Source organism: Medicago truncatula, chromosome 6 (genome assembly GCF_003473485.1).
Source record: "Medicago truncatula cultivar Jemalong A17 chromosome 6, MtrunA17r5.0-ANR, whole genome shotgun sequence".
In the NCBI taxonomy this organism is placed as follows: Eukaryota; Viridiplantae; Streptophyta; class Magnoliopsida; order Fabales; family Fabaceae; genus Medicago; species Medicago truncatula.
Window position 1 is genome coordinate 16,945,294 of NC_053047.1, and position 144,179 is coordinate 17,089,472.

The 144,179-nt window shown below is 36.1% G+C and overlaps 9 protein-coding genes, 1 long non-coding RNA gene and 2 pseudogenes across 11 annotated transcripts; 4 read left to right on the forward strand and 8 right to left on the reverse strand.

Annotated features, from left to right (window-relative positions):
- Positions 1 to 623: 623 nt before the first annotated feature.
- LOC25496384 (metacaspase-1) lies at positions 624 to 1,800 on the reverse strand. The gene has a single exon (XM_013596700.3). It carries the CDS (start codon positions 1,756 to 1,758, stop codon positions 853 to 855), a length of 906 nt encoding a protein of 301 aa, XP_013452154.1. The 5' UTR covers positions 1,759 to 1,800; the 3' UTR covers positions 624 to 852.
- Positions 1,801 to 7,187: 5,387 nt separating this feature from the next.
- On the forward strand, positions 7,188 to 9,077 carry LOC120575756 (L10-interacting MYB domain-containing protein-like). Of its 2 annotated transcripts, none has more exons than XM_024785760.2 (2): positions 7,188 to 8,139; positions 8,209 to 9,077. In XM_024785760.2, exons 1-2 carry the CDS (start codon positions 7,771 to 7,773, stop codon positions 8,566 to 8,568), a joined length of 729 nt encoding a protein of 242 aa, XP_024641528.2. In that variant the 5' UTR covers positions 7,188 to 7,770; the 3' UTR covers positions 8,569 to 9,077. The 2 variants fall into 2 exon arrangements, with proteins under 2 accessions (XP_024641528.2, XP_024641529.2); XM_024785761.2 differs by having other exon boundaries at positions 7,378 to 8,139; positions 8,224 to 9,077.
- Positions 9,078 to 9,758: 681 nt separating this feature from the next.
- Positions 9,759 to 11,110, forward strand: LOC112422579 (uncharacterized). The gene is made up of 2 exons (XM_024785759.2): positions 9,759 to 10,539; positions 10,631 to 11,110. Exons 1-2 carry the CDS (start codon positions 9,792 to 9,794, stop codon positions 11,098 to 11,100), a joined length of 1,218 nt encoding a protein of 405 aa, XP_024641527.2. The 5' UTR covers positions 9,759 to 9,791; the 3' UTR covers positions 11,101 to 11,110.
- Positions 11,111 to 12,447: 1,337 nt separating this feature from the next.
- Positions 12,448 to 13,565, reverse strand: LOC112422582 (uncharacterized). Its single transcript, XR_003013023.2, has 4 exons — positions 13,525 to 13,565; positions 12,785 to 13,198; positions 12,632 to 12,695; positions 12,448 to 12,537 (listed from the first exon to the last, which is right to left on the reverse strand). It is a non-coding gene; the product is annotated as an uncharacterized lncRNA (long non-coding RNA).
- A 3,466-nt stretch (positions 13,566 to 17,031) lies between these two features.
- Positions 17,032 to 18,332, reverse strand: LOC120575908 (FHA domain-containing protein FhaA). The gene has a single exon (XM_039826781.1). The coding sequence runs from the start codon at positions 18,253 to 18,255 to the stop codon at positions 17,149 to 17,151; it is 1,107 nt and encodes a 368-aa protein (XP_039682715.1). The 5' UTR covers positions 18,256 to 18,332; the 3' UTR covers positions 17,032 to 17,148.
- A 5,243-nt stretch (positions 18,333 to 23,575) lies between these two features.
- On the forward strand, positions 23,576 to 27,677 carry LOC25480451 (putative disease resistance protein RGA4). Its single transcript, XM_039826782.1, has 2 exons — positions 23,576 to 27,054; positions 27,355 to 27,677. The coding sequence occupies exon 1, from the start codon at positions 23,742 to 23,744 to the stop codon at positions 26,061 to 26,063; it is 2,322 nt and encodes a 773-aa protein (XP_039682716.1). The 5' UTR covers positions 23,576 to 23,741; the 3' UTR covers positions 26,064 to 27,054; positions 27,355 to 27,677.
- A 4,656-nt stretch (positions 27,678 to 32,333) lies between these two features.
- On the reverse strand, positions 32,334 to 36,943 carry LOC11438120 (eukaryotic translation initiation factor 3 subunit C-like; annotated as a pseudogene).
- A 27,458-nt stretch (positions 36,944 to 64,401) lies between these two features.
- Positions 64,402 to 67,420, reverse strand: LOC25480454 (putative disease resistance protein RGA3). Its single transcript, XM_024774507.2, has one exon. The coding sequence runs from the start codon at positions 67,418 to 67,420 to the stop codon at positions 64,841 to 64,843; it is 2,580 nt and encodes an 859-aa protein (XP_024630275.2). The 3' UTR covers positions 64,402 to 64,840.
- Positions 67,421 to 71,662: 4,242 nt separating this feature from the next.
- On the forward strand, positions 71,663 to 78,689 carry LOC112417788 (uncharacterized). The gene is made up of 10 exons (XM_039835168.1): positions 71,663 to 72,213; positions 72,788 to 72,918; positions 73,979 to 74,659; positions 74,966 to 75,193; positions 75,517 to 75,971; positions 76,146 to 76,244; positions 76,362 to 76,607; positions 77,105 to 77,288; positions 77,377 to 77,502; positions 78,069 to 78,689. The coding sequence occupies exons 5-10, from the start codon at positions 75,910 to 75,912 to the stop codon at positions 78,588 to 78,590; spliced, it is 1,239 nt and encodes a 412-aa protein (XP_039691102.1). The 5' UTR covers positions 71,663 to 72,213; positions 72,788 to 72,918; positions 73,979 to 74,659; positions 74,966 to 75,193; positions 75,517 to 75,909; the 3' UTR covers positions 78,591 to 78,689.
- Positions 78,690 to 83,062: 4,373 nt separating this feature from the next.
- On the reverse strand, positions 83,063 to 86,300 carry LOC112418207 (protein FAR1-RELATED SEQUENCE 5-like). Its single transcript, XM_039826964.1, has 3 exons — positions 85,370 to 86,300; positions 84,499 to 84,609; positions 83,063 to 84,417 (listed from the first exon to the last, which is right to left on the reverse strand). The coding sequence occupies exons 1-3, from the start codon at positions 86,298 to 86,300 to the stop codon at positions 83,063 to 83,065; spliced, it is 2,397 nt and encodes a 798-aa protein (XP_039682898.1).
- A 9,009-nt stretch (positions 86,301 to 95,309) lies between these two features.
- LOC112422778 (uncharacterized) lies at positions 95,310 to 97,477 on the reverse strand. The gene is made up of 2 exons (XM_039826965.1): positions 97,146 to 97,477; positions 95,310 to 97,077 (listed from the first exon to the last, which is right to left on the reverse strand). Exons 1-2 carry the CDS (start codon positions 97,475 to 97,477, stop codon positions 96,330 to 96,332), a joined length of 1,080 nt encoding a protein of 359 aa, XP_039682899.1. The 3' UTR covers positions 95,310 to 96,329.
- A 7,880-nt stretch (positions 97,478 to 105,357) lies between these two features.
- On the reverse strand, positions 105,358 to 109,010 carry LOC25496387 (eukaryotic translation initiation factor 3 subunit C-like; annotated as a pseudogene).
- Positions 109,011 to 144,179: the final 35,169 nt, after the last annotated feature.

Here is a 144,179-nt window from a genome sequence, read left to right on the forward strand (position 1 = left end):
CCACTCACTTATACAAGCATATTCCAGAAACATTACGATAAAATTCTTGTCCCTTTCAGCTTTAATTCTTTTTTATCTTTATTAAAAACGACGCGTTTTAGGTCATTGGTAAAATTGAACCTTCTTGCTTCAACTTGTAGGCATCGAATCTAAATCACTTCATAAGAGGGAGAAGAATATGAATTTTAGTCACTTGATTAACTAGTCACCTTTCTCATTATAATTCAACAAAATAAAATTGAAACTATGGACTTAGGTGAATGTATATGTGAACCAACACAAATCACGTACAAGCACGTCATTAATCAGGTGAATGGTATTGCCGAATGAACCTCACAATATGGCGTAATGATCCAAATACGAGTTTTAGTAAAAGAGAAAATGTTAATACATTTTTTAACACTTACTTTTTTATTGAGTGAAACTAACGTGGTTCTCTTAAATTTAGGCGGGACACATTTTCAAAATACAGTATTTACATAAATTTTACTAAAAAAAAAAATGAATGTCAGAAAGAGTGCTAAGAAAATAACGTGAATACCACTCCTATAAGGGAACATAAAAAAAATATTAACACCATTGTTTAATATATGAATTTCATACTAAATATAAAGAAAAATTCATTGAAAATGACGTGAATTTGATCTTCATATAACTTTTTCGCATATAAAAAATTTGTGAAAAGATAAACTACAAAAATGACAGAAAATCCAACAAATGCAAGGTTTAATTAGAGAAATCAGACAACATATGCAAATTTCACACACAATTTAATTAATGTTCAAAGTATAATCTCTTTTTCATCTTTTCCTTTATTGGCAGAAAAACACTTATCTCCAAACTTTTCATTCTCTAGAAATCATCACCATCATAACCACCATCATCATCATCATAACCAAGATCATCTTCAACTTTATCAGCTGCATCATCAGCAATCTTATCCTCAAGATACTCAGCACCTTCCACAAGTGCAACTCCACCTAACACCCCAGCAACTGCACCCACAGCCAATCCTGTCCCCATCCCACCAAACTTACTTTTCTTCTTTTCCTCCACTTGTCCATACCCATAACTACTCCCTTGTCCATATGACGACCCGTACCCTGGCTCATACCCAGTAGTCTGAGGCCCCGCATTATAAGGATAACCACCAGGTGGCGCAGTTTGAGGCCCTGCATTATAAGGATACCCTCCAGGTGGCGCTGCAGAATAACCATAATTCTGCGGCGGTGCACCATAAGGGTTTCCATATCCAGGAGCAGAGGGATTATAATTATAATCCCTCGACGACGCCTGAGGTGGAGGAACACCATAAGGAGGAGCGTAGTACTCACCCGACCCACGATAGCCTGGCTCTCTAATTATTACTTTAACATCAACTTTCCCATGTGGTCTTCCTGATGGTCTTTTCAACGTTAGGGATCGGCTGGCACGCTCGCCGATCCCAACATCATCTAGAACTTCAACTAATTTAAGCCGAGCTGAGCCGATGAGTGGCTTGGTGTCTGGCTCCGAGCCGGCATGAACGATGTCGATGTAAAGAGTAAGATCTTCAATAGGTTGAGGTGGTAAAGGGATTATGAGAGTTTGGTCCCAATTTGCTTCTGTGTCTCCATTTTCATCAACTTTGGTTGAGAATTTGTTCTTTGGATCAATCCATACGACGCCATATGGTTTGTTTGAGCCGTTACGCCAGTTCACGTTTTTGAGATTGTAAGCTGATGAAAGTTTCACTTCAGCTTCATAGCGTGAAGCCATTTTAATTTTTTTATGTTTGTGTTGAATTTGAGAATGTGATTATGTGATGAAACTTTGGTGTCTAAAATTGATTTTATAGGTGAAGAGTAAGAGTGGAGATTGGTTTATTTTAGTCCAAAGTTTTGTGTTTAATTACAAAGTTGCCATTTAACTAACATGGATGACTTTTCATTGGTGCAAAATCAAACTATCGAATCAAATTTCACCTAAGCAAATAAATCAACTAATAAAAAATTCATTAACTCATTAATCTATGTCTCAAAGTTCAGTGAAGATTTGATCAAAAAAAGTGGAGTGAAGATCACTATGTGTGAGTTAATCAATTTTAATTTTAAAAAATAGCATTTTTTACTCCTTCAAAAAAGCTTCTCAACATTATTTTGCCTATGTTTTGATAATTGAAAAATATGAGGTCTTTTTTGTGAAGTAATATTTTTTATATTTGTTGAAATTTAAGACAATTATTTTGGTGGCCTTATCTTTGATCCAACCCTACCCCCGGTCTCGTTTTATGTATACACTGGTTTGAGTTTGTACACTATTTTAGTAATTATTTGATTGATATTAATGATAAAAAGATTTTTATTTATGAAATCAATTGGCATGCAAGAGAAACAAAGTAAAAAAAAGAAGAAGTAAATATGATGGTTCATAGGTCCATATCATCTCATAAACCCACAATATCATTATGTTAAATCTTTTCCTGTTGAGTATATACATGAAATTAGATGATCTCAAAAAAATAATACAATTTCAAAGATACATATAATGACATTTCACTCATAAATAAAAGGTTAATTAAGTTTTTAGTCCCTATAAATATTCACAGTTTTGTTTTTAATCCCTACAAAATAAAATCACACTTTTTAGTCCCTGTGACATTTTCCTTAAGCATTTTAGGGACTAAAAATGCTGATGGAAAAATTTTATAGGGACTAAAAATGCTTATGAAAAATTTTATAAGAACTAAAAATGTTGATGGAAAATTTTATAAGGACTAAAAAGTGTGATTTTATTTTGTAGGAACTAAAAACAAAATTCTAAATATTTATAGGGACTAAAAACTTAATTAACCCTAATAAAACAAATAAATAATGGTAATTCTATTGTTGACCGGTGAGTACACCTTTCTAGACAATTGATTTTGGTGAGGGGTGGTTCAGTCAACTTTGAGCAGGCTTGTTTGGTTTCAATCCTAACTGGGGAAAAGAACATCTTGGGTGGGGAATAAAATGCAAGTAGTAGCTTGAGGGTTAAGAATATGGCATTATTCGGATGTAAGATAAAATATAATAATAATTCTTTTGAATTAAATTAAATATAATAATCACTACCTTTTAAGAAAACAATCTCAACGTACTGATTAACTTATTTCTTTTAGATTTGTTTTATTATAATGCGTACGCCATCTTCTACTTATTGAGTTTTATCCCATTATTTTGTAAATTAAGTTCTTTGATTTATAAAGAATGATAAAATAGAAGGATATAATGGTAGAAAAAGGTTTAAGTGAGGGATTTTTTTTTTCAAAGAAGGTTTAAGTGAAGGATAAAATTAGAAGATAAAGTGTATGTTTGATTCCACTTCTAGAGTGACCAAAATTGACCAAAATATATAAGTAAAATTGATTCTGTCTCCAAAATTGATTCTACTTGAAGCTAGGATTTGTAGCTTTTGATTATTGAATTGAGTTTCACTTACATATTTATAGTTAAACTCACTTTTACATCAATGTATCCAAACACAAACCACTTCTGGTTGGAATTACTTCTAACCAAAATCAATTCTACATAATCAATTCTATCAAAATCAATTCTCCCCACCATACAACCAAACACAAAAAATATGACACTAATTTATAAATTCAATGTCTTAGGTTCGAGTTTCCTGATACCAATTTGAGTCGGTTAGTTTAACTTATTAAAATAAATTAATTATGATATTTTTTTAGATGATAGGAAATAATTTTAAAAAATAAAATTTATTTAGTTTTTAATTTAATAACTAAATATACTAATACATGTCGAATTGACGTATTTACTTTAGAAATGGTCATACTTTTCAGGAATCTTGATTTTGAACTTTTTCATGTATAATATTGCACATGTTTTTTTGTCCAGTAGTTTATTGGTCAGAAATTTACCTTTTTAAAATGTAATATTCCACATGTTACTACAATTAAAAGTAACAATATTTTTTCAAAGAACAACAATTATGTCTTAAAATATTATATATTTAATATAAAATATACAAATTTTAATATAAACTTACGATTTTAAACTTCTTATAATACAATTAAAAGTAACAATATTTTTTCAAAAACTACAATTATGACTTCAAAAAATTATTTATTTAATATAAAATATACAAATTTTAATACAAACTTACATATTTAAACTTTTTAATATGTGCAAATTTACAAATGATAAAAAAAAAAACCGTTTAATTATATCTTTACTGAAAATGGAGGCGTATTAAAAATTGGAGATAAACTATGGTCCCCTCTTTCTTTCTTTTTTTTCACAAGCAATTAAAGGTAAAGAGGTTGTAGGTGCTGTACAAAAGAGCTTGCAATAGAGGATCGGTAACCCACTTTTTTCATTGATTTTTTAAAAAAATAATCTTTGGGTCTTAATTCGTCCGGTAACATTTATAAGCAACTTTTTTCTTTTTTAAATTCATTAAATATTATTTAATGAATCTGAAAAAGTAAAATTTGCTTATAAATGCTTACTTTTGTTTTTTATTATTCTGCTACCTTGTAACAAATATTGTTTCCGTTTTGCACTTCTTTGACACGCCTTGAACTAAAGAGGCATTGTGTTTGGTGTAAATATATATCATTTTATCTTTTCCAAAAAAAAAAAAATTGCTTATAAATATGACTGAAAAAAATACTACTTTTTAATACTTAAATAATAATCTAAAGACATTTGTTAACATTTTGCATAATATTTCCGTTGAATTTATTTTTTTAACTGCATCATTCTTTCTTTGAGGGGAATTTGCACAATTCGTGTAAGTTTTAAAAATTTATTCAATGTGTTTTTTTTTTCTTTTTCTCTAAATACTGACGGCATGAGATATGCCTTGATGAAGTCTCAGTGCGCTGCATTATCAGATGTGAAGATAACAAATAAATGTTGGATTAGGTATTGGCTAATGGTATGGTCCTGTTTCCACACGCAGAAAACACGGTCCACGTAATTATAAGTTAATTATTACAAGACAAGATGTTTTCTAGGGAAATAATCACTTGAGGAAGTATACAACTATTAATGTTTACTGTACACAACAATCTCTGGTTCGTGAGATCCAATTTAGTGTTCGAAAAACATAGAAACAACTTTTAATTTTTGAGACAAATAAATCGAGACAAGTTAGTTTGTGCTCTCTGTACAATTTGTTTGGTTGAAAAAGAAAATATAGATGAAAGAAAAGAAAGTGAAAATAAGAGATTATTTAGTAGTTTGATATGAGAAAAATTGAAGAAAAAAAATCCGGATAAAAAATCTGATAAAATTCCGTAAATAGATTATAACATAAAAACTTGATATAATAAAATAAAATAAAATTAAAACAAGTATTTCCGTTTTTTTAGCAAAGGAAGAGAGCAAACAACTAAATCAATATATTGAGTACAAGAGAAAACAAATTAAGAGGAGGGCGGACAAGACCAAAATTTTCAAAAGCTTTAACAAAATCTATAACAATTGGAGCAAGACCCCACCAAAGCATATTAGTAGCTTGGTAGCCTTGAAAACGCAATCGAATTGCGTTTGATCGGCTAAATCATGTAGGATACATTTCAGGGATATTATAAACTGAAGGCAAAAGACATGATAAAAATTAAAATTCTTGTCTCTCACAAAATCACTATACAAATTTTTATTTCAAGTACAAGTTGTCTAAAATACCAAAATAACCTTTTATGCAACAAAAATTGTATAAGATAAAAAATTATTCAATACCATAACATATATCTTGTGTTGTTCTGCCTTGTATTATGTTCAATACTTACCGTTTAACATATCAAACACAACATATGTATTTTTAGGAGTTTTACTGTTCAAATATACACCGTCTCACGTAATAATATAAAGGGTTAATAGTGTTTTTCATCCCTGTAATATAGGTCATTTCCAATTTTCGACCCTATAAAATTTTCAGTTTGATTTGCATCGTTGTAAAACTTTTTTTTTCGGAAAACACCCCTCCCTCCTCCATCCAACTCATCAAATGTGCATATGTGGCGCTGACTTGGTTTTTTTTTTTTATTTATTATTAATTGTCTACATCAGATTTTATTTTTTAAAGTATTTGAAAATTAATTTTCAAAAATAAAAAAAATAAGAAAAATATTCAGATTTTTTTCCATAAAATTTAAAAATCGAAAAAAAAAAGAGTTTTTTTTTTTTCAAATATTAAAAAAATCAGAAAAAACGATAAGATTTTTTTGAAATATCATTTTTTTTTTAAATTCAAATATTAAAAAATCACAAAAAATTCGAAAAAACAAATTTGAGGTTTTAAAAAAAAGTCATATTTTTTTCTAGAAAAAAAAATAGTTTTAAAATTTTTTCTACAAAAAAAAGTTATGGAAAATGTTTTATTTTTAAAAATCTGGATACAATTTTTTTAAAAATTTAGAAGAAATTCAGTTTTTTTTTTTTTTTTTTTTTTAAGATTCTAGAGTTTAATTTTCAAAATAAAAAAAAAAGTTAAATTCGAAATTTTTTAAAAAAAAGTCATATTTTTTTCCCGAATATGTAGTCATATGGGGGAGGGGTGTTTTCCGAAAAATTTTATAAGAGCGAAAATCGGAAATGACCTATATTACAGGGGTGAAAAACACTATTAACCCTGATATAAAAAGATCAAACTCACATGAATTGAGACACTATGTGTGTGTTTGGCACCACTTTTTTCTCCTCAAAACGTGGGTTGCTTTATTGAAACACCGTTTTGCTCTTTTCATGCTGTTTGGATAGCTGAAAAAGCAATTTTGTGAAACACGTTTTTGTCTCCAAAACTCAGTTTTCATGAAGCTGAGATTCATAGCTTCTACGGCAGATCAAAACCACTTTTCAACCTTTAATTTCTCAAGGGACATGTACTTACCTAATTACCCCTAAATTCAAGCCTTCAATTTTTCTTTCTCCCAGTTTTCTTTCTTTTCATTACTTCACATCACTTCAACCTTAAATTTTCTGCTACTTCGGAAGATTTTGCAAATCCAAGCTTTCAATTTTCTTCAGATTTTCCTCTATTTTTTCAGATTTTGTGGTTAATCTCATTACTCATGGTAGATGTGTTGGTTGGATGAATTTATTCCTTCAGCTTTCCCCCTATATATGATGCTTATGAGCTACTTATGAGAATCATTTCATTGTTCTGCCAAGGCCTAAAGGTAAATACATATTCATAAAAAAAAAAATTGCTTTGTTTTCTTGCTTCAAAACTGTTAATTTCTATCTCTATTTGCTCTAGTTGTTATAAATTTTACCTTAATTTTTTCATCCTGTATCAATGCATTGTATGTGTTTGATAAATAGTCTCAAAGAAGAAAATAATTTTCTTATTGATATGTTTATGATGACTGTTCTATTATTATTGACATGTTTATTTTTTTTTTCTCTCCTGTTGTTCTGTTTTGAGCAATGAGTGTATTGTTTTTGTTTAAAGTTACTTGGTGTGAGTTTAAAGTAATTGAACTTGAATTTTTTTTGGTAAGTAATTGAACTTGAATGAAATAATGTAAGAAAAGCAACTTACAACTTCAACCCATTGTTGCATTACTAATTTTTATGCATTTTTATTCTTAGATAAACCTTTTTCAACATTTACAAAAAAGAGTTACATTTAGCACAAAGTAACAGAACTTCTTCTAGTATTTTTTTTTTCTGTTATCATTTTCATATGCACAGAACAAGGATATTGGTGTCAGTTTGATCAAGTTCCTTATGTATAGTTTGTTTCATTTTTTTATCATACTTTTGTGTATATAGTATTATGGACTCATTTAAGAGGAAAGTTTATGCTAACCCCCCATCAACTAACAATGAGGGTCAAAGTTCCAAAGCCAGTTGGAGGGATATTAAAGCCACTGAGTACTTTGTGAAGGCATGTTTGGATCAAGTTACCAAACGTCAACGAAATGGTACTTGTTTTACCAAGAAAGGATGGCAAGGTAATGTTTCCCAATTTGATGAACAAAGTGGACTGAATTATGATAATGTACAATTGAAGAATAGGTATGATAGCTTGAGAAAGGAATGGAAAGTATGGTATAACTTGTTTGGAAAAGTTACCGGATTAGGATGGAATTTTGAGAAGAACACCGTTGATGCATCCGATGAGTGGTGGGAGAAGAAAGAATTGGTATGTGAATCACAAATATCTTGTTTAGGATACTTTTATGTTTATATTTACCATAGTTTTATATGTTAGGTTATGAATATGCAGGAAAATCCTCAATATGCAAAGTTTAGAGACAAGGGACTTCCATTTGCTCACCAACTAACCACACTTTTCAAGGATGTAGTGGCTAATGGAGAGCATGCTTGGGCACCATCAAGTGGTGTATTACCTAATGAGAACTTGGGTAATGATGATATTAATGTTGGCTTGGATGATGCAGAAGGTTCGGGTGATAGTGAAGATGCAAGCATTGGAGCAGCAACTGGTTTTGGAAATATTAACTTGAATACATCACAAGGAGCTGTTAGTCAAAGTAGTGGACAAAAGAGAAAGAGAGTTATTGGGGCTGAACAGAAAGGAAAGAAAAAAGCCATCCTTCAACGTCAATAGCTGAGGCTGTTAATGTGATTGCGGAGACTTGCAAGTCGCGAAATGAGGCTATAAGTAATGCATCTATTGGTGAGGTGATGGCTGAGATTCAAACCATAGAGGCAGTTACTTCTGATTTAGAGTTTCATACAATGTGTTGTAACCTAATGATGTTTAAGCCAGCTAGGGAGATGTTTGTATCACTGCTGGGTTTTGAGGAAAGAAGGTTGATTTGGCTCAAATTTGCATCATTCAACCCTACTCTATTCATGAGGCCGTGATTTGGAAAAAAATTGGCTCAAGAATTGGCTTATGATGTGTCTTGGACTTAGCTTATGCTTTTGGACTTAGTTTATGTATTTGGTTTCTTAGTTTATGTATTTGGTTGCTTAGTTTGTGTTTAGATCTTTATTATGTCGCACTATGTGTTAGGATTTCCCTTTATAAATTCCGTATTAAGAACTCAAGTAGTATGGTGATATAAAACCTATCTATTATGCCTTGTGAATTTGAATGAAGTGAATTTGTTACATGGTTGCCTCTGTTATTTTTTATATGTCTTATGACTTATTGGTTATATTATTAAATGGTAATGGAAACTATTATGTCTGGCAGACAAGTGTGTACTAGTTTGTGCTAAGCTGCAAAAGGATGTACTTTATGTAGATGTGTTGAAGATTGGGACTACAACAAAATTATTATCTGTGTCAGGTAATAAATTCTAGCTATTTTAAATTTTAGTTGTTTCTCTTTATCTATGTTTGTCTAGTAATCTAGTGTTAGTATATGAGCTTGATAGGCTGATGTTTGTATATCATGCTTATATGTTAGTTGGAACCTATGAACTAATTACCTTCATTTTATCTGATATATAACAACCTTAATGATTAGGAGTTTTGAGGCTGGTGTATGCTTTTTTCTGCTGTTGCCTTCTCAGGTTTGTTGCCATTTTGGTATATGGTAGCCTCAAGTCCTTAACAGCTGCAGCTAGGTGCTTTTTTCTTGTTCTGTGCGCGTGTTACTAGATCATCGAATACCAGTAACCTTCCTTCACTAACTAAATTACAAACAAGATAATTATGGGCTCAAGGGTATACAATGCACATGTATTTTGGTGCATGTATTATACTGACAGATGGGATACAATGGATGGTAGTGTTTATATATTGTGATTTATTTGCTTTACTTCATAATGGATGGTGTGTTTATATATTGTCATTTACACACAGGTTCACTTTATTAAAATGAATGTTTGGAAGGAACAATTGGAACACAATACACAAGAAGAAGAAGATGATGATACATTTGAAGAATCCTATATTTTGGCTGCACTACTTGGTGAGTATGCAACAAAATATTTATGCAAAGAGCCATGTAGAACTAGTGAGCTCACAGGTCATGCATGGGTTCAAGAAATATTGCAAGGGAATCCCACTCGTTGTTATGAGATGTTTCGAATGGAAAAACATATTTTTCATAAACTTTGCCATGAATTGGTGGAACATGATTTAAAGTCTTCTAAACATATGGGGGTTGAAGAAATGGTTGCAATGTTTTTGGTCGTTGTAGGCCACGGTGTCGGTAATAGAATGATTCAAGAAAGATTTCAACATTCGGGTGAGACTGTAAGTAGACATTTTTATCGTGTACTTCATGCATGCCTTAAGTTGTCCTTCAAATATATTAAACCCGAAGATCCTATGTTTCGTGAATGTCATGCCAAAATTAAAAATGATCAACGTTATTGGCCTTTTTTTAAGAATGTTATAGGAGCAATTGATGGTACACATGTGTCATGTGTAGTTAGTGCAAGTGAGCAACCAAGGTTTATTGGAAGAAAAGGATATCCAACACAAAATATTATGGCTGTATGTGATTGGAATATGTGTTTCACTTTTATATTAGCTGGTTGGGAAGGCACTGCCCATGATGCCCTTGTTTTTGACAAAGCTCTTACTACTGCTAACCTTAACTTTCCGCATCCTCCTCAAGGTATGTTATATATTGCCTTACTATATATGATTAATTTTTTTACATCAATAATTAATTTATTTTCATATTTTAATAATTAATTTATTTTTAGGTAAGTATTATTTGGTAGATTCTGGTTATCCAACACCAATAGGGTACATTGGTCCATACAGATGTGAACGTTATCATCTTTCTGAATTTAGACGTTCAAGTGGGTTCGAAAATCATAATGAAGTATTCAATTACTATCACTCAAGTTTAAGATGCACAATTGAAAGAACTTTTGGGGTATGGAAGAATATATTTGCAATTCTGCGTAGCATGCCTAAGTTCAAATATGAGACGCAAGTTCATATAGTTGTCGCAACAATGGCAATACACAACTTTATTAGAAGGAGTGCTGAAATGGATGTTGATTTTAATCTTTATGAAGATGAAAATACAGTCATTCACCATGATGATGATCATAGATCAACTAACTTGAATCAATCCCAAAGTTTCAATGTAGCTTCTTCTTCAGAGATGGATCATGTTCGAAACTCAATCCGCGATCAGATTATAGCGTATAAGCTAAATAATTAAAAATGTAATAATTTTCAATATTATATTGCACTTGAACTTATATTATCTATTATGTATTTGTAATATATTTTAGTTTACAATTGTGTAATTTCTCATTTGTTTTACATCTTTTTATGTTTATATTATTTTATTAAAAATCACCCAATTGATAAAAAATTATATTAAAAATAACATAAATTAATATTATTTTAAAATTAATTTTGGAACCAATAAAATTCATGTATGATAAATTTAAATAATTTTTTAATGAGAATGAGTTTTAAATACAATTAAAAGGATAGTTTAGTCATTACACATTCAAAATCAATTTTGATTCAAACTATCCAAACAACATCAACCCACATGAATCACTTTTAATAAAGTGTATCCAAACATAAATCAATTCACATTCAACTCACTTTTAACCAAAATCAATTCTCCCCACCGCCATACCAAACACACACTATAGCTCTATGTAGGTTTTCAGCTGTAAACCAATACTACAGAAATGACATTTCACATTAGTTGAAATCGACATTTCACATCGGGTACCAACCGATGTAACTAAGACTGAGGTTGTATGTCATTCACTTTTCACATCTGGCAAAGAACGATTGTGATATGTCTCAAACCACATCTGGTACGAACTAACTGATTTGATATGTGAGCTAATAGTCCGAAAACATAGGATTTCACATCGGTTTCACAAAGGCAGCCGATGTCAAATAGGCATAATTCACATCGGCATCGAAGCGCCCCGATGTGAATTCCAATTTTCTAGAACACGTTTCACATCTGTTGGATGCACGCCGATGTGAATTATGATTTTTTATTTTATTTTCTGATTATGCCCAATACAGTACCAAATAAAATCTGGCTTTTTTTCTTTGAATTTGACAAAATTTAATAGTCAAAACTGCAACCATACTTCTGAATCAAATTAAACAAAACCTTCAACGAGTCTAGATCACCAGCAAACAGATAACAAGAAGGAACAACCACAACAAACAAGGTTCATACACAAAACAAAAAACAAGTCATTCTATGTCACTAGCAGTACCAAAACACACAAAAAAAAAAAAGGAGGGGCTCTCTCTCCAAGTGCCAACAATCTCCCAACTAAAAATAACAGACCAACAGTACTAAATTACACTGAAGCATATCTTAGTAAATCCTAAGTTTCATACAATTCAAGAAAACAAGTTGCCCAATCATTTCACAAAGCATACAGCTCATCTTCTCGTAATGTTGTTGTATCATTGAATACCTACAGTTTGTACAATAGATTAAAATAAGTAAAATAACAATAAGGATATATCAAGCTATCTTAATTTGGAAATATATATGGTGAAAACATATGGTATACCTTCATCCAAGAGATAGTAATATTAGCAGAGACGATAGCATGTTCTTCATCACATAATATCCACAATCAATTGTGTTAGGTTGCATCCTTGCCTACAAATGAATTTAATTTTTATATAGTGAATATATATATATATATATATATATATATAAATCACTATAATGTAACCATCTTTTCTACACATACCTTAGGACGAAGCCAACAAACCTTTTTTTTATTACCGTTTGCTAATTGATGAACCTCCAGAGCACTAGGTTAAAAAAAATTATCAAAGTAAGTTCTATCCTTTAGTGTTATAGGATTTATAATATAACAAATGTAACATAAAAATACACTTACGCTGAAACAATTTCCTTCATTGTTGTGTCAAGATCTTTGTTAAATGAACAAAGAACAACCAATGTATTATCCTTTGGACAAATGACGATTAATTGGGTATAATTTTGACAAATGAACAACCAATGTATTATCCTTTGAACAAATGAACAAATGTACAAAGATCTTCATTGTTGGGATACACTTGTCATCATAGTTTCACCATGCCATATCCATTGGGTATAATTTTGACAAATCCCTACCCAAACTAGATGGCCCTTAATTTCTTCCTCGCTAAGTTTTGGGTCCGGGTTCCCACAAGAAACACAAGGACATGGAAAAAGTCCCTAAGTGTTTGGAAGATTCTTTTCAGCAAACTGTAGAAATTCAGTCACTCCATTATCATACTCAGCACTTAACCGATAAGCTTTCATCCACCTACGATCCATGACTAAGTTCTGAAAATTAACACATACTAAATTAACGAATAACTTCCTTTTGGTTCAATTCTAGTTCAATATGCATTCTCTATTTTCATCATGCACGGTCCATAGGTTCTCTATTGTTGTGTTTGGTTTGCTATAGTAGTATTGTTTCAATTCTAGTTCAAAAAGATAAACAATATAATAATATATAACAATAGCTTCAAACCACTCCAAATAAGAATATGACAAAAACAACAGGATGCACATAATGGACAAAATGATCTGAACATCAATTACCTCAACATCAAACTACTTGTCGAGAATCAGGTTAGTAATTACCTTAATTTTTTTGAGCAATGGCAGAGATGTGCTTGTGAGCTCTGTTAACAAATTAAACCATTTCCAAAGTTTAGATTGAGAATTCAGTTTGTTCAAAAAACAATTGAGAATTCATATAATAGTAAAATACAAAAGATGTACTTTAAAAAAAAAACATCAAAGCAACATTGAAGATTTGTAAAAATATTTATTCCATATTTGTGAGGTGAGCATCAAAAATATGATATAGCCCAAAAAATCACATCCCTGTAACAACAAACTTTGACTTGAGACAAATGGGGATCCAACCAAAAAGAATAAGATGACAAACAATATGAATACAAGAGAACAAATATGTAAATCTAAACCCGAAAACTCTGTTGAGACAACAAATTCAGGAAACTTCTCTATGGTGTACCAGGTCCAGAATCTAGTTCTAGTGAAGGAGGGCAGAATATTATCGCATGCAAACAAAAAGATCAAGCATTTGATTCTTTGTTAATTTTAACTCCTTAAATTTTGATTGTTCTCAATCTGTGTCGGTTGAAGAAAAAAATAACTTGGCAATGGATTATTGCTTCTTTCAATATGTAAGCAATCCAAACTAGGAAACTCAAGTTAAAAACAACCAATAACCATGTTTTGAAAAAGAGAATGGATTATGTCCGAATGCAAAAGCTGCAAATGCTTCAGGTGAAACGCAAGTTCAAAGACAAATGAACATCAACAAAGGGCAACCCAAAAAAGTGAAACACATAGTATAAATTGTTAGAAACTTGGGTTGGGTAGTCCATTGCAGAACTAAACAAGGACTTCTTTGACTGCTTTGTATCTAACAAAGACAAAAATTAATCGAAAAAATAAAACACATTATCACAAATCTATATCTAATAAGTGAATCAATTAAAATAATAAAACTGGATCTAACAATTGGAAGAAGAAACTCACATGTGAGAGAGAAGAAAAAGGGTTTTTGAGAATCAGTGAGAAAATAATAAAAAAATTAATTAATAAATATTAATAAACTAATATGACCGTCATCAACACCCAAAGATTTTTTCTTTTCTATACCACATTCCTTAACCCTAGTAACATATTAATAAATAAATTAAAAAAAATCGATTTTAAACAACCCAATTTCTAAATCTAGCTCATTAGAACAATAAACAACGAAAGAGAAATATAGAAAAAAAAAAAAACAATTTCGTTGTAGAAATTTAAAATGATGAAGGAGTAAGAAGTTTTACCTTTGCGCCATCTAGATCAGGGAAGATTGGAGCAGAGAATGAAAACCCTAGAAATGGAGAGAAAGGGATAATGGGTTTCGAAGTGAATCAAGAAACAGTGGTGAAGCGAGCGAAACGATGATGAATCGATGGTGGTGAGAGGGAATTGAAGGAATTTAGGTGATGGTTAGAGGGAATCAATGGTGAGTTTGGGAATTTGAGTTTTAAGGGTTTGTGTGTAATGAGAAGAGAGTACCCACACGACGAGTGGATATGAGATGTGGATTGTATAGGTATACGTGTTTTTCCATTGAGGTAAGATGCAAACTTCATCGATTTTACAAAACTGCCACCGTGTTTAATTTTTCCCTTCAGATGTATAACTCCCCTGATGTTAAAAACCTTTCGTAATTATCTTTTCCTTCAGTTATTTTGTCCACTGATGTGAAAATGCCACCGTGTTATCTTTCCCCTCAGTTATTTGTCCACTGATGTGAAAAGCCTGATGTTAAATGTATATTTTCTAGTAGTGACTTATTTGAATAAAAATAAAATAAATCATTTGATGTAACAACTATAAATATAAAGTTTGCAAGCAATAAAGATTAGGAAAGTAGCAAAACACTTATAAGATCTTAAGAGTAAAGGTTGATTGAGGACAATGAATCAATTATATATGACTAGTGGTTTACAACCATTAGTGTGTGGCGACTACCCTTTCAGGGAATATTCATACTCCCTCCCTTTTAAAATATAAGCAAAATAAAATACTCCATCAATAGACATTTACTAAAACTGAGTTACAAAATGCCCTTCTTAGAGATAAAATGGTAAAATCATAGGAATTATCTTTATAATACAGTAAGTAGACAAACAAGTCAATTTTCCTTAAAATAAATATCTATTTTTTTCTATAAAAAAACAAAAAACATTAAGTTATTAAATATCCTTTGAATAGATATGATAAGAAAAATTTAAATAGACTTTATAGAAAAAAGGTTTTAAACACTCAATTTTGACCGAATCAACATGCATGGCTTTACACATGTATAATTTTTTTAATTAAAAAAATATTAAAATTGCCATACGTGTATATTTCGAATTAAAAAAATCGAAAAAGGAAAGAAAAAAGGAAGACACTCTACTCTCTCTTCTTTCTTTTCGTCCTTGTTCTTTCTTCCTCTTCCTTCTTTCCTAACACCGCTGCCGTTGAATTAAAATCTATTTGGAAAGATGCAAGAGTAGAGTCAATGGATTGTTGGCAAGTTGAATCTATTGAAACAGCGTGATGAAAATGAATTGTGTTTAGGACCAACCAATCATTGAAGATAAGCTTTCTGTTTTTCAAATTCGAGTTTTCGGAGAAGAGCACATAAACATGAAGATATACATGTAGACATGAATTTTGAGAAAGAACACTAACATAAACACATAACAATTGATGATATAAAGTATTTTCAGATCTTAACCTACTCATGTGTCACTTCCAATTTGTCTCCCCTTTTTTGATTATTTTTTTAATTCAAAATATACATGCGTGGTAATTTTAATATTTTTTAAGAAAAAAATAACGGCTAAAATATGGTTTTAATCCCTGTAAATATGTCTCGTTTTAGTTTTAGTTTCTATAAAAAAAAATTGTTTCTGGTCCTTGCAAAATTTTTTGTTTTTGAAAATAGTCTCTGACCCCACTTTTGTGATGATTTGCATACGTGACACATTATAACTGAACCAATTTTTTAGTTTTTGGTTCTTGCAAAATATTTTGTTTTTAAAAAAGGTCCCTGCAAAATTTTTTGTTTTCTAAAATAGTCCCTTTTTGTTTTTTAAAATAGTCCTAGGGACTTTTTAAAAAACAAAAATTTTTGCAGGGACCAAAATTTTTTTTTTTTTTACAGAGACTAAAACCAAAACGAGGCATTTTTACAGGAACTAAAACCATATTTTAGCCTAATAAAATTGAATCAATTTTATTTAATTTCAAATTTCATTTCACTTTATAATAACTAAAATTTTGAATTTCATTATTGGACAAAACTTAGTACAAATCTTTGGATGCTTTTCGTGTGGTTTTTAACTAAAAATACATCTCTTTTGGAGATAACAAACTTTGAGAAAATTATGGATTTAAGGAAATTATGATGAATTTAGTTAAGAACCATACGAAAAGCACCTAAGAAATTGTACGTAAGTTTTTTCCTTCATTATTATATTTCCTATTTACATAAAAAAAAAATTAATTATGCAGAAAACAAAAAGGAGATTTTAAACTAAAATTCAATACATTTTATTAAACTTCAAATTTCATTTCATTTAAAAATAACTTCAACATTGACTTTCATTGTTACATTTCATTCTAACAAGTTTGCTTTATTTGACGAAATTGAAATTACATCGAAATCTTATGGAAAATAATCCCTTAGTACTCCTCCTCTTCATAGTAATCTTCATAGTACTCATTCACCTCCACTTTCTCAGCCGCACGATCTGCAATCTGGTCTTCTACATGATCAATACCTTTCTCCAATGCTAGGGCACCAATTCCTCCCACAACAGCCCCCATAACCAAACCTGCTCCCAAACCAAATTTGCTACTTTTCTTCTCTTGTTGCACCTCCCTTCCCACATTCACATTCACAGGAGGCACACTTTGGCTGGAACCATAGCCTTGCTGACCACTTTGACCATATCCATAGCTTGGTTGGCCGCTATTCTTCTCCGGTGCCGCCCCTCCCACAGTCACATTGACAGTTGGTGCAGGTTGTCCATAACCACTACCTTGTTGACCGTAGCCGTAGTTGGGTTGGCCAATCAGATTGATCTTCTCCGGTGCCACAGCCCCTCCCACAGTCACATTCACAGATGGTGTACTTCCATAGCCTTGCTGGCTGCCCTGACCGTACGCATACGGTGCAGGTGTGGGTGCAGGTGCAGGGTAGCCTAGAGGAGGTGGTGTAGTATTGTATGGATTTCCATATGTTACACTCACACCTCCACCGTATGAATTTCCATACGGTGCAGGTGCAGGAGCACCGTATGGAGTTCCATAAGGTTGTTGAGCAGGAGGAGGAACACCATAAGGTTGAGGAACACCATAAGGAGGAGGGACACCATAAGGAGCCTGATAACCTTTGTTTTTTATTTGGACTTTAATGTCAACCGTTCCTTGTGGGCGTCCAGAAGGGCGCTTCAACTTCAATGTACGGTTGACTGATCCATCACCAATTTGGACTTCATTGAGTGAAAGTTGAGCTGAGCCGATAACAAGAGGCTTGTCATTCGGTTCTGAGTGGAGAACATCAACGAAAAGGATGTAATCGTTGATGTTTGCCGATGGTGGCAAAGGGATGAGGAATTCCTCATCCCAATTTGGTTGAGTATCACCAAACTCGGCGACGTTGGTGGAACATTTTTGTGATGGATCAACCCAAACAACAGCGTATGGGCGGTTAGGACCGTTCCGCCAATTCACGTTCTTGAGGTTGTTGGCAGAGGAAAGCTTCACTTCAACCTCATAGGACGCCATGAAAGCAAAATGGGGGAGAAATAACAAGGTAAACAAAGGAATGAATTATTCAATTGGTACGAGTTGGGATTTATAAGGAGTTTCTGGAGCTATATATATAATTTATGAACCTTGTTATTTCATTTCTTTTGTATATGAATTTTGCTTCTTGACTAAGGAATGCATTAATTTTACATTATTTCTCTTCTTTTTTTTGGTCAAAATTTATTTATCTTTTTTATGAATAAAGAAATACATATTTTTCTAAAAACAAAAATATAAATGTTGAGTGTGAACGTATGTTTAGCACTTCCCTATTTTTCCATTAAAAAAAGAAAAAGAAACTTTCCTAGTTAATGATTTTTCTGATATATATATATATATATATATATATATATATATATATATATATATATATTTTACTTAACAATTAAGTGTTGGGTAGTTTAACTTGTTTGTGGTATGGATTGAAAAGTTATGGGTTCAAAGTTCAAGTTCTGGTAAAAAAAAAAACTAACAAACCAATTAAAAAGTTAATATTTGTCATTAAAAGAACATAACAATAATAGTGTGAGAAACATTATCTCTAATACTCTTTATTAATTTTTTTTTTAAATCTCTAATACTCTCTTTTATAATATAAAATCAGTGTGGACGATACTTTGAAAATGTGGTAAAAGAATGTTTTACTAAATAAGGGAAGCGGTGGGAATCCTAGCATTTATCTATTTCCCAATCTAAATAGTTTTTTTTTTTCTTTTTTTTTTTTCAAGCAACGTAATGGCTAGAATTCATCTTATAAAGTGAATTAATGGGGTGTCCGAAATTCGAACCCTAACTGTAACATATAATAATGCATTGTCCAGCAACTGAGGCTCACGAGACAAATAGTTATCTCAATAAAAAGATATTCCCTTAATAGAAGAACAAATCTTGTTTGCAAGATAATTTTTTATGGAGTTAAAAGTGAGAATTTTTCGGGGAACGTAAAACAAAAATTTGATAATTTTTTGGGACAAGAAAATATTTGAAACTTATAAATAAATTCATTAGGTTTGACAAAGTGTGAATAAAATAAATTTAAAATTACTACTGCTCAATTTTAAGTAACTTTTAAGTTCCTTAAAAAGAAAAGTAACTTTTATGTTCCCTAAAAAAAGTAACTTTTATGTATAAATTTAGCCTTAGCAATACAATGACTTTTATGATCCTCTCTCTTTTCCTTTTCCTAAACTTTAGCCGTCATAACTTTTTTCTTCATGATCTATCGAATTGTTTTTCTTTCTCTTTTAGTTAAATTAGTGATTTTTCACATATTTTCAGCGTGCTTACGTTTGTTTTGTGATTTCGTCACCTAGCACAACTTTGTTTATTTTGATTTCCCTTTTTTGTGCGATGTGTTTTCGAATTGTCGTCTTTGTGCGGTGTTTATTTGATTCAGGTTCAAAAATTAGTTTTGATTAAGTGCAAATTCTATTAATGTCTTTTGCGTCGTCAACGTTGCAAATCCAAAAACATGAGTATTTCGGTGGGTTGAATATAGTCATATTTGTAGACATATGTACTCTATCGTTTTATGTTATTAATTAACATGGATGATGTGAGTTTATTCACATATTCATCTTTTTTTTTTAGCGATTTCGAATTTCTATTGTATCAATGTACTCTATCAATTTAAATAAATGAATATTGTTTATTTTTTGCAAATATATACACATACACCACATTCGTAAGTGAGAACTAAAGCCCTCGTGAGTATACCTCAGTCGGCGGTGAGAATACGATAAATAAATACTAAAAGTAATACTAGCTAGTAACTACCAATTTTGGCCATACCTTTTACAATTCGCTTTTTCTTTTTTGACTGGATTTTCCAAAAAAAAAAATGTTGACAAAAGTATTTCAATTAATTTTTTTGAAGGGATTTCAAATAATTCTAGCATACTGATTAAAAATAAATACATTAATTGAATAGTTAATTTAGGGAAAAAAAAATTATAGGGAAAAAGTTTTGTAGCGGATAATATAAGGAAAAGTTTATTTTGACGAATATAGGGAAAAGTTAAAAATAGTAAATGCTTTACCAAATAAATATTTAATGCGTAATCTGATTTAAAGTAAAAAATATTGAAAACGTATTTAGACTGCTTTTTGCTGTTTATTAGAAAAGAAAGCTTTAGACGTCAAAAGAAAAAAATAGAAATGTTTTACACTCTGCTGAAGATAAGAAAGAAAATTATACATACTAGCGTCCGGGCACTTATGTGTTCGTCTATCCGGTCTTTTTACTGCGCTAATGCATATAACTCTTAAATAATATGTTTTTCAACATCAATGTTGGTTTAGTTTTTCTTGATATATCTTAGAGAAAAATATTAGAACTAAAAGAATAATCAAACTTGATCAAAGAAGAAGGATCAAATTTGATAAAAATGTAAGATATATAATTCATGCATTTCTTTAACATGGAGTACTTAGTTTTGTGATGCATACCCATCTATCTATCTATGGAGGATGAATATGCATAAAAAATGTGTGATATTTATGGGGTGGGTTTGAGGAAGACATTAAATTTTTCTCATCTATAACATAATTTACAAAACCAGTACACATATGCTTTATATTATTTCTCGAGCCATTTTAGTCCGTCATAAAATATAAAATTAAGAAAATCTAAGAAAACCAATAAAAGAAATAAGAACAAAACTTTGATAACACATCCAAGTCTTGCAAAGGACGAAGACATTTCAAAAAGAGTGAAAGAATGTTTACACATTAATCATATCACTTATTCATACTTTGTGATATTTTTCATTGAAAAGTCAATGTAACATAGCAAGTGGAATGTTAATTATAAACCGGAGCATATAAGTGATGTTCTTGTTTGAGAAATCTTGGAGAAATAGAAGGGAAGAGCCCCTGCTACAGCCACCCCTTTCCTTTTTTTCATTCACCTATCGACATTTCCTATCATAGGATTCAAATATCTCTCTACCTCTCTCTCATGGCTACACATAACACAACCATACAACTGTCCTATTGACCTATCTCTCTAATGCGTTAACCTGTTCAACTCATGAACATTATGTTTTTTTTGTTAAATATTGGTTTTTTTATACATATTTTTTGAACAAAATTATCAGAATTAAAAGAAATACATATATTGATATAAAAAATCAAACTTGTTAAAAAATGTAAGATGATACATGTCCACTTTAATATGTTGTTGCGATCCATTAATGAATTTTGATTAATACCGATGTTTTCATCCTTGCTGAATCAAGTTTTGACATTTGTCCCCGTCAAACCGATAATATGGCAAAAGCAAAAGATCCTCAACACTTGTTATGATTCATTTTGTATAGATGGTTTCAACATATTTTTTCTTTTGATTTAAATTTTCCTCTTATTTTTTTCATTTGTCGACTTTAAATCGAGTCGAAATCCAAACCATCATACACTTCAGAATTGAAAAATTGTATAATCAAATGTCAACAAAATTTGAATTAAAATGCCTTTGAATTGAACAAATATAAAAACCAAGAGAAATAAAGAACGAAAATCTAATTGTAAATGTCTCGTTCACCAAGCATTATTGTTGTGACCATGAGCCAACGTACGAAAAGGTTACAAAACCCGACCAATCATCCAGTTCTATTATTGTTATGTCCTTAACATTAAAATGTCATTTATAGGCTCCCTGTATCATCCTCCATTCATCTTTAATAGTAATATATTTGTCACTTGCGAATAACGTACCCCTCCCTTCCCTGATTGATGACCATTTTCAGAAGAAATGAAATATTTAAAGCATGCATGGTATACATAAACAAACAATGAAAGTAAAAATAAAATAAAGTGAAACATTTATGATATAATGGTGAACCGTCATAATATTCCTAAAGGCTTAAAAGCCCTCTACAGAGGCTCTAAGCCCTCTAAAAATGGCTCAGGTGCCCTCTGGAAGGGCTCATGAGGCCTAGGCCTATTAGGTCTAAAAAAATTTCCTTAGTTTTTTCTATCAAGTTTGATGTTTATATATATTTATTAGTTAGTATCCAAATTGTAGGTTCGTCCTTAGGCCACCAAATCTCAGAAACGACCCTATCAACGACGATGAATTATCAATAACTATCCAAGAATATGAGTATCTTGGTGGTTTTGATGCATGCAAACACAACCTTCATGCAAGGATCGTTTGGTCAAAAGATGCAATCCACATTAGAAGGATTTGTTAAAGTGAGGAGTGATTTCACTAGGAAATGGATTCTATGAACTATCATTTTCAAACTTGGAGGTTGTTAGGAGAGTTCATTCCATTGGTTCTTGGAATCTAAACTGTGGATTTATGAATATCTTCGTGTGGATCGGAGATTTCAATTCGTTATTGCAACAAAGAACCTAAGCACGTGTTAGTGTAAAATTTTATGGCCTTTCACAAGAGCATTAACGTCCAAAGATATTGTTTGCAATAGACAGTAGTGTAAGGACTCCATTAGCCTCTGATGCTGCTTCCACAAAGAGGAATTATATATTTTGTGGAACTTGATAACAGAAACTTACTAGATTTTTGCACTCACTGCAAAAATATTGGTCACATTTGTAGATTTGTAAAAATATAACCGACGAGGATGTTCAAGGTGAAATCAATGGAAATAGAAAGAGCAATATAACGAGGGAAGATATGATAAGGGAAAAACTACGATAATTGTTGATCTTGATAAAATGTTATTATAAAATAACTTAAAGAGTTTAATTTGGTCTTTTAAAAAATATGGACAATTTAGATTATCATGATATACTTGCTCCTTATAAATAGTATTTCAATTTTTATATTTGTTGAATAACTTATATATTTGGTCTTTATTAGAGACTAAACAAAAGAATAATAAATGATAAGCGAAAGATAAATGTGAATTACTAGTATTATACAATGAAATATTACAGTCCACTCCTAACTCCTAATTATCATTTTTTATCATCTTTCAAAGTGATAGGAGGAGTATAATGTTGAAACTATTAGTATTGCATTGATAGGAATATATTCCAGTCTCAAATATAAGGAAAATTGGTTCAACAAAGTTGATGTATTTGATCCAAATCTTGAACTAAATACATCAACTTTTTTTGATATTTTTTGTGTATATTTGAACTCAAAGGGAGTATTATATATAGCACTAATTATCGATAAGATTCCCACATTTGTTTTCTGCTCACAACTTGTAATATTATAGAACTAATAATAATAATAATAATAATAATTAATAATTGTTAGTATTGTTGTTATCCTCAGACAGCTTTACAACTTGTCTTTATCCTCACAACTTGTGATAATTATTGCTTTTTAGAGGAGCCAGCCAAGTTTGAAAAGTTTCACACTCCTAGAGGAATCTTTATAGATAATCTTTGAAAACAAATAATTTAGCATATTCATCTTCCTAAAGATAACATTGATTCATATCCTCACTGTCCAAATTTTGGTTCATTTCTGTTCTCGTACCTACAAAATGACTGATGTTTTACTTGGAATCGTGATTGAAAACCTCATATCTTTTGTTCGAGAGGAGCTTTCGACCTTTTTGGGTGTTGGAGAATTGACTCAGAAGCTATGTGGAAATCTCACCGCAATTCGTGCTGTCCTCCAAGATGCTGAAGAGAAGCAAATAACAAGCCGTGCTGTGAAAGATTGGCTGCAGAAGCTGGCTGATGCTGCTCATGTTCTTGATGATATATTGGATGATTGTTCAACAACATCAAAAGCACATGGAGACAACAAGTGGATTGCCCGTTTCCATCCTAAGAAGATTTTGGCTCAGCGTGCCATTGGAAAGAGGATGAAAGAGGTTGCTAAAAAGATTGATGAAATTGCCGAAGGCAGGATCAAGTATGGATTACAAGTGAAAGTCACGGAGGAGCACCAACGAGGAGATGATGAATGGCGGCAAACTACTTCTGTCATCACTGAACCGAAAGTCTATGGAAGAGATCATGATATAGAGAAAATTGTCGAGGTTCTTGTAAGCCATGCTATCGATAGTGAAGAACTCTCGGTCTACTCCATTGTTGGAGTTGGTGGATTGGGAAAAACAACACTTGCTCAAGTGGTCTTCAATGACGAAAGGGTAAATACTCATTTTGATTTGAAAATATGGGTGTGTGTTTCTGATGATTTTAGTATGATGAAAATTTTGGAGTCCATCATAAAATCCACCGTTGGAAAAAATCCAGAACTCTCGTCTTTAGAATCAATGCAAAAAAAGGTTCGAGAAATTTTGCTAAACAAAAGGTATTTACTTGTTCTTGATGATGTGTGGAATGAAGATCAAGAGAAATGGAATAAGTTCAAGCATTTGTTGCAACGTGGAAATGCAGCGAAAGGGGCATCAGTTTTGGTTACTACCCGACTTGACATTGTTGCATCCATTATGGGAACTTATCCGACGCATCATTTGGTAGATTTATCTGATGATGACATCTGGTGTTTGTTCAAACAACATGCTTTTGCAGCAAATAGAGAAGAGCGCCCAGAGCTTGTAGCAATAGGCAAGGAGTTAGTGAGAAAATGTGTGGGTTCTCCTCTTGCCGCCAAAGTATTGGGAAGCCTTTTGCGCTTTCAAAGAGAGGAATATCAATGGCTAGCTGTAAAGGAAAGTAACTTTTGGAAATTATCCGAAGATAATCCTGTCATGTCTACTTTGAGACTAAGCTACTTTAATTTGAAATTATCATTGAGGCCTTGTTTTAGTTTTTGTGCTATTTTTCCTAAGGATTTTGAAATGTTGAAGGAACAACTAATTTATCTTTGGTTGGCTAATGGTTTTATCTCCCCCCGAGGAAATATAGAGGTGGAGAATGTTGGCAATGAAGTGTGGAATGAATTATATGCGAGGTCATTTTTTCAAGAAATCAAAACCGATGAAAAGGGTAATGTTACTTTCAAAATGCATGATCTATTTCATGATTTGGCTCAATCTATTATGGGAGAAGAATGTGTGGCTTCTGGGGTTGCAAGCTTGACTAATTTATCTAGCAGAGTTCACCATATAAGTTGCTCCTTTGGTAAGTTTGATAAACCATTCAACTACAACACTATCCCTTTCAAGAAAGCTGAATCATTACGAACTTTTCTCGAGTTAGATATCCCCGTCAAAAATTTATGTTCATTTCCATCTACCACTCCTCTTAGAGCATTACGTACAAGTTCTTTGAATCTTTCCACATTAAAGAGCTTAACACATCTAAGGTACTTGGAACTTTTTGAAAGTGAGATCAAAACCTTGCCTGAGTCTGTTTGTAAGTTGCAGAATTTGCAAATACTAAAACTCGATATTTGCGATGATCTATCCAGCCTTCCCAACCATTTGACACAGTTACAATCTCTTAGGCATCTTGTGATTAAAAATTGCAATTCATTAGTATCAATGCCTTCCAAAATTAGTAAGTTAACTTGTCTAAAAACATTGAGCACTTTCATCGTGGGTTCGAAGATGGGGTTCGGTTTAGCAGAGTTACGTGACTTACAATTAGGAGGCAAGCTACACATCAAAGGCCTTGAGAATGTGTCAAGTGAATGGGATGCTAAAGAAGCTAATTTGATTGGTAAAAAGGAGTTGAATCGCTTATACCTATCATGGGGTAGTGACGCTAATTCCAAAGGCATTGATACTAATGTTGAGCGAGTACTTGAAGTCCTTGAACCTCCCACAGGTCTTAAGGGTTTTGGGGTGAAGGATTATGTGGGAATACATTTTCCCCATTGGATGAGAAATACTTCTATCTTGGAGAGGTTAGTTGATGTTATACTCTACAACTGTAAAAACTGTCAGTGACTTCCTCCACTTGGTAAATTACCTTGTTTAACCACTCTTTATGTATCTGGAATGAGAGATTTAAAGTACATTGATGATGACTTATATGAATCTTCTTCCAAGAGGGCTTTCATTTCGTTGAAGTATTTGACTCTGCGGGGTTTACCAAACTTAGAGAGGATGTTGAAAGCTGAAGGGGTAGAGATGCTACCACAACTTTCCTACTTAAGAATTGCAAGTGTTCCCAAGTTGGCATTGCCATCCCTTCCATCTCTTGAAACCCTTGATTCTGGTGGAATAAACATCGAGTTGTGGAAGCTCCTCTTTGATTGCCGTTGGATTGAAGTTGTGGATTTATTCCCAAAGGGAATTGTGTGTAATATGCATAAACTTAAGTCACTTTTTATCATACACTTCAAAAATCTCAAGGTATTACCGGATGATCTGTGCTATCTTAGTGCCCTGGAGGAGCTTCGGATTTCAAATTGTGATGAACTTGAGTCTTTCTCGATGCATGCGATGCAAGGTTTAATTTCTCTTCGAGTTTTGACCATTCAACAATGTGATAAATTAATATCCTTGACGGAAGGTATGGGAGAATTGGCTTGTCTTGAGAGACTTGAAATCAGTTTTTGTCCACGACTTGTTTTACCAAGTAATATGAACAAGCTAACTTCCCTTCGTCAAGGGTCATTTAGGTGCTTCAGCGGAAACAGCAGGATATTACAGGGCTTAGAAGATATCCCCTCCCTACAAAATTTGAGTCTAGCACACTTTCATTACCTGCCAGAATCATTGGGAGCCATGACTTCTCTTCAAAGATTAGAAATCTTTTCATGTGCAAATGTAATGTCGCTACCAAATAGCTTTCAGAACCTCACAAACTTGCATACATTGCTTATTGTTGGATGCCCTATGTTGGAGAAGCGATGCAAGAAAGGAACCGGGGAAGATTGGCATAAGATATCTCACGTTCCTGAACTGGAGTTAACTGAAGCAGAACTTCACTTTAGTAATCAAACAAATCCCTAGCTTTTTTCATGTTTTTTTTTTTTGGTAACTATATATAGTTCTTTGTAGCACCGACACTTCAGATACAAGGCTTGTCCTGTGTCTGACAAAGATACCTGCACAACACCGTCATATGTTGTTAAATTGAATCACTTTTCTTTTCTCAGATTATTATTTGTGTCTACATTTTTGTGTCGGTATAGTGTCCAATATCTATGTCTGAGTTACTGCTTCATATATCTGGTTTTCCTAAACTAATGTATGATGATTTTTGACTTGGTTGATGGAACTCTAAATGCAGGGAATAATTATTCACACTGGAAGAAGGAAGTGCATTTGTTGCACCGTAATGCTGAGCCATACTATATGTCATCAGAGGACGAGTTTAACACAATAGTCGATGCATTCTAAATGAACCTAATGGTATAAATAGAAACCACTCCTATATACCAAAATTGGTGGTTATTTGAATGGGAGAGAACCAAGCTCTCGAAACTTAGTGAAACTGCGTCTGTTTTCTATGAAATATTTTAATTCTGCAGCAGTGTAAATGTTTGTATTCAATCTCTGTTTGATTCAACTTTCTTTTGAGTTTCATCAATAAAATCGTTATTATTCAGTGAATTTATCAATTTGTACCAGCAAAGATATTTTGCCCCACTCGTAAGCTAGCTGGTAGAATACCTATAAAATCTCTATTCAATATTGCATTTCTGATTTTTCCCTTTAGTTACAATCAATTCAAACTATGTTTAATCAATAGTACACAAAACACATTCAGATTACTTGAAAAAATTACATTTTTCGGACCAGTAACATGTGGTAATCAATTACCATACGCAGAAAGATGTTTATGAGTAAAATTTCCTCTGCTGATTTCATTAAAAAGCTACAAAAAAATATTACACTGTCATTAAAGATTTAATTTTTTAAAGGAAAAATTGGTTAATTTATATAGTTCAGAACTCACAGGCACAAAACATCTAACTTACAAATGAAAATCAGGACAAGCAACAACAGAGGCAAAAAAATACAGTCCAAAACATTAAAGCTCTGTTTGGGAGCGAGATTTTGGAGGACTAGGCTCATATTTTAATATAAATTTGAGATTTTAAAAAGTTACAAAATTTCTATGATATATAATCATATAACAATTCAATCACACTTCATTAATTTTTAGAAACATTTTATAGCTTGCCTAATTTTAAAAAGAAGCTAAATTGCATCGTTCCGGCCCTATACCCCCAAAAAAAAAAACTACAAATTCCACTAAACCAATCTCGATCAATCTTACCATCATTTAAACGAAGAAATATCCATCAATTACTGCAATATAAACCAAGTACTACCACTGCAATAAACTAAGTGGTTCAAAACCATAGGTTTCATACACCATTGGGTTTTTTACAATTGCAGCATTTGTGGCCATATCCGGGACAGTTTATTTTGGCCCGAATGTAGTAGAAATGGCCTAGACTCTCTACCGTTGAAGGTGAAGCAGTGGCCTTATTAAAGGCGATGAAGATTGCATCCAATAGAGGTTTTGATCAAGTTTGTTAGAGAGTGACTCTCAATTTCTTGTGAATGCTATTTACTCGAATGTCCAAGGCTCGTCTCAATTTAGCGTTATTGTTCATCGTTTCAGTTAAACTTTGAGGTCAAGTGTGTTAGGAGAAAACGAATATGGCTGCTCCTACCCTTGCAAGGGCGGCCAATTAGTAATGAGAACATTTTTATAAATGAAATCAGTTAAGTTTATTATATAAAAAAGAAAAAAACTACACCTCTATCCTAATAAAACTATCTAAAAACACAACAATAAGCAGAATTTCACACCTCTATTTTCACAATTATTTTCATACGTCTCTGTAATCACAAAACAAGCTGATCCTACATTTGGATTCACCTCTTTCTTGTTTGAATGATATTCATTTATAGTAAAATGTTTAATCATTTATAGCTACCTCGTTATCCTTATTACTCACATTTATGGCAAAATGTTTAGACACGTATTTCCACAAACATGTCTAAATCTATTGTTGTATTGGTCGCGAACAGAAACCAACCACTGAAGGATTTTCTGGGGTCAGTCATTATCAAAAGTAGAAGAGAATGGCAATCTTGGGATACACACAAAAAGGTTGTTTGATCCACATATGTTTCTTTCTCAAATGTAACATCCAACATCCTAGTAATACAGAAATTCAAACATCCTAGTGATCCATATAACGTACTCTCTAAAAATGTGTTTTTATAAGTATATAAGTGGAGATGCTGAGTGCAGAATCATGTACAACAAACCTGCTTGCGAACGCATGAGGAAAATATCTTTGGTAGTGGAAATTGATAAATTGATTAATAACAACAATTTTATCAATGAAACTCCAAAGAAAGTTGTATCAAACAGAAAATTGAATACAAACATTTACACTGCTGTAGAATTAAAATATTTCATAGAAAACAGACACAGTTTCGAGAGCTTGGTTCTCTCCCATTCAAATAACCACTCATATTTTATATTTTCTAAGATCCCATTTATAAGACACCTCTTATGAAATAGTATTTTATTATTATGAAATTAAACTTCAATTTATAAATGTATCATATATGTAGGACACGCTCTCAATAGATAATTGAAGTTTCAAATTTGTAAGAAAATAACTGAACCATACATCAATTTGGCCAAACATTTTCCACGAAAAAGAGAAAAACTAATGGATACATGATTATTAAAAATAAATAAATAAAGATACAAATAAATACAGCAAATCTTTCAATCAGAGCGTTACACGTCTATATCTTCAATCATGCTGTCAAAATCTCTCCGGACATTGAAATCCATAAAATATTCCATAAATTGCTTCCATGCTCTCAGTCTATCCTCTGAACACATTGTTCAATATAAGTCTAATATTACACCATATTTGATGTAGTAAGAAAAAAGCAAAAGGAATAAAAATAAGAGATTCATTCAAATCAATTACCACTACTTGTTGTTTTTGTTGGTTCTGCATCAGATTGCAATTTGAAATTCAAATAAAAGCACAGGAAGCATCAACTGTGAATTTCGGTGTGTAGAATGCACTGTGTGAGTTCTCTATTTATAGAGATAATTTACAACTAATAAGTGAGAAACTTTGGAAACAAGTAATGCACCTATTAGATCTAGTAATTAAATATATCAATTGAGTACCAAAATATATTATATTAAGTACAAAAATATATTATTCAGTACAAAAATATATTAGATTGCCTACCAAAATCTCAATATTCTATTCTAATATATATATATATATATATATATATATATATATATATATATATATATTTATATATTTATATATAAAATATTTCTATAACAATAATAAATAACAAATATATCACTACAAAATATATATATATATATTTCCATAATAAATCATTTTTATTTTCTACAGCAAATGACATATATTTCTTCAGCAAATCATACATATATTTCTATAACAGAATATATATATTTCTACAACGAATCATACATATTTCTATAATAATTAACGTTTATTTCTATAACAAATCACATTTATTTCTGCAACAAATCATATATATTTTTATAATAAATAACGTTTATTTCTATAACAAATCACATTTATTTCTGCAACAAATCATATATATTTTTATAATAAATAACGTTTATTTCTATAACAAATCACATTTATTTCTAAAACAAATCATGTATATTTCTATAACGAATCATATATATTTCTGAACCAAATAGCATATATTATATTTCTAAATCAAATAGCATGTATATATATATATATATCTAAATCAAATAACATATATATTATATTAATAAATATATAACATATATCATAACAAAATATCACTCATCAAAATAAATCATATAAATCACACAAATCATATAAGTATATTCTAAACTCATTTAAAATAATCAAATACTTAGAGAGGGCGTTACACTTGACCCCACTTTTGTGATGATTTACATACGTGTCACATTATGAACCAATTTTGTAGTTTTTGGTCCCTGCAAAATATTTTGTTTTTAAAAAAGGTCCCTGTAAATTTTTTTTAAAAATAGTCCCTCCAGGGACTATTTTCAAAAACAAAAAAATTTGCAGGGACCAAAAACAAAATTTGTTGTTTACAGGGACTAAAATCAAAACGAGACATATTTGCAGAGGCTAATACCATATTTTAGCCAAAGTTTTATAATATATAATCTATAGTATGTTATATCTAGCCATGCCATGATTGAACTTTTGAATTTAATTTTCTTTACTTTTTTTGGTAATCGAAGAAATTAGTCAGGTTTAAGAAGTTATGTCACTAACCATAACATCATGCATGCATTTCGGCTTTTCATAGATTGGGCATGTGTAGGTCTAGCCCCACATGATTTTTGAATACTAACAAAATACTTTCATAGATTGTGTTGTGTGGCTGTAATCTTTTCAACAAGTTATAACAAAATATAGGATCAGCTTTTCTTTTTCAAAGGATGTGTAGGATCAGCTTGCATTATGTTACACACAAAATCACATGGACAAGAATGATAATAATATGCAGAGAATGAGTATCTTTTATGCCAGGTTAGGATGCAATTGATTGTTTCGTCTTATCTAAAATTATCTTTTATGCCAGGTTAGGATGAATCTCTATAATTCAGTTTTAACTGCAAGTAAATTTTAACACAAGACATTCATCACAGTTCAATTTCCTCTTAAGTCTATTAAAGATCTTAAATTCCTATCAAGTTTCATAAAACTCTTTACTTAGCTTAACGCTAAAAAACAAACCATCTTATGCATTGGATCTTCTTGGCTTAACACTTTACTGTTGAACTGTTATATTATCCATTCACATCTGTTCCTGCAATTTCTCCTTTTCGTCACCTACATTTCATATGCAGTTTCTCTTAGCGGTGAACTTGTGTGAACTGGATAATAAGTACTATGTTATGTAATGTTGAATTTTTATGCATTGTGCTTAGTACTTGGGAAATACTCAACTGAAAATACATATAACAAAATAAGCAATAAACTGACAGTATTTTAACAGAATGTTTGGATGTGATTAGAGAAAAAAGGAAAAGCCAAAAGCTATAGAAAAAATATAACCAAAAATAAGTGAAAATGTTTCTCGTACATTTCTTTGCCTCTGTGAAGATTGTAAAGAAAAAGTAAACGAGGTATAGGCGAGAAATTGATGCGGTACAAAAATTATATGTCTAGTTTCTATACCAATCAGGATAATTTCGTAGCTCTAGTTTCAAGCTCTCTTAAAACAAACATATCGTAAATGGAGTGCATAATAAACTGGACAAAAAAGAAGAGAGAAATAGAATGTTGATAATGAGTATGAGAAGTAAATGCAACATTAGTTAAGCACAAACTCCCCCAAGCTTTTGAGAATAGGACATGTCTTCACGCCTGCCACCTGAAGGAGCGGCAGTGCAATCCAACTGACACTTCCTAATCATACTTCTGTAGCTCTTTCATTACTCTTAGCAAGGATGGATAATTTCTCAGTCAACTCGAACGCCAAAGCCTGCACCATAGAGGGTTCAACATTTCGGAACACAATGCACCCAGATGGCTGATCCCACCTTGCATTATGCTCGTCATTCATCACATTCCTACTGACAATACTATTAAGTATGAACACGAGAAAGAGAGGTTGAAAAAATTTGCAAGCTGATCCACACTCAGATTCATACGATGAAGAGAAAGTGATTAGGTATGTCCTGATGAGTGCCTCCTCCTTGGTTTTGTCCTTCAACATTTCTAGCACGGCATCTCGATTTTTCACAAATTTCCATACATCAAGAGATGCAATAATGTCAAAAGCCTTGTGGAATTCTCCATCCTTAACATTTTTGGGAGAACCGTTGAATGTTTTTTGTCACTGATCTCGAGCAAGCGACTGAAATTCTTACTGATGATCTTACGCTTCACGTCATGAATATTGGCTGCAATATTGAAAACTTCCAATAGCATATCAGATATTAGATACACTGATTCCAGTAGCTAAAGATTTATGTGCATACGATATGGCATCTGTCGGCTTCTTTCCAACCTTTCCTGAAAGATAAGTAAATAAACGCATGCTTAGCTTAGCAACAAATTGCAAAAGAGATTTACTCAATTGAATATGATGATTCAAATGAAAGAAAACTTAATAATTGAAGACTATAAGAATCGAAGACAGAGTGAGATTATTAGAAGATGCAAAAAATGAATCTGTAAATTTACAATTTTCAACAAAGCATGTAAAGGATTTAGGAAGGGTACTACAGAATGTTTCTAAAGAAATTAAGCATTGATTAATCCAAACGAACAAGGTGTTCATGCCTTTGTGATGTTTAACGCATAATGTAATCACATAAAATACAGAGCATTGACCAAATTTCAAATGTAATTAATTCAGCAGAAAAGAGAACAAGGAAATATGCAACTAATATTCAAATCAGATTTCTGTTCAAAACTGATAAACCATGTAAAGAGAAATAATGTGCCTAATCTGCAGTTCAGATCAACATTGATTTTAAATCATTTCTATGAAAAATCAAACAGGAATTTCTATTAAAACTGATCAATACTATTTCTATGAAAAATCAAACAGGAATTTCTTTGAACAGTGACATTGGATCTATTAAAATTATATATTACTGAACATCATATATTGTAAGCACATACATTTTAAAAAAGATAGGATTTAGTACCTGTTTTGGAGTCTTTTCATGATAACGACTCCGCGCAACTCCTTGTGCGAGCAATTCTTTCAACCTTCCAGCAGAATAAAGTTCAGACAGTCATGTGCTTCAGAAACCAGCCCAGCACGAATAGCACATAGGCCTAACTGTGACATAGCCCTGTTAAAATGTATCTGTGTTGAAACGTCCTTGTGGTGAACAGTTTCTTGCAAATGATTCATACGCAACAGATCACGGTCCTGCTTTCTCCGGGTCAGCCAATGTTCTCATTGCCACTTAAACCTCTTGAGGTTTGTAGTAAATGAGTTCAACCCTCGACAAGGCAACATTAGAAGAACCTTTTGAACAAGATATTCCTGGACCATCTGTGCAAGAACAACAAACATAGGTTCATCCTGGAGCCTCTCAACATATTGACGCATGTAAGAAACTCAGCATTTATGTTTTCTAAGAAATCAACTAAGCTTCGCCAAACACGAATTGGTCCGTTATAGTCGGACCCTTAACTTAGTTTAATTCTCATCTGGCTCAACTGAATCATCAGCCTTTATGTTTGGTTGCTGCGCTAGAATATCGAGAATGACCAAAATATTCTGCACACATTTTTTCCACACATATAAGCACATGCCCACCAACGAGGCTTGAATTAACATCAAACTGATAGGTAGGTATTATAGCCAATTTTGCAGAAACCACACTAAAAAGAATTTGCAGCTTTTATGCAGGTATTATAGCCAATTTTGATAGGTAGGTAACTGTTCAACTTGTTCAAACCTTCCAGTTTTATTCCTTCTCCTAGCCGCCACAAGATCTTTGAACTTCTTGTTAAAAGTGTCCCATGTGATGGATGGATCAGCATCGATAATCTTATCATGGCTCTAATATTCTTTGTCAGAGTCCTCGCCGTAACTTCTTGTTAATCAAGTCCTCATACTGCTTATTATTATTCTTCAATTTGGGCATCATCTTTATGACATCCTTATCTCGAAAAGCAATGGCCATAAAGTCTTCTAGAATTACATAGAGTCCTGATATAAAGTTTAGGGACCTTTTCAGAAACACACCTGAATTTCTCAAGCTGTTTGTTGATCTTGTTAATGCTCTCTTGCAACCTTCCCCAGTCATTATTATCCATGGCATTCTTCAATTAGATAGAAGAAATGGATGGAACTTTTTACTACACATATGATTATGCAAACAAGTCCTCACTAAGAATACAAGAAATGGATGAACCATTTTACTATTCATATGATTATATAAACAAGTCCTTATTGAGAATACAAGAAATGGATGAAACTTTTTACTACTCATATGATCATGCAAACAAGTCCTTATTGAGAATCTATGTTTTGAATCCACAAGGAAATCTAGATAGAGGAAACTGAGATTATGGAAACAAGCAATTGAAACAGAAGAGTCTTAGAAATCATGGTTGGGCCTAACACAACCCCACAAAACCGACTTGTTACGTGAGGATTACCCCCGCTTATAAACACATTGTCAGGACATCTCTTATCTTATGTGGTACTCTTTAACAAGGACGATTATTCAAGAATTGAGCCAATGAACAAGGAGTTATTGGGCAAGCAGTACTGGACAGGTGGATGTTTGAGGAGGGAAACATTGCAGTGTGAGAGGGTATAAAGTAATGGATCTAAAGCCATCATAATATTTCAGGATGGTCACCTTATAAAGTATACTAGATTATTCTTTATTATCCAAAAAAAGAATACAATATATAAGCTATAGTTTGTTATCATATTTCTAGTCATGCCAAGATTGAACTTTTGCGTTTTATTTTTTTAATATTTTTGGTAATAGAAGAAATAATTAGTCAGGTTTCAGAAGTTATGTCACTAACCATATCATCATTCATTCATTTCGGCAGAAGGGTAACACATATGCAAGATTGAAGACCTGAAGTGTATCAGAATTTAGTATCTATCATTGATTAATTTTTGAAAGCTTGCCAAAGTAACAAAACACTTTCACTGAGAAAATAAGCTTGGCCAGGATTGTTTTAGTCCAGTTTACAAAGTAATTTTTATTTATCAAAACTCAGCATACTCCAAGTCACAAACAAGCATTTCAATTTATATGTTTTTTCATTTAATTTTCAGGGAAAGTTACTAGATGGGCAGGACATAGCAGTTAAATTACTTTCAAGACCATCCGGACCGGGGATGGAATAATTTTGAAATTAAGTGGAGGTGATTACCAAAGGAGGGAGTGAAACATGTGGTAAAAAACCTCACAAAACTCAAAGAGCATGTGTTGTGAATTCGGACTCAAAATCACACCAATATTCAACTATGATGTGTGGAGCAAAAGGAAAGTAGTAACCAAAATCAAAGTGAACTCAAGCAATAACAACAATAGCAGCACCTAGATCTAATCTAGAAATCAAAGTGAAAAGCTCAAAACCACAAGCAAAAGATAAAGAGAGAAGAGAGAAACAAACACACCAAAGATTGTTGACCCAGTTCGGTCCAACTTGACCTAATCTGGAGGAGAGATTGATCTCTCCAATCCACTATCAATGAGTTCTTACAAAGGTTACAAGAAATTAGCTTAAACAAGCTCACAAAGAACAAAACCTAATTTCTACCCATTTTCTCAATCTCAAGACACTCAATGATTTTCACTTACCCAAGGTGTTTACAATGTTTCCAAACCCAAGAGAACTCTAATCAAAGACCCTTAACCCTAAATTTAATTCCTTTGATTTCCCAAGTTTTCCTCTCTTGTAGTTCTCTCTCATCCTCCTTCAAAAATGAGCTGAAACACTTAAATAGTACACAGTTACAGATAAAAATCGCGCCGTGCCTAGGAAAATCGCGCCACAGTTGAAGCGTACGACCCAAGGTACGACAACCTTATCCACAAATTGCGTCACGGTTGCACAAAATCGCGCCACGATTTGCTTCAGCAGAAACCATCTATTCTGGCAGCAAAATCGCGCCACCCCTTTGAAAATCACGCCACGATTTTCAGCTTTCACAGCATCACAATTTGAAGGCAGTTTCAACATTTCTCCGCCTTGACTTCTAATTGGTGATGATGCCACTTTAACCGTCAACCACCAATCCCCCTTGCATCCAACTACACCAAGTAGCTCCACAAGTATACACCAAACCCTCTTCAACCACGGAACGTCTCCCGCTTCCTTGAAGATCATTCATGCTCACAACTAGAGCATAACTCCCAAGGTCTCCATAGTTGTACCATTCCCGGTGTCACCAACTCCACCTCAAGTTGAGATTTCTCTACCTCAACTTCCAAATTAGTACACACACTATGCTTCCACCTTGTAACTCCACCTCAAAGGTTGATCACGAGTATTGTTCACACCGCCTCTCCAGACTAACCATGAGTATTGTTACCACCGCCTCTCCAGGCTGATGTTGAGTGTTTAACGTCTTTCCAGATGAACACCGCTCTACAAGGCATCAATACCAAGGTGAGAACCCTCACCTTCATCTTCCTCCCAACAACTCACAACCAAAGCACCCGCATCCCCATACTCCTCGGACGCAACTTGCGCGGAGCTCTCATTGTCCTCTGGACAATCTCTCTTGAAGTGACCCAACTTGTGACACTTAAAGCACTTATACTTATCCTTTTGAAACACTAAGGCCTTCACCATTTCCTTTTGAAACACTAAGGCCTTCACTGTTTTCATCCGCTCTCAAGTCCTTGGACTTGGTCAACTTCTTGGTTCTTAAAGCCGCTTGAACTTCTTCCAAGGTGACAATGCCTTCTTTGCCATAGAGCATGGTATCCTTAAAGGATTCAAATGATCTCGGTAGAGCACACAACAAGAGTATAGTCTTGTCTTCGTCCTCAAGTTGCACCTCAATGTTCTCCAAATCATCAAGGATTTTGTTGAACTCCGCCAATTGCTCCATCACGGTCTTTGACTCCACCATTGATGACACTAGGTCATATATCACTTTTGTTATAGTTTTTATGTAATTTTGGTTGAGTTCGGGTGATTTTGCATGAGATAGAAGCTTCAAATGACACATAATTTGATGTTGGCAAACAAAGAAGAAATCATGCTCCGATTTACAGCATCATGCTCCGATTTTACAGCAAATTTGAGACATTTTGTCTCGTAAAAAATCGTGCTCCGATGGAACCAAATCGGGCTACGATTTGGCAGACGCTCCAGCCAGGATATGACTTTAATGAAGCCATCGTGCTCCGATTTACAGCATCGGAGTACGATTTTGGCGTATCTGAGAATTTTCCTATAAAAGGGAAGTTGTTTTCTGAGTCAGGGGTTCGAAATTTTGGAGAAAGAAACGGACTTTTGGAGCAGGAGATCTGGAGAGAAGGTGGGAGACCATCAAAACTCATATCCGGTTACCAATTTCATGTAATGAATCCTTCTCAAGAAATTAGCTTAAACAAGCTCACAAAAAACAAAACCTAATTTCTAACCATTTTCCCAATCTCAAGACACTCAATGATTTTCACTCACCCAAGGTGTTTACAATGTTTCCAAACCCAAGAGAACTCTAATCAAAGACCCTTAACCCTAAAGTTAACTCCTTTGATTTCCCAAGTTTTCCTCTCTTGAAGTTCTCTCTCCTCCTCATTCAAAAATGAGCTGAAGCACTTAAATAGTACACAGTGACAGACAAAAATCGCGCCACGCCTAGGAAAATTGCGCCACGGTTGAAGCGTACGACCCAAGGTACGACAACCTCATCCACAAATCGCGTCATGGTTGCACAAAATCGCGCCACGATTTGCTTCAGCAGAAACCATCCATTCTTCGCAAAATCGTGCCACGCCTCTGAAAATCGTGCCACGATTTTCAGCTTTCACTGCATCACAATTTAAAGGCAATTTCAACAGCATGGATATCTTCTTTACTAGTATTCTGAAAATGTTGTGATGAAAGTTTGAACTCTATAAGTTGTTTTTTTAAATGTCAACTGACAAATGTGCATCTACTAATTAGACGGTGTTATATATTTGTATAACGTACAATGCAATGCAAACGATTGTGTGCAGTGTTCTTAAATGGCAGTTGTGTGAGTAAGCCCTAATAGCCAATCTATGTTGATTGAGTTTGACTTTGTATCATGATATTGATATAAGTATATATTGTGAATATATAATAATAAGGCATTTCTTTATTGATTTTGTTTTGTTTCAAAATAATAAAGTCCCTAGAATAGTTAGTCCGTTTAATGGAACATTAAGTATAACTTAATTGTGAGACCCCGTTAAACATAAGGAAACTATTCTTAAAGTATCCGTAGTCAAGCTTTATTGAGAAGTGGGATATCATTAAAGCATAGAGACTATTATGTAGGTAGACTGATGATCACATCTCACAGATCATGGATAAAGAGTTATCAAGTCTTCACATAGATATAAATATTAGGAGTTGTTATCACAATTTTCGGGTGTCAAGTCATTAATTAGGCTTGAACCTTTCAATCTTTGATATTCTCTATTTTTTCTTGGGAAGGGCAAAATTGAGAAAAAAACCCTTAGATTCTAAGTTCGGGGGTCGTTTTCACTACGGGAAGGTGTTAGGCACCCGCGGTGACTATAGTACTCTACAGGAGCCGTTTTCTTAGTTTATGTCTACGCTTTATTTTTAATGCTATTTATGAAAGAGGAAATTTATTTATGTTAAGAATGGGGGGAGAAAGTGTTTGAGGTTTTATTTTAGTGGACTTGGAGAGGTTTTGACCTCATGCCTACATACCCATTTAAGGGATCAAACTCCATGTAGTTCTCTCAAAAATTGTTTTTGTTTTGTTGGTTGATTTTAAGTTTGAAAAAGGAATTTTGAAGAATGGAGATGAGAGGCCTCAAGGGCATGATGTTATCATGGTTTTTGGGTGCCAAGTCATTAATTGGACTTGAACCTTTTGACCGTTGATATCTCTCTTTTTTCTTGGGAAGGGAAAAATTGAGAAAAAACCCTTAGATTCTAAGTTCGGGGGTCGGTTTTACTACGGGAAGGTGTTAGGCACCCGGAGTAACTATAGTCCTCTATAGGAGCCGTTTTCCTAAGTTGATTTCTACGCTTTAATTTTATTGCTTAGTTTTATAAAGAGGAAGGTATGATTAGTTAAGAATGGGGGTGAGAATAAGTAGAATTGGATTTTATTTCGGCTTGGATGAGTTTTGACTCATTGCCTACGTACCCTTTTAAGGGATCAAAACCGTTCGTAGTTCTTGCTAAAAAAACTTGTTTTTTGTTTTAATTGTTTGATTTTAAGTTTTAAAAAAGATTTGGAAGAATAGAGATGAGAGGCCTCAAGGGCATTAGATTTAGCAAAAAAGTGAGGTTTGATTAGTGATTTAAAAAGAAAGTCTAAATGATTAAGATGAATTGAATTTTTCTTAAGAAAAAAGAAAGGGAAAAAATGAAGTGTTGACTTCATACTTATTATGAAAATTTTGAAGTGAAGTTCAATTGTTTTTTTTTGAAAGAAAAGATGGATTTTCTCTAAGTGTTTAAAACCTAAGCGCTTATCTAACCATACAATCCTATGCATGCATCTAAGGTGAGTGTGTGCGTGTCGGTGCGTCATAGTGTCCATAGTCCATATTACAAAAATTGCCTAAATACATTCTATGGCCCCTTTGCCAAGCTACAAAATAATGATGACAAATTACATCTCTAAAGGAATTAAAACTTGCAAAAATAAATGCTAGGCTAAAGAAGGTGGAGGGAATGCTAAATGAGATGCATGAAACATGGAAATAAATTTGTTAGTGAAAAGAAAAAAAGCATAACAAGTACTAAGAAATAAAAGCATGTAAGATGGCACAAAAAGTTAACAAAATGACATTAAACCCTAAAAAATTAGGTATGAAACCTAAAGCATTCTTGGCCTCTAATTCTCATGCTTTAACCAATTTTGAAAGAGTTTTCTTTATCTCAAGTTATAGCATGGAATTGTTGGGAACATGCAAGCATGGTTTCATGCCATATTTTCTAGAATAACCTTGGTATTTTATATCTTTCAAAATATGCATATATTGTTCATAAAATCAAGAACTTATGAACCAAATCAAAACAGCGAATCAACATGAAATTAAAGGCACAAATCTCTCATATTAACACAGCAAGTAGTTTTTATCACATATTCTCACATCAAGGACAAATGTGTGAAGAAGAATCCATAACAAATAATTCAAAGAGAATTAAAATGCTATGAATTAATTATACAGAAATTTCATAGATCCTTAATGTGCAAAAATGTCATAAAAACACTAAGAAAATACCAAGAAACATGTATGAATTTTCTAGGAATTTCATCACAATTTTAATCAAGACATAGGTGCAGGTAGCAAAAAAGGGGGTGTGAATAGCACAGGAAAGACAAAAACGCAGAAAACCAAAGAAAACAAGCCCAAGCCCAAACCTAAAAGATCCGGATGCACAGGAGCCACAGGATTGATCCAGGGTTCTGAAACCCTAGATCAAACGGCCAGGAACAAAGGGGAATGGACCGGACTGGACCGGTCCGGTTTACTGGCTTATTTATAAGGCATGGCACCGGTTTAAATCATTTTCCACTTTCCTTTCTCTCTCTAGCTCAGAGCTTCTCTCTCTTCTCTCTTCTCTCTCCTCGCCGGATTCTGGCATGGCACGCCGGAGAGGATGAAGGACCGGCCGGAACCTTCATAGGTCGCCGGAAACTTCATCTTCTCCGGTGAAGATCTAGGGTTCCGTCGTGAAATTTTTCAGAAACTTGTGATTTTTACATCTAACGATTCGTCCTTTAACCCTAAACACGGATCCAGCAATTATTTTCTCATACACAGCCTGAAACGACGTAGATCTTGAAAAACTTTTACGGTTTTGAAATGATTTTTTTTTTTTGATTTTTTGAACTAAATCGTTTTGATCTTTAAAGATCTACATCGATTCGTCGCTTGATGGCTTTTCTGATACTTGTTCTTGCTTTCAAAACCTAGATCCTTATGGATCTAGATTTTGTGTTTACGGTTACGGTTTTGTTTCGTGATTCTGGAAACTCTTCCGTTTTTTACTTGCAGGTTTAACTGTGATATTACTTCTTGAAGAAGGATTCTGAGTTTTACCTGAGCTTTTTATGGAGATTCTGTTGAGTTCTTCGGAAACACTTGGATTTGGCTTTTGCTTCTTGATCTCCGGTTTTGAAACTGAAAATAAATCAGTGATTCTTCTTCTTCTTCACCGGTCCGGATTCTGTTTCTTTCTTTCTTCTTTTCACACTCTCGAAACCTTCGTGATCAGTGCTGGAGTTCGCCAATGGCGAATTCTCACTTTGGATTGCGAAGAAATTCAATTCGATGATGAAGATTCGATGCAGAATCTCTGAGAATTGCAAAAATCTTGTTGATTCTGTACTGATTTGAGTTGATTTGGATTGATTTGAGTTGGTTTGGAGTTGGTTCAGAAACGGTTAGGGTTTGAATGTTCTTGGTGTTCTTGAGAAATTCTGAGAATTTTCTGTTTTTGATCTAATTGCTGAGAAAGAGAAAATTTTTTGTGTTTATGAGTTGGCGTGTGTTGAATGGCTTTGAATCTGACTCACTGTTTATATAGTTGACATGTGTACACTTGAGCCAATAGAATTGTGACATCTGGATTTGCTCATTTGGGCGCTGCTTGCTATTTTAAGGACCAATCTGCAAATTGTGAAAATGACAAGGACTGGACTGCAAAATAATAAAAAAACTTGAAATGAAATAAAAGACAGTTTGGACAAAAATGCAATTTTGGGACCTCAATTGAGGGACCAAAATGCAATTAAAAATAAAATTTGAACAAAAAACATAATTTGACCAAACGTAAAGCGAAACAAAAATAAAATTGACAAAACGGACTAAAACGAACCAATGGCTTAAATGAGGTACTTCAAAGTAACCTCCCCATGCCAAAATTTTATGTGAAATGACCAAAATGCCCCTAGGGCTAAAAATGACCTAAACAGAGCCAAATTGACTCGACACTGACTCAGATGCAAGTTTGAAATGAAATTAGCAAGGTTTACTGATGGAAAGTTAAAAATGAATTTGAAAAAGACTCAGAGACAGTCACAAGGATGAAAATGGGTCCCACTGCAGGAAATGACCAAAATACCCTTCTGTATGACTTTTTGCAAATTTTGAAATAAACTGTAGAAAAAGCAATGTAATGATTCAGAGACACTTTTGAATGACTTACAAGACAAGTAAAGACATTTTGAAAGGTTTTATGCAAGAAAAACATAGGTAAAATTGTGATTGAAAATACTGCGAGGCAGAGACAATTTGAACTGTGCAGTTGAAATTTGATAATTGACAAAGTTTGAAATGAAATTGGGCCCAGTATTTTTAGGTCCAAAAACAGGGTATAACAGCTGCCCCTATTTAAGTTTCTTTGTCTGGAGAGTCAAGAGACGGAGTTTTTGGCTTGACAGGACGAAGATACTTAAATATTAACATTTGCACTGTGTTTGGACGTAAAAATACGCCTACCCATTTTCAAATAATATGCATGCCATGCATCATCTGGATTATGAATGCAAGACCTCATGGGGATTGGAATTAACAAAATATGTCGTATCCATTGCGGGATTGGTAGACATTGACAAAGATAGTGAATAGCAGAGTAACGGGAAACTAGAAACAAGTTGGACAGGTACAAGCTGTTCTTGGATTCGAACTAGCCACTTGACCGGGGATGAAACAAACAGACAACTGCGAGTTGCTCTTATGGATTCGAACTGGTCACTTCACAGGGGATAGAGGTTACTGGACAAACATGAGTTGTTCTTACGGATTCGAACTGGTAACTCACCTGGGGATATTGGAAAGTGCGAGTTGTTCTTATGGATTCGAACTGGTGACTCGACTGAAAAAAAAAAAAGAAAATTGGCAAGTACGAGTTGTTCTTACGGATTCGAACTGGTGACTCGACTGAAAACATGTAAAATTGGCAGGTACGAGTTGTTCTTACGGATTCGAACTGGTTACTCGACTGAAAGCAAGGCAAATAGACAGGTGCGAGCTTGTTCTTGGATGCGAACTGGTTACTCCACTGGAGACAAATACAAAATAGACAGGCGCAAGCTGCTCTTGGATCGAGCTAGCCACTTGAGCGAACAGAAACAGATAGACGGGTACAAGCTGCTCTTGGATTGAGCTAGTCACTTGACTGAACGGAAACATACTGACAGGTACAAGCTGCTCTTGGATTGAGCTGGGCACTTGACCGATAACATAAGCAAATCGATAGGTACAAGCTGTTCTTGGACTTGAACTAGCCACTTGACCAAACAGAAACATATTCACTGGGGATTGGTTTGTTGGCACAATATAGATTGAGATTGACTTGACACCGATTTGAATTGAAAGGTAGAAATTGACCGATATTATTGGCTCACAAGGTTTTGACAGAGAACCTGACATGAGTATTGAATTGAGACTGATGTTGACATTGGAAATGCGATATCCATGGATGATATAACAGATTCATTAATATGCATGGGTACGTAATATGCATGATTATGCATGTATGAATGCTTGTAATGCATGACTGTTGGCATTTTGTAGGCACGACTTCACGGGGAAGACAAGACATCAGAATATTGGGCACGTAGTGGCTCGTGCTATATTACACATTCTTGGAAATCCTCTTTGGAGATGACATCGTTGGGAGACGTATTGGAACCATGGCTGAGGGCAGGTAGGTATGCCACTTGCTGGAGATAGAATCTTGAGAGACTTTACTGGGGATAATGCCGGATGTATCGTAGATATCGCATCTGTGGTCAATGCTTTTTGCATGTTATTTTCTCAATTTCATTCATCATTTTTGCATCCCATTTTTGCCTGGATCGCCCTTTCGAGTTTTCGATCCACCGGGGAAATAGATTCTTTTCAATGCCCCATTTTTGCCTGAACTGCCCTTTCGGGTTGTCAATCCAGCGGGGTGCTCATTTTTGCCTAAGCCGCCCTTTCGGGTTTTCGACTTAGCGAGCCTTTTCATTTTCATGCATTTTCATTCTGTTTTTTCATTCTTGCCATTGACCACAGACTATCCTGGAGGAGAACCTGCTTGTAACACCTATTGAAATAGACATCAACATACTCTCACTCATGCATGTTTCATTTGAATGTACCCTGTTGCTCAGGTTTGCTTTTCAAAATAGACAAAAAGTTTTCAATTTTCAAAATGTTTGTTTCAAGCATTGTCATTATCAAAATAGAAAGAAAATGTTTTTGTACATAGCTTTGAAAGTAAAAAGAAAACAGAGTTTCAAACAAAAGCACAGGCTCAAATTGATGTATAAGAGTGGTGGTCAGCCGAAGGCGTGACTCCACGGATTTACAAAGCTTGGAAAATGGTAATTTTATTGGTTGGTGGTACATTGAACACAGTAATCATGCCAGCTCTTAGAAACTTTGAATTCACAAGTACAGAAGCTTTTGATGAAGATAGGCATTAACAGCTGCAGATGCCCCAAGGGGGACGGTGGTTGGCCAGATATAGTTACTTGCCTTTTGTTTCAATCTCATTTTTGCATGAACCGCCCTTCCGGGTTTTCGGCTCATCGAGACGCTCATTCTTTCCTGAGTCGCGTACAATCTCAGCGAGCTTTTCATTTTTGTTTTTTTTGTCCCTTATTTTTGCCTGGACCGCCCTTTCGGGTTTTCGATCCACCGGGAAGCGCATTTTTGCCTAGGCCGCCCTTTCGGGTTTTCGACCTACCACGCTGTTCTTTTCATATTTCTAGGCAAAGTATTTCTTGACTATATCGGCATTCACTGGATTTGGAAGTTCCACACCATCCATGTGTGTAAGGATTAAAGCACCACCGGAGAAGGCCTTCTTGACAACATAAGGACCTTCATAGTTAGGCGTCCACTTGCCCCTTGGGTCGGGTTGCTGGCTTATCCTCCTTTTCAATACAAGTTCCCCTACCTTGAATTCTCGAGGATGGACTTTCTTGTCAAAAGCAGTCTTCATTCTTGCTTGATATGACTGTCCGCGAGCCATGGCATCCATACGTTTTTCCTCAATCAAATTCAACTGATCATACCGGCTTTGGCACCATTCAGCCTCTGATAACTTTGCTTCTATGATCACACAGAGAGATGGGATCTCCACTTCCAAAGGAAGAACTGCTTCCATACCATATACAAGAGAGAAAGGGGTTGCCCCGGTTGAACTGCGCACGGTAGTACGGTAGCCATGCAGAGCATAGGGTAACATCTCATGCCAGTCCTTGTAAGTGGTTACCATCTTCTGGACAATTCTTTTGATATTCTTGTTGGCGGCCTCAACTGCACCATTCATCTGAGGTCTATAAGGAGAAGAGTTATGATGCTCGATTTTGAATTCTTCACAAAGAGCTTGCACCACATTGTTATTCAGGTTGGTACCATTGTCGGTAATAATCTTGCTGGGAACACCATATCGACAGATGATGTTGTTCTTGATGAACTTAGCTACCACTTGCTTGGTCACATTGGTATAAGATGCTGCTTCAACCCACTTGGTGAAGTAGTCAATTGCCACTAAGATGAAACGATGACCATTTGAAGCCTTCGGTTCAATTCTTCCAATCATGTCAATGCCCCACATTGAGAACGGCCATGGGGATGACATAACATTGAGGGCGTGCGGAGGCACATGAATCTTATCAGCATAGATTTGACATTTGTGGCATTTTCTGGCGTACTGGTAGCAATCATGCTCCATGGCCATCCAGTAGTAACCTGCCCGTAACAACTTCCTTGACATAGTATGCCCTGTAGCATGGGTCCCGAAGGTACCGTCATGTACATCATGCATTAACTGCTCTGCTTCATGTTCATCAACACATCTTAACAATACCATGTCATAGTTCCTCTTGTACAGAATATCTCCATCTAACAGGAATCTACCGGTCAATCTTCTCAGGGTCTTCTTATCTTGTTTGGAAGCACCCGGCGGATACTCACGGCTCAGCAAGAACTGCTTGATGTCATAGTACCAGGGTTTATAGTCAACCATATTTTCACCAGCCTGATCGATCACATCCCCAATAGCAAACACATGCGAAGGTCTTTCAAGGCGTTGCACTTTGATTATTGGCATATCATTCCAATGGTTTACTCGAAACATGGAAGATAGAGTAGCAAGAGCATCAGCCATTTGGTTCTCATCACGAGGAATATGGTGCAGCTCAACCTTTGTAAAATATGTCAGCAAACGCCTCGCATAATCACGATAAGGAATCAATTTAGCATGATGTGTCTCCCATTCACCCTTTATCTGATTGATGACGAGCGCGGAATCTCCATAGATGTCGAGGTGTTTGATTCTCATGTCAATTGCTTCCTCGATCCCAAAGATACATGCTTCATACTCAGCCATATTGTTGGTACATTCGAACAAGATTCTGGCGGTAAAAGGAATGTGATGCCCCTGCGGGGATACAATGACTGCCCCAATTCCCTTACCATAAGCATTGACAGCACCATCAAAGACTAAACCCCACTTGCTATTGGGATCTGGACCTTCATTAATCAACGGTTCTTCACAGTCTTTGGATTTCAAATACATGATCTCTTCATCTGGGAAGTCGAATTCAATTGGTTGATAGTCATCAAGAGGTTGATAAGCAAGGTGATCGGCGAGAATGCTACCTTTGATTGCCTTTTGAGTTTTGAACACAATATCATATTCAGACAGAAGCATCTGCCAGCGTGCAATCTTTCCAGTAACAGCAGCTTTCTCAAAGATGTACTTTATCGGATCCATTCTGGATATCAACCAAGTTGTATGATTCACCAAATAATGACGCAGGCGTTTGGCAGCCCAAGCTAGAGCACAACAAGTCTTCTCAAGCATTGTATACCGAGTTTCACAATCGGTGAACTTCTTGCTTAGATAGTAGATAGCGTGCTCTTTCTTTCCAGTTTCATCTTGTTGACCAAGCACGCATCCCATGGATTCATCAAACACTGCCAAATACATAATCAAAGGCCTTCCTTCCACGGGTGGGACAAGGATAGGTGGTTCCAGCAGGTAATTCTTGATGCTATCAAAAGCTTCTTGGCATTCATCATTCCATACAATAGGCTGATTCTTCCTGAGTAGCTTGAAGATTGGCCCGCAAGTTGCAGTCATATGAGATATGAATCGAGAGATGTAATTCAAACGTCCCAAGAAACCTCTGACTTGCTTCTCTGTCTGTGGAGCTGGCATTTCTCGGATGGCCCGGACTTTATCAGGATCGACTTCAATGCCCTTTTGGCTGACAATGAAGCCTAATAACTTTCCGGACCTGACACCGAATGTACATTTGTTGGGATTCAATCGCAGCTTGTATTTTCTTAACCTTTCAAACATCTTTGTTAAATATTCAACATGCTGCTCTTCATCTGCTGACTTCACAATCATGTCATCCACATATACCTCAACTTCTTTGTGAATCATGTCATGAAACAAAGTAGTCATTCCCCTTTGGTAGGTAGCACCAGCATTAATTAGACCGAATGGCATCACTTTGTAGCAGAAAGTACCCCATGGAGTGATAAAAGATGTCTTTTCTCTATCTTCAGGAGACATTTTGATCTGATTATAACCGGAAAAACCGTCCATGAAGGAGAACACCTTAGATTGAGCAGTATTATCAACAAGCACATCAATATGAGGTAATGGAAAGTTGTCTTTTGGACTGGCTTTGTTCAAGTCCCTGAAGTCAACACACATCCGGACTTTACCATCCTTCTTTGGCACAGGCACAATATTGGCAACCCATTCGGGGTACTCAACTGTCATGAGGAAACCCGCATCAATCTGCTTTTGAACTTCATTCTTGATCTTGAGAGCCATATCAGGATGAGTCCTTCTCAATTTCTGCCTGACGGGAGGACATTCAGGCTTGGTAGGGATCCGATGCTCCACGATCATAGGGTCTAGACCTGGCATATCTTCATAGGACCATGCAAAAATATCCGGATATTCCCGGAGGAGCTGGATGATCTTCTGTTTAACCCCTTCCTCTAGAGTAGCACCAATCTTGATTTCTTGCTTGTTTTCCTCGGTACCTATGTTGATAAGCTCAATCTCTTCCTGGTGAGGCTGAATGGCTTTCTTTTCTTGCTCAAGTAACCGAGTAATCTCATATGGTATATCATCACCTTCCTCATCTTCGGCTTCATACACAGGGAAATCAAAACTTGGAGGAACCGTAGGATTACTGTGTTCAAAGGGTTTATTATGGTTCAACCTGCATATAATGATTGGATGATTTTAGAAAGAGTTTTTTTTTTTTTTTTTTCATGCAGATCTTTGAAATTAATAAGAAAATACAGACGTTTTGGTTTTTTCTGGCATTACCATTGTTTCCAAGGGAAAAAAGCACTAAAAAAAAAGGTAGTCGTGGAAGAAACGACAAAATTTTATTAATCAACGGCAATGCCGAAACAAACATGCCCTTACAGAAAATATCACTCTCGCTTTGGGCAGAGCGAGAGGATTGTTATTTTGAAAACAAAGCATTAAAGCAACAAGACACATTACTCAGAAACATGCATGATTGAAGGAATGTCAATGGCATCCCAATTTGTCGCAATGCCTCCTGGTGTAACAAATGCAAGCCTGAGACCAGATCCAGTGGCTTCTTCAGAGATAGCATTAACAAACCCTGCACTGTGGAAGACTCCCGAGGAAGCCCTTGATGACGGGGAGAACCCGAGACCTTCTTTACGCTTGTTCTCACAGAGCTGTATCACCTTGCCCCAGCCGGCAGTCTGACCTTCTTGGATGGCTCTCTGAGCATCCTTCAATGAAGCCATAGCAGCCCCAGCTTCCTTTGACTCTGCACCTTCAATGGTCAAACCTTGGAAAGCGGTCCCTTCAGCAGACCCTGCTTCAATACAAGAAAAAGAAGACAACTGGCTGACTAAGTATGCTTCTTCACCATGGATTGTAACGAGTTTTCCATTCTTCACAAATTTCAACTTCTGATGTAAGGTGGAAGTAACCGCACCTGCATCGTGTATCCACGGTCTTCCCAGCAGGCAACTGTAGGATGCATTAATGTCCATCACTTGGAAGGTAACCAAGAAATTCTCAGGGCCAATGGTTATCGGCAAGTCTATCTCCCCCAGCACATTCTTTCGAGATCCGTCAAAAGCTTTGACCAAGAAAGTACTTCTCCTCAACGGGGTCCCACGGTAGCTCAACTGATCTAGAGTTGTCTTGGGCATTACATTGAGAGAGGAACCGGTATCCACCAACACATTTGATATCATGTCTGATTTACAATTCACCGAGATGTGCAAAGCCAGATTGTGACTCTTTCCCGCTTCCGGCAACTCTTCTTCACTGAACCAGAGGTTGTTACAAGCAGTAATATTTCCCACTATGCCACCGAAACGATCTACCGTAACTTCGTGGTCAACATAAGCCTGCTCCAGCACTTTCAACAAGGTATTCCTGTGAGCCTCGGAGCTCAAGAGCAATGACAATACAGATATCTTCGAAGGAGTCTGCAGCAACTGATCAACGATCTTGTAGTCGCTCCTCTTTATTATTCTCAGAATCTCATCTAAATTTGAATCCTCTATGGATTTGCCTGACTGGTTCACATCTGTAGCAATGGGTGAAACAACGGTTGGAGTTGCTTCTTCAACTGGTGGAATGGTCGGCGTAGCTACCTTCTTCTGAAATAACGGCGGACGGACTTTCCCGCTTCTTAGCGCTGCAGAAGTCCCTTCGGCAATATTGCTTACTGTGGCAAAGGAGGCTAGAGGCACCTCTACTCCATTTTCTATCATAGTAGCATTGTACTTGTATGGCACTGCCTTGTCCGAAACATAAGGAATTGGTCCTGGTAACCTTATCACCAAAGGCTCAGCATTCTTCTTCAAAGGTGTACTCTTGACAGGCGGATCGTGAAAAACCGGCACAATCACGCAAACATCACTGACAGTCAGAAAATTATCATTCATCAAGCTTTGGATGTCCTCTTGAACAGTATAACAACCCAAAGGATCACAGAGGCATCCTAGACACTTGGCATGATCATGGCTGAACAGAGAAGCTTTGCACAACTTGATATGTAGAGGCACCAGAGGAGTTGCGACGTTGCGGACATCAAGTCTCGGAGCTTCTTCACACATTTCGATCATATTCACAGCGGCATGATTTGGAAGAGGATTGTCGAGGACGTGTGGGACATTATTCTCAAAAGTCAGCTTCCCTTGATCGATGAGCTTCTTCACGATATACTTCAAAGCATAACACCCCTCGACATCATGACCTAGGGCACCTTGATGAAAGTCACATTTGAGATCAGACCTGAACCTTGGAGGCAACGGATCAGGTGGGGGCTTACCCTGTCTAGTTGTACAATGCCCTCTCTGGAGTAGAGTTGGAAGAAGCTCTGCATACAACATTGGTATAGGAGGAAAAGTAGGCCTAGCTTGCTGATTTTGTTGTTGTTGTTGAACCGGCAACTGTTGTTTCCTCTGTTGGGCAATTGCATTGACGGGCACTTGAGGCTGGCCCGGCGGCAACGGGTACTGATGATAAAACGGTGGGAAGAACGGATGCTGAGAATACGGCATATATGGGTATGACGGAGGCATTTGAGCTGCATTGATAGGAGCAACAGTAGCCATTGATTGACCGGCTCCAGCTGACACCATCCCCACTTCCGTTTCTTTCTTCTTGTGGTGTCCATTACCATATCTCTTCGACGCATTTACAGAGGATTCAGCTTTCTCAAACACAATGATTCCATCCCTGACGGCTTCCTCAAGACGGGTTCCCATGGTGACCATCTCCGAAAAGTTGTTCGGGGCAGCGATGATCATCCTCTCAACATAATCTTTCTTCAACGTCTTTAAGAATGTCTGGGTCATTTCTTCCTCATCTAAAGCAGGAGTGATACGGGCAGCCGCCCCTCTCCACCTTTGCGCATATTCACGGAAACTTTCCTCCTTCTTCTGAGATAGGGACCTGAGAAACTCCCTATTTGGCCTCAGTCGAGTGTTAAACCCATAATGGCTCTTGAAAGCGGTGGCTAACTCATCAAAGGTATGGATGTCATTCTTACTCAAACTAGTATACCACTCTGCGGCGTCCTCCATAAGACTATCCTGAAAACAGTGGATCATAAGGGAATCATTGTCTTTGTAATTGCCCATCTTCCGGACGTATTTGATGATGTGATTTTGAGGACAAGTTAGCCCGTTGTACCGGTCGAAGTCCGGAATCTTGAACTTTTTAGGAACATCCACTTTTGACACTAAGCAAAGGTCTTGAGTTTTGACAGAGTCTGCATTTCCTCGATTGGCCTGGATTTCGTGACGGAGTTCTTTAGCAAGTTCCTCCATCATCTCTTCCATAGTCTTGGTTACGGGGATGCTTCTGTGCTGTGTGTTGATGTTAATACCTTGAGGCAGAGTGTGTACCAGAGGCTCAGTGACAGCTACTGTTGTTTGTGGCAAAGTAGCAATGATGGAGGCGGCATTTGTTGCAGGGATCAGAACATTGTTAGCAGTGCCCGAGGTGCTTGCTGTAGCAACGGGAGTGAAGAACGGTGGAAGCCCATACGGAAACCCCACTGGCATAGTAAAGCGGTTGTCTGCAGAAGTGGTAGGGAGCACGCTTGTAGTTACTGGTGCAGCTGTGGTTGTAGGGATAGCTGTAGCTGATTGCTCTTGAGCAGCTAGTAGAGCAGTCATGACGTCATTAGCTTTAGCCAATTCCTCCTTTAGAGAGGCTAACTCGGTGCGAAGCTGAGCGTTCTCTTCTTCCATAGCCCTTTTCTTTCTTCTGTATTCTCTGGTTCGATCAATTCTATCTGGTTCGTAAACTCTCTGAGCACGAGCCACTTTTCACACTGCGGCAGAGGAACCAGGAGATAGTGAGCACTTGGAAGCCTTTGTGACCAATGCATGATGCATATGATGCATGATATGCAAATGCAAATGCAAAAGACTTATTTTTTTTCATCGAAGGGATTTTAAACAAATTAGAAATCTTGCAAATAATCAAAACTACATAGTATTCTCAAAAGAAAGACTTTGAAATAAACACATGAAGCCCTCAAGCATAGGAAGTAGTCGGAGCATCGTCGGACTCGGAATCTGAATCACAGTATCTGGCAAAGAAGTCTCGTCGTCCTCGGGCTCTCTTGGAATCCCTCATAAGCAGCTCGTCTTTCTCTTCTAGTTCCCTCCGGGCCTTAGCTAGCTCTTTCTTCAACATCAGATTCTCATGAGTCTTCTGCTCATCTCTACCATCCAAAGTCATGATTAGATTCTCAGCTTGATTGTACCGAGCTTTCCACACTTGCTTCTCACGACTCTCCATAGCTAGATGTTCCTGATACATATCCTGAGTCGCAGGGAGCAGAGGTAAAGGCATAGATGGAGTGGATGAAGACACGTATCTCATAGCTGGATAAGGCATACCAATCTCCTCAGCTCGATCTATCACCCACTGAGTATAGGCCTCATGAGCGACACCGGATCTCACACCTAGATGCTTCACACTCTTCCTTCGAACCTTGGACCAAGCATCTATGAAAGCTTTCCTTTGTCCGGTGGGAGCATTCATGTAGAAGAAGAACTCTGGAGATGTGGCAAGATTGATGGGCTTCGACTTCATAGGGAAACCGAACTGTCTCATAGCAAGCTCGGGATTGTAGTTGATTCCTCCACGAGTACCAAGAAGAGGTATGTTGAGAAAGTCTCCACAACCCATGATAATTTCCTTGGCTTGAGAGGCGGGAGTGAGCCAGACGACCTCATTAGGAGTGAGGGCCATAATCCGCTGAGAGTAGGACCAGTTCTCCGAGTTGTCATGGAAGGAACTCGGAAGGTGCGAAATAAACCACCTATACAAAAGAGATGTGCAGCAAAGAATATATCCACGGCCCTTGAGAGTCCTGTCATGAATGGCATGGTAGGTATCTGCTAGCAAAGTAGGAACCGGGTTCTTGGAATGAAAGATCTCGATAGCATTCATGTCCACAAAGTTGTCGAGGTTCGGAAAGAGAATGAGCCCGTAGATAAGCAAAGCAAGAATAGCCTCGAGTGTATCCTGACGAGTAGTACTGAGATTAGCCTGATCAAGAAGATACTTTGAAGTGAACCCCCGGATGTGAGACTTGGTAATAAGATGGTTGGAGACGTCGGAAGTCTTGAGGTAGAGATCCTTAGCGATAACCAGAGGAGTAAGAGAAGTCCCGGGACCGGTGAAAGGCGTCTTTTCGGCTATAGGTAAACCCACTAGATTGGAGTAAGCCTCGAGAGTAGGAACCAACTGGAAGTCCGGGAAAGTGAAGCAGCGGAAGCTCGGATCATAAAATTGCACTAGAGTGTGCACTAGCTTCTCGTCCACATCGGTTCGGAGCAAAGTAAGCAATCCCCCATATCGGAGTCGGAACCCTGTTTGACTCTTGACCTTGAGTGCCAACTCTCTCAAACCAACCAGATCCACTTCCTTGAACTTGTAGCACTTAGTCTTCTTCATACCTGTGATTATTTACAAAAATTCTCATTTGTTTAAACCCTTCGATGAATGCATGAAAAATGTTTATGCATGAATGCATGTATGCATGATTGTTTTGTTTAGTTACAAAGAACAGGGTGGGTTGAGATTCAAAGTAACAGATGGACACGGCGTCCGGTGAACTAAGGCTTTGGATAGTAGTAACCAAGGTTCTAACACAGTTCCCAAACTGCAACCTCTCTCACATATATCATGGTAGTACAGGACGACACCCGTTCCATGATTATTTGTGAGAAGGTCTAGTTTGAGTGTAGTATCGCGTGACGACTAAAGTTTGAGACAACACTCAATTTAGCCACCGCACTACGTCCTAAAAAGGCTAGGATGGGTTTGGTAACTACGGTTCATAGCTTCGTCGAACAATTGAAAGTGAAGTGCCTAAGCATGACAACACACGCCGACAATATCACCTTCAAAATGCCTCAGCTATGTGAGATTGATCGCATAATCCAATACACGAGGCAACCCCCGGATCGAATTGTCGATTATATCTCTACCTAAACATAAGTTCACTCAGCCCGGGTTAGGACTTTTGATATTCTCACCCCACACGTTGAATGAAAGTAAACAAATATTCACATATGTAAGCAATAAAATGAAGCGTAAATATAAACTAAGGAAAACTAGGCGCGACCCGCTAAAAAGAGTCCCCAGTGAAGTCGCCATTTCTGTTATCATGGTTTTTGGGTGCCAAGTCATTAATTGGACTTGAACCTTTTGACCGTTGATATCTCTCTTTTTTCTTGGGAAGGGAAAAATTGAGAAAAAACCCTTAGATTCTAAGTTCGGGGGTCGGTTTTACTACGGGAAGGTGTTAGGCACCCGGAGTAACTATAGTCCTCTATAGGAGCCGTTTTCCTAAGTTGATTTCTACGCTTTAATTTTATTGCTTAGTTTTATAAAGAGGAAGGTATGATTAGTTAAGAATGGGGGTGAGAAGAAGTAGAATTGGATTTTATTTCGGCTTGGATGAGTTTTGACTCATTGCCTACGTACCCTTTTAAGGGATCAAAACCGTTCGTAGTTCTTGCTAAAAAAACTTGTTTTTTGTTTTAATTGTTTGATTTTAAGTTTTAAAAAAAGATTTGGAAGAATAGAGATGAGAGGCCTCAAGGGCATTAGATTTAGCAAAAAAGTGAGGTTTGATTAGTGATTTAAAAAGAAAGTCTAAATGATTAAGATGAATTGAATTTTTCTTAAGAAAAAAGAAAGGGAAAAAATGAAGTGTTGACTTCATACTTATTATGAAAATTTTGAAGTGAAGTTCAATTGTTTTTTTTTGAAAGAAAAGATGGATTTTCTCTAAGTGTTTAAAACCTAAGCGCTTATCTAACCATACAATCCTATGCATGCATCTAAGGTGAGTGTGTGCGTGTCGGTGCGTCATAGTGTCCATAGTCCATATTACAAAAATTGCCTAAATACATTCTATGGCCCCTTTGCCAAGCTACAAAATAATGATGACAAATTACATCTCTAAAGGAATTAAAACTTGCAAAAATAAATGCTAGGCTAAAGAAGGTGGAGGGAATGCTAAATGAGATGCATGAAACATGGAAATAAACTTGTTAGTGAAAAGAAAAAAAGCATAACAAGTACTAAGAAATAAAAGCATGTAAGATGGCACAAAAAGTTAACAAAATGACATTAAACCCTAAAAAATTAGGTATGAAACCTAAAGCATTCTTGGCCTCTAATTCTCATGCTTTAACCAATTTTGAAAGAGTTTTCTTTATCTCAAGTTATAGCATGGAATTGTTGGGAACATGCAAGCATGGTTTCATGCCATATTTTCTAGAATAACCTTGGTATTTTATATCTTTCAAAATATGCATATATTGTTCATAAAATCAAGAACTTATGAACCAAATCAAAACAGCGAATCAACATGAAATTAAAGGCACAAATCTCTCATATTAACACAGCAAGTAGTTTTTATCACATATTCTCACATCAAGGACAAATGTGTGAAGAAGAATCCATAACAAATAATTCAAAGAGAATTAAAATGCTATGAATTAATTATACAGAAATTTCATAGATCCTTAATGTGCAAAAATGTCATAAAAACACTAAGAAAATACCAAGAAACATGTATGAATTTTCTAGGAATTTCATCACAATTTTAATCAAGACATAGGTGCAGGTAGCAAAAAAGGGGGTGTGAATAGCACAGGAAAGACAAAAACGCAGAAAACCAAAGAAAACAAGCCCAAGCCCAAACCTAAAAGATCCGGATGCACAGGAGCCACAGGATTGATCCAGGGTTCTGAAACCCTAGATCAAACGGCCAGGAACAAAGGGGAATGGACCGGACTGGACCGGTCCGGTTTACTGGCTTATTTATAAGGCATGGCACCGGTTTAAATCATTTTCCACTTTCCTTTCTCTCTCTAGCTCAGAGCTTCTCTCTCTTCTCTCTTCTCTCTCCTCGCCGGATTCTGGCATGGCACGCCGGAGAGGATGAAGGACCGGCCGGAACCTTCATAGGTCGCCGGAAACTTCATCTTCTCCGGTGAAGATCTAGGGTTCCGTCGTGAAATTTTTCAGAAACTTGTGATTTTTACATCTAACGATTCGTCCTTTAACCCTAAACACGGATCCAGCAATTATTTTCTCATACACAGCCTGAAACGACGTAGATCTTGAAAAACTTTTACGGTTTTGAAATGATTTTTTTTTTTTGATTTTTTGAACTAAATCGTTTTGATCTTTAAAGATCTACATCGATTCGTCGCTTGATGGCTTTTCTGATACTTGTTCTTGCTTTCAAAACCTAGATCCTTATGGATCTAGATTTTGTGTTTACGGTTACGGTTTTGTTTCGTGATTCTGGAAACTCTTCCGTTTTTTACTTGCAGGTTTAACTGTGATATTACTTCTTGAAGAAGGATTCTGAGTTTTACCTGAGCTTTTTATGGAGATTCTGTTGAGTTCTTCGGAAACACTTGGATTTGGCTTTTGCTTCTTGATCTCCGGTTTTGAAACTGAAAATAAATCAGTGATTCTTCTTCTTCTTCACCGGTCCGGATTCTGTTTCTTTCTTTCTTCTTTTCACACTCTCGAAACCTTCGTGATCAGTGCTGGAGTTCGCCAATGGCGAATTCTCACTTTGGATTGCGAAGAAATTCAATTCGATGATGAAGATTCGATGCAGAATCTCTGAGAATTGCAAAAATCTTGTTGATTCTGTACTGATTTGAGTTGATTTGGATTGATTTGAGTTGGTTTGGAGTTGGTTCAGAAACGGTTAGGGTTTGAATGTTCTTGGTGTTCTTGAGAAATTCTGAGAATTTTCTGTTTTTGATCTAATTGCTGAGAAAGAGAAAATTTTTTGTGTTTATGAGTTGGCGTGTGTTGAATGGCTTTGAATCTGACTCACTGTTTATATAGTTGACATGTGTACACTTGAGCCAATAGAATTGTGACATCTGGATTTGCTCATTTGGGCGCTGCTTGCTATTTTAAGGACCAATCTGCAAATTGTGAAAATGACAAGGACTGGACTGCAAAATAATAAAAAAACTTGAAATGAAATAAAAGACAGTTTGGACAAAAATGCAATTTTGGGACCTCAATTGAGGGACCAAAATGCAATTAAAAATAAAATTTGAACAAAAAACATAATTTGACCAAACGTAAAGCGAAACAAAAATAAAATTGACAAAACGGACTAAAACGAACCAATGGCTTAAATGAGGTACTTCAAAGTAACCTCCCCATGCCAAAATTTTATGTGAAATGACCAAAATGCCCCTAGGGCTAAAAATGACCTAAACAGAGCCAAATTGACTCGACACTGACTCAGATGCAAGTTTGAAATGAAATTAGCAAGGTTTACTGATGGAAAGTTAAAAATGAATTTGAAAAAGACTCAGAGACAGTCACAAGGATGAAAATGGGTCCCACTGCAGGAAATGACCAAAATACCCTTCTGTATGACTTTTTGCAAATTTTGAAATAAACTGTAGAAAAAGCAATGTAATGATTCAGAGACACTTTTGAATGACTTACAAGACAAGTAAAGACATTTTGAAAGGTTTTATGCAAGAAAAACATAGGTAAAATTGTGATTGAAAATACTGCGAGGCAGAGACAATTTGAACTGTGCAGTTGAAATTTGATAATTGACAAAGTTTGAAATGAAATTGGGCCCAGTATTTTTAGGTCCAAAAACAGGGTATAACACATGAGATTTGGAAAATGTGAGGTGGAATTAGTTATTTTGCAAAATAAAGTCTAAGTATGATTAAAATTCATTAAGATTTTTACTTAAGAAAATAAAAGGAAAATGAGGAGTTTTGACTCCTATTTTAGAAAAAGGTTTTCAAGTGAGGTCATTCACATTTTTTTGGGAAAATGATTTTTTGTCTAAGCATTATAAAACCTAAGCATACATCTAAACATACATTCCCTAATCATGCATCTAGAATATCCATGTGGGGTGTGTGCATGTGTCGGTGCTCGTGTCGGTGTACATCACTTATAGTGTCCATAGTCCTTTACATCGAGTCCTAGATACATGCTATGGTCTTGCAAGAATGTAAACTAAACTAAACTAACTAAATTTATTACAAACCAGTTGGCATAGAAATGAATACAAAAAGAAAACCTAAACTAGGAGCAATGAGAGTACAAAGATTAGGTGCTTATGGAATGAATGAGATATGAAGCATAAGAGTTAGTAACACAAGTACAAAATGATAATAATAAAAAAAGATGCAAGCAATGTTGAATTGAATAGCACAAGAGAAAGAAAATAATGCAACGAAACAAAGTAGTAAAAATAATGCAAGCAATGTTGAATTGAATAGCACAAGAGAAAGAAAATAATGCAATGAAACAAAGTAGTAAAAATACACCTAGAATTTAGGTATAACACTCATACATGCATATGACCTATAATTCCCTCATTATAGCCATTTTTGAAAGGTTTGAATTTAAGCTACAATGTGAGGATCATAAGAGTACACACAAGCAAAGCATTATATCATATTCCTAGAGATATTTTCACACATTATTTCACATGCAAAAATATCATAATATGTAAAAAAAATGCATCAAGAACATATATGGAATTTAATGAGCAAGAATTAAAAGAACAAAGTAAAGAAAATAAATGCAAAAATAAGCAAATAAATTCTAACACTTAGAGGAAAAATTAAAATGATAGGGAAATATTTTTAGAAATTTTTTAGAAGCATAAAACGCCAAGAAAGTGTAAAAAAGTATTTAAAACACAATTAAAAAGCAATTAAAAAGAGGCTCAGCAGGATTTAATCTGGTCCGCTGGATGAATCCAGAGGTCCAGATCTAACTCCCAAGATCACATCACAGCCACTGGATCAAAGATCCAAGGGTCCAATAAAAAGCACAAAAGATAGTGTAAAATGCAGGAAGCACAGTGACCGTTAGATCAAAGATCTAACGGTTCAAACAGAAGATATAACATATTCCACACAAAAAATCACACACAGGATTCAAAATCTAACACACAGCAGCCATCAGATCTTGGAACAATCCAGATCTGATGGTTCACAGAGCGAGGGAACACCACAGAAACATGCACGCGCGCGCGTGGGAACGGAGGGAGTATATAAAGGAATATTCACACAAAAAACACATAAACCCCTTCTCCTTCTCTCTCTAAAACTCAAAATCACAAAAATGCTCTCCCTTCTCTCTAGAAACTCGCCGCCGGCGAGAGCTAAGTGGTGGTGGTGGCCGGAGTTGCTCCGGCGCGGTGGCCGGCCGTAGCGCCGCCGCGTCGGAGCGTTTTTCTTTTTTTTTTTTTCGAAATTTTTACATCAAAAGTTCCATCACCACCTCCTCTATACAAATCCGGCGTTAGTTTTAGCGAGAACGGAGCGATTCGGACTAGATCTACGTTTTTACTTTGAAAATCTTTTTCACACTTTTTTGAAAAAAAACTACGGATCTAGATATCCTTTTCTCTCTAGAGTCCGAATCCGGCCTCAAAATTTTCAAAATCCGAACACAAAAGCCTAGATCTACAAATCTTTATCCGTAACAAACTTTTTCACATGCAATTTCAAGCAAGAAACGCGCGGAAATGGCTTAGAAAGGAAGGAGAAACGCGTTACCTCTGTCGTAGAACGGAGAAAAAAGATAATCGGAAAACTTCGAATCTCTCCTCTTCTCTTTCGCGCGCGCGCTATAGCCTCCGTTGGTGTTGTTTTTGCTCGAAAATCCGGTACGATTTTGGTGTTGATGTGATGATTCGAAGTGGTTCTGAGTGAATCCGGTTCGGATTCGTTGATTTGGGGATGATCTGTTCTTGGTGTTCTTCCCTCTTTTCTGAGATTTTTTGTGTTTGATTCTGTTAGGATGATAGAGAAAACGAAATTCTGTTTGTGAGTTGGCACTGATTCTGTGGATCCTTTTTTTCTTGTTCTGACTTGTGCAGTGAATGCTCCTTTTATAGGCTGCCATGTGTGCTTGAGACCCAATGGGAGGGGGACACCTGTAATTGGACATAACAAACTCGACCTTGTACTATTTGGACTTGGGGACCTTTCTGCAAAATAAGAAAATTGAAGGACTGATCTGCAATTATAAAAAAAAGACTTAAAAATGCAATTTGGAAAGGTATTGGACTAAAAAATGTAATTTTAGAAACTGTTTCAGGGACTAAAATGCAATTAAAATAAAATTGGACTAAAATTGGTAAATTGGACAAAACGTAAAGAAAAATTGAAATTTTGACAGGAATTTTGAAATGATTTTAAACAGAGATTCAACAATGATTTGTACAGACAATTTAAAAAGACTCATAGACAGTTACAGGGACTAAAATGGGTTCCACTGCAGGAAATGACAAAAATACCCTTTTGTATGATTTTTTTGAAATAAAATGCAAGAAAAGTAATGCGATGTTTTAGAGAGTTCTTAAATGACTTGAAATGCAAGAAAGGACGGACAGAGGCAGTAAAATACGCTGGAAAAGAGAGTAAAGGTTCAGAGTAAAATAACAGAGAATTGACAAATATCAGTGTTAGAAAAGAAATTTGAACAAGTATTTTTAGGTCCAAAATCAGGGTATAACAGGAGTAATATTTATATTGGATTGATCCACCATGAGAATACTACATAGTAAAAGTTATGAAAAGTGTCATAAGATATTCTCATAGTGATAGTGGTGTATTCCACCCTTCGACCTGAAACCGCTATGTACCGTAGATGTTGGAGTCGAGTGTTTTGTCACCATTCAAACGTTGTCCGTAACAGGATGACTATAAAGTTGGTTGATGGGTACTCCATGAATCATTCTGAGGGACATGAGTGACCTGGATGGAATTTGCCCCTCCTAAATAACAGGAGAAATGTCTACGGGCCCAATATTGAACTAAACAAGGATGACACAGTCTATGCCTTGTGTTCAATATAGACATGAGGGCAAAAGGGTAATTATACACATGATCATTATCACAGAAAGATTTCGTCAGATCACATGACATTCTCGTCACTTGGGTAACAGTGATGTGTTGCTAGATACCGCTCACTGTTTATAATATTAAATATGTGATTTAATATTATTGTCAACGTTACGGGAACCTATATGGTCACACACAAAGGACAGATAGATGAGAGAAATAAATAAGTAAGACTTATTTATAAAATAATAAGTGAGACTATTTAGTAATTAAATAATTAAATATGAGTTTATTATTTAATTTATGAAAAATAGAGAAACGCGGTCCACCGTAAGATACGGTATATTTAAGTGTTGTCTTGCTGACCACATATGAGAATTGCTTCTTCCATGCTGATATGATATTATCTGCACACATTGTTCAATATAATAAGTCTATAATCACACCATCTAATTTTTATATTATAGTAACACAAAAGACAAAGGAATCAAATAAAGGGATTCGTTAAATTAAAGTAAATTACCACAAATTGTTGGTTTTGTTGTTTCCACAGAAGATGGCAAATCAGGAATGTGAGCTATCTTATGCCAATCGTCACCTATTCCTCTTGCATCTCTTCTCCAACATAGGGCAATCTTCAATATACAATCTTTGCAAGTTTCGGAGGTGCTGAAAGTTGTCTGGTAGTGAACTTAATTTTGGAAAACCAATGATGTATAATTCTTGAAGAGAAGTCATGGTACCCAAACAGTCTGGCAAGGCTGTTAGAGAAGGGAAATTTTGCAGAGACAAACTTTGTAGTGAGGGGATGCCTTCTAGGCCTTCTAGTATTTTTTCATCACCCCCGGAGACAATCAGTTCACAAAGGGAACTTAGATTGGTCATGTTATGTGAAAATGTCACTACCACTTAACAATTCATGCTAAAAGTGATTGGTCATGTTATGGGAGCTTTCTCACTAGAAAGGACATTTATTCAGCAGTCTGTCAAATTCACCACGGGTTAAAAAATACTTCTGCCATCATCACATGGAATTAGCAAAACCTTTGTACAATCCAATAACCCAATCAAATTGACATAAAACAGGTATCTCGTATTTAAATGGTAATTCATGAATATCTAAGATTATTTTCTAAGAATAAGAAAAATTCATCAAGAGAAGGGAGTATTGTGAACAACAAAAGGGAGTATCCTGAACAACAAATAATATAACGAAAATTAATTTCATGAATTAACTAAAAGTAGAAAAAGTACACAGTAATCATTAGTTCTCCTTACAAATTCACAGGTTCTTTACATGCCACCGCATAGAATATTTTGACATACACTTTAATCCCTTGTACACAAAGGAACCTGCAAACTTAGGTACCCTCTCCTACTATTTTCTACAGAGATTTAGCCAACCAAACCCATACCCCACCCCCTGAAGGAAGAAAAAGAAAAGAAAGACGAAGAAAGGAAACTCAGCTACAGTCGCATCTCTCAAACCAAGAGATGTGACGGTGAAGACAACCCTTCTCTTATCTTTCATTTAACCAAACCATACAATTAAAAAAAAAAAACAATAAAAGTAAACTACTAATCTACGGGTCTGCAAATACCAACAATGTATTCATTTAAAAGCAGTAGAATTCGCTCACTAGCCTTTCCCCCAAAAGCCTACTTGAGGAACGGCTTCAGCTACTGAGCAACAGATAAATCATCATCTCTGGCAGTCTCTGAACTTTTCCCAACTATCTGATTCTTGCACTCATCCGTCTCACTCACTAAGCCATCTATACTTTCATTTGCTTCTTCATTGGTTTTCAATTCGTCATTTCTATCAATCATTTCATTCTCGCCACTCTCTTTTCGATTCACAAGATCGTTTTCCTTGGCAAAACCTTCATATGTCAAACATTGTTGTGTAGCTAATTCGTTCTTCTGCTTATCCTTCTCTTCCTTCACATCATCAAACATAAAGCCACCTCCCAATTCATTGCTTTTAATCCCATCCTGATTTGAAACCACCTCACTTGGAACAGACTCTTCCATAAAAACATCATCTACACCTTTTAGAATAGAAGTATTTCTCATCCAAGGAGGAAATTGTGTTCCCATATAACCATCCACCCCAACATGCTTAAGTCCTGAATGGGGCTCACGAGCTTAGAGTACTCGCTCAGCATGAACTCCACTAACTTGTGAATCATCTCATGACAAATATAAGCGATTTAAGTCTTTCTTGCCAATCAAATTTGCTTTTCTAGCATCCTCCTCATCCGACACATTCTCAAGGCCATTGATGTATAGCTTGCCTCCTAATTGTAAGTTGTGTAGCTCTGCTAAACCAAACTCAGTTTCTGAACCAACTATGAAATTGGTCAATGTTTTCAAACAAGTTAACTCCCCAATTCTAAAAGGAGTTGATAGCAATGACGGACAAGTTTTAATCACGAGATGTCGAAGGTTCTGCAATTTGGTGAATTGTTTGGGAAAACTAGATAAAAAATAACAACGTTGAAGTTTAAGTGTTTGCAATTTTTGTAGTTCACAAACAGACGCACGCAAGGTTGTGATATCACTTACGTAAAGATCCAAGTACCTCAAATGTATTAAATTCTTCAATGACGAGAGTTGATAAGAACTTGTACATAAAGCTCGGAGAGGAGTGCTTGATAGCAACGCATCTAAATTCTTGAAAATTTCGAAGTTGCTGAAAGTTGTCTGGTAGTGAACTTAACTTTGGAAAACTATAAATTTTTAAATTTTGAAGAGAAGTCATGGCACCCAAACAGTCTGGAAAGGATCTTAGAGAAAGGAAATGATTCAGATACAAAGATTGCAGTGAGGGGATGTCTTCTAAGCTTTCTAGTATTTTTTCATCACCCCTTGAGACAATCAGTTCACAAAGGGAAGTTAGATTGGTCATGTTATGTGGAAAAACAAACTGTGGACAGCCTCCAATATTTAGTGTCTTAAGAGAACTCAAACCTTGCAACAACTGCTCTGATAATGACTCGATTTCATTACACCGGTCAATTGTAAGAGATTCTAAGCCACTAAGAGTGCCGAGTTCAAACGTACCAGGTAATTCCATGAGTCTAGAAAATTTGCGTATGGAAAGTGACTTAAGATTACTGTTGTTAACAATGGACTTCAATAACTCTTAATTTCCTCCTTTAGCAGAAAGTGATTTAACAGATGGAAGGGGTGGCAATGTAAGTTTGGGGACATTTGTTATATCTAAATTTAAAAGTTGTGGTAGCATCTCTATTCCTTCGACTTCCAACACCCTCTCTAAATTTGGTAAGCCTTCCAAAGTCAACTTTTTCAATGACGTAAGAGCCTTCTCAGTCGCAGGTTCATACAAATCATCATCAATGTACTTTATATCTCTCATTCCAGATACAAAAAGAATATCTAAACATGGTAATTTACCAAATGGAGGAAGCTGCCTGCAGTTTTTACAGTCATAGAGAATAATACTAACTAAACCTTTTAGAATAGAAGTATTTCTCATCCAACGAGGAAATTGTGTTCCCATATAACCATCCACCCCAACATGCTTAAGTCCTGAATGGGGCTCAAGAGCATCAAATACTCGCTCAGCATGAACACCACTAACTTGTGAATCATCCCATGACAAATATAAGCGATTTAAGTCTTTCTTGCCAATCAAATTAGCTTTTCTAGCATCCTCCTCATTTGACACATTCTCAAGGCCTTTGATGTATAACTTGCCTCCTAATTGTAAGTTGTGTAGCTCTGCTAAACGAAAACCAATTTTTGAATCAACTATGAAATTGGTCAATGTTTGGAGACTAGTTAACTCCCCAATTTTAAAAGGAGTTGATTTCAATGATGGACAATCTTCAATAATGAGATGTCGAAGGTCCTGCAATTTTGTGAATGTTTTGGGAAAACTAGATAAAAAACAACAACCTCGAAGTTTAAGTGTTTGCAATTTTTGTAGTTTACAAACAGACGCAGGCAAGGTTGTGATATCACTTCTGTAAAGTTCCAAGTACCTCAAATGTATTAAATTCTTCAATGACGAGAGTTGATAAGAACTGGTACGTAAAGCTCGGAGAGGAGTGCTTGATAGCAACGCATCTAAATTCTTGCAAGGTCGCGTATACTCAAGGAAAGTTCGCAAGGAATCAACATTTTGGAAGGGAATCATGTAGTCATCTTTTGATTTGTTATCAAACAGCCTGATATGGTGAACTCTAATTGGCAAATTAGTCAACTTTGAAACATCACAAGAGACACATTCTTCTCCCATAATAGACTGAGCTAAATCATGGACTAAATCATGCATTTTGAATGTAATGTTACCTGCTAAATCTGATTCGACTTCTTGAAAAAATGACCTTTGATATAATTCATTCCATACCTCATTACCAACATGCTCCATCTGTAAGTTTCCTCTAGATGCAACAAGTCCATTAGCCATCCAAAGTTGAATGAGATTTTCCTTCACCATTTTAAAATCCTTAGGAAAAACAGCACAAAAAGTAAAACATGGCCTCAATGACAATTTCAAGTTAAAGTAGCTCAGTCTCAAAGCAGACATGACTTGGTTATCATCAGCTAAATTCCAAAACTCACTTTCCACCACAGAAATCCATTGATGTTCATCGCTTTTAAAGCGCAAAAGGCTTCCCAATACTTTAGCAGCAAGAGGTGAACCCACACATTTTCTCACTAACTTTTGGCCTATTTCCACAAGCTCTGCACGCCCTTCTCTATTTGCTCCAAAAGCATGTTGTTTGAACAACGACCAGATGTCATCATCAGATAACTGTGCTAAAGGATGAACCTTAGTTCCCATGATGGATGCAACAATCTGAAGTCTGGTAGTGACCAATATTGATGCACCTTTCTTTCCAAGTTGCAACAAAGACTTTAACTTATTCCATTTCTCTTGGTCTTCACTCCAAACATCATCAAGAACAAGCAAATACCTTTTGTTTTGCAAAATATCTTGAACCTTTTTTTTCCTTGACTCTAAAGACAAGAGATCTAGGTTTTTTCCAATGGTGTTTTCTATGATGGACTCTAAAATTTTCATCAAACTGAAATCATCCGAAACACACACCCATATTTTCAAGTCAAAATGTGTTTTTACCCTTTCATCATTGTAGACCATTTGAGCGAGTGTTGTTTTTCCTTGTCCGCCAACACCAACAATGGAACAGACAAAGAGTTCTTCACTTTCGCTGGCATTTAGAAGAAACTCTACAATCTGTTCTTTATCTTTGTCTCTTCCATATACTTTCGGTTCGGTGACAGTAGAAATAGTTTGGCGCCATTCATCATCTCCTCGTTGATGCTCCTCCGTGACTCCCACTCGTTGAAATCCAAATTTGTTCCTTTCTTCAGCAATATCATCAATCCTTTTAGCAACCTCCTTCATCCTCTTTCCAATGTTGCGACAAGCCAAAATCTTCACAGGATGGAAACTAGTGATGCACTTGTCGTCTCCGTGTGGTTTTAAGGTTATTGAACATTCATCCAATATATCATCAAGTACATAAGCAGAATCACCGAGTTGCTGTAGCCACTCTTTCACGGCATCGTTTGTTATTTGCTTTTTTTCAGCATCTTTTAGGACAGCACGGATTAATCTGAGTTTTCCACGCAGCTTCTCGGTCAATTCTCCAACACCCAAAAAGGATGCAAGCTCATCTCGAACAAAATGTCCGAGATTTTCAATCACGATTGCAAGTAAAGCGTCGGCCATTTTCAAAAATGAGAACAGATATGAATCAAAGTTTTCTCGTAGGAAGTTGAATATGGTAAATTATTTGTTTTCAAAGATATGTATTAAACCGGTGGCTATAATTGGCTCTTATAGTCTGTTTGGCTTATTTATTAGGAAACTATTCATATGAAACATCATCATTTCCGTTCATTTACTTAATGCTAATAAAAATTATTGTCCGGCTCAATTACATAAAAATGTAGCTGAAGTGCAAGTGTACCTTTCGCCATTGCCTCACCGTTCCTGACTAAGTAGTTCAAGCACTGTCCCAAGTGGTCCAAATTCAGGGAGTGGACATTTTTGGCGTGGCCTTGAACATTAGGAATTATAATACTATCTCCGGTCCTAGTTACAAGAGACAATTTACTTTTTAGATACATTAAATAATTTATGTATTTGGTTTAGGTTCTTGACTAGATACATACATTATTCAATGTATTTAAAATGTCAACTGTCTCTTGTAAATAGGACCGGAGGGAGTATTAATTTATTTGCAGAAAATAATAAGAAAAACAAAGAAGTGGAATATTAAAAAAATTGTTAAATTCTCTTTAGACCGGTTATGGAGTTTTAAAATGTTTAAGAGATTTTTTCTTTTTATAAAATAAATTGACAAAAAAAGGACATGTGTCATAAAAGTGATTAAGATTATAAGTGACCTTTTGTTAATAATTTGTTATCTTAAAATTAATTAAACAAGAAGATTAATCATATCATTCATAGTTTTAATTTTACAAATATTTTGTAGTTGAATGTTATTGGTCGTATGCAATTTCTACCGTTGTTTAGTGGTGACTGATCTTATACGAGGAGTTTGTTGGTATAGAATGCGAGTTCTCTCTTGATGGGTCTGAAACCGATGCGAAAGAAAAAAAATTGAGTTCTCCCCTACCAACCAAGTGTTCTCCATATACTAGAGTTAAAGATCTAACATTTGATCATTTCTTTAAGAGGCTTAAATCTCTTATCATCCGGACCAATACATTGTTTTGTGAATGAATCATACTATATCAAGTGACCAAATTATATTATGTATTTATATAAGGGTCTTGCTAACCGAAGCCCTCAGGGCAATGGTTAAGGAAACCAAAAGTAGTATATTTACATTGAATTCAACAATGTTGACTTTTAAAAAGTTAAATTCTTCAGTTTTCACTATTTTCCAATACAATGTTTCTATTTTTATCATTGATAGCGATTTTCGCAAATGTACGAAATCGTGCAAGTAGTAAAATTAAAACGGTAAGACCGAGTGTCGAACTCGAGGATTGCGTTATACTCTCGAATAGTATTTATAACTTAATTGAACAAAAAGGTACTGAATTTGTGTGATTGCAATAATGAAAATTAAGTAAAGTATAATTGGATTGAACTATAATAATAAGATTGTCAGGGATGAGTTTCACTAGATGACTATCTTGAGTTAACAACTTGAATATGACCATTGAATAGACTTATCGTATCATTACCGAATTCTCTAATTTATTCTTGCCCTAATTCCTTAGTGACAAAATCATTAATCCTAAAATAATCCCTAATTCCTTAGTGAATTTAAGATTAGAATTAAGCATGATTGAACAAGAATTCGTAATTGATTTCAAGGGTTTGCATCTATTCCTAGATTACAAAAGCAAGAATTTCTTATCTCAAGCGTTTATAAATTCAACTTCCGTTTCACAATATAAACAGTAAATCAATTTAAAGGCGGCCAAGCAATAAAAGCATTAAGAACAGAGATAAGAAAAATGATTCAATAAACTTCTTCAATAATCAAAAGAAAGTCATAGAACAAAAGTTGTCATCTAGATAATCTCATCCCAAACAATTGGGAATCTAGCTACTCATGGTAAAGAAAACAAACAACAAAGAAAAGAGAATAAACCAGACAAATTTTCTGACACTCCCAAAAGTTATCAAGCTCTCTCCCCCTTCCGTGATCAACCTGCTATCCTTATATATATGCTGCACTCCACCACATCTATTAGCTTTTTAAAATCAAGGAGACCTAATTCAAACTTTGGGCCAGGCCAAATGAATATAGTACGTTCCTTTTTTCCAATGGGCCAAGGTTGCACTAGCTTGTATTCATATCATAAAACAAAAATGTTATTTGCAGCTCTTTTCTCATTACTACAATGCTTTAATATTCATAGCTTCGATATCAATGTTTCATCTCAACAATCAAGCTGTTTAGTTGAATCAATGACATAAACCAAAAACTATACAAAATGTCCCGTTAGTGAAGAAATTAATGACATAAACAACTAATTGATTTGAAAATTACAAGAGAATGATTTATTCAAAATGACTCTAATTAAACACTAAAATGATAAAAATAGACTAAAAACTTAATTGAAAAGACTCTAAAAATAGTGATTGATAAGGAATCATCAATCATCTTAACCAATTCTTCAAGGACACTCTTTAGTCAGTTGAGAGGATCTTCTAAACTTTTAATGTCTTCTTTCTATTTTATTTGATTATTTTTGGTTTGGGTAATTTGAAAAGAAAAGAACAATCATATTTTTCAACGTAAGGAAGAATCATTGCATCACTTCAAAGTTTTATCCCAACACTTGTAGCTAGAGTTCTTTCTTCATGTTAATATATTTTATTTTGGTTTGTTAAAAAAAAAAAACTACATGGTCAATATCCTGATTTACTAAAGATAAATTGTTAATATATTAATGTGCTCGAGTTCCTTACTAGCATTCGTCACATATACAAGAAAAATAATTTGTTTTAGTAAAATAATAATTTTTTTTAACAACGCAAAATGAATTATATTAACAAAACTACAACAATCCTTTAGCACAAGGTGTACTAAAAAGACTACAAAAAATACAACCATTCCAATGAGAAACAAATCAGTGCTAGTCGATACTCAAACGCATTAGAGGGTTCGACCACCACATTTGGGTACCAAAAACAAAAGTAACATGTTTACCTTTCTACCACAATAAAGAATAATTTTTAACTTTTTAAGTAGCTGATAACTATTGCACTCTGATTTTTTTGCTCAAAAAAAAAACTATTGCACTCTGATTTTTGAATGACCGATTATTTCTTTCATTCCATAAGATCCAAGAGCACAAAAGCCAGATGAGATGAAGAAAATTACGCCACACTTTTAGGCCACCTGTGTAATAAATAAACTGATTAAGGTGATTCTGAATAACCTGAATGTCGACACCATCAAACCCCATCCATGCTCGCACCAACGACCATTTTATGACAAATTTCTCATATTTACATTGTATTTTTACTCTTCTAATTTAATTTCAATATTGATGCCTACATTTTGATTGTCTAATAAAAAAAATTAATATTCAAATAATGTAACTCTTTACTTAAATAATTGTTCTAATAACATACATCTCTTTCTTTGGTTGTTTCAAATAAGTTGCCCAAAAATGATTGTCTCATAGTGGGGCCTCTAATAACATCTTTTGACCTAATGGACCTCGTGCACATACTTAAAAGGTGACCTTGTGCATTTAGAATTAGGTGCAGAAAATGATGAGTAAATAAAGAAAGTAAAGAAAAAAGACTGTAAGGTTATAAAAAGAAAAAAACATTTCTCCAAAAAAAAAAAAAAAAAAAACAGAATGACTAAATTATTGGGAATCTTTTCATATAAAACATCATCATTTCCGTTCATTTACTCAATGCTAAGAAAAATTATTGTCGACGAAGGCATGACTTCAATCTCATTCCCTATAAGGAATGAGAGTTCTCAAACATGAAGTGAAGTAAGACTTCAAACTATAAATAAACAATGGCCCTTTAATGTGTAAATAATTGTTGCGAATGTAATGAAATTGCAACATATTTTTGGAATTCTAACTATATAGTCATAGATCATAATTACAAATTATAGAATATTTATCTAATAAAATTAACAACTCTAACAAAATTGTCACTTTTATTAGTCATTTTAGTACTCGAATTGTTTCTAGATAGTCTAGTTAATTCTCAAGTATGTTTTTCAGTAGTCAATTTAGTTCAACAATTACTAACAAAAAGGACCATAGAAGTATATTTAGAATGTCGAGCGTCTCAAACATGGGAGTGGTTATGGTGCATAAGCCATTTCCTTATGCACCGTGCATAATTGCTTCCTACACTCAAAACCATTTTGTCATACACCCCCCAAACCAAACCAAACCAAACTAAGCCCATTTTGTCATTTCTCTTTCTCTTTTCATTTCATTTCTTTTTTCTTTTCTTTTCATTTCATTTCTTCTCCAAAAACCAACCGCCGATCCCATTCATCGCCATCACCACCGTCGCCATCACCACCGATCCCATTCATTGCCACAACAGAGTACGAACCACAACAGAGTACGAATCAGTCACCGTTCGCCGTCTCCGTCGCGCACCATCGTAACCGGTTGCTCACCAACGCGCTGGACCTGTAACAAACTCCCACCACCGTCGTTCATCATCAATCTTCCGTCACCGTCGTTCACCATCAACAACACCGTCGTTCACCAAATCAACACCACCGTCATTCACCATCATCATCACCACCGTCGTTTTTCGTCAACATCATCATCATCTTCGCATTTTCATCCTTCGCCATAACCGTCACCGAAACCAAACGCTCACAACTTCGCCGGAAACCGTCACTGTGTTTGCCTTCATCAGTCGGAAACCGAAACCAAACGCTCACAACCTCGCCGGAAACCGTTGCTGTGTTTGTCTTCATCACCGGCGCTTTCTTCATCACCGGAACTCCGTTTTCGCAAAAAGATGAAAAAAAAAAACAGGTTCAAACTTATCATATATGATTTCTTGCTCATTTTCACTGTCGCTGTCTTACATTGAACATTGTTCTCAAATAGTTTTGAAATCATCTCAAATTGACAGTTTAATTTCAAATTGAAATGGTTTCAGAGTGTTTGTGCCAAGGGAGTGAATCGACAAATGAAAATTAGTCCCTAGTGAACTGAAATTGATGTGAGAACAATGTTCAATGTAACAGGTTTAACATGCAACATCATAGCATCTAACATAAGCTTGTAGACCATAAGCTTTTGTCAAGTTTTACTCTGAAACCAATATGCTGTGTAAATGCTCTGAAACCATTTTGGTCCTGTAAAGTTGAAACCATTTTGGTCCTGTAAAGTTTTCAATTGTGCATGTTTAGTTAGAACTTAGAAGTTACAAGTTTCTACATCTTAAAACCATTTAAGAAAATAAATACCAAAACCATTTTTATGTGGAAATGGTTTCTATGTGTTGTACACTAAAACCATTTAGTGCTGGTAATTGTTTTCTTTGGATTAATGACTCAAGTATAGTATAATCATCTGATGCTGGTAATTGATTTCTTTGATCCAGGTTAACAAATCTAACGACGGGCCAATTCCAAACTTCAGTATTGGACTTACGCAATTAGAGCAGGAGCAAGCATCTGATGAAGATAAAGGAAAAAAAAGGGTAAAAAGATGGAAAAGAAGATGGAAAAAAGGGTAATTCTTCAATTCTATCTGCTGTCATTTTTGCACCGTGCTTGTATTGCATGACAGAGTTATGCAGGAGCGTTTTTTATTATTCGTCTAGCATTTTGTAAACGCTCTCCCTTAAATGATAGGTTCAATAAAAGTAGAAACTAAAATGAAAAGTATTATTATTAAATATCTTGAACATCCAAAAACCTTTAAATGCTTTTTTCTTCAAATAATTAACAAGATTAATAGATGTGTTTTTTCTAAACTTTAAAAGTTGTTATGAGAAGATTGCACCTAACTGCCAATCATTCTTAATTCTGATGCACATGCATTATTTTTGGATTTTAAAGGAAGTAGGGATTGAGATTATGCTGAAATTACTGATCACAATTTTTTTGGTTTTGTTAATTGAATTCAAGTTTGTTCTGCGCCTTCTCTTTGAGATTATGCTATGTACAAAATTTATCAAATAGAGCCACTACAGCAGCTATTTGTTAACGTTTTGCACTGCATAGCATATCCCAGAACAATAGCGTTTTGTCCAAATTCTGTTGAAGCTATAGTGGTATAGTGCCGCTATAGCTGCTATTTAACAACACTGTTGTGGATATTGGCAGCAGCTATATAAGATCACTTTTTATAGGGCATATCTATTGGTCAGGTTGAACTTTTATGAACTCATTACCAAAACAATGAAAAAGAACTGATAAGTTTGCAGCATTTTGTTATTGCCATACTGTGCAAATAGTGCACAAGGAATGGTTTCAGAAAGTTTTACACCAAAACCATTTGATGCTGGTAATTGTTTTCTTTGGATTAATGTCTCAAGTGTATTATTAATAACTTTTTGTTAATCTCTCAGGAATAATATACTGTTAATTCTGTGTTTCAATGCCTTTGTTTGTTAATACTGTAAAATTAAAAACAATTGGAATTTGTTAATACTGCCTGAAACCATTTGGCACAAGGAATGGTTTCAGAAAGTTTTACACCAAAACCATTTGATGTTGGTAATTGTTTTCTTTGGATTAATGTCTCAAGAATAATCATTTGATGCTGGTAATTGTTTTTTTTTATCCAGGTTAACAAATCTGAAGAAGCAAGTTCTGATGAGGAACATGGAAAGAAAAACTTGGATTTAGAGCAACGATTGAGGCACAAGCTTAGCATACCTAAGGTCTATGACCTTATGAAGTCAATAGATGGAAAAAGAAGAAAAGACCAGATAATTCAACTTTTGAATGAGAGTGGGTTTGGAGGAATGGTTCATATATGCAAATGGACAAAAATCCACACATTCTTTGTGGAATGGGTTGTCAAACACTTTGAAAAGGAGAATATGTGGATAAGACTGAGCAAGACGGATGTGCTCCCATTGACAGAAGAAGATGTGCACAGAGTGTATCATCTCCCAATGGTGGGGGAGCAGATCAACATTAAACTTTGCTCAGAAGCAGCAATTAAGAGACTCAGGGTAGAGTTAGGATTGGATGGTGATTATTCTCCATTTGTCAAGGCGGCAGAGTTGGAGATAAGATTGAATAAAATGGAGAAACCAAAGGCATGGGTAAAGGGTGCAATTTGTCTTATAATTCACAACATGTTGTGCCCCAATAACAACAGCTTAGTTTCTCTACATTATGCTCAAGTATTAGAAGAGGCTTCATCTTATAACTGGTGCTCCCATGTTCTCCAATATATGAAAGACGGATTGCAAAATCCGGAAGTGGCAAATCCATTAGCGGACTTCCACTTCCTAATGGTAATCTCTCTCTCTCTCTCTCTCTCTCTCTCTCTCTCTCTCTCTCTCTGTCCCATATTTGTATTTGTATGTTGGCTGCGGTAATATATTCCTATTTTTAGCTTCAAACCATTATATATATTCCTATTTTTATGTTGGCTGTTTGTATGTCTGAAACCATTTTGCACAAGGAATGGTTTCAGACAGTTGTCTTACAAAACCATTCGATGTACATAATTGTTTTCATTGGAACTGCATGCATACATAGACTACAGGATCATGATGAAGAAGATGATGCTAATTATGATGATACTAATTATTTTGCAGATTAATTACATGGAGAAAATGGGAAAGAGAAGCCCATTCCTTACTGGAAAATACAAGTAGCCATCGCTTCGTGATTGGGATGTTAAGTCGGCAAACCAAGACCTTCAGAAGGTGCATGAGCTTATGGGGCTGGATAAAGGATTGACAGTTGGGGTCAAAAGAGTGCAGAGCACCGATGATGGTCTGCTTGTAATGTGTTTTGATGCAGAAACATGTCCACTATCTAAGGTGAGAGAAAATTAATGATATTCATGCAATTTTAATGTATAAACCATTAATTTTCTTAAATGGTTTTAAGATGTTATACAGTAAAACCATTAGTATTGTTAAATAATTTTACTTGCTAGTTTAAATGTTTTTCTTCATTTTTGTTTTAAACTGATACAAATTAGTAGTATATATAAAACAATTGTTAATAGTGAAAGACTATTCTCCTATGAATGAGTGAATGCTATCATTTTCTTTCATAATACATAAAACAATTGCACCATAATATTGTCTTTCTATGGTTTCAAAAATCCTAACAATACATGTACATAACCCGATTGCAGGCAGAGGAGCATCTAAATTATTGTAGGGGTTGCATACGGGTCTACACTAGAACCGCAGAAACCTTGGAGAGGAGAATAGCTGAGGCAAATGCTTCTACTTCTGCAAAGAATGACATAGTTTCAGCAGAAACAAACACATCAAATGAAGATGATGAAACTGAGAAGAATAAGAGTTCAGGTACTTAGAAGGGGGTGGAAGTACCTGAAGCTGAAACTAAAGATGATGAAACTGAGGAGAATAAGAGTTCAGGTACTCAGAAGGGGGTGGAAGTACCTGAAGCTGAAACGAAAGATGATGATGCCAAAAGCAATGATGAAAATGTCGATGATGAAGAAGTTGAGATTGATGGAAAGATCATTGATGATTCAGTTAAGGCAGCATGCAATGTGGGAATGACATTGACACAAGAAACTATCTTGAAGTTTCCAGAGTTTTTTGAAGCTTCAAATGCAGGGTAAGAAATGACTATATATGATGTGTTTTAATGGTTTTTTATTTATGATGTGTAAAACTATAATAACAAACTAATGGTTTAAAAAATCCATCTTAAACCATAACTTTTAAAGTGTTTATCAATGGTTTTGATATGTGATGTCTGAAAACTAAAATGTTTTTTTGATGGTTTCAGGTTCAATACAAATGATTCAGAGAATCCAGCTTCAAACGTTGTTAAAGATGTGACGGATGGGGAGAAACCTACAAAATGTGTCTCAAAAGTTGTTACAGAGTACGAATCAAGCAATGTGATAATTGTACTTTAGAATTGATTAATTATGTTCTGCACAATAACAATATTAATTAAAATCTGCAAAAATAAACACTCTTATGTAATATTATTTGACAGTGCAACTCCACTAAGGTCAGTGATGCCAGATGAAATAATTAACTTGGACAATGTGCAAACAGTCACGACAAAGAAAAGAAAGAAGCATAATATGCTTTATTCTGATAGCACATACCCTGAGCGTCGACGTGTAGTGAAGAAATCGAAGTACCTTGACAGCCCGTATGATGACGCTGTCCACGAGTCTACTGCAACTGAGTTGCAGAAAAATTTATCAACATATGCATGGAGCTCGGAGCTTGATCAGTAAGTGAAAACAATTTCTTATTTCGCTGTTATGAGGAAGCATTTTGCCGAGTCATTAACGTACAATGTCATAGTTCACATAAGTGAGATTATGCCAAAACATAAGCTTAGTGTAAGTGTGATGAGTATTAATTATAGTCATGTTGATTTTTTTGCCATATTGGTTGTTTTATTTGGTTTTTAAGCTGTTGTTTTGAACTATGTTTGTATGTTGGATGTTTGTATGTCAAAACCAGTTTTCACAATGAATGGTTTCAGAAAGTTTCCCTACAAAACCATTTGATGTAAATAATAGTTTTCTTTGGAACTACATATATATACTATAGTTTTCTTTACTGTTCATTTCAATGTGTTTATTTTACAGTTTTAAGCTATGATATTTTCCGATTGATCTTTTGGATGTTTGTGTCTGCCTTTGATGAGTGAACTGCCATTTTATGCTTGATGAAATCATGTTTATAGCACTACAAATCCTAAAATGCTTAATAATTGTATAGGGATGAGCTTCTGTACTGCTCGGATAACAGGGCTCATGATTATTTTGTGGAAAGGATAGACTTGTGGTCGCTTCAACAAGACAAATGGGTGTCATGCTTTGTGATCAATGTCTGGATCAACTGCTTAAACTGGAATCAACAAAGAGACAAGATGACAAGACTGGTTACACCCATGATTAACTATGTATGCATTATATTCCATGAATATTAATGGTTTAGTTTATTCATTAAGCTGAATAATTGATTTTACTGATTTATTTTTATATAAACAGGTTGAACTTGAAAGACCTGGTGCCTTTGACAAAAATAACCCAGCTGCATTCACAAGATTCATCGAGAGACTAAGCAAGTTCAAGTACTTGGATTGGAAAGCTATTGACCCTAACAGTCTAGAATATGTAAGTTTCAGTTCAATATGGTTTTTTAATTTTAGTGCATGTTTGGATCTACAGTAATACTCTGAAATACTATTAGTGTTGTATGTCTGAAACCATTTAACCCAAGAAACGGTTTCTGACCCTTGTCTTACAAAACCATTTGATGTACATAATAGTTTTCTTTGGAACTGAATACATAGATTATAGTTTTATCTTTTGATGCATTTCACATAGTAAATAATAGTTTGAGATGGTTGAAAACTGATTTATTAAATTACCAATGTAGTCTTCCAATCTTGTATTTATTGTACTGATGCTATCATTTTTTGTATGTATAATACTAGTAGACATCATTACTCGCCTTTGAATATATGTGGTTAAACTGTTGCAGGTGCCTTTGACAAAATTCATTAGTGTTGAATAGTACACTTGTAAACCATTTAACCCAAGGAATGGTTTCTGACACTTGTCTTACAAAACCATTTGATGTACATAATAGTTTTCTTTGGAGCTGCATACATAGACTATAGTTTTATCTTTTGATGCATTTCACATAGTAAATAATAGTTTTCTCATTGGAACTGCAGATCATGACGCCAGCTTTAATTGGGGATCCGGGAAGTCATTATGTGTGCTTCGTCGTGAATTTGAAGAGCCAAAAATTTGAATACCTGAACAGCTTGACGGGAGATAAATTGCACACCAAGAATGGCGCACCCACTGTATACAAGGATATGTTTGATGTTTGGCTGAACGAGGTGGAAGTATTTGTGGAAGAAATGTATAAGACTAGAAAAATCCGAATGCCCTTCAAGTTTAGCACATTTAAGTGGGATACACCAAGGATGCCCAATCAAGTTGATAAAGACAGTTGTGGAGTCTTCTGCATGAAATTTCTTGATGAATGGGGAGGTGACAACACGCAACTGGATTCTTTCAAAGGATGGTCCAAAATGAAAAAAATTGAGAGGGCTGCAAAGATTATGGATCTCAGGATTGGAATTTGTTCCACAATTATAAGCAACACAAGCAATTGCAGAAGAAATCTTGTGGAGAATAAAGCAAAAATATACTATGAAAAAAAGCTTCAAAAACTTCAAAAACATTAAAACATTAATTTCTTAATTGTAATTTCTGTTGATGAATTTATGGACTAGTTTTAATGTTTTTTTTTTTATTGACTTTGTATGGTAAAATTTAGTTCTTGATTTTGGTACTATGAAAAAAAGCTACAAAAGTTAGCAAGCTGAACATGACATGTAACTTCTGTTGTTGATGAATTAGGTGTATGGAATACTGAAGCCATAAGTATGGTTGTACATATAACACTGTCAAAACCATTAAACCATACTTATGGTTTCAGTATTCCATACACCTAATTTTGATCAAATTTTAATTAAATTCAACATTCTTGGGCCTAAAATAACTGTTAGAACCATATACCGATAATAATTTCATCTAAAACCATTACACCATAAGTATGGTTTTACATATAACACTATCAAAACCATTAAATCATACTTATGGTTTCATTATTTCATACACCTAATTTTGATCAAATTTTAATTAAATTCAACATTCTTGGGCCTAAAATAACTGTTAGAACCATATACCGATAATAATTTCATCTAAAACCATTACACCATAAGTATGGTTTTACATATAACACTATCAAAACCATTAAACCACACTTATGGTTTCAGTATTGCATACACCTAATTTTGATCAAATTTTAATTAAATTCAACATTCTTGGGCCTAAAATAACTGTTAGAACCATATACCGATAATAATTTCATTTAAAACCATTACACCATAAGTATGGTTTTAAATATAACACTATCAAAACCATTAAACCATACTTATGGTTTCAGTATTCCATACACCTAATTTTGATCAAATTTTAATTAAATTCAACATTCTTGGGCCTAAAATAACTGTTAGAACCATATACCGATAATAATTTTATTTAAAACCATTACACCATAAGTATGGTTTTACATATAACACTATCAAAACCATTAAACCATACTTATGGTTTCAGTATTCCATACACCTAATTTTGATCAAATTTTAATTAAATTCAACATTCTTGGGCCTAAAATAACTGTTAGAACCATATACCGATAATAATTTCATCTAAAACCATTACACCATAAGTATGGTTTTACATATAACACTATCAAAACCATTAAATCATACATATGGTTTCAGTATTCCATACACCTAATTTTGATCAAATTTTAATTAAATTCAACATTCTTGGGCCTAAAATAACTGTTAGAACCATATACCGATAATAATTTCATCTAAAACCATTACACCATAAGTATGGTTTTACATATAACACTATCAAAACCATTAAATCATACTTATGGTTTCAGTATTCCATACACCTAATTTTGATCAAATTTTAATTAAATTCAACATTCTTGGGCCTAAAATAACTGTTAGAACCATATACCGATAATAATTTCATCTAAAACCATTACACCATAAGTATGGTTTTACATATAACACTATCAAAACCATTAAACCATACTTATGGTTTCAGTATTCCATACACCTAATTTTGATCAAATTTTAATTAAATTCAACATTCTTGGGCCTAAAATAACTGTTAGAACCATATACCGATAATAATTTCATCTAAAACCATTACACCATAAGTATGGTTTTACATATAACACTATCAAAACCATTAAACCATACTTATGGTTTCAGTATTCCATACACCTAATTTTGATCAAATTTTAATTAAATTCAACATTCTTGGGCCTAAAATAACTGTTAGAACCATACACCTAATTTCATCTAAAACCATACTTATGGTGTAATGGTTTTAGATGAAATTATTATCGGTATATGGTTCTAACAGTTATTTTAGGCCCAAGAATGTTGAATTTAATTAAAATTTGATCAAAATTAGGTGTATGGAATACTGAAACCATAAGTATGGTTTAATGGTTTTGATAGTGTTATATGTAAAACCATACTTATGGTGTAATGTGTAACACCCCGTTTTCCCAACATCAAAATTTCTTTTAAAAAAAAAACATAGCATTTGTCAGAGTAGCATCATAACCAACGGGATATCACATATATCATAATCCAAGACGGTTAAATAATGATTTAACATAATATCTTAAACATTGCAGCGGAATTTAGTTCGTAACCCATAAATCAGTTTTGGCACGCAGGCCTCATCATAATTCTTAAAAGAAATCAGTTCATAATCATAAATAGCATAAAAGTCACGTAATAGAATGAAGCATGCATAATTCAAAAAGCCCCATCCCGTTACGTATCAGAGCGACCTAGACGACACAGTGAAGGCAAGGCCACTCACGACGGAAACAGCTCACTAAGCGCGATCACCTGCACGTTACCCACGGTCGAGGTAACATTCAAACAGAAGGGGTGAGATTTCATAACAGATTAACATTAAACAATGCAATTAAGAATCATAAGTTAACAACATGGTCATTTCATTAATTAACTTTGCATAATTGCTAAACTTTTAACACGTAATCGTATGTCCATTAATTAGGGATAACATAACATAATCAATAAGCACATATCACGTAATCACATATTCAATCATTAACAACAAGGCATCTTAATCATGACAATGCTCCTAGACTCCGTATATGCATGTGGTACCAATCGTCATCATAAGTATTAATATACTTTAATCGTGCGGAGGACAAAGCTCCTATAAAACGTGCGGAGGACAAAACTCCTAATATTCGTGGTGAGGACTAAGCTCAATGATATGCTATGCATGGACTCTTAACAACAAAACATCGTATTCATCGTAATCATGTGCATTCAATAACTTGAAGCGAAACATCATCATTTTCTTATATTCAAAAATAAACATTGCATACTCAGTTAAATAACAGCAGCAGCATAATCAAGTCACATAACAGCAGGGGATATTAACATATCAACATTGATTCAATAGAATCATAATCGTTTCATTATATCTTACATATTGCATAATACATTAATCATGCTCAATTAATATCAATATATCTTAATAGCTTTTCAAACTACATTAAACGTTATCCTTAGGTTTCATTACCAATTAGGGGTCCACTCTTGATCAAATGGTGCGACACAGATCGCACAAACACACAAAAACTACATTCTGGACTTGCTCGCGAGGCGAGAGTTCTTACTCGCCATGGCAAGTACCACTCAATCTCCCAACTAAGGTTGTTCTGGGTTCAATCCTGTTCTAAAATCATTCCTAATCATCTCTAGGTATGTCTAGGCACTTAAAGGCATTCAAGATCCAACTAAAAAGTCGAAAATACAAAATATGACATGCGCTCTGCCTAAGCTCGCGAGGCGAGGAGGGGTTGCTCGCCATGGCGAGCTGCGTTGCACAACTCGCGAGGCGAGGAAACAGGGTTCGCGAGGCGAGCGATGAACTTCATCACTCGCGAGGCGAGGATCATAGCTCGCCGTGGCGAGCGATGAATGTCGCTACGGCCAGGCTTCCTAAAATCACAAAAATCTGTCGATTCACATGGTTCTAAGCTTGATTTTGATTCCAGAATTCATCCTAAACATATTCTAAGGTTATAGGACGGTTCTTTCATCAATCTAAACAAGTTTTACCGTTTATTCTCAAATTTTAGGGTTTTGACCTAATTCCAAAACTTCTCTAAATCAATCCTAACTTTGTCAACTAATCATCAGAATTACAGAGGTTAATGTTACTGAGTTATTAGTCCCACCCTTACCTGGTTATGAAGAAAATCGCAGCCCTCTTGGTCTCTTGCTCCTCTCTAAGCTTTTTCTCCTTTTTCCAAAAGTTTTCACGTACAAAGTGTTTTTCTAAAACTAGGTTTAGCCTTTTTATACCTCTCCTTAATAACTTATCTTATTTCACTTTCTCCCCCCAAACTATCTAAAATATCAAAACAGCCCTCAACTAAATATTTTTCAAATCTTTATTTTATTTAACAATAAAATAAATTCTCTAATCTTATCAAATCCTCCAAAACTCATAACTTATCACGTCATCAATCAAATCATCAAAATCACCACAAATCATCAAAACATATCAAAATCACGCATATATTATATAATTATAATATAATTGCCTAAACTCGATTAAATATCAATTAAACGAAAGTGGGCGTTACATAATGGTTTTAGATGAAATTATTATCGGTATATGGTTCGAACAGTTATTTTAGGCCCAAGAATGTTGAATTTAATTAAAATTTGATCAAAATTAGGTGTATGGAATACTGAAACCATAAGTATGGTTTAATGGTTTTGATAGTGTTATATGTAAAACCAAACTTATGGTGTAATGGTTTTAGATGAAATTAGGCCCAAGGTTCTAATGGTTTTGTAAATAAAAACAAATATGATAAGAATGTTCAATTTAATTAAAATTTCTAAGAATGTTCAAATGGGAAACCAAACTAATTGTCTAATGGTTTTGTAGCAACCTATAATCATCAATACATAACAATAAAGAATGTGAATGTATAATTTCCAATAGATCATATCAAAATATTCCCAGTAAAATCTATTACAAACTTATAACATAAAATCAATCAATCAGTGACCGTTTTTTTTTTTAAAGCTTCATCATCTCTCTTTTGTTTCTTCCGATTTATAAGGAATTTCTGTCTTTCTCTAGCTTTTTCATAATCACTTTTAAGTCGCTTCTTTGACTTAATTGGATTTGGTCTTTCTTTGAACTTTGGTGCTGTGGACTTCACCCCAGTAGATGGTTCACCGACAACAGCTCCTTTTGAAGACTTGGATGATGATGTCACGTAAGATGGGTCTGTATGAATACCTTTAGACAGAAGCAACTCCTCTGCCTTTTTCCCAGCTTCAAGAACACCGTCGAGAAAAATTTGAGATGCCTCCGGATCTGCACAAAAACGTGTAGAAAGCTGAACGGTAACAGCACAAATTTGTTGATATCGTTGTGCTTGAGTGGTGTCTTCAGTGCCAACATTGATGGTAGATTTCAGCTTATCAACAGACAGACGCACATCTCTAGTCCAACGCTTTAAAACATATTGTCCAGGTATTGTCTTCAAAAAATGATACTGCACATAACCACCTAAGAACTCAAAGATCTTCAAAACATGTCGACATAAAAAGCCCCTGTTCTCAAACATACGACATGAACAACTAAAACTTTTGCTTCTAATGTCAACTGTGACAACCCTTTCATCAAGTCGATCATGATCTTCAAAACTTGGGAAAAGGTTTTCTTGAAGTTCTGCATCCAAAACATCAACATTGGAAGGCCCGTCATTATCATTATCAACATCATCATAATTATCATCAACCTTTTCAATTGTGAAAACTTTGAAAAACTTGTTAAAGGCAGACCATTTTGTTTTGTCCTCCTCATGATAGTATTTGAAGGAAAGGTCATACTGCCTGTGAATAAATGCAAAGCAAGTTGGTGTATACTTGTTGACAACGGACCGCATCAGCTGACTATTGGGATAATTATTTTTTGTTCTAGTGTTTTCAGCCTTGAAGTCCAACTCAGCATGATTATCTCTCATTCTCTGAACCATAATGTTGAAATGACTAAAGAATCGAACAAGTGAATGGTCTGGCTGCAGAAATCCACGAAGAAAAGCATTGAAAGACTCACTTAACTGAGTTGTTTTCAGACCAGCTGTAAAATGTGACTTGACCCAAGCTGAAGACCAATGCATACGATTTCCGTAAGTTTGGACAAGCCACCTAAAGTCTAAAGTAGGCCTTCCATTAAAACAATTTTTCATCATCTGATCCCAATTATAGTCGAAATCTGATTCATCGTCTACATTTGAAACCAAATTAGTTAACTCATCGAAAAATGCACTGTTTGCACGAGAGCCAAGATTTTTCTTTGCATTCTCTGCCATGTGCCATGAACAAAGCCCGTGAAAAACACCTGGAAAAATATTCGGAATTGAACACAATAACGCACTAGCCTGGTCTGTATATATAGTCTGTGGTTTCTTATTGGACATACACTTCAAGAATTTTGTAAACAACCAATCAAAAGTAGCTGCTGTCTCATCGTACAATAGCTCAGCACCAAATAAAACACTCTTGCGATGATTGTCAAAACCAATAAAGGCAGCTGAAATAATGACCAATAAATGACCTAAATCAGAATAAAATACAACATACATATAACTTACAATAAATAATGAAACCAACCCTAAATTATAATGCATTTATGCTAGTATGTAATCACAAATTATAAGAAATCACGCCTCAGCAGTGAATAAACTCAATGATAAAACACATAGACACTAAGTATTCTAATAAGTATGTACTAAAGATCGATCACACAAGACAATTTCATTAGTGTTCTATGTAAAAATTTAATTAAAATTTGATCAAAATTAGGGGTATGGAATACTGAAACCATAAGTATGGTTTAATGGTTTTGATAGTGTTATATGTAAAACCATACTTATGGTGTAATGGTTTTAGATGAAGTTATTATCGGTATGTGGTTCTAACAGTTATTTTAGGCCCAAGAATGTTGAATTTAATTAAAATTTGATCAAAATTAGGGGTATGGAATACTGAAACCATAAGTATGGTTTAATGATTTTGATAGTGTTATATGTAAAACCATACTTATGGTGTAATGATTTTAGATGAATTTATTATCGGTATATGGTTAGTATATGATGAATTTAATTTCTGGCTAAGTAAAAATGCCTGCAACTTTATCAATCTTACAGTCAATCTCGGACACTTATGACAGCCACACCTAGATACTAGGAGTTCAAAATGTACTCCTACCTACACTAACCATGCCAGAACAAAATACAACATAATGAAAGTAAACACTAATTAAAAACCTGAGAGAAGTAAAAAATACTAACCTAATGGCCGATATTGATTGTTTGTTCGGTAAGTTGTATCAAAACTGATGACATCACCAAATAGAGAATAATCTAGTTGCATAATTCCATCTGCCCAAAAAATGCTAGCTATGTCTTCTGCAGCATCAACTTGGATATCATAGTAAAAAGATGGTTTCGAGAGAGCTTCATTTCTAAAGAATTCTTGAATTACAGTTGCTTCACCAACCACCATCTCCTTTTGACGAATTGTCATTAGATAGTTCTTTAAGTCTGAAAACCGAAAAGGAAGATTCTCCGTACCTCCAACTCCTTGACCAAGAACTTCATAAGACGTTCTCATCGACATTCCAGCTTTAGAATTTATTAGAGCTAGTTGTCCTTGAACTTCATTTACTTCTCTAAATGATCTCAGGTAACACAAATGCTCTGGTTTATGTAATGGATGACAGTGAGACACATCCCATCTATAAATCTTATACACATTCAAAACTTCATCCAGCTTCAAATATATTCCAGCTTTACAACCGACCCTTTCCTCAGGTTTTTCTTTCACTTTCACAAACTCAATAACCAGTGGACTGTCTGATGTTGACCTGTTGTTAGTATTAAGCAAACTTCCCTTCTTGAAACCTTGTTTGTTACAAACATAACGCACATAATGTACCTTATCTGATTTCTTATTTTGTGAATTAATCTTCGACTTCAACATAGTCCTAATAGAAAATCCAGTGTTATATGCATAATTACCATAAAAATCTTCAATCTCTTTAATAGATTGAAAGACTAAAGACTTCCATGATTCTTCATTGCTAGGGGAGTAACATTGAGTACTATCAGCATGAATCATTGAAGAAGTTTCAACACTCAGTTGTCCACTCTCAGCATGAATCAGTGATGAAGCTTCAACACTCAGTTGTCCACTCTCAGATGAAGTTGATATCAAATCCATTGAAAACAGCAACAAACACTATTAAGAACAAACAACCATTAGATATCATAAATTGAATCTACAATTGAAGCAAAATTGAAGCTAATATGCCAAAACCAATATACTGTGTAAATGGTTTTTTCAAGTTTTACTCTGAAACCATTTTGCTCTGGAAATGGTTTCAGAGTGTTGATTTGAAAATACAACTGAAGCAAAATTGATTCTTATACAAATCGAAAAATGAAGCTTATTGATACAATTGAATCACTAAATTTGAATCACTAAATTGATACTATACTAAGAACCTTAGCAACAAAAGAACATAGATTTGTTCATACAGAACAAAGACTTAAAAAGGAAATATCATCTTAGTTTTGTCTAAGTCATCACTTAGGCTTCTTAATATTCTTTACCATGCTTGATCTTAAATTTACAAATCAAATTTGAGAATACATGTCTCTAAATTGATAACAAACATGTTCAACTATGTTTTTCTGCTCAATTATGTAATGTAGCAAACTAGTAAGTAGACACCACATGGTATGACACAAAAGAATATTAACAAGTTCAGTAATAGAGGATCTTTTCTTCCCACTCTCACAACGAGACAAGACCAAAGAGGAAACAAACTGAGAGAGGATACACATTTTTCATTCAATATACAAAACGATTAACACATCAATGCATGTAAATTTGCAGATTAAGCATTCAAGATCAGAAAAGTAGACAAGGACTGAAAAAACTACAAACAATAACACATCAATGCTCTTATTTTTCAATCTAATATTCCTAAAAGTTTCGCATAAATCTTTGCCTGACTTGAATAATGAGTTATTCACTCTTGTTTATCATCGGCTTAAATTCGATTGTATAGCTATAAATTCCATTTTTCTTGGTTACAAACCAGGAATAAAAGGACTCCTCTTATATGACATCAATGAGAAAGAATTCTATGTTTCAAGTAAAGTACATTTTGAGGAATTAGTGTTTCCTTATAAGCCAAATCATAATGCATCTTAATCTATTCATTTGGAATGCACTTGAGGCAAGAAATTGTAGCCCAAGTTACAGTCAACAAAGTGATTCTGTGCCACCATCTATCTTTGATCCATTCCTTGCTGAACCAAGAAATTCAGCACATTTGATTGATCCTGCTACTTCTGAACAAAGTAACTCAACACATTTGATTGATTCTGCCACTGATTTACATCAGTCTGTCAAACAAGAAGAAAATCTAGAACAATGAGGATACCACTAGTTCACCTCAAAGGAATGCGATGAATAATCTTAGAAGATATAGCAGCCATATAATCATAGCAACAGGATTTTAGTTTTGTCTAAGTCATCACTTTGTTAAATTGTTCCTAATATCAACAGTAGACAAGGACTGAAAAAACTACAAACAATAACTGCTTCAATTGAAGCTGAATTGTTCCTTTCATATCATAAATTGATCCTAATATCAACAATTTGAATCAGTAAATAGATCCTAAGAACAGAAAACAATTAACAAATCCGAATTTTGAATCAAAACCTAAATATAATTTACTGATTACCTCAAAATGCAAGGGTGAAATTCGTGCAAGCTAACCGGAGCGGCGAGAAAGGGTGAATGCCGGTGAAATCAAGCCGGAAAACCACGTCGGAGCAAGAGTAAACGCGAGCAAGAGAGAAACGTTGGAGCAATTGAGTCGGAGCAACGTCGGAGCAGTTGAGTCACGCCGTGACCTAGCCAGAAAACCACGTCGGAGCAAGTTCCAGCGCGAGCAAGAGAGCAACGTCGGAGGAATTGAGTCGGAGCAGTTGAGTCGCCGTGACCTAGCCAGAAAACCACGTCGGAGCAAGGGTCAGGGCAAGCAAGGTAACGTCGGAGCAGTTGAATGCGAAAACGCGTGCGAGCAAGAATGATTTTCTGCAATCAAAGTGTGAGTGTGAGATGTGAGCTGTGAACCGTTAGATTAAGCATGATCTGATGGTTGACAAGTCCTTATGCATGGTGCATAAGTTATGGCTTATGCACCATAACTTTTGCCCTCAAGCATTATAGGACCAAGATGGTTCTCTACTCTCTGCACATAATTGTAACACTAATCATTTAAAATTCAAGTTGGCAAGTTTGTCCCCAATTACATTTGTATTCACCTAAAACTTTTGATTATATTACCAGAAAAGTGTAGCTGAAGTGCAAATGTACCTTCCGCCATTGCCTCACCGTTCCTGACTAAGTGGTTTCAAGCACTGTTTAAGTGGTTAAGATTCATAATGTGAAAATTTAAGGTGTGGGCTTGGACATTTGGAATTTGGTAGCATTTACCATGGTGAATTATAAGTTATAACCTCAATTTATCTACACATAATAGGAAAGAGATATGATATGATAAATAACTGAATAATGACATCATAAGATAGTAATAGGATACACTTATCATTTCCTATGTTTGGCTAACACATGATAAGAAAGATGATAGCATTATTTAATTCTATCATGTGTTTGGTGCACACTTGATATTGACATGATATGATATATATATAGGGGTTTGCTAGAACACACTCACTAGTTTTTATGTGGGAGTGTTTTACCAAAGCTACACCTTAAGGTGTATTTATTAACTTTTTAGTTATTCACTTGCTAAAATACTCCTTCTAAAAAATAAGTGGGTGTATTCTAGTAAATGCCTATAGGATTCACTAAAACACACCAACTTGTTTTTTTTAGAAGGTGTGTTATAGCAACATACACCTTAAGGTGTATTTATTAACTTTTTAGTTATAACTTGTTAAAACACTCCCACATAAAAATTAGTGGGTGTGTTCTAGCAAATCTCATATACATACACACACACACACACACATATATATATATATATGTGTGTGTGTCTTGCGGGGATGACGTTTAATAATATCTTCCCCATTCAAAATATATATATATATATATGTATATTTTTTTTGTCAGGTATTTTAGTGACTAGAATTCACTTTTTTTTAATGTGAGTAAGTGTGGTAGTTTAATAATATTTGCTAATTAAACACTTTTTATAATAAATTTTGCGTCTCCACCAAGGACTTCCACTAGAATATTAATGTTTGATTACACTGTGATTACATGAATTCCTTGAAACGACCCTAGTTCTTCAATTCCTATGCAATCACTCCCCCAATCTTCAAATAACCTTTGAAATTGATGTCTTCGAATCTTCAATCACTTGTGCTACCCTTGAACTTCTTCACTCGAACTTTTCGATGCTCCATTCGACAATTAGATACCTTTGAACACAAGAATTTTATAAAGAACCACCAATATCCTTGGAGGTGGAATGAGATTATTCACTTCACTTTAGAATCTTGATTACTCAATCAATTTTCTTGAATGAACCAACTTGCAATCTCTATAGAACTTTAGCAATATATGACTCAAAGATCAACGTGATTCTAAGAAAAAGTGTTTAATCTTGAAGAATGTACGAACAATGATGTTTGGAAACTTTGGAGAGAATAGATGCAAATGATTCAATTCATTGGGTGTTTTGAGGAAGTGACTATATAAAGAAAAGGCTACCACTTGGGATTTCAATTCATTGGGATTTCCAGATTTTATCTTCAGCTTCCTTAATGTCTGGTTCTTCTATGAACTGAAGACTACCACTTGGGAGCTCTTTGGAGAAATTGATGGGTTCGTCACATTTTGAAGTTTTGGAAGTTGATCCTTCTACATTCATCATGTTTAAAGATTTCAGATGAAGACGGCGAAGAAAAATGATGAACTTTTCTGGAAAAAGGATTTGAAATTTGTAAGGGTTTTGATAAAGTTTTCTGCGAAGAAGAAGAAGGAACAGTGAAAAGAGTAAAAGTTTTTTGAAGGTAGAAAGTTGAAAGATAAAGGCAAGTACCTTTGTTTTATAACCTTTTGATCTGGACAGATGTCAACATCTTACGTTGATAGTTTATTCTTTTTTAATAAAATTGGTAGTTCCCAATGACGGAGAATGTGGCTCACTAGCCATGGTGGGGACACCATAAAGGTTTCTTTGAACTGCTTCTCTAGATTGAGACGTCACGAATTCGATTCCGACTGAAACGGATTATGTTCATAGGAGTCAGAAACATCTTCTTCTCCCTATCGAAAGATGAGTCGAAAATGACGTTTCTGAGGGGCAATTCGTTAGCCAATATTTTTAAAGGCTATCATTAAATGCAGTCAAAGTAAGATGATCTTGCAATCGAGGAAATAAAGAATTGTTCTCTTAGTTTTATCGAAGTTGGACTTGCTGGAGATGCTCGAAGCGCGCGTTTCAGTTCGACAGGCAAAAGTTATCGAAGAGCAGTTTTGTTTTGTCTTGGATAAGGTCATGCCAACGGATATTTGCAAGGCACATTCGAAATTCAAATCAAATGGATAAGTGTTGTTAGTTTACTACAGTTATAGTTTTAAATTCAAATCTAGGTAGTTATTTCTATTTGTATACGTAGTAGTTTTTCCTAAGGAAAACAGGTGACAATCCAATCATATAAAAAACTTACACTCAAATTATCCGCATGGAAGAAAGAAACGAGTGACAAGTTGCAATGTATGAACATGTGTACCAATTTACATTCAATCAATGCAATTTAAGTTCATTTTCTTAAATGTCTTTACAATTTACTTGTTTCTTTTAAGTAATACATTTACTTTTTTTTACTCCAATTTCGATTGGATTCAACTGGTTGAATTCGATTGCTTTTTAATTTCTTTTATTTATCAAGTTCTTCAATAATAACATTAAATTTCTAGAAAATAACAAACACAATATGTCCTTAAGATTTACTGGTTGATCTTGCAAGTAAATATTTTTAAACCAGCGGTTATTTACCAAAAATCAGTGTAAACACCAAAATACACTTTTTGCACTAAAATTCATTAAAATGCACCCAATGATAAATAATCACGCAGAAGCACATAAAAACACATATTAAAACAAGTAAAATAAATCTAGTGTAAATCGGGTTATTACAGTGCCTCTGGCAGCTGTTGATGTAGATGTTGGCGTCAAGGCCAAGTTTAGTGATCTTGTGGTAGATGTTGGTGTTTCTGCTTTGCGAATGATGTGGATGGGTCATGCTATGGAGAAAAAACATAGCGTTTTGGAAGCCGAACACAAAGAGGTTGTTGAGGATGTCGAGATGTGGAAGCACAAGGTTACTAGGATGGAGACGCGTCTGAAAGAAGCTTTGAAAGACAAGATCGCTGCTAAGAAAGAGGTTGGCGAGTTTAAGGAAGCAAAAGAGGTCGTTGAATCAAAAAAAGATGCTGTGAAGGGACAGGTTGGCGAGCTGTAAAATAAATTGGCGAATGCTCAATTAGCTGTGGAGGAAGGAAAAGGCGACCTTGCGCAATACTTTGACGACGACTTTAATCGTGCCAAGGAGCAGGTGTTGCATTTCAACCCAGATGCCAAAGTGGAGGAGCTGGATCCTTTTAAGGTTTTAGTGAATGGGGAATTGGTTGACGAAGAATGAATTTGTGTTATTTAATGTTATGTAATTTAATTTGGCAACCCTGTGCGGTGCCTTCCTGAACTTATTTTGAGGCGATGTTCTAATGTCGTCTTTTGGATATTTAAATGAATCTTTTAATTTATTTACTTGTAGAAATTTTCTTTTTTGAAGATATCAAAGTGTTGTTTTATGTTGGTAAGACTTAGCCTTTTTCAGGTGTTTTGTTGACGGCGGCTTCATATTCTTTGTCGTTGCTTTATGATATTCTTAGGCTTCTATTGCGTTTAAACATTCTTTTCCGAAATTATTTTGATCCTCTTTAGACTTTCTTGTTTTTAGGTCAAATTTTTCCTGCCTTTATGTAGATCACTACAAAATTTCATTGAATTCCTTATTTTCGGAGATTTTGCTTATGGAGAAATTGTTTATCACTTGGTGACTTGTAGTCGTGATTCGCCTTTTTCGTAATTTCTTCTATAAACGTGTCGGAGATTCGCCGATGAACTTTTCTTTGGACGCACCGGCGACTTTATTGTCAGCACGTATTTTTCTGCATCGATGAACTTTTCTTTGGACGCACCGGCGACTTTATTGTCAGCACAGATTTTTCTACGCTGATGAGCTTTTTCTTTGGATGCACCGGCGACTATATTGTCAGCACGGATTTTTCTGCGCAGATGAACTTTTATTTGGACGCACCGGCGACTTTATTATCAGCACGGATTTTTCTGCGCCGATGAACTTTTCTCTAAAGGTTTCTCTTTTCTTTTGTTTCTTCTTTAGGGGTTTGCTGCAAAATGAGAAGGCGTAACATAGAGAAAAATGATACAAGCTTTGTGAAGAAAATAGGGTGCCTCGTTTAAAACCCCTGTCCTTGCTGGGGGAAAGAGTGCTACCCTACCCCTTTTTATTTGATAATCAAAAGTTTCAACTCCTTGCCTATTGGAAGAATTAACATAAAATAAATTAAACAAGAATAGTGACTAAAGAATTCATTTCTTCAATAAATTAAACTTGGAATGAGCTGGTTCCCTGATTTCGTCAATCATGTCCATGATGCACCTGACTCCTATTTCATTGGCTAAAGAATTCATCTTTTACATGAGTTCCTTTGTATAGTTAAGTTTCAAACATTATCAGTTTAGAAAAATTGTTCACATTCAAGTTTCAAACATTATCTATTAAGTTAATGGTTATAATAATTCTTGAGTAACGTTTCAAAGTTGGCTCCTATAAACAATTATAATTTGTACTGTCATGATATTGTAATACTGTAAGATAATGGAATGAATGGATTTCTCATTGATCTGAGTAGAATATATATACAACAATGTGTAACGTTTGGTCAACTATCTAATTATGATATAGCATAATTATAGGAAACTACTTATGACTAATAATAACAAAATATTCTATTCTATCACACCCTCGCAGTCGAAGCGGGAGGTTCACGGACACTTAGACTAGTCCGAAAATCATCAAAGAGAATGCGAGGAAGTCCTTTGGTGAAGATGTCTGCAATTTGATGTCTAGAGGGAACATGAAGGACGCGAGCCTGGCCACGAGCGACCTTTTCCCGAACAAAATGAATGTCCATCTCAATATGCTTAGTGCGCTGATGCTGCACAGGATTACCAGATAGATAGATGGCACTAACATTGTCACAATACACCAAAGTGGCCTCAGGAATAGGAAAATGGAGTTCTAGGAGAAGATTGCGAATCCAACACGATTCGGAAACAACATTTGCAACTCCCCTATATTCGGCTTCAGCACTAGAACGGGAGAGAGTAGGTTGCCTTTTGGAAGACCAAGAAATAAGGTTGTCACCTAGAAAAACACAGTAACCAGATGTAGACCGTCTAGTGTCAGGACATCCACCCCAATCAGCGTCAGTGTAGGAGATCAACTTTGTAATAGGAGATGGTGATAAATGTAATCCAAAATGTAAGGTGCCCTGAACATAGCGCAGAACGCGCTTGAGAGCCAGCATGTGTTCCGTGCGAGGGGCATGCATATGAAGACAAACTTGCTGAACAGCATATGATAAGTCAGGTCGAGTGAAGGTGAGATACTAGAGGGCCCCTGCAAGACTCCGATACAAGGAAGGATCCTCATAAGAAGTGCCGGAGGAGGTGCTGAGTTTCTGCTTGGTGTCAACAGGAGTGGTTGATGGTTTACAAGAAGTCATGCTAGCACGTTCAATGATCTCTGAAGCATAAGTGCTTTGACTGAGAAATATACCATCAAGATGACGAGATACTGCAATACCCAAAAAGTAACTTAGAGGACCCAAATCCTTCATTGCAAACTCAGATATGCTAGGAGGGACATAATGGATTTGCGGAGGACCTGAGTGGAGGTGATGAGAATGATGTCGTCTACATAAAGCAGAATGTAGGCCATGTCTGAACCTTGTCGATATATGAAGAGAGAGTGGTCTGATGTGCTATGGCGAAAGCCAATGGTGGCGACATAGTCAGCAAAGCGTTGGTACCATGCTCTAGGCGCTTTCTTGAGACCATACAAGGACTTCTTTAATCGACAGACATAATTTGGATGATGGAGGTCGCGGAAACCCAATGGCTGATGCATGTAAACAGTCTCATGAAGATCACCATGTAAAAAGGCATTCTGGACATCCAGTTGATGAATGGGCCAGGATTTGGAGAGAGCAATGGTGAGCACTATTCGAATGGTAGTGGGTTTCACCACTGGGCTAAAAGTCTCATCACAATCCACACCTGCAACTTGTGACCTACCATCACCTACAAGACGAGCTTTATAGCGCTCAAAGGAGCCATCAGAATTTTTCTTATGCCTAAAAATCCACATACATCGAATAAGATTAGCATCACAAGGACGAGGAACTAAATCCCACGTCTTATTTCTAATAAGTGCATCAAATTCAGATTGCATTGCGGATTTCCAATTTTGATCGGAGAAGGCTAGTTTGAGGTTTTTAGGTATGGGAGAGATGGTGTGGTCGGAGTGAGAGATGGATAAGTTAAACATCTTGCAGGGTTTTACAATGCCTTTCATGCTACGGGTAGTGATGGTTCGTGTAGGTGGAGGTGGATGCGGTTGGATTGGTGATGATGGGGTAGAGGAAGGTGTAGCTGACGAGCTGGTCGGAGAGGCAGTAGATAGGGACTGTTGGTTTATTGGGGACTGTTGGTTTATTGAAGAGGTTGGTTGATCAATTGTGGTTGTTGGTGTGGATTGGTTGTGTGTGGCTGGTGGTAATACTTGATTTTGCCACTGGTGTATAAGGTAAGGGTGTATGTCATTATCTAGGAAGTGATAAGAGTTCGGCGAGGGGAAATGCATCTTGGTAAAGGGAAATTGAGTTTCATTAAAGATAACATGCCTCGAAATTATTAATTTTCTGTTTGACAAATCATAACACTTGCAACCTCTATGATTCAAGGGATAACCCAAGAAAACACACGGAGTAGAGCGAGGCTATAACTTATGAATGGTGGGTGACGGGAATAAGGGATAACATAGACAACCAAAAACTCTTAGATGTCTGTAAGTGGGATCACGGTGATATAAGAGTTGTGTTGGTGACTGATTTTGAAGTGTTTTACATGGAAGTATGTTTAACATATAAGTTGCCATGTGAAGAGCATGATGCCAAAATGACGGGGGAACAAAAGAATGAGCTAGCATAGTGCGTATCATATTATTAATTGTTCTTATTTTTCGTTCCGCTTTCCCATTTTGTGAGGATGTGTGTGGACAAGAGAAACGAAAAACAAGGCCATGATCAGTGCAATATTTGTGAAAAAGCTCATTATTATATTCACCGCCATTGTCACATTGAAATGTTTTGACTTTTTGCAAAAATTGAGTTTGAATGATTTGAGTAAGTGACTTGAACGTTTCAAACACATGAGATTTTCTGCTAATAGGAAAAGTCCACAAGAAGTTTGTAAAATCATATAAAAATAAGACATAATATTTATGACCAGCAGAACTTAAAATTGGAGACGTCCATAAATCACTATGTAAAATATCAAAAGGCATCAATGTCGTAGTTTGAGAATCAGAAAATGGCAATTTAACATGTTTGCCTAAAACACAAGAGTCGCAAACAACAGAAGAATTAAAAGGTTCACAATATATGAACTTATTTTTGCGAAGTGAATTCAAAACAGACACGCCAGGATGACCAAGACGGCTATGCCAAAGACCGGATGTGAGACCGGTAAAACTGGAAGGAGTGGTAACTGGATAAAGATCTCCACGACTGTCACATCTGAGAAGGGTGATCCCCGTCTGAAAATCAGAGACAGTAAAACCAAAAGGGCCAAAGGAAACAGAAACATTGTTGTCAGTAGTGAGTCGTCTCACAGAAATTAAATTTTTAATAATTTTCGGGGCATGCAGGACATGGTTAAGGTGAAGGGGTTGGTGAGATGCGGTTATTTGTGTGTGTCCGGTGCCGTGAATTGGAATTCCATGGCCACTGCCAACAATAACTTTCTGATTTGAATTACTTACTGGAGAATAAGACGAGAGATTACCTTGTGATGCGGCCGTGTGAGATGTTGCGCCAGTATCCATGTACCACTATTTATCAGGAGTGTGAAGTGACATGGTGTGCATTGTTGTCTCAATGTCTGTCGGTATCTGAGATGAAGTAGAGGCTGCATACACCTGAGGACGCTGTCCTAGAATGCCTGGCTGCTTAGGAGGACCGGTAGGACGTGTCCATTGAGACGTGGGATACGGACACGGAGGCATAGCCCATGGTGGTGGAGTCCAACCCCATTGTTGCCAGGATGGATACTGTTGTTGCTGCTGCCAAGGAGGAGCGGACCAAGGTGAGGGCGCGTTGGAAGCTCCAGACTGAGGTGAACTGCGGTTACCACGTCCCCCTCCGCGACCCTGATTGCCACGGGAACGAGAACGGTTGCTGGGGCGGCGGTTGCCACGTTGAGAAGTGTCTTCAGCAGGTTTCGGTTGACTGGTGTGCATGGCAGCATGAGAGCCTGTGTTTGCCATTTTAACCATACCGGCTTCTTCCAAAGTGAGCATGGAGCGAGCCTGATAGAATGCAGGAAGAGGATTACTCTGGCGAATCAAGGTGGCAACACTACGGTAAGCTTCCGGAAGACCCGATATCAGTTGAAGAACCAGACGATGATTGTTGACAGGAGAGCCGACATTTCTCAACTGGTCAGAAAGCATCTTAAGACGCTGACAGTAAGCAGAGACGTTGGGAAAATCCTCCATGCGAGTGCTGGAGAACTCTTGCTCAAGAGTAACAGCAAGAGCATTTTGATTATCCTGAAAAATGTCTTCCAAACGATTCCATCTATTGCAGTGGAGTTGGGTTCCAAAATAGTGGTCAACAAATCAGTGGAAATAGTGGAATAAATCCACTGTAGAACGGTGGCATCAAGAGTGGTCCATTGTTCATATTCGTTGTCAGTAGGGGCTGGTGGTGTTGTTCCTGTAGATGGGACAATGTGATGCAGGACTCGATGTGAGCGAGCATGAATGCGGAAAAGTTCAGCCCATGTTCCATATTGATCTTTTTCCATCTCAAGAATAATAGGAATGTGGTTCCTAATATTGGAGACGGCAAGGGCGGGATGGAACTCCGTTTTGGAACCTCGGTGCTTGGTGAGTGTGGGCTGGACGGAATCACCATTAGCAGCGGCGGATTTACGGGTCTCTGTGTCACTGTGTTCTGAATGGTCAGAATCAGACATGGCACTGTTGATGGCAGAGAAATGGTGGAGAAGAACAGGCGTGGTTGAAGAGCAGGAAGCAGAAAACGGGATCGGAATCGCGTGGGCCCTTGTGCACGGTGGTGTGCGACGGCGACGGTGCGAACAGAGGCAGGAGGGGATCGCGTGTTCTGCAGCGGCGGTACAGAGGACGGTAGTCCTGATGTGCGGCAAGCTTCAAGGTGGAAGAAGAGGCTTGCGGCGACAGAATCAAGGTGGGAGAGGAAGAAACGCGTTTCTGCGTTTTGCTTCTGGCTTCCTTCTTCTTTTTATTTTTTTTTATTTTTTTATTTTAAAGAGAGGGATCGGTTAGGATTGATACCATGTTGAAATTTGGGGTCTAACTCATCCTTACAAAACCGGCTTGTAAAGTGAGGATTGCCTCCTCTTTATAAATTCTTCCCAAGAGTCTTGTCTATCCGATGTGGGACTTGGGTTTTTCCCAATACACCCCCCTCACGCCCAACACTCTTTTTGGGCTTGGTGCATGAATAGGTTTAGGCGGCCCTTGAATTCGACAAGTTCTGATACCATGTAAGATAATGGAATGAATGGATTTCTCATTGATCTGAGTAGAATATATATACAACAATGTGTAACGTTTGGTCAACTATCTAATTATGATACAGCATAATTATAGGAAACTACTTATGACTAATAATAACAAAATATTCTATTCTATCAAATACTAAAACACATATTACAAGTTATTAAGGTACATGACAGTAAGGAAGAAATTATGCAAATGATTAAGCTATGTTAATTCATAAGTTCTCAATAACGAAAATCATATCTTCATAAATTGTTTTTTCATAAACTCCTTTGACAAACTTATGAATAATACATAAAAATTAATTTATTTACATAAACTGTTAATTTTCATGAGCTCAAAACTATGTCAATCCAAACGGACCCTTAGTATTGGGAATTGCTAACTTTGATCAACCTAAAAACAGGAAGGTCTAAATAAACACAAATGTATACAAATATATTTCATTAGTTCCTTTGTTTCATAAAAGAAGTTTTTTTTTTTTATGGAAAAATAAATTCAAAATTACATATTTGTCCTTGAGTGAAGGTATCACACAGAATTGCAAGGAGAATAAAGTTGATATACTTCCAAACAAGTTCATCACATAAAATTTGCTTCATCTCCCCCAACTACTATCCCTCATCTGTCATGCCTTCAACTCCAGCTCCATTGTGGCGTGTAGTTCTTGGTTTGTGTGCATTCATCATGTGTCATTGTGCTCGCGATTTTCGGATATCAAACCATTAATTGATTTGAATCGTCAATCTTTGAACTCTCGATTTTTATTCGTGGGAAGGGAAAAAATGAGTAAAAACCCTTTTCGAGACTTTGAATTCGGGGGTTGGTTATGCGAAGGGAAGGTGCTAGCACCCTAAGCATCTACGGTATCCCGTAGGAACCTCTTACCTAGATTATCTTGTGCTAAATTCATTGCTTATTTGAAAATTATTACCTAAAAATCTAAGTGAAAGAATGGAGGGAGAAGAAGTATGTTTTTGGTTATTTTTATTTGATTTGGAAGGACAAGTCCTCTGCCTACGTACCCTTTTGGGAAAGGGATCAAAACCGACGTAGTTCCACTCAAAAATTTCTTTGGTGGGTTAGATTGATTTTAAGATTTTTGAAAATGGGTTTTAAGAAGAGAAAGAGGCCTCAAGGCATGAGATAAAAGAAACAAGTGAGGTTGATTGATTTTAAAGTTTAAAAATAGTTGAAGTTGAATTAAGATTGATTGAGAATTTGATTAAGAAAATAAAGAGAAAATTTTGTTAAGAAAATGATTTTTTGAATTTGACATGTTTAGTTTTTTTTGATAAAAAGGTTTTTTCTAAACTAACGGTAAGTTAACGTAACGACGTACAAGAAATAAAATTACATCAAATCCCTATTTATACACACTAAGTCAATGACAAAATAAAATGATGAGAAAGTTAAATGTGCATGCTATGATTCAAAACAAAGATTAAATCGTTAGTAATCATAAGGAATATTGTGATGAATTAGACATGAGAAATAATAAGCAAGAAATTAAGAATAGACATATGAAAATAACAAGTAACAATTAAAATCACCATATAAAGACACAATAAAACAACAATTGAAAGCAAGTGAAGAAATGAGCAAAAAATTAAAAGAAAACTAGTATGATGAATTTTTGAAAATTAGAGAAAATTAAGATGATAAGAACAATATTTTTTGGAATTTTTTAAAAGCATTAAAATGTCAAAAAAGTGTTAAAAGTATTTAAAATGATAAAGAACAATTAAAAGAAAGAGATTGGCTCAGCAGGATACAATCTGGACCGTTGGATGAATCCAGAGGTCCAGATCTGAATCCCAAGATCTCATCACGGCCACTGGATCAAATGATCCAAGGGTTAAGCAAACATCACAAAATAGAGAAACAACTCAGGAAGCACAGTGACCGTCAGATCCAAGATCTGACGGTTCAAACAGAAATCAACACAGTAGTCCTCAAAAAGGGAACAAGCACTTAACACATACAAGATGCATCATCGGCCGTTAGATCTACAATCTAACAGCCTAGCTTCAAAGGCGTACAGGAAAGATAAACAGCGGTGCACACAAGATACGGAGGGAGTATAAATTGATGGAGACAATAAAAAACAAACACAAATCCAAATCACTTCTCTCTCTAAGTTTAACTTAGAGAGAGAAGCTCTCAACTCTTTCTAAAAGAAACAACGCCCCCTTTCTTCTTCTTCTCCAGTGAGCAAAAATTTTCCGGCGCGGTTGCCGGTGGTGGCGCCACCGCGCCGGAGTTTCAAACTCTTCCGATTCAAAAACTTTTTACATTTTTAAACATCCTTTTTCCTCTAGGTTACGAAAATCAACTTAGTTTTTAAAGAAAATGTTTGAAAAATGCTAGATCTGGACTTAAAGAAAACGAAGGAAGAACTTTCTACCTCTTCCTCTGTCTCTGCTTCCGATCTGTTCCTTTTCCGATTCGGTTTTGTTCCTTCTTCTCTTTGATTCCGATCCGGTTCGGTGTTAATCGAGAAAAACGGAATTGATGTTGGTATGGTTTGAAAGAAGACGAGATTGATGATTGTTGGTTGAAGATTTTTGAAATTGTTGTTTGTGTTAGTGTAATGAACAGATCTGGAAAAAGAGAATTGGAATTACATTATATGATCTTCCTGGATTTTTGATTTGATGAATGTTCTTGAGGAAATTTCTTTGAAAAAATGGTTTGATCTGTAAATGATGGAAAGAGAAAAGGAAATTGTGTTTGTGATGATTGGTAGCGGCTGCTATGTCCGTGTACAGTGATTTCACCCTTTTTTTATTGCAATAAATGCAGTGGTATTTATACTACTTTAAAATAGGGTTTAGGGTTTTGGTTTAGAGGACCAATGAGAATGTGACATGTGGACATGACTAAACTTGACTTTGTAAAGAAATTAGATAAGTGGAATTAAAAATAATAAAGATAAAGTGAATGAATAAACATCAAGTAAAATTGTCCCTTTCGGTAACTAAAATGAGGTACTTCAAAGCAACCTTTCTGCTGAAATTTTGTTTGAAATGATTAAAAAGACGCGACTTTTAAAACAGGATTAGCAATTTTGTTATAAAAAATGTAGATGAAGTGATTTTAATTGTTGTAAAAATGCAAGCGGAGACTTAATTGCAAGATAAAAGTTTTGAATGATTAAAGACGAAAAAAACACGAGTTTTAAATAATAAAAAAACGAATAACAGAGAAAGTGGACTATTTTAAAATATGGACAAAAAAGATTTTAAACGGTCCAAATTTGGGGTATGACAGATGCCCCTATTTAAGTTTCTTCGTCACGAAGGTTTTAAAAGGGAAAACTTTTAAACCAAGGGTCGAAGAGACTTAAATATAAAAAAAACGCCAATTTTGGACCGTTTGAAATGCCAGAGATGCGATGCTGATGAATGTGATGATATGGCTGAACATGATGCAAGCATGAATGTAAAGATGATGCATAAAGACTGACTGGGGACAATTGGATAGATATCACTGGGGAAAGAAATGGTAGGTAATGCTTATGATTGCTGTGAGATATCTTGAAACGACTGGATTATAGATGATAATGTTTATTAACATTGCTTCAAGGTAAAGGTAAGGACATGATTAGCCGACGAGTGATGAAAGTAAAGACATGATTTGCCGACGAGTGGCGAAAGTAAAGACCTGATTGGCCGACGAGTGGCGAAAGTAAAGACATGATTGGCCGACGAATTGGCGAAAGTAAAGACATGATGGACCGACAGAGTTTACTAACATTGTGGGATAGCAAACACACGGTAAAAATAAAGACAAGACGGACCATTAGCATTTGCTAAAAGCAAAGCCTCTGATGAAAGTAAAGACAAGACGGACCGACAGGGTTTGCTAACATTGTGGGATAGCAAACACACGGTAAAAATGAAGACATTGGTAAAATAGTTGTTTGACACAAAAATATTTGCGGGCTATTAACCTGATTCAAAAACATTTGCAGGGTATCAACCTGATTCAAAGGCATTTGGCAGGGTGTCAACCCGACTCTGAAGGTATTTTGCAAGCTATTCACTTGACACAATGAAGCAAAAGGTGTTTGCAAGCTATTCACTTGACACAATGAAGCAAAAGGTGTTTGCAAGCTATTCGCTTGACACTAAGGTAGCAAAAGAGGTTTGCAAGCTACTCGCTTGACACACATGGAACAAAAGATATTTGCAAGCTACTCGCTTGACGCATAGGTAACAAAAGATATTTGCAAGCTACTCGCTTGACCCATAGGTAACATAAGATATTTGCAAGCTACTCGCTTGACCCGTAGGTAATAGCAGATATTTGCAAGCTACTCACTTGACCCACATGTAACAAAAGATGTTTGCAAGCTATTCGCTTGACACACAGGTAACAAAAAAGGTTTGCAAGCTATTCGATTGACACAATAATGAGTGAAGACTGAACTGAAGGGATACGACAAAACAGGACCCTGGGTGATATTTCTAGGTCAAACACATTGGAGACGACGTTTTTGTGAGATACAAATGAAGTAAGACACAAGGCAGTCAATGCAATCATGTATAAATGGTATTTGTTATGCATGCAATGTGTGCAAGAATGTTTATATGCATGAATATGTATATATGAAATGAATGAATGTATGAGTACATGAATATATGACTGTATGAATGTATGATTTAGACGACTCTATACAACAAGTGAAGCTGATAAGACTAGACAAGTAAGATGGAAGGCGGACTGACATCGCAGTACAAACACTCGACAATCTTCATTGGGGATAGTATTACTGGAGATGAACCAAATCACTGACGGGGTAAAGCTCGATATCCAATCACTGATGAGAGGAAGCTCAATAATCAATACACTGAAGAGGTAAAAACTCTTTAATCAAACAACTGGCAGAAATCGCCCTTTCTTGGGAGTAATGCATGTTAATCAAACCACTGAAAGGGTAAAACCCATGTTTTGGCAGAAGTCGCCATTCATCAAACCACTAGAAGGATATCAACCCATGTTTTGGCAGAAGTCGCCATTAATCAAACCAGAGGTAGAAGTCACAGTTAATCAAACCACCGGCCGAAGTCGCCATTTGTAAACCAAGCTCAAGGTGTATTCTTCTGTTTGGCCCATTGGAACTGTGATGCCTCTGTCTTTTCCATTTTTTCATTTCATTTTTTTTTTTTGTATATATTGTTTTTTTGAAAATCCCTAACTTTTGCCTGGACCGCCCTTTTGGGTTTTCGATCCACCGGGAATATTGTCTTTTTTTTTTTGTATATTTTTTGAATCCCTAACTTTTACCTGGACCGCCCTTTCGGGTTTTCAATCCACCGGGAATATATTCTTTTTGTTTGTATGCCCCTAATTTTTGCCTGGACCGCCCTTTCGGGTTTTCAGTCCACCGGGACGCTCATTTTTGGCTTAAGCCGCCCTTTCGGGTTTTCGACTTATCGAGCTTTTTACTTTTTTTTTTTTGACAGAGGTCATCTCACAACTTTTGGTCATGCCAACCTTGCAGAGTTTAACTGTCCTTGAGACGGATGTTGATGTATGTTTCACCTACTCATAAGTTCAAAGAAGATGTACCTGTTGTTTATGCTTTTCAAAAGACATGAAAAAGTTTTAAAAGATTTTTTTTTTTTTTTGCTTTACATATTAACATCAAAAATAGAAGAAAATGTGCAAAATAGAATAAATGAGAATTTCAAATAAATGGGCATTGGCTCAAATTAATAAATGGAGTGGTAGCCAGCGAAAGGCGTGGCTCCACGGATTAAAAAAAAGTTTGGAAAATGGTAATTATATGGGAAAGGTATATTGAACACAATAACCACTGCTCTCCCTACCAACTTTGAATTTCACTGCTCTGAGTCTTTGGTTTGCAGATGCTTCAGATCGGAAGCCTTTTGACAGCTAAGATGCCCCAGATGAACCATATATGATTTGATTCAATTACCTTGCCATGAGTCGAAAGTCTTTTGACGGCTGAAATGCCCCAGAGTCAGAGGTCTCTTGACGGCTGAAATGCCCCAGATGAATCATATCTGATTTGATGCAATTACCTTGCCATGAGTCGAAGGTCTTTTAACGGCTGGAATGCCACAGATGAGTCATGTCCGACCAGATGCAGTTACTTTGTCATGATCCTTAACTTTTGCATAGATCGCCCTTGCGGGTTTCAACCTATCAGGATAATCATTTTTCATTTTTTTTATATATGTCTCTAACTTTTGCATGGACCGCCCTTTTGGGTTTTCAGTCCATCGAGACGCTCTTTTTTCCTAAGCCGCCTTTTCAGGTTTGCGACTTATCGAGCTTTTTCATTTTAACAAAGTATTTCTTGACTGCATCGGTATTCACAGGACATACCAGTTTAACCTCATGCTTTGTATTAGGCATTCATTGCCCCTGGAATTTGGTTAAATCAGATATTGTAACTCTTGAGCCCAAGGCCACTCTCTTGACATTCATGGGGACGAGCCTCCTCATGCTTCATGCTTTTGATACAACTGTCCACGCCATACGACAGTAACACTTTCCACTTCAATCAAGCTTAGCTTTCATTAGAACTCCCGTTGACGGGACTTTGACCTTCATGTGAGGCACTGCCTTTATGTTGTATACTGAGGGATGGAGGGGGGGTTGCCCCTGCTGAAGTGTTCACTTGAAGTACAATATCCTTGCAAGGCAAATGGTGGCATCTCGTGCCAGTCTTTGTACATGAAAGTCCTCTTCTGGACAATCTTTCTTGATATTTGCAGCTTCGACGGCCAAAATGCCCCAAAAGGTGAGAAATCTCAGTGGAAGCTTCTTCATCATCCTCTTCTTCAGCCTCGGATACAAGGAACTCAAAGTCGAGAGGGAGTATATGATTAAAGTGTTCAACGGGTTTATTAATGCATGATTTGATTTTTGATATAAGCATTATGATTATGCAAATATGTGGAAATGATTAAAGAAAAAGATTCTTTTTTTTTGGTTTTTTTGTATTACCATTTTTTCCAGAAAAAGCACAAAATAAAACAAGGTCGGGACCGAGACGACCATTTCATTAATGATGAAAATACATAAAGCAAAAAGCTCTAAACAAATTCAATCTCGCCTCGAGTGGGATGAAAGGATTTTTTTGAAAAACATAAAGCAACAAACAAACATATTAATTGAACAAAAGTGTAGTAGAAATAAACATCAGCAAAGACCCAATTGCAGCTAAACACTCCACATGTTAACACAAGGTGCAAAGATCCGATAGCGGATTAACTTGCATATTCAAATCCAAACTCTTCGAAAGGTATGAGGTTTTTTCGGATCAACTTCTGAACTACCTTTCTTCCAGTTCAGCTGTCCGGTCGTATGCAACCACATTTCCTGAATGATAGATTGGTTTATGGCCTTGCCGAGTAGCACGAATCATAGCAGCTTGAGGGAACAAAGGACCCGGTTGAGGGATAGGCGTTGTCGGTTGCACAAAAGGAGCTTGAACCTTAGAGACATCAGGGCGAAATACTTCACCAGAACCAAAGGGTGTGCCCCATAGATAACCTTCAAGCATAGCATGTTGAGGAGTACTAGCAAACACTGTTGAAATCGGGGTAGTGGAAGCAACTGTCTGAGCTTGAGTGCTGACAATAGGATGAGATAATGGCTGTCCCTGTGCAACCGTCATCAAAGATACTAAGTTCCTCAAAATCTCATTCTCGGCCCGGAGGGTTGTCACCTCTTCCCGAAGCTTGTGGTTCTCTTGTTCAAGATGATCCATTCTGATTTACTCGAGTGTTGTAGATGCGAGTCGACTGATGGATTGACCTTTTGTAGAGAAAATACAGTATGAGACACAAACTAGAAACTATGAAAAAAAAATGATGCATGATATATGTATGCAAAAATGTATGCTTTTTTTTTTTTGTTTTTTTTTTTGTTGAAGGACTTATCAAAGTTAATTTTTAAACATGGTAGAGAAACATGGTTTCATTTGAAAATTATGAAGATATTGCAAAAGGTTCTTATTATTGCATACATATATCATCGCGTCCCCTCTCCCTTGCATACTTACATTTTTGTCTTTACTGTGTTTGCCTACCATAACCTGTGTCGTTTTGGTTTGTCTCTATTCATTCGGAGTCATTATTCGTCTCTCAATGACAATAAGTTGTTTAATCGTTCCATACTGCATTGCGTGATTTTGAGATAAATTTGGCTTTCTTGGTTGTTCTACTTTCCATATCTTCTGCAGCGCTATATTGGTGTATATTGGTTTCCATACTACAATATTGTTTCTCTACTTTTTCGCTTTTGGTTTCGTTAATGTTGCTGCATTGTGTGAATTAACCAGGTATTTTTTTTTGTTGCAAATTGAATTGATTGGCTGTTATGGGGTACTTTGATTCTGTTGCATTGGATGAATTACCTTTAACTAACTAATCTACTTTTCTTAAAATCACCTTAATGTCTTCAGTTTACTGTTTCAGGCAATTGATTGTTTCGTTGTATTTCAGTTTTAACTGCAATCAAATCTTAACACAAGATGGTCACAACAGTTAAATTTCCTCTTTAGTTTATGTACAGCTCCATAAAGATCTTTAATTCCAATCAAGTTTCATAAGCAAGGTTTCATCAAAACGTAGAGATTAATGTTTATCGTTAGAGTTTAATTTAAACGTAGAGATTAATGTTGAACTGTTATTTAATGTTGAACTATTATACGTTGTGCTTAGTACTTGGGCAAGACTTAACTGAAAATATATATAACAAAATAACCAATAAACTGACAGTATTTTGACAGAATGTTTGGATGTGATTAGAGAAAAAAGGAAAAGCCAAAAGCTATAGAAAAAATATAACCAAAAATGAGTGAAAATGTTTCTGGTACATTTCTTTGCCTCTGTGAAGATTGCAAAGAAAAAGTAAACGAGGTATAGGCGATAAATTGATGCGGTAGAAAAATTATATGTCTAGTTTCTATACCAATTAGGATAAATTTCATAGCTCTAGTTTCAAGTTCTCTTAAAACAAACATATCGTAAATGGGGTGCATAATAAATTGGAGAAAAACAATGAGAGAAATAGAATGTTGATAATGAGTATGAGAAGTAAACTCCCCCGACATGTCTTCACGCCTACCATCTGAAGGAGTGGCAGTGCAATCCACCCGACACTTCCTAACCATGCTTCTGTAGCTCTTTCACTACTCTTAGCAAGGATGGATAATTTCTCGGTCAACTCGAACGCCAAAGCCTGCACCATAGAGGGTTCAACATTTCGGAACACAATGCACCCAGATGGCTGATCCCACCTTGCATGATGCTCGTAATTCATCACACTCCTACTGACAATACTATGAAGTATGAACACGAGAAAGAGAGAGATCGAAAAAATTTGTGAGCTGACCCACACTCAGATTCATACGATGAAGAGAAAGTGATTAGGTATGTCCTGATGAGTGCCTCCTCCTTGGTTTTGTCCTTCAACATTTCTAGCACGGCGTTTCGATTTTTCACAAATTACCATACATCAAGAGATGCAATATTGTCACAAGCCTTGTGGAAGTCTCCATTGATAAGAAGCATTGTGACAACCATGACATGATCCTTAACATTTTCGGGAGGACAGTTGAATGTTTTTTGTCACTGATCTCGAGCAAGCGACTGAAATTCTTACTGATGATCTTACGCTTCACGTCATGAACATTAGCTGCAATATTGAAAACTTCCAATAGCATAACAGATATTAGATACACTGATTCCAGTAGCTAAAGATTTATGTGCATATGATATGGCATCTGTCGGCTTGATTTCAACCTTTCCGGAAAGATAAGTAAATAAAGAGTTAATTGTTATGTTAAATAAACGCATGCTTAGCTTAGCAACAAATTACAAAAGAGATGTACTCAAGTGAATATGATGATTCAAATGAAAGAAAACATAATAATTGAGGACTGTAAGAATCGAAGACAGAGTGAGATTGTTAGAAGATGCATAAAATGAATATGTAAATTTACAATTTTCAACAAAGCAAATAAAGGATTTAGGAAGGGTACTACAGAATGTTTCTAAATAAATTAATCATTGATTAATCCAATGCGAATATATTGAGAGGCTCCGGCTCAACCAATGTTGTCATTGCATCATAAACCTCTTGAGGTTTGTAGTAAATGAGTTCAACCCTCATCAAGGCAACCTTTAAAGAACCTTCAAAATCTCCAAACATTGGCTCATCCTGGAGCCTCTCAATATATTCGCATGTGTGAGGATCTATGCATTGCAGGCTCTTGAAGAACTCAGCATCAATTTTTTTAAGAAAGCAACTAAGTTTCCCCAAACACGAATCAATACGTTATAGTCGGCCCCTTTCTTAGTTTCACTCTCATATGGCTCCTCTGAATCATCAACATTTATGTTTGGATACTGCACAAGAATATCGAGAATGACCAACATATTATGCACACATTTTTTCCACACATTTATAGGCATATGCCCACCAATGAGGCTTGAATTAACATCAAACTGAGCAGAAACCACACTAAAAAGAATTTGCAGCTCTTGTGCAGGTGTTTTCAGCCAATTTTGATTGGTAGGTAAGATGTGATCAACTTGTTCAAACCTTTCAGTTTTCTTCCTTCCCCTAACTGCCACAAGCCATTTGAACTTCTTGTTAAACAATTTCCCATGTGATCGATGGATGAGCATCGATAATATCATCAATGCTGTCATATTCTTCGTCAGAGTCCTCGCCGTAACTCTCAGGATCCCTGCACTTGTTGATCAAGTCCTCATACTGCTTATTATTATTCTTCAATTTCGGAATCATCTTTTTAACATCCTTATCTCGAAAAGAAACGGCCATAAAGTCTTTTGGAACTACGAGAGTCCTGATATAAAGTTTAGGGATCTTTTCGGAAACACGCCTGATTTTCTCAAGCTGTTTGTTGATCTTGTCAAAGCTCTCTTGCAACCTTCCCCAGTCATTATTATCCATGACATTTGTTGAGATTGTCTTCAAATTTGTGGTCTGGAAGAACAGGGAAATCGTGACACGATTTTGGTATCGTGACACGATTTCGGGGTGCCGTGAGCTAGGTTGCAGGGTGCAAAATCGTGGCACGATTTGGGAAAATCGTGACACGATCGTGAAACTTGCTCGTTAAGTATCCTTGATAAGGACTGGTCGTTTCTTGGGTGGTACGCAGATCGTGACACGATTTGGGAAATCGTGACACGATTTCAACAGAGGAAGGGTAGTATAAATTGTTCTTGTGCAGATTTGAAGAGAGGAGTTGGAAGTGAGAGAGACTTGGGGAATCAAAGGGGCAACTCTAGGGTTTAGGGTTCTTTGATTAGAGTATCTCTTGGGTTGAAAACATGGGAAACACGTTGTAAAGAGAGAATCATTGAGTGTCTTGGTGAGATTGGGAAAAGGGTAGAAATTAGGGTTTGCTCATTGTGAACTTGTCAAGCTAATTTCTTGTAACCTTTTGTATCCCTTTTGTAAGAACTCATTTGATAGTGGATTGGAGAGTGCAAACTCTCCTCCAGAGTAGGTCAAGTTTGGACCGAACTGGGTGAACAATCTCTTTGGTGTATTTGTTTTCTTCTTCCCTCTCCTTGTTTATCTTGTGATTGTGCTTTGTGTTTCACACTTGTTTCCTAGATTAGATCTAGGTGGTGTTTTGTTGTTTGTTGCTTGCACACACTTTGTTTGGTGGTTACCACTCTCCTTGGCTCCACACATCATTATTTAGTATTGGTGTGGTTCGATCTTGTGGGGGATCGGAATTCACAACAATTGGCGCCCACCGTGGGGCAACGGAGTGATTTGGTTTAGTGTGTACCATGGGTTCAAAGTGGGATATTGAGAAGTTCACCGGGCTTAACGATTTCGGGTTATGGAAGGTGAAGATGCAAGCGGTGTGGATTCAACAAAAGTGTGAGAAAGCCTTGAAGGGTGAAGGTGCGTTGCCGGTCACCATGTCACAAGAGGAGAAGACCGAGATGGTGGACATTATATTATAATTATATAGTATATGCATGATTTTGATATGTTTTGATGATTTGTGGTGAATTTAGTGATTTGATTGATGACGAGATAAGTTATGAGTTTTGGAGGATTTGATTATGTTATGAGAATTATTTTATTGATAAATAGAATAAAGATTTGAAAATAATATAAAATATTTAGTTGAGGGCTGTTTTGATATTTTAGATAGTTTTGGGGGAGAAAGTGAGATAAGATAAGTATTTTAAGAGGAGATATAAAAGAATAGACCTAGGTTTAGAAAAAACACTTTGTACGTGAAAACTTTTGGAAAAGGGAGAAAAAGCTTAGAGAGGAGCAAGAGACCAAAGAGGGCTGCGATTTCTTCATAACCAGGTAAGGGTGGGACTAATAACTCAGTAACATTAATCTCTGTAATTCTGATGATTAGTTGACCAAGTTAGGATTGATTTAGAGAAGTTTTGGAATTAGGTCAAAGCCCTAAAATTTGAGAATAAATGGTAAAACTTGTTTAGATTGTTGAAAGAACCGTCCTTTAACCTTAGAATATGTTTATGATGAATTCTAGAATCAAAACCAAGCTTAGAACCATGTGAATCGACGGATTTTTGTGTTTTTAGGAAGCCTGGCCGTAGCAACGTTCATCGCTCGCCACGGCGAGCTATGATCCTCGCCTCGCGAGTGATGAAGTTCATCGCTCGCCACGCGAGCCTTTTCCCTTCGCCTCGCGAGTTGTTTGGTGCAACTCGCCATGGCGAGCAACCCTTCCTCGCCTCGCGAGCTTAGGCAGAGTGCATGTCATATTTTGTAGTTTCGACTTTTTAGTTGGACCTTGAGTGCCTTTAAGTGCCTAAACATACCTAGAGATGATTAGGAATGATTTTAGGACAGGATTGAACCCAAAACAACATTAGTTGGGAATTTGAGTGGCACTCGCCATGGCGAGTGAGAACTCTCGCCTCGCGAGCAAGTCCAGAATGTAGCTGTTTAAGTGGTTGTGCGATCTGTGTCGCACCTTTTGATCAGGAGTGAACCCCTAATTGGTAATGAAACTTTATGATAACGTTTAATGCAGTCTGTAAAGCTATTAAGATATGTTGATATTAATTGAGCATGATTAATGTATTATGCAATATGTGAGATATAACGAAACGATTATGATTCTATTAAATTGTTGTTGATATATTGATATCTCCCTGCTGATATGTGACTTGACTATGCTGCTGCTGTTATTTAACTGAGTATGCAATGTTTAATTATGAATATAATGAAAATGATGACGTTTCGCTTCAAGTTATTGAATGCACATGATTACAATGTTTTGTTGTTAAGAGTCCATGCATAGCATATCATTGAGCTTAGTCCTCACCACGTTTTATTAGGAGCTTTGTCCTCCGCACGATTATTAGGAGCTTTGTCCTCCGCACGATTAAAGTATATTTATACTTATGATGACGATTGGTACCACATGCATATACGGAGTCTAGGAGCATTGTCACATTGTCATGTCTATTATGCTTTGTTGATGATGATTGATTATGTGATTACGTGATAATGTTATGTTGTTGATGATGATTGACTATGTGATTACGTGATAAATGCTTATTAAGGATACAATGATGATTATGTTTAAAATGATTATGATCAAGATCGATTAAGATGTTAATTTATGATTCTTAATTGCATTGATTAACGCTATTCTGTTATGAAATCTCACCCCTTCTGTTTGAATGTTACCTCGACTGTGGGTAACGTGCAGGTGATCGAGCTTAGTGTGCTGTTTCCGTCGTGAGTGGCCTTGCCTTCACTGTGTCGTCTAGGTCGCTCTGATACGTAACGGGATGGGGCTTTATGATTATGCATGCTTCATTCTATTACGTGACTTTTATGCTGTTTATGATTATGAACTAATTTCTTTTAAGATTTAAGATGAGACCTGCGTGCCAAAACGTTTTATGACTATGACATAATTTCCGCTGCGATGTTTAAGATATTTGGTTAAATCATTATTTAACTGTTTTTGGATTACGTTTATGTGACATCCCGTTGTTTACGATGCTTACTCTGATAAATGTTTTAAGAAAATTTCATATTGGGAAAACGGGGTGTTACAATTGGTATCAGAGCAGGTTGATCCGTCCGGTCAATTAGAAGAGTCATGTCGAGTCTTAGTAATATTTATATTACTATCTTATGTTGTTGTTGCTACTTTTGTAGAATCTCGGTTATGGCTGGAAGAAACGATGCTGCGTTAGCTGCTGCTCTACAGGCTGTTGCCCAAGCTGTGGGACAACAACCTAACGTGAATGCTGGTGCAAATGCTGAAGCTAGGATGTTGGAGACGTTCATGAAGAAGAACCCTCCGACTTTCAGAGGACGTTATGACCCTGATGGAGCCCAGACGTGGCTTAAGGAGATTGAGAGGATTTTCCGGGTTATGCAGTGCACGGAGGATCAGAAAGTGCGGTTTGGTACTCATCAGCTGGCCGAGGAAGCTGATGACTGGTGGGTTGCTCTTCTGCCTACCCTTGGGCAGGAGGGAGCTGTTGCGACTTGGGCTGTTTTCAGGAGAGAGTTCCTGAGAAGATACTTTCCGGAAGATGTTCGCGGGAAGAAAGAGATCGAATTCCATGAGCTGAAGCAAGGAAATATGTCCGTGACGGAGTATGCTGCCAAGTTCATGGAGCTGTCTAAGTTCTATCCGCACTATACTGCAGAGAATGCTGAGTTCTCGAGATGCATCAAGTTCGAGAACGGTTTGAGGCCCGACATTAAGAGGGCGATTGGATACCAACAGCTGAGAGTTTTTCAGGATTTGGTTAATAGCTGCAGGATCTACGAAGAGGATACGAAGGCTCACTACAAGGTAGTGAATGAAAGGAAGGGCAAGGGACAGCAGAGTCGTCCTAAGCCGTACAGTGCCCCCGCTGACAAAGGGAAACAGAAGATGGTCGATGTTAGGCGGCCTAAGAAGAAGGATGCTGCAGAGATTGTGTGCTTCAATTGTGGTGAGAAAGGCCACAAGAGCAACGCCTGTCCTGAGGAAATCAAGAAGTGTGTCCGGTGTGGTAAGAAAGGTCATGTGGTGGCTGATTGCAATCGTACAGACATTGTTTGCTTTAATTGCAACGGAGAGGGTCACATTAGTTCACAGTGTACTCAGCCTAAGAGGGCGCCGACTACTGGTAGGGTCTTTGCTTTGACGGGGACTCAGACAGAGAATGAGGATCGTTTGATCAGAGGTACTTGCTATATTAATAATACTCCTTTAGTTGCTATTATTGATACTGGTGCTACGCATTGTTTTATTGCTTTCGATTGTGTTTCTGCTTTGGGTCTTGATTTGTCTGATATGAATGGAGAGATGGTTGTCGAAACTCCAGCTAAGGGTTCGGTGACTACTTCTCTCGTATGTTTGAAATGTCCTTTGTCTATGTTTGGTCGTGATTTCGAAATGGATTTAGTTTGCCTACCTTTGAGCGGTATGGATGTGATTCTGGGTATGAACTGGTTAGAGTACAACCACGTCCTTATTAATTGTTTTAGCAAGTCAGTGCATTTCTCTTCCGTCGAAGAGGAAAGTGGTGCGGAGTTTTTATCTACTAAGCAGCTGAAGCAACTGAAACGCGACGGTATCTTGATGTTTTCGTTGATGGCTAATTTATCTATTGAGAATCAAGCAGTGATTGATAGGTTACCGGTGGTGTGTGAATTTCCTGAAGTTTTTCCAGATGAGATTCCTGATGTGCCTCCAGAGAGAGAAGTTGAGTTTTCTATTGATCTTGTTCCTGGAACGAAGCCGGTCTCGATGGCACCTTATCGTATGTCTGTTTCTGAGTTATCTGAGTTGAAGAAACAGTTGGAAGACTTGCTTGAGAAGAAGTTTGTTAGACCGAGTGTTTCACCTTGGGGAGCGCCGGTTTTGTTAGTCAAGAAGAAAGATGGTAGTATGAGGCTATGTATTAATTATCGACAGTTGAACAAGGTAACTATCAAGAATAGGTATCCACTTCCGAGAATTGATGATTTGATGGATCAGCTAGTGGGTGCACGTGTTTTTAGCAAGATTGATTTGAGGTCAGGATATCACCAGATTAAAGTAAAGGATGAAGATATGCAGAAGACAGCTTTCAGAACGCGTTATGGTCACTATGAATATAAAGTTATGCCTTTTGGTGTTACCAATGCACCTGGAGTGTTTATGGAGTATATGAATCGCATCTTCCATGCATTTTTGGATCGGTTTGTGGTTGTGTTTATCGACGATATTTTGATTTACTCCAAGACTGAAGAAGAACATGCTGAGCATCTGAAGATTGTTTTGCAAGTGTTGAAAGAGAAGAAGCTTTATGCTAAATTGTCTAAGTGTGAATTCTGGTTGAAAGAAGTGAGTTTTCTAGGCCATGTTATTTCTGGTGATGGTATTGCAGTGGATCCGTTTAAAGTTGAAGCGGTATCACAGTGGGAGACTCCTAAGTCCGTTACTGAGATTAGAAGTTTCTTGGGTTTAGCTGGTTACTATATAAGGTTTATTGAAGGGTTTTCTAAGTTAGCTCTTCCGCTAACGCAGTTGACTTGTAAAGGTAAAACTTTTGTGTGGGACGTTCATTGTGAGAAAAGTTTCGGTGAATTGAAGAAGCGTTTGACGACTGCTCCAGTGTTAATTTTGCCGAAGTCAGATGAACCTTTTGTGGTATATTGTGATGCGTCCAAGTTGGGTTTAGGAGGTGTACTTATGCAAGAAGGTAAAGTGGTAGCTTATGCTTCAAGACAGTTGAGAACTCATGAGAAGAATTATCCTACGCATGATCTCGAGTTGGCGGCCGTAGTCTTTGTATTGAAGATATGGAGACATTACTTGTATGGTTCGAGATTTGAAGTGTTTAGTGATCACAAGAGTTTGAAGTATTTGTTCGATCAGAAGGAATTGAATATGAGACAGCGAATGTAACACCCCGTTTTCCCAACGTGAAAATTTCATTTATTTAATCAGAGTAATTAACAAAAACGGAATGTCACACTTCTTTTCTTAAAATCATAAACTGAATAAATAACTATTTATCCTTTAAAATTCAATAACTAAAAAGTCTTTAATACTTCGCAGCGGACATTATTCAATAATCAAAATAGTCTTTCGCACGAAGGCCTCTTCATAATTATCTCATATAATCCAATCTAAAACATAGTCATAAATCTTCTTAAAAACAATACGTAAGGAATAGAAAGACAACATTAAAATTCCCATCCCGTTACGTATCAGAGCACCTAAAGACACACATGAGAGCTAATCCAGTCACAACAGCAACTTAAACTCGATCACCTGCAAGTTACTCATTCGAAGAGCAACATTTTCAAGCAGAAGGGGTGAGATTTCACAAAATAATATCAAGCATATAATTCAATAATTATATTTAACAACACGAATAACTTCATCTATTAGTAATAATAATTCTTCACGTATAACTCTTAATAGTCCAACCAACTTCTAATTATCATTTACTTCATATTCACCACATTATAACATAATCATATAACACGTATTAACCAAATCATAACAACATAGATCATCACATCATATTCATAGTTCATATATAACATAACAACATCTTTAATTAATCCATATACAACATAACAACATTCATAATGATAATCATTCATCAAACATCTCATTATCATTTCATGAATAAAAGAACTTATCAACTTAACATAAACATCATCAAGTACATTTAACAATTCATAGATAATATCATGTAATCATCATCTTATAATATATAACAACATATCTATCATTTTATATTAATATAACAACACGTACTAACACCATAATTAACATCATAAATCTTTAACATAAACATCTTAAACATAATCATCTTAAACAATAGCATCTTTGATAAACAATTACCAAGTAATCACAACGTTCGATCATCATCAATAACATAACATAATATTCACTTAATAATAATTAATCATATATGGAACAACATATTCATCACTTTATAATAATATAACAACAACATATTCATCATCTTATGAAAACATAACAACAACATATTCATAGCATTCACTTAATAATAATTAATCATATATAGTACAACATATCCATCACTTAATAGTAACAATTATATACAACATCATAACAACTTAACAATATCATAATCAACATCTTAAACAACATAGCAACATAATCATTATCTTAAATAACATAGCAACGTAACAATATCATAATCAACATGTTAAACAACATAGCAACATAACAATATCATAATCAACATCTTAAACAACATAGCAACATAACAATATCATAATCATTATCTTAAATAACATAGCAACGTAACAATATCATAATCAACATGTTAAACAACATAGCAACATAACAATATCATAATCAACATGTTAAACAACATAGCAATATCATAATCAATATCTTAAACATAGCAACGTAACAATATCGTAATCAACATGTTAAACAACATAGCAATATCATAATCAATATCTTAAACAACATAGCAACGTAACAATATCGTAATCAACATGTTAAACAACATAGCAACATCTTAGTCAGCATCATATAATTCACATCATAAACATCGTATAATTTTCGTAGGTACTTTTTTAACAACACATAGGTAGAAGACAACTCGACGACTCATAGATGATAATTCATCGACAACTTAACAACTCATGGATGATAATTCATCAACAACGACCTTGACTCGACAAATGCGACAATGCAACTTAGACACTTATATGCATGTGGTACCAATCGTCATCATAAGTATTAATATACTTTTATCGTGCGGAGGACAAAGCTCCTAAAACGTGCGGAGGACAAAGCTCCTAATCGTGCGGAGGACAAAGCTCCTAATCGTGGTGAGGACAAAGCTCAATGAAATGCTATGCATGGACTCTTAACAACAAAACACCGTAATCATCGTAATCAACATATTATCATGCATCCAATAATTTGGAGCTAAACGTCATCAACTTATTCATATTCTTGCAACTTAGTTAAATAACAATTGCAGCATAATCAATTCATATCAAACTTAATAACAATTCATTTCAACATCTTGATCATTCAATAATACTTCAAGTAATGCATTTAATCATTAATTCACAATATATAATATTTTCTCATTAATCATATCATCAAAGTAAATCATATTCATCACAACTACAAAATAACATCAATCAATAATGATAATTATCATATATAACAATTACAAATGCACGTCATCAACATCTCAATCATCAAACATAATTCATGCAATATATATCAATAATATTTCAAGTAATGCATTTAATCATTAATTCACAGTATATAATATTTTCTCATTAATCATATCATCAAAGTAAATCATATTCATCACAACAACAAAATAACATCAATCAATAATGATAATTATCATATATAACAATTATAAATGCACGTCATCAACATCTTAATCATCAAACATAATTCATGCAATATATATCTAATTATATAACATTATAAATATCATCAAATCATTTTAATCATTATCTAAGGTCTAAGGACAGTTTCTACATCTTTTTAACAAGTTTCCACCGTTTATTCATTAATTCTACAATTTTAACATACTTTTCAATTCCTCAAAAACTCATCCTACATCATGTTAAACCTAACCATTGATTCACATACTTAATAGAATTGCAAAGTTAGTCTCACCCTTACCTTGGATTGATCGACGAAGAACTATACCGCTTTCTCTTCTTTAAAAGGAAATTAAACATAAGAGGGATTATAGTCTTAAGAACACTTTTAATTCCGAAGGGACAGAAAGGAGTAGAAAAAGAAGAAAGACTCGTCAACACAATTCAAAAGAGGGAGAAGAGAAGAAAAGCACAGGAAGCATCAACTGTGAATTTCGGTGTGTAGAATGCACTGTGTGAGTTCTCTATTTATAGAGATAATTTACAACTAATAAGTGAGAAACTTTGGGAACAAGTAATTCATTTAGTACAAAAATATCTCAATTGAGTACCAAAATATATCATATTGAGTACAAAAATATATTATTCAATACATAAATATGTTATTTAGTACATAAATATATATTATTGAGTATCAAAATATATATTTCAGATCAAGCACTAAAATATATTAGATAGCCTACCAAAATATATCATATTTAGTATAAAAATATATTATTTAGTACATAAATATATTATTGAGTATCAAAATATAGTTCAAAGCATGCACTAAAATATATTATATTGCCTATCAAAATATTTCAGATTGTGTTGCAAAATATTCTAGCTCTTCCCTTTTATAAAAATCCTTAACCTACTTATTTTTCTCTTATATCCAATTTTGTCCTACAAGTCTCAATATTCTATTACAATATATATTTATAATTTCTATAACAAATAACATACATATTTCGAAACAACATAACATATATATTTCCAAATCAAATAACATATATATTATATAATAAATACCAACATATAACATAACAAAATATCACTCATCAAAATAAATCATATAAATCACATAAATCATATAAGTATATTCTAAACTCATTTAAAATAATCAAATAATTAGAGAGGGCGTTACAGCGAAGATGACTCGAATTGTTGAAAGATTATGACTTTGGTTTGAATTATCATCCAGGTAAAGCTAATGTTGTTGCAGATGCCTTGAGTAGGAAGACATTGCATATGTCCGCCATGATGGTCAGAGAGTTCGAGTTGCTTGAACAGTTTAGAGATATGAGTTTGGTTTGCGAATGGTCACCTCAGAGTGTGAAACTGGGTATGCTGAAGATTGATAGTGAATTTCTGAAAAATATCAAGGAAGCACAGAAAGTTGATGTAAAGTTTGTGGACTTGTTGGTTGCTAGAGATCAGACTGAAGACAGTGATTTTAAAATCGATGATCAAGGTGTGTTGAGATTCCGAGGAAGAATTTGTATCCCAGACAATGAAGAGATTAAGAAGATGATTCTTGAAGAGAGTCATAGAAGTAGCTTGAGTATTCATCCGGGAGCTACGAAGATGTACCATGATTTAAAGAAGATTTTCTGGTGGTCTGGTTTGAAACGAGATGTGGCACAGTTTGTGTATTCCTGTTTAGTTTGTCAGAAGTCGAAAGTTGAGCATCAGAAACCTGCTGGAATGATGGTACCTTTAGACGTGCCAGAATGGAAATGGGATAGTATATCCATGGATTTTGTGACGAGTTTGCCGAATACTCTGAGAGGGAACGACGCAATTTGGGTTATTGTTGATAGGTTGACGAAGTCAACTCATTTTCTACCTATTAATATTAGTTTTCCCGTTGCCCAGTTGGCAGAGATTTATATCAAGGAGATTGTGAAGTTGCATGGTGTTCCTTCGAGCATTGTGTCAGATAGAGATCCAAGATTTACTTCTAGATTTTGGAAAAGTTTGCAAGAGGCCTTGGGTTCAAAGATGAGATTGAGTTCGGCGTATCATCCACAGACAGATGGTCAGTCGGAGAGGACAATTCAGTCGCTAGAGGATTTGTTGAAAATTTGTGTTCTTGAGCAAGGAGGAACTTGGGATAGTCATCTTCCGTTGATCGAGTTCACTTATAATAATAGTTACCATTCTAGTATTGGAATGGCACCGTTCGAAGCTTTGTATGGTCGGAGATGCAGAACTCCGTTGTGTTGGTTTGAATCAGGAGAAAGAGTGGTCTTAGGACCAGAGATTGTTCAGCAAACTATTGAGAAAGTTCAGATGATCCAAGAGAAAATGAAAGCGTCGCAGAGTCGACAAAAGAGTTATCATGATAAGCGTAGAAAAGATCTTGAGTTCCAAGAAGGAGACCACGTGTTTTTGAGAGTCACTCCTATGACTGGTGTAGGACGTGCTTTGAAGTCAAAGAAGTTGACCCCGAAGTTCATTGGTCCGTATCAGATATTGGAAAGAGTTGGAACGGTGGCTTACCGAGTGGGTTTACCGCCGCATCTTGCGAATTTGCACAACGTTTTCCATGTGTCGCAACTTCGAAAGTATGTTCCGGATCCATCTCATGTAATCCAAAGTGACGATGTGCAAGTTAGAGACAACCTTACGGTAGAGACTTTACCGGTGAGGATTGATGATCGTAAAGTGAAGACGTTGAGAGGCAAGGAGATACCTCTCGTGAGAGTCGTTTGGACGGGAGCGACTGGTGAAAGCTTGACGTGGGAGCTTGAGAGTAAGATGCTGGAGTCTTATCCAGAGTTGTTTGCTTGAGGTAAATTTTCGAGGACGAAAATCTTTTAAGTGGGGGAGAGTTGTAACGTCCACTTTCGTTTAATCGTTATTTAATCGAGTTTAGGCCATTATATTATAATTATATAGTGTATGCATGATTTTGATATGTTTTGATGATTTGTGGTGAATTTAGTGATTTGATTGATGACGTGATAAGTTATGAGTTTTGGAGGATTTGATTATGTTATGAGAATTATTTTATTGATAAATAGAATAAAGATTTGAAAATAATATAAAATATTTAGTTGAGGGCTGTTTTGATATTTTAGATATTTTGGGGGAGAAAGTGAGATAAGATAAGTATTTTAAGAGGAGATATAAAAGAATAGACCTAGGTTTAGAAAAAACACTTTGTACGTGAAAAATTTTGGAAAAGGGAGAAAAAGCTTAGAGAGGAGCAAGAGACCGAAGAGGGCTGCGATTTCTTCATAACCAGGTAAGGGTGGGACTAATAACTCAGTAACATTAATCTCTGTAATTCTGATGATTAGTTGACCAAGTTAGGATTGATTTAGAGAAGTTTTGGAATTAGGTCAAAGCCCTAAAATTTGAGAATAAATGGTAAAACTTGTTTAGATTGTTGAAAGAACTGTCCTTTAACCTTAGAATATGTTTAGGATGAATTCTGAAATCAAAACCAAGCTTAGAACCATGTGAATCGACGGATTTTTATGTTTTTAGGAAGCCTGGCCGTAGCAACGTTCATCGCTCGCCACGGCGAGCTATGATCCTCGCCTCGCGAGTTGTTTGGTGCAACTCGCCATGGCGAGCAACCCTTCCTCGCCTCGCGAGCTTAGGCAGAGTGCATGTCATATTTTGTAGTTTCGACTTTTTAGTTGGACCTTGAGTGCCTTTAAGTGCCTAAACATACCTAGAGATGATTAGGAATGATTTTAGGACAGGATTGAACCCAAAACAACATTAGTTGGGAATTTGAGTGGCACTCGCCATGGCGAGTGAGAACTCTCGCCTCGCGAGCAAGTCCAGAATGTAGCTGTTTAAGTGGTTGTGCGATCTGTGTCGCACCTTTTGATCAGGAGTGAACCCCTAATTGGTAATGAAACTTTATGATAACGTTTAATGCAGTCTGTAAAGCTATTAAGATATGTTGATATTAATTGAGCATGATTAATGTATTATGCAATATGTGAGATATAACGAAACGATTATGATTCTATTAAATTGCTGTTGATATATTGATATCTCCCTGCTGATATGTGACTTGACTATGCTGCTGCTGTTATTTAACTGAGTATGCAATGTTTAATTATGACTATAATGAAAATGATGACGTTTCGCTTCAAGTTATTGAATGCACATGATTACAATGTTTTGTTGTTAAGAGTCCATGCATAGCATATCATTGAGCTTAGTCCTCACCACGTTTTATTAGGAGCTTTGTCCTCCGCACGATTATTAGGAGCTTTGTCCTCCGCACGATTAAAGTATATTTATACTTATGATGACGATTGGTACCACATGCATATACGGAGTCTAGGAGCATTGTCACATTGTCATGTCTATTATGCTTTGTTGATGATGATTGATTATGTGATTACGTGATAATGTTATGTTGTTGATGATGATTGACTATGTGATTACGTGATAAATGCTTATTAAGGATACAATGATGATTATGTTTAAAATGATTATGATCAAGATCGATTAAGATGTTAATTTATGATTCTTAATTGCATTGATTAACGCTATTCTGTTATGAAATCTCACCCCTTCTGTTTGAATGTTACCTCGACTGTGGGTAACGTGCAGGTGATCGAGCTTAGTGTGCTGTTTCCGTCGTGAGTGGCCTTGCCTTCACTGTGTCGTCTAGGTCGCTCTGATACGTAACGGGATGGGGCTTTATGATTATGCATGCTTCATTCTATTACGTGACTTTTATGCTGTTTATGATTATGAACTAATTTCTTTTAAGATTTAAGATGAGGCCTGCGTGCCAAAACGTTTTATGACTATGACATAATTTCCGCTGCGATGTTTAAGATATTTGGTTAAATCATTATTTAACTGTTTTTGGATTACGTTTATGTGACATCCCGTTGTTTACGATGCTTACTCTGATAAATGTTTTAAGAAAATTTCATATTGGGAAAACGGGGTGTTACACCTTGGCTCCACACATCATTATTTAGTATTGGTGTGGTTCGATCTTGTGGGGGATCGGAATTCACAACAATTGGCGCCCACCGTAGGGCAACGGAGTGATTTGGTTTAGTGTGTACCATGGGTTCAAAGTGGGATATTTAGAAGTTCACCGGGCTTAACGATTTCGGGTTATGGAAGGTGAAGATGCAAGCGGTGTTGATTCAACAAAAGTGTGAGAAAGCCTTGAAGGGTGAAGGTGCGTTGCCGGTCACCATGTCACAAAAGGAGAAGACCGAGATCGTGGACAAGGCGAGGAGCGCCATTGTCTTGTGCCTCGGGGACAAAGTTTTGAGGGATGTCGCGAAGGAACCAACCGCGGCATCGATATGGTCTAAGTTGGAATCGTTGTATATGACCAAGTCGTTGGCTCATAGACAATTCCTTAAGCAACAACTCTACTCATTCAAGATGGTGGAGTCAAAGACCGTGATGGAGCAATTGGCGGAGTTCAACAAGATCCTTGATGACTTGGAGAACATTGAGGTGCAACTTGAGGACGAAGACAAGGCTATACTCTTGTTGTGTGCTCTACTGAGATCATTTGAATCCTTTAAGGATACCATGCTCTATGGCAAAGAAGGCACTGTCACCTTGGAAGAAGTTCAAGCGGCTTTAAGAACCAAGGAGTTGACCAAGTCCAGGGACTTGAGAGCGGATGAAAACAGTGAAGGCCTTAGTGTGTCAAAAGGAAATGGTGGAGGTAGAGGCAGCCGAGGAAGCTCAAAGAGCGGAAACAAGGATAAGTATAAGTGCTTTAAGTGTCACAAGTTGGGACACTTCAAGAAGGATTGTCTGGAGGAAGATGATAGCTCCGCGCAAGTTGTGTCCGAGGAGTATGGAGATGCGGGTGCTTTGATGGTGAGGTTTTGGGAGGAAGGTGAAGGTGAGGGTTCTCACCTTGGTATTGATTCCTTGTAGACGGAGTGGTTCGTCTGGAGAGACGTTAAACACTCAACGTCAGCCTGGAGAGGCGGTGGTGAGAATACTCATGGTTAGTCTGGAGAGGCGGTGTGAACAATACTCGTGATCAACCTTTGAGGTGGAGTTGCAAAGTGGAAGCATAGTGGAAGTACTCATTTGGAAGTTGAGGTAGAGAAAGCTCAACTTGAGGTGGAGTTGATGACACCGGGAATGGTATGACTATGGAGGCTTTGGGAGTTTATGTTCTAGTGGTGAGCATGTGAATTCTTCATGAGGACGGAAGGTATTCCGGGGTTTGAAGAATGTATGGGGAGGCTTGTGTGATTACCTAAAAGACCAAGGGTGATCGGATGCAAGGTGATCTTCGAGGAGGCGGGAGACGTTCCGTGGTTGAAGATGGCTTGGTGAAGACTTGTGGAGCAACTTGGTAGAGTTGGATGCAAGGGAAAAGAAAAGGGAGATTGGTGGTTGATGGTTAAAGTGGCATCATCGCCAAATTAGAAGTCAAGGTGGAGAAATGTTGAGATTGTCTTCAAATTTGTGGTCTGGAAGAACAGGGAAATCGTGACATGATTTTGGTATCGTGACACGATTTCGGGGTGCCGTGAGCTAGGTTACAGGGTGCAAAATTGTGGCACGATTTGGGAAAATCGTGACACGATCGTGAAACTTGCTCGTTAAGTATCCTTGATAAGGACTGGTCGTTTCTTGGGTGGTACGCAGATCGTGACACGATTTGGGAAATCGTGACACGATTTCAACAGAGGAAGGCTAGTATAAATTGTTCTTGTGCAGATTTGAAGAGAAGAGTTGGAAGTGAGAGAGACTTGGGGAATCAAAGGGGCAACTCTAGGGTTTAGGGTTCTTTGATTAGAGTATCTCTTGGGTTGAAAACATGGGAAACACCTTGTAAAGAGAGAATCATTGAGTGTCTTGGTGAGATTGGGAAAAGGGTAGAAATTAGGGTTTGTTCATTGTGAACTTGTCAAGCTAATTTCTTGTAACCTTTTGTATCCCTTTTGTAAGAACTCATTTGATAGTGGATTGGAGAGTGCAAACTCTCCTCCAAAGTAGGTCAAGTTTGGACCGAACTGGGTGAACAATCTCTTTGGTGTATTTGTTTTCTTCTTCCCTCTCCTTGTTTATCTTGTGATTGTGCTTTGTGTTTCACACTTGTTTCCTAGATTAGATCTAGGTGGTGTTTTGTTGTTTGTTGCTTGCACACACTTTGTTTGGTGGTTACCACTCTCCTTGGCTCCACACATCATTATTTAGTATTGGTGTGGTTCGATCTTGTGGGGGATCGGAATTCACAACAATTGGCGCCCACCGTGGGGCAACGGAGTGATTTGGTTTAGTGTGTACCATGGGTTCAAAGTGGGATATTGAGAAGTTCACCGGGCTTAACGATTTCGGGTTATGGAAGGTGAAGATGCAAGCGGTGTTGATTCAACAAAAGTGTGAGAAAGCCTTGAAGGGTGAAGGTGCGTTGCCGGTCACCATGTCACAAGAGGAGAAGACCGAGATGGTGGACAAGGCGAGGAGCGCCATTGTCTTGTGCCTCGTGTAACAGCCCGATTTTTAGCTAGATTTGTTTTAATTACTTTTAATTGTGTTTGTGTGTGATTAATTGTGCTTGTGTGTATTTAATTGTCGTCGGGTGCATTTGCGTGGATTACCGTATTAGAAGGGTATTTTAGTCATTTGACGGGTAAGGGTAAAATGGTAATTTTGGTGAGAATCATTTTAATATTTAGTGAGAACCCTTATTTTACTAAGTTACTAGTGTAGTGATTAGTTTTTACCGTTAGTGACCGTTCGTTATATTTTACCGTTGTTAGTAATTACCGTTGAGTGTATAGGAACTTTTTGGAATTATGTTAGAATGAGTTAGGCCCATTAGAATTGGAATTGAGCCCATTAAGGGAGATAACATTAGGGTTGTCATAGGAAAATATCTTTCATTCACTTCACAAAACATTTTCCTAGAGAGAGAGGGAGGTAGAGAGAGAAAGAGAGTTGAAGGGAACAAGGGTTAGAGTGTTGAAGGGAAAGCTTGGGGAATCAATTTGGGTGACCTAGGAGCTGAATTGAAGCAAGGGTTAGAGATAATCAACTTCAAAGGTAAGGGGGTTAGTTATTATCATAATCATGTACAATCTTTGCATTTTCTCATGTTGTATGAAAATGGGTTGGTGAACAATTGTTGTTAAATTCGTGCTCCTGCTGTGATGCTATTTTCTTGTGCTTGAATTGATGATTATGGTATGTTTATGGGTGAAATTACATGTTTCAAAGTATGTATAAATGTTAAGTTATGAAATTATGCTTAATTGATGAAATTTGATATGTTTTGATTGAAAAGAGATGTGATTCATATTCCATTAATGTGGTTATTGTTAACTGATGCTATTGTAAGTGAATTATGATTTGGGTATACTTAATTGTGGATTGATGATGAGAAATAAATTGTTGTTGGTGGTTTTGTGAAATTGGTAAAGTTGAGTTAAGTGTTCATGTGAAGGACCAAAATGAACTTTTTCATATATATATATGGTTGTTGACTGAAATTTTGTTATTGTTGGATGAATTGAACCTATGAGAATTTCTGTTTTCATGTTGTGGTTATGTTAGTTGAGTCGTTTGAGAGAAAACGGGTTTTTCGTGTGAAATGTCGATGTTTAAGCGTTTTCGCCAATAAGTGATTATGTGAGGTTTTGGAAAATGACTTTTGGGATGGTTGAAACATGAAATTTTTATAGATTATGTTAGAGTCAAGTGTCAGGATCGTGTAGGTGAAAACGACATCAAAATCCGATTAACGGTTTGCATTTTACGCGTGAAATGGTGAAAAACGCACTTTTTGGAAAAGCTGTAAGCGAACAGGCCAGAAGCATCCTTCAGAAGCACACTTCAGAAGCATGCCAGAAGCTTCTCAAGAAGCGAAATTGCCAGTTCCAGCATCCCCTGTTTCGCGTTCTTGCATCTTTTTCACCTATTTCTGTTTCGAATTGGCCTTTGGTGTAAACATGAAAGTTTTAGATAATTATGTTAGCTTTCTAATGGCTTTGGTTTAACGTCCAAATGATTTTTAGAACTTGAGTTATGATCAAATTACTACACATGGGTCATGTGAATTTTTGTGAAAACTTATCATAACTTTTTCTTTGAGCCGTGGAACTTTTCCAAACTTGAATTTGGGTTTAATGAGGTACTTAGAGTGAATAATTGAGTATGCATGTATATGTTTGAAGTATGATGATTATCGTGAGAAACGTATGCTAATTGCTTGGAATATGAGAATTCTTGAATTGGTAAAATCATATGTGATAAGTGATGTTTGTTAATTATTGAAAATCATGTAATTGATGTTGGATGACATTGTTGATTATTGGTAAATATGTTGATGTGTGATGATGAATACTATGATTTATTTGTGTGGGCATGTTTTCTTGATAATGCAATGTTGTGGAGATAATCAATATACTTGGGTGTTGTCCTATATATTGAGTTGAGATTGTGAATTGTTGTCGTATTATCGAGTCCTTATACATGTCCATGCATCATAGTCGTTGTTGCTGTAAAAGAGTTGAACTCTTTTACTTCGAGATTATTGTAAGGCAGGTGTGAGCCCTTACATTCGATGTGCAAGTGGCATCGAAAGGTGACGACCTTGTTGAGATTTGGTACCGCATACATTTATGTGTCCATAAGTGCATATCATAGCATGAGTCCTATGTGAATTGTGTGATTGGTGATGATTTGAGATGAATGAATGTTGATAATGATTGTCTATGATTGATGTTGTGAATGAATATTTATGATTGGATAATTATTCATGTGATTGATATATGTGGATACGAACTATCAAGTTGTGGTATAAGTATTTATGCATGACTAATATTATTCAAGTACATGATATTATTTGATTTGATTATTGTCATACCCCAAATTTGGACCGTTTAAAATCTTTTTTGTCCATATTTTAAAATAGTCCACTTGCTCTTTTATTCGTTTTTTTATCATTTAAAACTCGTATTTTTCATCTTTAATCATTCAAAAACTTTTATCTTGCATTTAAGTCCCAGCTTGCATTTTTGCAACAGTTAAAATCACTTCATGTGCATTTTTATAACTCTTTGAACGCATTTTAGTCATAACAGTCAAAGTCATTTTAAAAAGTCTAATCGTATTGTAAAAGTCGCGTCTTTTTTTATTTCAGACGAAATTTAGACCAGGAGGATGCTTTGAAGTACCTCATGTCAGGTTCCGAAAAGGACAGTCTTAGGTGTTTTATTTTTATTTAATTTTACCTCTTTTATTTTATTCATTAGCATTTTATTTTATTTTTAATCATTTTTCTATGCTTTTTAAAAGTCATTTTCGTTTTTTTAATATTTAATTAATAGTCTTTGTTTTTAAAACTTTTTGTCCAAATATCTTTAGTGTCTTACTGTCCAAGTAGCATAAGAATCATTTGAGAGGGCATTTTTGTCCAATCCAGTCACTAGTCTTAACCTATTTTGTCACTATAAATACACTGTCCAATCATTGGGAAGAGGGTCCGAAAATTCACTGTTCACACGCGTCAGAGTCAGTCAGAAATTTCAGTCACCAATAAAATATTCACAAACACCCTTTTACATTTCTCTCTCATCCAAATTCGGATCAAACCACAAAAAATCAACAAAAATGATATGAATACCTCAAGAACCTCATGAACATCACCAACAACACTCATGAACATTCATGAACATTCATCCTCATAACTTTTTTACCAGAAATCAACATAAACACCACAAATCCATAAAACCAACTCGAATCAACACATAACACAAACAAAACGAACCGAACCGGAGCAAAAGGAAAGCAGATCGGACTGGATCGGAGGAATTTAGCAAGAAAGAAGTGAATCCGAGCTTAAAGTAGTAGATCCGGTCTTCTCCTTTTTGAAACCGGAGGTAATTTCACTCAAACTCTCTTTGCTAGATCTAGCTCGAATCTCTCTACCCTTTTTAAAAGTAACACCGGAGAATGAGAAAAAATTCCAAAAAAATTGTTCTCATCATTTTAATTTTCTCTAATTTTCAAAAAAATCCATCCTATTTGTTTTCTTTTAAAATTTTCTTGCTTGTTTCATTACTTGATTTTAATCTCTATATGATGATTCTAATTGTTACTTGCTATTCTCATATGTCTATTCTTAATTTCTTGCATATTATTTCTTATGTCTCATTCATCACAATATTCCTTATGATTACTAACGATTTAATCTTTGTTTTGAATCATAGCATGCACATTTAATTTTCTCATCATTTTATTTTGTCATTGACTTAGTGTGTATAAATAGGGAATTGATGTAAGTTTTATTTCTTGCATTTTATTTTGGCATAAAGGCCTTAGGGTTGTATTTAGGAATTGATGTAATAATGTAGGTAACACAAGCACCGACACATGCACCGACACTACCACATTTTATTTGCCGCTTTCCGTTAGTTTTTACGACGTTACGTTAGTTCTCACCATTAGTTTAAAAAAAAAAACCTTTTTATCAAAAAAACTAAATATGTCAAATTCAAAAAAATCATTTTCTTAGCAACATTTTCTCTTTATTTTCTTAATCAAATTCTCAATCAATCTTAATTCAACTTCAACCATTTTTTTAAATTTTAAAATCAATCAACCTCACTTGTTTTCTTTATCTCATGCCTTGAGGCCTCTTTCTCTTCTTAAAACCCATTTTCAAAAAAATCTTAAAATCAACCTAACCCACCAAAGAAATTCTTGAGTGGAACTACGTCGGTTTTGATCCCTTTCCCAAAAGGGTACGTAGGCAGAGGACTTGTCCTTCCAAATCAATAAAAAATAACCAAAAACATACTTCTTCTCCCTCCATTCTTTCACTTAGATTTTTAGGTAATAATTTTCAAATAAACAATGAATTTAGCACAAAATAATCTAGGTAAGAGGTTCCTACGGAATACCGTAGATGCTTAGGGTGCTAGCACCTTCCCTTCGCATAACCAACCCCCGAATCCAAAGTCTCGATAAGGGTTTTTACTCATTTTTTCCCTTCCCACGAATAAAAATCGAGAGTTCAAAGATTGACGATTCAAATCAATTAATGGTTTGATATCCGAAAATCGCGAGCACAGCAATGGCGACTTCACTGGGGAGTTTAATTCTACGCGGGTTAAACCCACCTTACCTTCCTTTATTTTTGTGCTTTATTTGTTTATGCTTTGTAAATATTTTACATTATTACGTGAGTGGTGAGATAAGTCTATCACCCAGACTTGAGAGAAATGCTAGGATAGGACGGTGGTATAATCATAGTGCTACGCCAAGAGTGAATTTTGGTTTCGGCACATGTGATAACCCCACTCAACTCAGGAATCTTGGGAATATACTATGTTGGCATGAGTATTCGTGTTTGGCATGTTATTTTTAAGTGACCGCTAAAAGTTGAGAACCTTTAGTAACCCTTAACCCATCTTGGCCTTTTTAGGGCGTAGTGCGGTGGCTAGCCTTGAGTAATCTTGGTTTAGTTGATACGCGATACTACACTCAGACGAGACTTCCTTACGAACATCATTGGAACGGAAGTATTTCCGTAACGCGACAGTGTTCGTCAGTGGTTGATGACTCTGGGAACTTGGTAGAACCCGTGATACAGGTACGTTTTAAACCATAGTCCTTACCAAATGGCGTTGTTACCATTGACTCCAACATTGTGGAACTTACCCTCACCATGTATTCTATCCACTTAGCATAACCATGCATACATGCATTCATTCATAAACAACCTTTTCCATCAAAAAATTTTTTTTGAAGGACTTAGACAAGTTTTTGTAAACATCACGGATATGGACCTTGTAAGAATGAACACCAAGAAATACAACTTCCAAAATCTTAACTAAGCTTTTAGCTTCTGTTAAAGAACTTCTTCCTTGATTTCGTTCTTACCTTTTGAAAAAGAAACCTATTGTAAATATCTTGACAATTTTCATATGAAACCATGTTCCTCTGCCATGTTTACATTTCACTTTAACAAGTCCTTCAAAAAAAAATCTATTTTTGCATAAGCATATCATGCATCATTTTGCATTCATAGTTTCTAGTCTGTATCTCACACTGTGTCTTCTCCATAAAAAGGTCAATTCATTAGTAAAGTGGTCAGATGTCTTCATCCAAGTTCGGCTCACATATGCAGACACTCGTGCAAACACAAAAGATGGATCAACTTAAGCAAGAGGTCCACGAGCTTCGTGGAGAAGTAACAACACTTCGGGCTGAGGTAGAGAAGTTAACTAGCCTTGTATCTTCATTGATGGCTACAAAGGATCCACCGCTTGTCCAACAAAGGCTTCAACCACTATGTCAGCCAATATGCATGAAACGGTCTCGACAACAGGGTTCTCAGCGGTTTATCCCTCAAAATCAGTCTCCTCAGCCGTTTATCCCTCAAAATCAGGCCCAAAAAGCATCTCAGTGTGACCCGCTTCCTGTGAAATATGCGGATTTGCTTCCCAGTTTGCTTAAGAAGAACCTTGTTCAAACCTTGTCACCTCCTCATGTGCTAGATCCGCTGCCTCCAGGGTATCGTCCTGACCGCAATTGTGCCTTCCAGCAAGGGGCACCAGATCATGACACTAAGCAGTACTATCCTTTGAAGGAAAAAGTTCAGAAGTTGATTGAAAATAACGCCTGGTCCTTCGAAGACCCGGATATAAAAGTGCTACTTCAACAACAACATTTGGCTTCTCACTCTGTTGCGGCTGTTACGCCCTTCACCAATGTTCAAGATCCAGGTTATCAACCCCAATTCCAACCAAGCCAACAACAATATCTGGCTCCTCTCTCTGTTTCCGCTGTTATGCCCATCATGAACGCGGTCCAAGATCTGGGTTATCAGTCCCAATTTCAACAATATCAACAACAACCTCGACTACAGGCTCCAAGAATAAAATTTGATCCAATTCCAATTAAATATGCAAAGTTGCTTCCCTATTTGCTTGAGAGGAACCTTGTCCAAACCAGGCCACCTCCTCCGATACCGAAGAAATTGCCGGCTCGATGGAGACCTGATCTCTTTTGTGTTTTCCATCAAGGGGCACAAGGTCATGATGTTGAGCGCTGTTTTTCTTTGAAGATTGCGGTCCAGAAACTGATTGAAGACGATCTCATACCTTTCGAAGAGTTTGGATCTGAATACGCAAGTTAATCCGCTATCGGATCTTTGGACCTTGTGTTGACACATGGAATGTTTAGCTGCAATTGGGTCTTTGCTGATGTTCATTTCTACTACTCATTTGTTCAATTAATATGTTTGTTTGTTGCTTTATGTTTTTCAAAAAGAAATAATAAAAATATAAAAAAAATCCTTCCGTCCCACCCGAGGCGAGAGTGAATTTGTTTAGGGCTTTTTGCTTTATGTATTTTCATCATTAATGAAAGGTCGTCTTGATCCCGACCTTATTTTTATTTTGTGCTTATTCTGGAAAAATGGTAATACAAAAAACAAAAAAAACTTCTTTTTCTTTAATCATTTCCACATATCTGCATAATCATAATGTTTATATCAATAATCAAATCATGCATTAATAAACCCGTTGAACACTTTAATCATATACTCCCTCTCGACCTTGAGTTCCTTGTATCCGAGGCTGAATAAGAGGATGATGAAGAAGCTTCCACTGAGATTTCTCGCCTACTGGGGCATCTTGGCCGTCGAAGCTGCAAATATCAAGAGAGATTGTCTAGAAGAGGACTTTCATGTACAAAGCCTGGCACGAGATGCCACCATTTTCCTTGCAAGGATATTGTACTTCAAGTGAACACTTCAGCAGGGGGCACCCCCCCTCCATCCCTCAGTATACAACATAAAGGTGTAGCCTCACATGGAGGTCAAAGTCCCGTCAACGGGAGTTCCAATGAAAGCTAAGCTTGATTGAATTTAAAAGTGTCACCACCGTATGGCGTGGACAGTTGTATCAAAAGCATGAAGCATGTTTTCAACAAGAGAAGGCTCGTCCCCATGAATGTCAAGAGAGTGGCCTTGTGCTCAAAAGTTATACTATCTGATTTAACCAAGCTCCAGGGGCAATGAATGCTTAATACAAAGCATGAGGTTAAACTTGTAAGTCCTGTGAATACCGATGCAGTCAAGAAATACTTTGTTAAAATGAAAAAGCTCGATAAGTCGCAAACCTGAAAAGGCGGCGTAGGCAAAAAAAGAGCGTCTCGATGGACTGAAAACCCAAAAGGGCGGTCCATGCAAAAGTTAGAGACATATATAAAAAAAATGGAAAAAATGATTATCCTGATAGGTTGAAACCCGCAAGGGCGATCTATGCAAAAGTTAAGGATCATGACAAAGTAACTGCATCTGGTCGGACATGACTCATATGGGGCATTTTAGCCGTCAAAAGACCTTCGACTCATGGCAAGGTAATTGCATCAAATCAGACATGATTCATCTGGGGCATCTTAGCTGTTAAAGGGCTTCCGATCTGAAGCGTCTGCAAATCAAAGACTCAAATCAGTGGAATTCAAAGTTGGTAGAGGAAATAGTGGTTATTGTGTTCAACGTACCTTTTCCATATAATTACCATTTTTCCAAACTTTTAAAATCTGTGGAACCACGCCTTTGGCAGGCCACCATTCCATTTACATTAACTTGAGCTTGTACCCATTTATTTGAAATTCTCATTTATTCTGTTTGCAAATTTTTTCTTCTATTTTTGATGTTAATACCTAAAGCAAAAAAAAAAATTCAAAAAAAATCTTTAAAAAAAAAAAAAAAAAAAACTTTTATCATGTCTTCTGAAAAGCATAAACAACAAGTACATCTTCTTTGAATTTATGAGTGGGTGAAACATACATCAACATCCGTCTCAAGGACAGTTAAACTCTGCAAGGTTGGCATGACCAAAAGCTGTGAGATGACCTCTGTAAAAAAAAAAAAAAAAAAAAAAAACCTCATTAAACCGAAAACCCGAAAGGGCGGCTTAAGCCAAAAATGAGCGTCCCGGTGGACTGAAAACCCGAAAGGGCGGTCCAGGCAAAAATTAGGGGCATACAAACAAAAAGAATATATTCCCGGTGGATTGAAAACCCGAAAGGGCGGTCCAGAAAAAAGTTAGGGATTCAAAAAAAAAATGAAAAAAGAAAAACAGAGACATCACAGTGCAAGAGGGTCAAATGGAAGAATGCACTCGGTATTGGTTTACAAATGGCAACTTCTGCCTATGGTTTGATGTATGGCGACTTCTGCCAAAATATATTAAAGGCGATTTCTGCATGTGGGTTGATTAATGGCAACTTCTGCTTGTGGTTTGATTAATGGGTCATTGCCCCTTCAAGCAGTTTGATTATGGGGCATTCTCCCTTCAAGTGGTTTGATTATGGGGCATTCTCCTTTCAGTGGTCTGATTAATGGTTTGTTTCCCCTACAAGTGGTTTGATATCGTGCTTTACCCCAACATTAATTTGATTCATCTCCAGTGATATTATTTCCAATGAAGATTGCGGAGTGTTTGTACTGCGATGTCGTTCAACCTCCTATCTTACCTATCCAGTCTTGTTTGTCAGTTTCACCTGTTATATACAGTCATACGGTCCTACAAGTTTCATGCATATATTCATACATTCATTCATATACATACATATACATGCATATAACATTCATGCACATCTAACATGCATACAAATATCATTTATACATAAATTGCATTACCATCCAGTGTCTTATTTCAATTGTATCTCATTAAAAGTGTCATCACTAGTGTGGCTGATCCAGAGATGTCACCAATCCACAATATCTCAAATAGCACGTTCTCCATCGAACAATTTGAAAATACAGAAGTATGTGTCAACAGTTGGTCCGAAACTAGCAGGTTCAACGAAGAAGCAGTAGTCATTGCAAAAAAAAAAAAAAAAAAAAAAAAAGCTCGCTAAACCGAAAACCCGAATGGGCGGCTTAAGCAAAAAATGAGCACCTTGGTGGATCAAAAACCCGAAAGGGTGGTCCAGGCAAAAATTAGGGGCATACAAAAAAAAAAAACCTCCCCGGTGGATCCAAAATCCGAAAGGACGGTCCAGGCAAAAGTTAGGGATTTCAAAAATATATACAAAAAGCAATGACTATTCAGACAAGACAGTACGTCGTTGTGTTTGTGGATTGGCGACTTCTACCCCAGCTTTTGACCATTGGGTCTTACCCCAACAGTGGCTTGATTTCTTCTCCAGTGACTTCATCCCCAATGAAGGTTTCGAGTGTTCGTACAGTGATGCCGAGCCATTCTCCTTGTAGACATGCCTAATCTTGTCTCAACCTCCTTACCATTATACCGTCATATGAGTCTCATACATATTCATTCATTCATGCATACATAGCACGCATATAAATATCATTCATAAATAGTTTCATTTTTGCCCATTAATTTGCTTCACTATCCTCAGATATCACCCCCAACGTGTCTAACTCCAAAATGTCATCAAATCAAACATGTTCCAAAGGGGCAGGTCTCACCAGTAATCAGTCTATACAATTCCCCATTGTCTTCAGACAAATTCCTTGTTCCCCTCAACTTTATCTTTATCAAGTCACTCCCCTGATACCAAGCTTTACATTGTCTTTACTTTCACCGGAGAATTTGCTGTTAAGCAAACCCTGTCGGTCCGTCTTGTCTTTACTTTCACCAAAGGTTTTGCTCTTAGCAAATGCTAATGGTCCGTCTTGCTTTTATTTTTACCGTGTGTTTGCTATCCCACAATGTTAGCAAACCCTGTCGACTAATCATGTCTTTATTTTCGCCACTCGTCGGCAATCATGTCTTTACTTTCGCCACTCGTCGGCTAAATCATGTCTTTACTATCGCCACTCGTCGGCAAATCATGTCTTTACTTTCGCCACTCGTCGGCGAATCATGTCTTTACTTTCGCCACTCGTCGGCTAAATCATGTCTTTACTTTCGCCACTCGTCGGCCAATCATGTCTTTACTTTCGCCACTCGTCGGCTAAATCATGTCTTTACTATCGCCACTCGTCGGCCAATCATGTCTTTACTTTCGCCACTCGTCGGCTAAATCATGTCTTTACTATCGCCACTCGTCGGCAAATCATGTCTTTACTTTCGCCACTCGTCGGCTAATCATGTCTTTACCTTTACTTTGAATCAATGTTAACAAACATAATCATTTATACTCCAGTCGTTTCAAGCTATCTCACATCAATCATAAGCATTACCTATCATTTCTTTCCCTAGTGATACACATCCAATTGTTCTACAGTCAGTCTTTATGCATCATCTTTACATTCATGCTCGCATCATGTTCAGTCATATCATCATATTCATCAGCATCGCATCTCTGGCATTTTAAACAGTCCAAAATTGGCGTTTTTTTTATATTTAAGTCTCTTCGACCCTTTGGTTTAAAAGTTTTCCCTTTTAAAACCTTCGTGACGAAGAAACTTAAATAGGGGCATCTGTCATACCCCAAATTTGGACCGTTTAAAATCTTTTTTGTCCATATTTTAAAATAGTCCACTTGCTCTTTTATTCGTTTTTTTATCATTTAAAACTCGTATTTTTCATCTTTAATCATTCAAAAACTTTTATCTTGCATTTAAGTCCCAGCTTGCATTTTTGCAACAGTTAAAATCACTTCATGTGCATTTTTATAACTCTTTGAACGCATTTTAGTCATAACGGTCAAAGTCATTTTAAAAAGTCTAATCGTATTGTAAAAGTCGCGTCTTTTTTTATTTCAGACGAAATTTAGACCAGGAGGATGCTTTGAAGTACCTCATGTCAGGTTCCGAAAAGGACAGTCTTAGGTGTTTTATTTTTATTTAATTTTACCTCTTTTATTTTATTCATTAGCATTTTATTTTATTTTTAATCATTTTTCTATGCTTTTTAAAAGTCATTTTCGTTTTTTTAATATTTAATTAATAGTCTTTGTTTTTAAAACTTTTTGTCCAAATATCTTTAGTGTCTTACTGTCCAAGTAGCATAAGAATCATTTGAGAGGGCATTTTTGTCCAATCCAGTCACTAGTCTTAACCTATTTTGTCACTATAAATACACTGTCCAATCATTGGGAAGAGGGTCCGAAAATTCACTGTTCACACGCGTCAGAGTCAGTCAGAAATTTCAGTCACCAATAAAATATTCACAAACACCCTTTTACATTTCTCTCTCATCCAAATTCGGATCAAACCACAAAAAATCAACAAAAATGATATGAATACCTCAAGAACCTCATGAACATCACCAACAACACTCATGAACATTCATGAACATTCATCCTCATAACTTTTTTACCAGAAATCAACATAAACACCACAAATCCATAAAACCAACTCGAATCAACACATAACACAAACAAAACGAACCGAACCGGAGCAAAAGGAAAGCAGATCGGACTGGATCGGAGGAATTTAGCAAGAAAGAAGTGAATCCGAGCTTAAAGTAGTAGATCCGGTCTTCTCCGTTTTGAAACCGGAGGTAATTTCACTCAAACTCTCTTTGCTAGATCTAGCTCGAATCTCTCTACCCTTTTTAAAAGTAACACCGGATTTGTATAGAGGAGAATGAGAAGAAGCTTTTGATGTAAAAAAATTTCAAAAAAAATAAAAAAAAGAAACTCCGACGCGGTGGCGCTATGGCCGACCACCGCGCCGGAGAAGCTCCGACCGCACCTCCTCATCTTCTCCGGTGGCGCTCTTTTAGAAAGAAGGGAGAGCTTCTCTCTCTAAGTTTAACTTAGAGAGAGAAGGATTGTTGATTTATGTTGTTTTTTTGGTGAAACCACTTTATATAGCCTCATCATTTTATTTTAATTCCATGTGTGTTGTTCCATCGTATTATCGTGTATGATTATAGCTAGGCCGTCAGATCGTAGATCTAACGGCCGATGATGCATCTTGTATTTGGTTGAGTGTTTGTTTCTTTTGTGTGGAATACTGCGTGCCTGCTGTTGAACCGTCAGATCGTTGATCTGATGGTCACTGTGCTTCCAGTATATCCTCCCTTTTTTCTGTTTATTTTTTAAAGCCGTTGGATCTTAGATCCTATGGCTGTGATGAAATCTTGAGATTCAGATCTGGACCCCTGGATTCATCTAACGGTCCAGATTAGATCTTGCTAAGCCAATGTTTTTATTTCTTATTTTTAATTGTCTTTATTTTTTTTAAATACTGTTTTTACACTTTTTTGACGTTTTTATGCTTAGAAAAAATTCCAAAAAAATTGTTCTCATCATTTTAGTTTTCTCTAATTTTCAAAAAAATCCATCCTATTTGTTTTCTTTTAAAATTTTCTTGCTTGTTTCATTACTTGATTTTAATCTCTATATGATGATTCTAATTGTTACTTGCTATTCTCATATGTCTATTCTTAATTTCTTGCATATTATTTCTTATGTCTCATTCATCACAATATTCCTTATGATTACTAACGATTTAATCTTTGTTTTGAATCATAGCATGCACATTTAATTTTCTCATCATTTTATTTTGTCATTGACTTAGTGTGTATAAATAGGGAATTGATGTAAGTTTTATTTCTTGCATTTTATTTTGGCATAAAGGCCTTAGGGTTGTATTTAGGAATTGATGTAATAATGTAGGTAACACAAGCACCGACACATGCACCGACACTACCACATTTTATTTGCCGCTTTCCGTTAGTTTTTACGACGTTACGTTAGTTCTCACCATTAGTTTAAAAAAAAACCTTTTTATCAAAAAAACTAAATATGTCAAATTCAAAAAAATCATTTTCTTAGCAACATTTTCTCTTTATTTTCTTAATCAAATTCTCAATCAATCTTAATTCAACTTCAACCATTTTTTTAAATTTTAAAATCAATCAACCTCACTTGTTTTCTTTATCTCATGCCTTGAGGCCTCTTTCTCTTCTTAAAACCCATTTTCAAAAAAATCTTAAAATCAACCTAACCCACCAAAGAAATTCTTGAGTGGAACTACGTCGGTTTTGATCCCTTTCCCAAAAGGGTACGTAGGCAGAGGACTTGTCCTTCCAAATCAATAAAAAATAACCAAAAACATACTTCTTCTCCCTCCATTCTTTCACTTAGATTTTTAGGTAATAATTTTCAAATAAACAATGAATTTAGCACAAAATAATCTAGGTAAGAGGTTCCTACGGAATACCGTAGATGCTTAGGGTGCTAGCACCTTCCCTTCGCATAACCAACCCCCGAATCCAAAGTCTCGATAAGGGTTTTTACTCATTTTTTCCCTTCCCACGAATAAAAATCGAGAGTTCAAAGATTGACGATTCAAATCAATTAATGGTTTGATATCCGAAAATCGCGAGCACAATTATTATCTGGATTATGATAATGTAATGCTTACCCCCAGTGGTTTTAACCGCCTACTTGCCTGTATGGGTGAGTAGACGTTGTGCAGGAGTAGTCTCGGTGAGTCTTTGCGTGGGATATCGGGAGCTTCCTCCGATATCGGTGTTGTGTCGGCTCTGATCTAGGCTTGTCGTGTCGGTCTAGATTAGGTTGTTATATTTTTCCTTTGAATTATTATTTTGTCGATGACTACCCGTATGTTTGGGTTTTGAGATTTATCTTTGGGATATGATTTATTTGCTCATGGCATGTATATATTTGATCACTCTGATTTGTATTCCGCTGTAACTGTTGAGGTTTACATACATGTCTATCGGTTTTTGAATTTTGAATAAGACGTAATCTCTATTTCTTGAATAAATGTATTATTCGCATGTTTTATTGCTTTAATAGAAATAGGAGCGTTACAAGTTGGTATCCGAGCCATGGTGAGTCGTGTTTAGATTAATCTTTGTTGTGTTGTTTCTTATCGGTTAGATGGTTGTGTAGTGCGAACATGGCAGGAGGTCGTGATGATGCGGCGATTGCACAAGCCTTGGCAGCGATGGCTCAGGTGTTGGCTCAATCGAATGAGCAAGCGGCGATTGGTCGTCGGAATGAGGGAGAAGCTGAGGAGCGGAGGCTTGATCGTTTCTTGCGAAACAATCCACCTACGTTCAAGGGAAGGTTTGACCCGGATGGAGCTCAGACATGGTTGCAAGGCATGGAGAGAATCTTTCGTGCTATGGTGACTAGTGATGATCAGAAGGTGAGGTTGGCTACTCACATGCTTGCTGAGGAGGCTGAGTATTGGTGGACCAATGCTAAGGGAAGACTTGAGATTGATGGAGGGGTTGTGACTTGGACAACGTTCAAGACTGAGTTTTTGAGGAAGTACTTTCCAGAGGATTTGAGGACTAGGAAGGAAGTGGAGTTCCTGAATTTGAAGCAAGGGAGTATGTCCGTGGCCGAGTATGCGGCGAAGTTTGAGGAGCTTGCAAGGTTTTGTCCCTACATCAATGCTGAGGATGCTATGGTTTCGAAGTGTGTGAAGTTTGAGAGTGGGCTTAGGCCGGATATCTATCAGTACATGTGTGTTAAGGAGATCCGAGACTTTGATACTTTGGTGCATAAGTGTCGTATGTTTGATGATGCTGGGAAGGTTAAGTCTAATTACTACAAGGCTCAGAATGAGAAGAAAGGGAAGGGCTATGGAGTTGGGAAACCTTACAGCAAAGATAAAGGAAAGAAGAGAGAATCTGGTGGGGGCTCTAAGCCAAGTTTGGCGGAAGTCAAGTGCTTTAAGTGTGGAGCTATGGGTCATTATGCTAGTGATTGCAAGAATGATTTTACTTGTCACAAGTGTGGGAAAGCGGGTCACAAGGCGGCCGATTGCAGAGGTGTTGCAAGAGAGATTACTTGTTACAATTGTGGAGAGAAGGGTCATATTAGTACCAAGTGTACCAAGCCGAAGAAGGCGGCGGGAAAGGTGTTTGCTTTGAATGCGGAGGAGGTGGAGCAGCCGGATAATCTTATCCGAGGTATGTGTTTTATCAATAGTACTCCTTTGATTGCAATTATTGATACTGGTGCTACTCATTCTTTTATCTCGGCTAGTTGTGTTAAACGTTTGGATTTGGTTGTAACTCATTTGTTGCGTGGAATGGTTATTGACACCCCGACTAGCGGTTCGGTGACTACTTCTTTTATGTGTGCTAAGTGTCCTGTTAATTTTGGTGATGTTGATTTTGAGTTGGATCTTGTTTGTCTTCCGTTGAAGCATATGGATGTGATTTTTGGTATGGATTGGTTGTTAGCTTTTGGGGTTAGCATTAATTGTTTGACTAGGAGTGTGACTTTTTCTAAACCGGTAGAAGAGTTAGATATGAAGTTTTTGACCGCGGGGCAAGTGAAGAAGTCTTTAGAAGGTGAGGCTTGTGTGTTTATGATGTTTGCATCCTTGAAGGTTAGTGGTGAGAAAGGAGTTAGTGATTTGCCGGTAGTGCAAGAGTTTCCTGAGGTTTTTCCAGAGGATATTACCGAGTTACCGCCGGAGAGGGAAGTTGAGTTTGCAATTGATTTGGTACCATGCACGAGTCCTATTTCGATTGCGCCGTATCGGATGTCTGCATCAGAGTTGGGTGAATTGAAGAATCAGTTGGAAGAGTTGCTTGAGAAGCAGTTTATTAGACCGAGTGTTTCACCGTGGGGTGCTCCAGTGTTGTTGGTTAAGAAGAAAGATGGAAGCATGAGGTTGTGTATGGATTATCGGCAGTTGAACAAGGTGACGATTAAGAATCGGTATCCACTTCCAAGGATTGATGATTTGATGGATCAGCTAGTGGGTGCAAAGGTGTTTAGTAAGATTGATTTGAGATCAGGATATCATCAGATTAGAGTAAAGGCAGAAGATATATCCAAAACTGCGTTCCGAACGAGGTATGGACACTATGAGTATTCTGTGATGCCATTTGGAGTATCTAATGCGCCAGGTGTCTTTATGGAATACATGAATAGAATATTTCATCCTTATCTGGACCGTTTTGTGGTGGTGTTCATAGATGATATTTTGGTGTATTCAAAGTCTGAGGAAGAGCATGCTGAGCATTTGAGGATTGTGTTGCAAGTCTTGAAAGAGAACCAGTTGTGCGCCAAGTTGTCTAAGTGTGAGTTTTGGTTGAAGGAAGTGAGTTTCCTTGGTCATGTGATTTCTAAGGGTGGTATTTCTGTGGACCCTTCCAAGGTTGATGCAGTGTTGCAGTGGGAGTCTCCTAAGTCTGTTTTTGAGATTAGAAGCTTTCTTGGTTTGGCCGGTTATTATCGGAGGTTCATTGAGGGATTCTCTAAGTTGGCGTTGCCATTGACGCAGTTGACTCGGAAAGGACAAGCTTATGTTTGGGATGCCAAGTGCGAGAAGAGTTTCCAAGAGTTGAAGAAGAGGTTGACTTCAGCTCCGGTGTTGATTTTGCCGAATCCGAAGGAATCGTTTGTGGTGTATTGTGATGCTTCTAAGATGGGTCTTGGTGGTGTGCTTATGCAGAATTGTCAGGTTGTAGCTTATGCTTCGAGGCAATTGAAAGTGCATGAGAAGAATTATCCAACTCATGATTTGGAATTGGCGGCTGTTGTGTATGCATTGAAGATTTGGAGGCACTATCTACATGGTTCTAAATTTGAGGTGTTCAGTGACCACAAGAGTTTGAAGTATTTGTTTGATCAGAAAGAGTTGAATATGAGGCAGAGGAGATGGTTGGAATATCTTAAGGATTTTGATTTTCAGTTGAGTTATCATCCCGGAAAGGCTAATGTTGTTGCGGATGCTTTGAGTAGAAAGACTTTGCATATGTCTGCTTTGATGGTTAAAGAGTTGGAATTGATTGAGCAGTTTCGAGATTTGAGTTTGGATAGTGAGTTGACACCTGATGGTGTGACGTTGGGTATGTTGAAGTTGACAAGCAATATTTTGGAAGAGATCAAGAATGGTCAGAAGGAGGATTTGGAACTCGTGGACCGAGTGACGTTGGTTAATCAAGGTAAAGGTGGAGACTTTAGATTGGATGAGAATGGTGTTTTGATGTTTCGTGATCGGGTTTGTGTGCCGAATGTGTTTGAGCTTAAGAGGCAAATTTTGGACGAACGTCATAGAAGTAGTTTGAGTATTCATCCAGGAGCAACTAAGATGTATCAGGATTTGAAAAGGTTGTTTTGGTGGCCTGGAATGAAGAAGGAGATTGCTGAGTTTGTTTATGCTTGTTTGGTTTGTCAGAAATCAAAGATTGAACATCAGAGACCGTCGGGTTTGATGCAACCACTGTTTGTGCCAGAGTGGAAGTGGGATAGCATTTCTATGGATTTCGTTGGAGCGTTGCCTAAGACTAGTAAGGGTTTCGATTCGATTTGGGTGATTGTTGATCGGTTGACAAAGTCAGCGCATTTTGTTCCTATCAAGACTGGTATGTCGGTAGCGAAGTTGGCTGAGATCTACATTGAGCAGATTGTTAGATTGCATGGTATTCCTTCTAGTATTGTGTCGGATCGGGATCCGAGGTTTACTTCTAAGTTTTGGGAAGGTTTGCAAGCTGCTTTGGGAACTAAGTTGAGATTGAGTTCTGCTTACCATCCTCAGACCGATGGGCAGACAGAGAGGACTATTCAGAGTTTGGAGGATTTGTTGAGAGCTTGTGTTTTGGAGCAAGGTGTCAGTTGGGACGAATGTTTACCGTTGATTGAGTTTACTTACAACAACAGTTTTCATGCTAGTATCGGAATGGCACCGTTTGAGGCTTTGTATGGTCGGAGGTGTAGGACACCGTTGTGTTGGTTTGAGTCCGGAGAGAATGCTTTGTTAGGACCGGAAGTTGTGCAAGAAACTACGGAAAAGGTTAAGATGATTCAGGAGAAGATGAAGGCGTCCCAGAGTAGACAGAAGAGTTATCATGATAAGAGGAGGAAGGATATTGAGTTTCAAGTTGGTGATCATGTGTTTTTAAGGGTGAATCATGTGACCGGAGTTGGTCGTGCTTTGAAGTGTAGGAAGTTGACTCCTCGTTTTGTTGGGCCGTTTGATGTCATTGAGAAGGTTGGGGTTGTAGCATATCGGATTGCGTTACCACCGTCTTTGTCGAATCTTCATAATGTGTTTCATGTGTCTCAGTTGAGGAAGTATGTGCATGATGCGTCTCATGTGATTCAAGTGGATGAGTTGGAAGTAAGAGATAATTTGACGGTTGAGACTTTGCCGGTTAGGATTGAGGATCGTGAGTCGAAGCGTTTGCGTGGCAAAGAGATTGTTTTAGTCAACGTGATTTGGGTTGGACCAACTGGTGAGAGTGCTACTTGGGAGCCGGAGAGTAGGATGAGGGTTTCGTATCCGGAGTTGTTTCCTTCAGGTAAATTTTCGAGGGCGAAAATTCTTTTAGGGGGGGAGAGTTGTAACAGCCCGATTTTTAGCTAGATTTATTTTAATTACTTTTAATTGTGTTTTTGTGTGATTAATTGTGCTTGTGTGTATTTAATTGTCGTCGGGTGCATTTGCGTGGATTACCGTATTAGAAGGGTATTTTAGTCATTTGACGGGTAAGGGTAAAATGGTAATTTTGGTGAGAATCATTTTAATATTTAGTGAGAACCCTTATTTTACTAAGTTACTAGTGTAGTGATTAGTTTTTACCGTTAGTGACCGTTCGTTATATTTTACCGTTGTTAGTAATTACCGTTGAGTGTATAGGAACTTTTTGGAATTATGTTAGAATGAGTTAGGCCCATTAGAATTGGAATTGAGCCCATTAAGGGAGATAACATTAGGGTTGTCATAGGAAAATATCTTTCATTCACTTCACAAAACATTTTCCTAGAGAGAGAGGGAGGTAGAGAGAGAAAGAGGTGAAGAGAAGAACAAGAGTGTTGAAGGGAAAGCTTGGGGAATCAATTTGGGTGACCTAGGAGCTG

Coding starts and splice junctions, on each gene's coding strand:
- LOC25496384 (XM_013596700.3), bottom strand. CDS start 1,758: ATGGCTTCACGCTATGAAGCTGAAGTGAAACTTTCATCAGCTTACAAT.
- LOC112422579 (XM_024785759.2), top strand. CDS start 9,792: ATGAATGTTTGGAAGGAACAATTGGAACACAATACACAAGAAGAAGAA. Junction 10,540..10,630: donor CTTTCCGCATCCTCCTCAAG/GTATGTTATATA, acceptor ATTTATTTTTAG/GTAAGTATTATTTGGTAGAT.
- LOC112418207 (XM_039826964.1), bottom strand. CDS start 86,300: ATGGATTTGATATCAACTTCATCTGAGAGTGGACAACTGAGTGTTGAA. Junction 84,610..85,369: donor CAATCAATATCGGCCATTAG/GTTAGTATTTTT, acceptor TCATTATTTCAG/CTGCCTTTATTGGTTTTGAC. Junction 84,418..84,498: donor GTTTACAAAATTCTTGAAGT/GTATGTCCAATA, acceptor ATATTTTTCCAG/GTGTTTTTCACGGGCTTTGT.
- LOC25480454 (XM_024774507.2), bottom strand. CDS start 67,420: ATGGCCGACGCTTTACTTGCAATCGTGATTGAAAATCTCGGACATTTT.
- LOC120575908 (XM_039826781.1), bottom strand. CDS start 18,255: ATGGCGTCCTATGAGGTTGAAGTGAAGCTTTCCTCTGCCAACAACCTC.
- LOC120575756 (XM_024785760.2), top strand. CDS start 7,771: ATGGACTCATTTAAGAGGAAAGTTTATGCTAACCCCCCATCAACTAAC. Junction 8,140..8,208: donor GGTGGGAGAAGAAAGAATTG/GTATGTGAATCA, acceptor TTTATATGTTAG/GTTATGAATATGCAGGAAAA.
- LOC25480451 (XM_039826782.1), top strand. CDS start 23,742: ATGACTGATGTTTTACTTGGAATCGTGATTGAAAACCTCATATCTTTT.
- LOC112422778 (XM_039826965.1), bottom strand. CDS start 97,477: ATGTCTGATTCTGACCATTCAGAACACAGTGACACAGAGACCCGTAAA. Junction 97,078..97,145: donor CTTGATGCCACCGTTCTACA/GTGGATTTATTC, acceptor CCACTGCAATAG/ATGGAATCGTTTGGAAGACA.
- LOC112417788 (XM_039835168.1), top strand. CDS start 75,910: ATGACATTGACACAAGAAACTATCTTGAAGTTTCCAGAGTTTTTTGAA. Junction 76,608..77,104: donor TGGAGCTCGGAGCTTGATCA/GTAAGTGAAAAC, acceptor ATAATTGTATAG/GGATGAGCTTCTGTACTGCT. Junction 77,289..77,376: donor TTACACCCATGATTAACTAT/GTATGCATTATA, acceptor TTATATAAACAG/GTTGAACTTGAAAGACCTGG.